This window comes from Oncorhynchus tshawytscha, linkage group LG07, assembly GCF_018296145.1.
Source record: "Oncorhynchus tshawytscha isolate Ot180627B linkage group LG07, Otsh_v2.0, whole genome shotgun sequence".
Taxonomy (NCBI): Eukaryota; Metazoa; Chordata; class Actinopteri; order Salmoniformes; family Salmonidae; genus Oncorhynchus; species Oncorhynchus tshawytscha.
Window position 1 is genome coordinate 5,622,401 of NC_056435.1, and position 133,616 is coordinate 5,756,016.

A 133,616-nucleotide genomic window follows, 5' to 3' on the forward strand; every position below is an offset into this window, starting at 1 on the left:
CACATCCCGGTTGTGAACAAAGTCTTTGTTTAAAATGTAAACCACCTACAAATCAAAATGACATCCTGGGACTTCAGGTCGACCTCCGGCAGAGAGAACAATATGATTGGCTGCTGCACTAGAGGAGATGGTCTGCTGATGTTATCTTTCAGGGGGAGGAAGTATTATGGAACTCATTAAGAAACAATAAACACAGAGGATGTCTCCTAATGTTGACCGAAAGGTGTGCCTGGGTTATGTACCCATATCTTTGCCAGTAAAAATCACAGACCTATCTGTTCACACGGGTGTAGGGTGAAGTTGCCCCTCGACACTGACCTGAGGTCAGCTACGCTTTCCCCCCACTAATGGTTAAGGTTAGGATTGGGGGAGGGGACGCTGATCCTAAATCTGTACCTAGGCGAAAATTCAACCAGGAGATTTCACACGAGCCGTTTCCAGGAAGCCGTTTCGGTGAGAATACAGCCTTCCAGGACACACACACCAGCCTTGTGACCCAATTTCCACGTTCCTCATATGTCTCTCAGGGAGTTCTGTGACGCACGGAACCTGCAGTGATTATCAACGTTTACCTTCATAGGATATCTAGGCCATGAGGTATACATTAAAGAACATCTCTACTTATTATTTTGACCAACAACATCTAAACAGGTCAGAAGCATATAGCATGTGACTTTTCACAAAGCCTCAACTACGGGATAGAGGATTACTGACTGTAGATCAGTCTAATGTGGATGAGAGTACTGTACATGTGTTTCAAGCCGGGGGGATTCTATATAGCTGCAGCTAGTGGATTAGCATGGGCGGAGCCCCTTACACCAGAGCCATGGGATTGGATAAGGCCAGACGTCGTCACGCGTCTGATCCCTACAGATGGCCTTAGTTACCGTGGCAATGGCAGTGTGCTCAGCATCAGCATCCCAGGAGAGCTTCTCAAAGCCATACCCATCTATCACAGACGTCCTATTCACTTTGTGACATCAACACAGTTTAATCCAAAGCCTAAAAGACATCAACAAACAGCAATACTTCTGAAGTGGCCATAAATGGACAAAGACAGAGACAAACACAAACAGTTTAGGTCATTTGGTTTCCTCTGGCTTCTCTCAAAGATCAATCGGGTTCATGGCAGTGGGTATAATCTCTAGCTCGATCTCCCCCCAACTCGCAAAATGAGAGTGCTCGAGTCCCATCTGTCAGTACCTCCTCAGAACCTTTTCCTATGCATGGAGATCAGCAGCACCGCTAGCCTCTACTGCAGAACAACAGCAGTGATCAAGCATCGCATTAACCAACACTATACTACTGAACTGGAGGCCATTTACTCTGCCCTGTAGTGACTTCAATGTTAATAGGCAAGAGTGTCCAGGAAAGCGTCAAATGGCCCGTTTGCTATCCATCAATAATGTTGCATGGTGTTTCTGTCCAATGTCACTGTCGAGGAATCATGACGTGAATGTGTGCATGGTAAGTCTGCAGTGGTATATTTTCATAAACCCAAATATGAGCTAAAACTCCAATCAGGATATATTCTTACATGAACACAAACAATGTTGTGATGCAACAACCAACAGTTTAGGCCACCTGATCATCACCAGCATTTCCATCTCATTCTTTGTGCCACCCCCTATGTGCCAACCTCCCTCAGGTGGCACAGGCTAAACCCAGAGGCGTACCTGGCAGTTAAATCCATTAGAGTTGGGGTCCAAGCTCCCCGATAACATGGCGCGTCAGTGTGGGCAAGGAAGACCGAGATATCCCCTTGGATGTACAGTGGTCGAGAGACCGCAAGATGGAATCTCAGAATCCAAGCCCCCTGACAGAGTCTGTGTTTGTCAGCTGGAGATATTGGCAGTAAGGTCGAGCCAGGCTCTTCTCACCGGTTCCTCTTCCCCATGCCAGCCAGCCTCCTCCTGACAGCAGCTTTGCAACACAAACAAGCGCTCAGACTGCCCAGCTCTGATCCAGACGGGCTCCGATGTTTTCTGACAAGCATCCGTCCACCAATCCCCTGTGAGATTAGCGAGCTGCTGACATCACTGATGCTGGGCTGTGTGGTGTTGTGGCCCTCTTATCTAAGAGAAGCTTGTAGCTAAGTCACGGTAAGCAAAACACACACACAGACCCTTCTTCTGTGAGGTTTGAAGAGAAAAGCCCTAGGACTTCTCACCGCTGCACCTGCCACATCTGATCCATCCCAAATCCACAGGGACATGCTATGAGGCGGTTCTACTCTGCAGTCATCCTCTGTGTGTGTGTGTGTGTGTGTGTGTGTGTGTGTGTGTGTGTGTGTGTGTGTGTGTGTGTGTGTGTGTGTGTGTGTGTGTGTCCTGCCTAGGACACTACTGTACTCAGTCTGTGCTGCATGGTCAGCGGAACACTGTGGCAGAAACATGCTGTACTGGAAATGGATCCGTCGTTTCAAGCGATTCTTCTGCTACACTACCTAATGACATACATTCCGAGTGGCAGTAGTACTGGATCAATAACAATTTAGGCACGGATAATAAATAGGATTGTTGGGGAAACTATCAGAAATGTGAAGGAAAGGCACTAGCATCTCTCTTAGCTGTGTCTTCTCTCTTCCTCCCCCACTCCCTCTTCCTCCCCCTCTCTCTCTTCCTCCCCCTCTCTCTGCTATAATTAAACATCCAAAGGCACACAGTCGATCCAGGCACTTAGCTCGCTACAGTGGGGCTGGCTCTGCACAGTCGGTCCAGGCACTTAGCTCGCTACAGTGGGGCTGGCTCTGCACAGTCGGTCCAGGCACTTAGCTCGCTACAGTGGGGCTGGCTCTGCACAGTCGGTCCAGGCACTTAGCTCACTACAGTGGGGCTGGCTCTGCACAGTCGGTCCAGGCACTTAGCTCACTACAGTGGGGCTGGCTCTGCACAGTCAACTACTTCTCTGATAGAGTTCAGTGTGTCAAATCGGAGGGTCTGCTGTCCGGACCTCTGGCAGTCTCTATGGGGGTGCCACAGGGTTCAATTCTTGGACCGACTCTCTTCTCTGTATACATCAATGAGGTCGCTCTTGCTGCTGGTGAGTCCCTGATCCACCTCTACGCAGACGACACCATTCTGTATACTTCCGGCCCTTCTTTGGACACTGTGTTAACAACCCTCCAGGCAAGCTTCAATGCCATACAACTCTCCTTCCGTGGCCTCCAATTGCTCTTAAATACAAGTAAAACTAAATGCATGCTCTTCAACCGATCGCTACCTGCACCTACCAGCCTGTCCAACATCACTACTCTGGACGGCTCTGACTTAGAATACGTGGACAACTACAAATACTTAGGTGTCTGGTTAGACTGTAAACTCTCCTTCCAGACCCATATCAAACATCTCCAATCCAAAGTTAAATCTAGAATTGGCTTCCTATTTCGCCTACAAAGCATCCTTCACTCATGCTGCCAAACATACCCTTGTAAAACTGACCATCCTACCAGTCCTCGACTTTGGCGATGTCATTTACAAAATAGCCTCCAATACCCTACTCAACAAATTGGATGCAGTCTATCACAGTGCAATCCGTTTTATCACCAAAGCCCCATATACTACCCACCATTGCGACCTGTACGCTCTCGTTGGCTGGCCCTCGCTTCATACTCGTCGCCAAACCCACTGGCTCCATGTCATCTACAAGACCCTGCTAGGTAAAGTCCCCCCTTATCTCAGCTCGCTGGTCACCATAGCATCTCCCACCTGTAGCACACGCTCCAGCAGGTATATCTCTCTAGTCACCCCCAAAACCAATTCTTTCTTTGGCCACCTCTCCTTCCAGTTCTCTGCTGCCAATGACTGGAACGAACTACAAAAATCTCTGAAACTGGAAACACTTATCTCCCTCACTAGCTTTAAGCACCAACTGTCAGAGCAGCTCACAGATTACTGCACCTGTACATAGCCCACCTATAATTTAGCCCAAACAACTACCCCTTTCCCAACTATATTTAATTTTTATTTATTTATTTATTTTGCTCCTTTGCACCCCATTATTTTTATTTCTACTTTGCACATTCTTCCATTGCAAAACTACCATTCCAGTGTTTTACTTGCTATATTGTATTTACTTTGCCACCATGGCCTTTTTTGCCTTTACCTCCCTTCTCACCTCATTTGCTCACATTGTATATAGACTTGTTTATACTGTATTATTGACTGTATGTTTGTTTTACTCCATGTGTAACTCTGTGTCGTTGTATCTGTCGAACTGCTTTGCTTTATCTTGGCCAGGTCGCAATTGTAAATGAGAACTTGTTCTCAACTTGCCTACCTGGTTAAATAAAGGTAAAATAAAAAAAACAATTAAAAAAAACAGTCGGTCCAGGCACTTAGCTCGCTACAGTGGGGCTGGCTCTGCACAGTCGTCCAGGCACTTAGCTCACTACAGTGGGGCTGGCTCTGCACAGTCGGATCACCCAGTCAGACAGAGATGTCCCACTGATCCAAGAACATTATGTCCAAGAGAACAGGCCTAGCTCTGCCTGCTATACACACTCTGCTCTACAGACCTCCCCCGTCTGTTCACACTAGATCCACTCCAGCCAGAAGACCAGCCAGGCTCACTGTGCCCAGGTTTAGGACTCAGCATTCAGACCCATCGTTACTACATCACACCCTCTCCATCTCCTGTCCCCAGCCCTAACTCCCAACACCCTCTCTCTACCCAATATATACTATGTATTTCTGATGTGGAATCGGAACGCTCAACTCAAGTTTTTGCTGAAGTCTCCCATTGACGTCAATGAATGATTTCTGTGAAAGTCTTGGTTGGGAGCTCTTATCTCAAGTCTGACTCAGAACTTCGAAAGCTTGCCAGATGGATTTTCAGTGATATTCATAACCAAGACCGTTTGAAGTGGATGCCTACACATTTGCTGCATGAAGTGGCTTTATCTGTAGTGAAAATCAAAAGGTATCACTGAGAAAAAGTAGTAGGACTTATCCTGCATGCTTGGCTTGGTATGAAAGCAGAAGTACTCACCACATTCGTGTCTCCTTGAGGTATCTGAGGGCTCTGGGGGCCTGGTTCCTGTAAATAACAAGGTCAGTATAACGTCAATCCACAGGACATTGTTTACGTGCATAACCCAGTCTTGCTTAGCTATGCATCTTCACACTGGAAGTCATTGAGTGCTATGCAATCACTGCCGATCCCCAGGTTTCTAATACAAGTTTACATGCCAGTTTTGTTTGAACAATACACTGAGGATTTCCACATAGTACTCACTCCTACTATCCCCTCACATACCCACACACAACCTTCAGCAACTATGGCAACGCATTGGGATGCAGGACACACGCTACAGCTAGGCAGCCAAGAGTTATGATGACAGGGCACTGCACTCTGCATTGTGAGTCAGTGACCAAAAGCATCCCATGTTATATTCAACCCGTGGTCAATCCACAGCACTGGTTAAGTAGGCTCGCACAGGCGACCTGTTTTATCAATGTCATTTTTCAATGTCATGTTTGGTTTTCCTTTTTATAATGACCTATGCATAAAGGCAAACAACGTTTTCAACAGTGTTTGAGCAAAAGCCATATTTCTCCTCTCCCTGGCTTTGAGGCAAGAATCCAGCACGGCGGCCATCACCGGAATGCTAAACAGGACCTGACCGCTGAAACAGGCACAGTCTTTGGACACCACTGGGTGTGTGGTCTCTATTCAACATGTATAGATTACGGTTCATCAGTCTTGTCTATGACCGTGGATTGACCATAGAAAGAGTATGTCCTATAGGGTGAGAGAGAAAAAACTCTGGTTCTTATTGATGAGTGGTGTCTGTCTGTGGCTTTCCTTAATAATACACCTATAGATCCTAATGGGTCCAATCAGATATCAGATGAGCCGACATCTACTGTCTAGTAGTAAACTACCGTAACAACATGGGGCCCGTGAATTTACAGCTGTCCACAATTATAGGACCTGGCTCTGTCCCAAAGCTCTTAAATGGCTTCTGTTCCTTATCTCCTTCGCATCATAACCACTGATTGGCAGACAGACTGAGTAGGACTTCACCATAGTGCTTCTATGAAGTATTTGGTTATCAGTTGGGATGTGTCTGACTCTGAGTCCGGGTGAACAAGATGACAGACATTCTAATCGGCTCCACCGTAAGGTAATCCAGCAGGGGGACCAATTGAACTGGAACCACAGTAGGCACAGGAGGTTGGTGGCACTTTAATTGGGGAGGACGGACTCGTGGTAATGGCCGGAGCGGAATCAGTGGAATGGTATCAAATAGATCAAACACACGGTTTAATGCCATTCCATTTGCTCCGTTCCAGCCATTAGTATGAGCCGTCTTCCCCTCAGCAGCCTCCACTGTCAGTAGGTGCATCAACAAGACACGACATCATCCTTTATCAATAACAACATGTGTCAGCTATGGCATTAGAGGAGAAATTAGTGGATATAAAGAAAATTAGGCATTAGTAATTGGTAAATAAATACGAACCTATCTTTCTAAATCAGGTTAATTACAGTATTCTATAGGTACTTGATGTAGTAGACTATGCAATAAAAACGTCAACATTGTGGAGTTTTATTAGCCCACGTTGATGACAATATTAATGCAGGTCTATTGGTCCAGCACAAATGAAAGATCCAGGATGGTCCAGAGTGAAGCGATCATCACAAATATTACGATGTCTCGATATTTTCGATAAAACAGTTGTCTTGGCAAACCGGTCTATAAAACTAGGTTATAACCTACTTACCTATATTAGGTCTACTACAGTTTTGTAATTTTCTAATGCTATAAAATAACCGATGTAATAACATACATAGACTATCTATGATTTATTTCAAATGTATTGCACACATAGGCTGATCTACGCAGGTGTGTTCGATCCCCACATCAAGACATTCTCAATCAACGATATGAAATCCATTTTCAGTGAGAACACAATGGTTGCCTATTGTAGGTTGTCTATGGGACATCCTTACCGAGGGTAGTAGCGGCTCCATTTGTGCTCCTTGGTCCGTTAGGTCCATATTTTCCTTTCCTCGCTTTCTCTGTAGACTTGATACGCTCCTAATGTATTCTTCTATCTAGTGTTGCCGGGCTATATCAGGGTGAACCCTTATATAAACTGGGCCGATTTTCTCAAATGAAGGTAAGCATCCTCCTCGTCCAGTCCTACATAATTTAGTCATGGGGTAGCGATTTCCCATTCACGCGCTCAAGCTTGGAGAGTGCAATTTGCGCTCCATGACGAGTTGGAGCACACGTGAGGCAATGAAGCGCAGCACGATATAGATTTCGTCCACAGTGGCGCGCGTTGCCCCAAGATTGCACACATGTCGACCTATTCTTAAAAATGATCCACAGAATATTGTTTTAGGACGGTTTGCACTCAATAGAACAGGATATGAGCGCACAACACCAGAGAAGTTCAGGATAAAACAGAGGTAGGCTCTAGTTGCTATGTTGACAGATATTTCTGTTAATTTGGGACAATATAGAATTAGGTAGGCTATTATACGCCATTATACCATGGTCCTATTGTAATCCAAATTAACCACACACAACACGTAGGCTACCATATTTAATTGTTGTCTATTTTGGTTCTGTCCGTATTATGTGGTTAAGGAAGGATCCTAGGATTGATACCTGACCCATGAAATTAGCCTATACAGTAATTAATTTTCTCTATTGCAATCGACGAGGGAAATTTGGGACCGTAATCGAATGGCCTACTTCATAAATTGTAAAAGACATGCAGATAACCATGAACCATTTATATCATGGCCCACATGTGTGCGCAGTGCGATGGGATATACAGCACATTGATTAATTTACCCATTTGTGAAGTCGTTGACTGACATCCTTTGAAAAACGTTACATTGGTGCCACCTAGTGTTCAATGGGATGATGCGTCATATCAAACTGAGCAATTTGATTAATAAATTGGCGTAATTTTCAGTAGCCAGCTCATTTTCTTTAAAATGCAATGATCAACATTAATCAAGCAGGAATATATTACAAATATAAAACAACTATCAATAGAAAAAACACATATCTCCAATCACATCGAGATATTAGATTGAAATGAATACCCGTTTCAAGTCAATTATATTTCTATGGTACAACTCAAGATAAAGTTGTTGATCAACTGATTGATAAAATGTATTGGATAATCAAAAGCAGTAGGCTGCTCCAGCAGGAGAAAACATTACATACATCAAAAAATTATTGAGGATAAAAACACAATGGAACCCGATGGCTTATTTCCATAGTGGTCCTCATTGTTCAGCAAGATGACAGGTGGGAAAGACCAACACTGCACATGCACTCAATGCAAATAAAAGCAACAAAAGCCATTTACAGCAATCCATTTACAACAACGACATCTACAGCACAGAGGAGCCCGTTTACGAGTTACCTCGTGGGAGAATACCCCTAATCAAACCGCCATGGTGTTTCTCAAATATTTTTGGTTTGTTTGTGACACCTTAAAGCTGTTCTCTGGTGAGTTTTTAGGTAGCTTGGGAAACTGTTCCACAGAACTGCAGCAAAATACACACATTCGTTTTTCCCCATGGGGCACTGAAATCTGCAGGGATCAAAGTTAGCAGAGCTCCTTCTGGTGAAGTACTGATGTGTCATTTATACGGATGAAATAATTACAGGTTCAGACAACTTTAATGTCCCCAAGAGGCAATTCCATTTCGCAGCAGTCATAGTTCATATGACAAGATCACATATTAAAATGGGAAACACAACAACGGAAAAAAGCTACGGATATTTACAGAATATTTACAAAAAAATCAGCAGGATAGTGCAAAGGTCTTAAAATGTCTGAGTAAGGCTGGGCCTGTATTTGCATGTCAAAGTGCTTAAAGGGCATATTGGTCCAACCCTAGATATTTGGAGACAGAGTTATGGACAAATTTGTGGGTAAACCCCAATTTAATCAGAGTGACTCCTATTTCCACCTTGAGCCATTTCAGTTCTTCAAAGTAATTTCCACACTGCCACATAGGGCTGCATGATATGGGCAAATAATCTAGTATTTATTTTTAACCAAATGTTGCAATTGAGATTTGACTTGCGAATTAGAGCAAAACTGTTGGAATCATGGAAATAGAATGACTATTCTAATTCTATAGAATATAATAGTGGGCACTTTGAATAGAGCGTTGTTTGAGATGACAACGAATTAAAATGCCAGGGAGGAGTTGTGACAGGGTAGGAATTAAAGTTTTGATGTGTTTCCCAGGGGACCCTATACATTTTGGCTACGTTGCATGTTTTCTCTTAGCTACTTCATGTAGCTAACATATTCTTGCTTTGCATATTCCTCTTTGATTTAGAAGACACTGTTGCACAAACAACATGCTGATTTAGGTCTACACCATCACTGGTATTGCCAGGATGTATTAGCTAGCTACGTTTGCTCTTACTCGGTACATTTATTAGCTAGCTAGCTATTAGCATTAGCGGCTAACAATTAGCATCTCACAAGATTTAGGGCAACTTGCCAAGAAACGACAAACTAGCCGTTTGCTGATGTAATAAACACAAACTAATAGTGTCATTATAGAACGCTAGTGGATTTATATTAAGAAGCAAAGTGAAAACAGCATTGTTGTCATCAACATTGTTGCATGTGCTGCATTCATCATGCAGACTGAACGCAAGTGTCTCATGGTTGAGGAACGTCAAATGCGCTCCTTGAGTGACAGGGGGCGTGGCTAGGGCTGTGTGGAAAGTGGCACGGAGAGAAAGCGGAGAGCGATGACTCAAGTAGCGAAGTAAACACTAAAAATGTACATTACACATGGCGTATCACATTTAACAACCCAAACATTCAAATACCTGTATAGAAGGTCAAGTAAAAACCAAATCGGTCCCTGCATCAATACCGGTATAACTTAAAATACTGTATACCGCCCAGCCCTAATTTGAAGATGTCTGAACAACTGAAGCCATGACCTGGTGAGAAACCCAAAGTTAGGATATGCAATTAAAGATGATTACCAAAAAAGGTTTGTTCTTTTTATAGGCAATTAAACAGTACAAGTGTAGCCTAAACCAGTCAAATTTTGATTCTCACCTGACATCTTCATCACAGGCTGAGCAGTGGATGGTAGATTGATGTTTCCAATGGGCCTCTCCAGTGGCCTTGCTTTAGGAAGTCAGTCAGACGGCTGGTATGGGAAAGGACTGCTCTAGTAGCAATGAGCCTTAGGAGAATACATAGCAAATCTTTATAGAGCCCCTTTAGATTTTTTGGAGCCTTGTTTGACAGCATACCATTACATTTTTGGATACTCACCCCTCAGATTCCCGAATGTGTTTCTGTTACTCATTAAAAAACTACGTTCCAGTCTTAGGGGTGTGGTTCGATGTGGCAGTTAATGATGTTTGTCCCCCATGGGTCACCATAGGAACAAAGTCAATACTTCCTCAAAATAGTGAGAATCTTTTTTAAATCTGTTATTAATTTGGACGTTTTTGCAGGTTGTAGTCGGCCAATTTTACATCTAGCTAATGTGTTTGGTGCAGTTTTTATTTAATTAAAAAACGTTTTTTTTAACAACAAATCAATACAGGAAGTACACGTGGGAACACAAGTATATATGAATAATATACAATGGAAAATTGGGCTAGGGGTACAATATCACATTACAAAAGGACCTTAAGGGACATATAATCCTAACAGCTTTTTTGTTAGTAGAGTATTTAATTGTCTTAAAATACAGTTCAATTTATTTTTGTAAGGTAAGATTTTTTTTTTTTTTTTGTAAATTTACATTTGTGAATATGAAATTTGGCCAAAAGAATAATGAAATTAATGACATAAAAATGTTTCAGTTTATTTCTATCATAGGTAAAGAAGTAGTAGTTTTGGAATTGTTAGCTAGATTACTTGTTGGTTATTACTGCATTGTCGGAACTAGAAGCACAAGCATTTCGCTACACTCGCATTAACATCTGCTAACCATGTGTATGTGACAAATAAAATTTGATTTGATTTGAAGAATCCAAGCAGTACATCTCTATAATAGTGTAAGATCTTCATAAATGTGTTCAATTATAAATCTACTGATGTCTTGCCACAGTTTTCTTACATGAATACAATGCCAAAAAAGATGCAACACTGTTTCTGGGTGGTCATTACAAAAGGAGCCATTTTAGTTGTTGTTTTCCTTAAACTTCTTCATATAGTGGTTGGCAGGATAATATTTATGAATAATTTTAAAGGAAACTTCCTTAATTTGGTTAACAAGTAGGTATGTGTGTGGCAACATCCAAACTTTTTTCCAACAGATATTATCAATAAATCCATTCCAATAAGGTATAGATAGATACAACATCCTGCTGAAACAGGGTTCATATCGCTCTGTTATTGAATGGACCAAAAGAGAAACAAATATTTCCTACTGATGAGTCAACAGGGTCAATAGAAGGAAGGCTCTGAGGGTCAGGTCTTGACACGTTCCTGAATAACATAGCAACACCTGAGGGAATGGCATCTATAACAATTTCAAAATCTTTAGGTGTTACAGGGACCTTGTAACGTGATAAGAATTTCTTATAACTGAGTAAAAGACCCTCTGCATTTACCAGTTGGCTCACCAATAGAATATTATTTCGGAACCAATATTCTAAAAACAAGGAAGTATTTTTATACAATATATCCTGATTATTCCATATATAATATCTATGTGGAGAAAAATGATGCTTATAAATTAAGGACCATTACAGGAAAACCTGCCGATGGAAAGGAGAAAGTTTCACTGGAACTTTGTCAGTAATATAATTGCAAACCAACATGAAGTTAATGCCACCAAAAGTAGAGAAGACATGATGAGGAATAAAATTCCACATAGAAGTGGGTCTTCTTAGGAATTGTTTTATCCAATTGATCTTAAAAGTATTATTTAAGGTAGTAAAGTCCAGAAAATTCAGCCCACCATTCTCATAAGTGTTCATTACAACAGTTTTCATAATGTAATGGGTACGGTTTCTCCAAAGAAAGTTGAAAAGCATCTGGTCTATCTCCTTGCTTATTTTACTGTCAAGAAATAAAGATTGAGCGCCATATGTTAGTCTAGAGATACCTTCAGCTTGGTTATTAGGACTCTACATTTTAAAGATAAGTCCCTCTGTAGCCATTGATTTAGCTTCTTCTAGGTTTTTTTTAATAAGAGGGTTAAAATTTAGTAAGACTCTAGACTTTTGATCCTTTGTAATGGTTATGCCTAAATATGTAAGTTATTCTTTTACTGGAATACCATTATATGAAGGTGTTACACAATCTTTGACAGCTATGAGTTCACATTTATTAATGTTAAGATATAGACCAGACGCTTTGGAAAAGGATTGTAAATCACATTGATCGATATGGGAATTTGGTTAGCGTCTTTCAGAAAAAGTGTAGTATCGTCAGCCAGCTGGCTTATAATAATTTCTTTACCAGCTATGGAAATACCTTGTACAGGACTATTATTTAAAGAATTTGTAAGAAGTTGGGTGATTAATAAAAACAGGTACGGAGAGTAAGGACAACCTTGCCTAATTTCTCTCTTTAACTCAAATCTAGCTGAGGTGCCATATTTCAATTTGAGCTGTTACCATTTGCATAGAGAGTCTTAATAGCCTTACAGATAAAATCCCCAAAGCCAAGTCTCTCAAGGGAGTGGAAGAGGAACTGATGCTCTACTGTATCAAATGCTTTATTAAAATCTAAAAACAATATGAAGAGATCCTCGGTTATTAGTTCTGAGTAGTCAAGTATGTCTAATACCAGTCTGACATTGTTAGAAATATGTCTGTTCCTCATAAAGCCAGACTGTGTTTCATCAATGATTGCATCCAGGACTTCCTTAATTATTTTTGCAAGTAGTAAGGCTAATATCTTATAGTCAATATTAAGAAGACAAATTGGACGCCAGTTATCGATGAGCAGCACTTATTTTTTAGGCTTAGGTATCAGTGTTATTAACCCCTGACTCATTGTAGGAGGGAGAACATTGTGTTTAATCCTCTCTAAAAAGACTTCAAATAGGAAGGGAGCTACTTGTTCAGAAAATAATTTTAAAATTCTGATTCCATCAACACCTGATGATTTATTGTTCTTTAGATGTTTGATAGACTCTATAATCTCTTCAACTTTTACACTGTTTAGATTCTATATCACTGATAGAGTGAACATTATTCAGTGAGTCAAAAAACATATCTGTGGATTCCTGACAGTACATAGAGCTATACAATTTTCTGTAAAAATTGCTACAGTATTTAGCGATTACTTTTTGGTCATCTGTAATAACACCATAAATGTTTAACTTATGGATAGTGTTATTTTTAGATTGCAATTTTCGAGTCTAAAGAAATAGGATGAATTCTGTTCTCCCTCCTCAATCCATTTTTCCTAGATCTAATAAAGGCTCCTGCTTTTAATGTATATATATTATCCAGTTTATTTTGTGACTCAATTAGTTCCATCTTCTCCTCCCCCGAGAGGCCGGCTGGGGATCTCTGAGAAAGGGAAGTTATCTTAATGATCACCTTTTCATCCTCAGCTCTTCTGGTCTTAGCAAGATTACTACCATATTTTCTAAGGTATTTGGACACCTCAAATTTGAAGAGCTCACAGTTCTTGCAGTAAGGTTTTCTTCACAAGCCCTTTCCCAAAAGTGTGAAAGCAGATCTTTAACCTCAAACTTAACTATATCATTATTTAATAATGAGCTATTTAGCTTCCAGTAGGATGCTCTACCAAGGATAGTATCAGGGATAAATATTTTGATATCAATGTAAATGGCCCTATGGTCTGTGAGGGGAGTAGTACAGATATTTGTAGTAACACACTCACTATCAATACATTTGGATATAAGTCAAAAATCTATTCTGGATTGTCTGGAATCTGTTTTGTTACTCCAAGTGAATGATCTGTCGGCCAGAAACCTCTCTCTCCATATATCAGTAAGATCAAACATTACCATAAAAAGTATTAAACCCAAATTCTGATTGGTTGGCCTACCTGGGGGCCATCTATCAGTTGAATTATCTATAGTAATGTTAAAGTCCCCTCCTATCAATAATAACGAATTCGGAAATGTAGATAACCAATGAATTATAGGTTTCTCAATAGAATTCAATCAACTCATCATTCTCATGTTTGGTGTTGTACCCGTAGAAGTTTACAATAATGAGTGTAATGTCATTGTAACTGATCACAAGACCAAAAAAGTGACATTCTAAGTGTAGAATATTACCACCAAAGGTATTGTTCATTGTAGTGACACCGGCGGAGCGTTCAGATCCATGGGAAAGCCAAATATCGTTGCCCCACTGTGACCTCCAGAAGTTGGCATCGCCCGAAATTGAGTGAGACTCGTGAAAAAAGCAAAACTCTCTTCGAAATTGTTTAGCAAATAAAAATAAGGTCTTGTGCACTGTAGTAGGATGAGTCAAATGTAGGAGCAGTGAACGTAAGCGATAAGGAACCGATATCTGCACCATTTAAGTCAACATAAAGTGAAAATAGCTTATTCTATCAACTTTGAGCTAGATGTTATCCAGCTTTTGAAATTCAACTCAACAGAAAATTAAGACCAAACCAAGGGTTCTTGTAGTAAGAGAGACTAAAAACCCTCTTTAGTGTAATCAGGAACTATTCTGAGAAATAAAATACAAAATAATAATTTAAATAAAAGGGTACCTACTATTTTAAGTGCATATGAAAACTGATCATAAAAAAAATGAATAAAACATGTTTTACATGTTCCTAAGACCTTTTTCACATGGAAATAAGTATTAATAACTAAATAGAAAAATAAACGTGTAAAGTCAGAGCAGACCTGTATGCCCTTTGAAACAGTATCTTAGTTACTGTATACATAAACAATTAATACAGCTTCTTCGTAAGTTTGTAAACAAAATAGGTCTTCTGGTCATACAAGAACAAACTAATAAATTGAAGTACCTGAGTATTCCGAAAAATAGTCACCTGATGCTTGTTAGGTAAAGTTAAACAATACAAGGAAAATGAGAATACTGTAACGACCCTGGGTTTATAAGTGCGGAAATGCTGTTTCATTACAATACCATGGGCGAAACCATCAATCTGTTTCTTCTGGTGAGATTTTAGGGAGGAATATGGATTTCTGAACCGTTGATGAAGCCTCGTCCTCTGACCAAGTAAGCAACCTTTCCCTCATTTCGTGCTATCTTGATCTTATTGTTTGAGGAGAGTGCACAATTATGAACTTGAAAATGTATGTATAAACCAATTAGGCACATTTGGGTAGTCTTGATACAACCTTTTGAATAGATATGCAAGATTTCACTGGATCACTCAAAACTTTGCACATACAGTGCTGTCATCTAGTGGCCAAAGTCTAAATTGCGCCTGGGCTGGAATAATTAATTATGCCCGTTCTCTTGCTTTTCAAAGATGAAGGTACAAAAAACGCCTTTTTTCTTTCTTTGTATTATCTTTTACCAGATCAAATGTGTTATATTCTCCTACATTCCTTTCACATTTCCACAAACTTCAAAGTGTTTCCTTTCAAATTGTATCAGTAATATTCATATCCTTGTTTCAGGGTCTGAGCTACAGGCAGTTAGATTTGGGTATGTAATTTTAGGCGACGATTGAAAAAAAAGGGGCGGATCCTTAAAATGTTTTTAAGCCTATACCTAACTATTTTCCTAACCTTAACCTCATTTTCCTAGCCTGTTATGTTAATTCCAACCTGCCACGTGTTTATCCTAACCTGCCAGATTAGTTATCCAAACCTTCTTTGTAAACAGTCCCTGGTTTGGGATTGGGCCATGACTACTTTCTGTTAATCTCTCATAGAAAGACTACTGGAAAGACAACTCGTAAACTTCCAATTTGTCCGAGTTTTCAAATCAAATCAAATATATTTATATAGCCATTAATACATTTCCACTTGGAAAGTATCATAAACAACCAATAGGAAGCTCTTTGCAAATAATTTATGTTATATGTAAATATGTAAACACAGTTGAGCAAATTGCGCAAGATTTTTGTTCTGGTTTAACCGAGATTAATTTTCTGTAAATACCTCAATGAAAGTTAAAGTAACAGGCAGTGACAATATCACTTAAAAGTTAATTGTTTGTTAGCTCATTCTCAAATAATGTTGTTGACTCGTCCTATACTCGTATTTGACGCCAACGCATTTGAGAAAAAAAAACATTTAAAAAATGCTTACTATTTCAACATATAATGTGAAGTCAGGTTGGCTCACTGGCTGTGTAGGCCAATCAGCGGTTGACTTGTGATTAATATTTTTAATGACCTGTTTACACCCCCAGCAATATGCCCACATCATTGTTATTGGGGTACGCCCATATCATTCAAACACTGAAAAGCTTATTTTCAACATATTTAATTATCTTTTGGTAGGAAAAGTGTTTTACTCATATTGTAAATTATAGGTCATATTTCATAGAAATCTGGAAACACTGGGCAGTTACTTTAACACAAAAATATTTTATTTTTTAAAGAAAACGTCAATAGTCGCCGAATAAATTAAAGTTATTTGACAAATGTAAAATACAGATGTTGAATCAGCTATGTGAGTACGACAATACACACATTAAACATTATCAAGGATTAAAAAACAAGTTCAGATTACTTATGTCCATTGTGGTCCTCTTATGAATATCTTTCATCTTCAGTTTGTTCCATTGTTCACGCATCTGCAAGCAAAGCAGCAACAGCACTGATAAACCATCATACCTGGTATAAACACATTTAAAGAGAGAAGGAATTGCAACCTCTCCATCTGCTTTTAATCGAATTTATATTTTTACTTCATTTTTAGATAATTAATTAGTGTACATCCTATCAAAGACTACAACACATTCCCTCTTCGCCTTTTTTTTGCGTTGGGCGTTGATTTATTAATATGTCCATTGTGTTTTGAAGCATTGGGCTACTTACTTTTAGTACAGTTGTTATAACTCAGAACCTTGTTTTTTGCGCTAGTAAAGACATTGTGGATCATATATAGCCTACTAAAGCCAGCACAATAGAACATAATGCCAAGGAAACTCAACGCAGGCTAAGACATGAACACGTTCCAGAAATCTATTCAACAAATCAAAATCAATCAATCAAATCAGCCCAAATTAGGAAACAGGATTCAATGAAAACATCTAGAGTGGGACTACAGCAAATGTTATATAGATACATTATTATAGCTTAAATAGACTATTTTGTCGTTAACATTTTAATACTTCAGTCATATCCACAGCCCACTGTAGGCTCATCCAAAAATGCAGTCTAATGAAAAAACGAATGAACGATTTCCAGATGACTATTTCGACTGGTGCCAATAACCTAGGATGAGATATCTCTTCAATTCAGTTTACGATGTCTCTATCCAACTAGACTCCGAGATATCTTGTGGTTTTGCGTCTTCAGAGACACTCGTTGGCAAACTCTCCTTTGAAAGTGAGAGGACCTCGTCAAAGTCCGCAGTACCAATAGCGTGTCCATTAGTCCAGCAGGACAGAGCCGGGCTAGACGCACCGCAATACTGGGGTGAGGTAGGCGCAAAATCCGTTGGTTCTGCGTAATAAGTAAGGGCTCTACCCGAACTTTCCGTTGCGGACAGCTGTAGTGCCTTTCCAGCTGTTGCATATGACAGCAAAGTTGCCGTGTTTCCAGTCGCGTCATTTGTGCGGGAGGCATAGTCCAGTCTGTTGTTGGTCGGTGTCACAAACCATCTCGGGGATGCCGCCATCGTGTCCTCCTCGCTGGTTTGCGGTGAGAGCATGCTGTTAGTTAAGGGAACGTTATAGTCTAGTCCAGACGTAGCTCCTGCGCTAGGGCGGAAACAGGACTTGGCATAAGTGCTGACGAATTGGTGCTGAAGGAAAGAATTAGCAAGTGCATATCTGGCACCTGGCACAAACTGGGCGTAGGTCGAGTCACTCGGCGATGGCGTCAACCGGTCACTATCGTAGCCTGTGTAGATTCTAGAGACATTCAAAACAATCAATTAGGAAATTGGAAAATAATACAAATGAGAAAGACCTAAAATAAAACTCTTCCACAAGGGTGAAGTAACAATGGCATGCAATTATTTAAAAAAAAACTGACGTCTTACACCATTAAGCCTAATTCATCTCCAATAGTTACTTACATTAGATTTAAAACACTAAATATTTGAAGATAATATTGGCAAGAAAATTGAACTTGTCTGTCTACATGAATTCTGACACACAAACGCATAAATATCCAATTGAACAAAAATATGCGCGTATCCAAATCCATAATGCATTTCAAGCTCGTTTACATCATAATGTAGTCCTTACCTTTAAAGCTGGTATTGAAGAAATAATTTAAAAAACATATGGTTGTTTTAGGAGTGACAGCAACGTCACAAATAAATGGGGAAAAGTCGTGCGTAAAGCATAGTCTAATTTCGGAACAAACTACATTAAATCTGTTAATATTTTAGTCACAATTTGTGATATGAAAAATTTCAATAGAATAATATTTAATTATGTAAGGATATTAAAAAACAAAACAATGGCTAGGCTAATATATTTTTTACTTACTTGTCATAATTGTCCCGAAAACCTTTTGCGAAAGGATTGTGGTCTATTTTCAGCTGTGTTATCTGAAAGAAGAAAATAAAAACATTAAAAGGGCCTAGCCTAGTCTAATGTCAATTTGTGAACCACTTTTACCCCAATAGGAAAATATTTGCTTAGACCCAATTTAAAAAATAAATCAATATTTGGAAGAACGAATTTCCTTACGTCTGTGTTCTGGTATGCTGTGACTGCAACGAATTGCGTCTCGGGGAACGTAAATGACTGTCTGGGTTGACTGGCGTTCTCGGCCCCATCCTCGTGCACCTCGACCACATTAAGACGGGGTTGGTACCTATGGAGGGACTGAACGACAACCATCTGAACAGAGGACATGGGAAAACAGGTGTTAATTGGGGCATCTGTGATCATCTCTAGAGACAAAGCACAATTTGAAGATTTGTGTAAAAAAAAAAAAGACAAATAAATTCTGAATTATTTCATACAATATGGTTGATAAATACATAAAAACTCATTTTTTATATACAATCTCTCAATGAAACGTCTCTAGACTTGAATATAGCATATTTTCAAGACCTCTTTCTCCGTATATATATGAGCCTGTACGAAATAAGGATTATATTAAACATACCTGCCCTGCACTTTCCAATGCCCCTTTATTATTTGCCAACTTCAGTTTTCCAAAAGAAATTTCTTGACGCATCCAGTGCGCGCCGGTGTTCGGAGAGTCTGGATGCATGTAGGCCTTGTTCCCTATAAATTGATTATTGAAGACATTACTCACTTTCTTTGTCAGAAAACCTCACTTGGAGAGGATAGAAGGGGGACAAGAAAAGTAACATCACTTGCCTGTCCCATTTGACTCCGCTTTACCGCAGGGTACCCACTGTCCTCCTTGGAACCGCCAGTGATTAGGGTCCGCGAGACTGACGTCCACAAAAATATTGTAATTTGCCGTCGGATCAAGTCCAGATATATTAAAGCTCAGGAATGGAAACATTCGTCTGGAAGAATAAAAAATATAGAGTTTTATTTCCTTTACAACTTCCTACAACTTCCTACAGCCCGCTAAAACTTTACTTAATGAGACAACGAAATTCATTCTAATTGGGACTATTGCTGTGGCCATATTTTGTTAATAAACCCCAGGCGTTTTCAATAAACAGGTCAATATTACTTCGTCCAAATAAGTACGGCAGTTTGCCCACTATGTTGACATTAGCTAACATTATGCAAGGCAAGCGAGAAAGTGAACGGGTCAATACTCACCGCCCCTGTTTAGTGATGATCATCTCTGTTTGGTGCCTGTGAAACGTGAGCCACAGAGCCCTATTGCAGAGATAAACTTGCGCTTTACCAAAAACCATCCCGGTTTGCATTGCTGAGGTCTTGTGGAAAGCACCTCCTTGGTGGCCATGCCCGTATGGCTGAGCGTAAAAATATCCGGGCGCTGGGAAGCCTTGAGGTGACGTAGTGGTCAAGAGGCTATTATATGAGCCTTGCGTGACCACAGGATGGTGTGCCATGTAGTGACCCGAACTGGTGATGGCGAGGGCCGGGTAGGTGGCTCCGTGCAGTGTCCGGTGTGGGAACATGGTACCAGGCGAGGCAGCAGACGCGGACTGAGCTTGGCTGGGGCTGGGCTGAGACGAGGGATACGATCCCTCCGTAGATCCATGGAAGTTATGACGATTGTCGCAGACGGTCTCTTGAGCAGACTGCCTACTGCTTCCCTTGTCGCCGTCACCAAATGAGTCCTCCGAGTCGATAAAGTCGTCTGCGTCTGACAGATTTGTCATCCCTGTGGTTTCTTTATTAGAACGTGTTAGGTTCCTCTTTTCAGTTCAGCCCTTCACTTGAGAGCATAGGGTGGTACTGGGTAGCGAGTTCAGACCTGTGGCAGTCGCTATCCATATTATTGGGCGTTGGATGTTGAGATGCGAAGATATTGGAGCTGCGCAAGGAGAATTACGCTCAACACAAAAACCAATTTGGTTAAGGTTACACGTATCACATGTAGGGAATATGAACTCTAAATACTCCTGGAACGAAACTAATGAAACGTCTACAGTTGTTACTCTTTACATTACAGAATAGGGATAAGGTTTTAGAAGTAGCCTGTACAAACAGTTATATTTATAAGTTATATAAATCTCTCTGATCATGTTCGTTTTGCTGGACGAACAAAACACTGCTGTTTTTATACATCTAGTATCATGTGGCAGGTAGATTATATATTTAAACATGTTTATAGTTAATGACAACATTCATATTTCATTATTTGAATTATTTTTTTAAAATCAGGAAATATGACTAAATATTGAAAGTGGGCACCTCATCACCTCACTTCAAACGGGGCGGGTCATTTTAATGTTGTTGGAAAACAAGGCTCCAAGGAGTGTCAGAAATGTCAACTATGGCATAACTAATTGAAAAATGACAGCTAGTGACAGCTTCACTATATACAGTTGAAGTGGGAAGTTTACATACACCTCAGTCAAATACACTTAAACTCAGTTTTTCACAATTCCTGACATTTAATCCTAGTAAAAATTCCCTGTCTTAGGTCAGTTAGGATCACCACTATTTTAATGTGAAGAATAATCAGAATAATGTCAGAATAATAGTAGAGAATTATTTATTTAATCTTTTATTTCTTTCATCACATTCCCAGTGGGTCAGAAGTTTACATACACTCAATCAGTATTTGGTAGCTCACACACACTTTTTCAGTTCCAAAGTATGTTCATCTCTAGGAGACAGAACGAGTCTCCATCCTGAGCGGTATTGACGGCTGCGTGATCCCATGGTGTTTATACTTGCATACTGTTTGTACAGATGAATGTGGTACCTTCAGGCATTTGGAAACTGCTCCCAAGGATGAATCAGAAATGTGGAGGTCTACAATATTTTTTTGAGGTCTTGGCTGATTTCCCCACGATGTCGAGGAAAGAGAATTTTCCAAGCTGTTTAAAAGGCACAGTAAACTTAAGTGTATGTAAACTTCTGACCCACTGGAAATGTGATACAGTGAATGATAAGTGAAATAATCTGTAAACAATTGTTGGAAAAATGACTTGTGTCATGCACAAAGCCGATGTCCTAACCGACTTGCCAAAACAGTTAACAAGAAATGTGGAGTGGTTGAAAAACAGGTTTTAATGACTCCAACCTAAGTGTATGTAAACTTCCGACTTCAACTGCACATGCAATACATTTGACCAGGACCCAGGGAACTACATAAGGATTAGTGTGCCATTTCAGATGTAGCCATTCTGTGTATATACGGACCAAAACTTTCTCTCAGACCCATCTGAGACCAACCAGTCGAACCGCAACACATCACCCATGCTGCTGTTCTGTATATTATAGATACAAGTCCACGGTCCACCTTTCATACACATTTATTTTTTATAAAACAAAACAAAGAGTTAGAATATGAACAGTTAAATGCAGGGGGAGGCTTCACTGAAAGACCACAGTATCCAACATGGCGGCTAGGCACTGAACAATGTTGGACGTCATCAGGACGTCGACGTGCTCCTCCAGGTGCCTCTTGGGATCCTGCGAGAAGAACGCAGTTAACAGGTTAAGGAAGGTCATTGCAAAGATTTTCCATGGGCATTTATGATGATCGCAAAACAGTATTCAGGTTACAGCGCGGATGGATACCTGCTTTCCGACATTCTTGATGGCCAGCTGCTCAGGGGTCATCTTATCCTCTTCTTCGACCGCCTGGGGTAGAACACAGAAACATTGATTCTCACTCAGACATTAACATTTAAAGCTGGGTCTTGTTCATTATGGCATGTAAAGAAAAAAACATTTTGCAACAGAATATGAAAAAGTGTGTTTTATTTGACCTTATAAGAAACATACAATCATACAAACATCAGTTGCATCACACCTGGCCAGACCGCTCACTTTCAATATTTAAATAATAAATAATTCAATTTTCCTTTGTGTTACTGATGGTGCATTGATTGATTTCCACGTTTTTAGTTTACGCTTTTTCAAGACGAGAGATGAGAATAGAATCATCCAACCCATCAGGTATCTCACTACACCCCCATATACCATGCCTATATCTTGAAAAGGAGTGTTTCTGATTGGACAAGTTCAGGTAGACCCTCCCTGTTTCAGTCCATTTTATTCTATTTGAATACTAATGAACACCACCTGGGAGAACTCATGTAGTTTGCCCACGCTGACCCCTGGTCTAAAAATACTTCCAGGCCCTCCCACTTTCCCCTTCTGATCCCTGCCTGCTCACCTTGTTGTAGTTCTTGGCCAGCTCCAGCATCTCCTTGACGATGTTCTCGTTGAGCTTGCAGTGCTCGCTGTAGTCCTGCAGGGTCAGGCCCTCCATCCAGCTCTTCTTGTGCAGGTTCAACAGCATCTGGGAGGTCAAGGATCAAAAGTCACTCAAGGATCATATGTTAATGTGGCACATGCAACCAAGAGAGGATAGAGGCACCGTGTACATATGTTTAACGGTCGCACAGAAGATGACATCACCTGTCATTCAGGCAGGAGTACATACGGTAGGCATATTATGAAATGTCACTCTCAGCGGTGTAATTATAACTAACTCATTCAACTATGACAGTCAACAGTCCTAATCTTTTTCTGATATTCTATACTCCCCTTAAAAAATATATGTCATTTTGACATGTATAGTAGATTTTCAGAAACTCTTCACACCTTTTGCTCAAGTTCATTTTTCCTGTAGTTGATGGTGATGGAGTAGTAATGCCTGTTCAGTCCATGGATCAGAGCCTTGGAGGAGGACAACAGATGATTGAAATAAGAACAGAAACTCTATATTCACGTGCATGTTAAAAACACAGAGGTGTTCAGATGCGTGCTGGTCAGAGGCGTGCTGGTCAACGGCTCCATGGTCTTACCTGGATGGAGGGCTTGTTCAGATGCCCCAGGTTGGAGGTGGTTTGCCTGGGCTCGTGTCCCAGAACCATCATGTTGGCATTGATCAGCCGGAACGCATCGATAACAACCTGCCCGAAATAACAAAAAGGAACCACGTGTTATCTCACAGAGAGTAGAGGAACGGTGTCCGTGTCAATTCCATTTCAATTCAATTCCTGAGCAGAAAAATAAAATAAATAACCCCCAAAAATTGAAAGAATGCCAAGTAAGTACAACACTGTGCTTTGGATCTAAGCCATGAGGGTAACGTTATTGTGTAAGAATACTGTGAAAGGGAGAGTAGATGACCGGGGACGGAGAGAGATGGTACCGTCCCTGATCTGATGTTCACTAACTGCTGTAACCAGGCTGTCACTCCAGATGTGTGTAAACGACACCAAAACCACGGCTCTGTCTGAGTGCCGTACATGTCCCTAATCACATCCTATCCTAGGCCCTAAGTTGCATCCTTCCAGGTGAGTAGACATTGCATAGTCACAGCAAGGCAAAGATTTGCCACCATGCTATGAGAGGCTCTGCCAACTGCGGTTATGTGTGAAAGCATGACAGATGAGTAGCTCATGGTTACATTCATGTTAAAAGATTGATGAGGATGATGGGTTTATGGCGGTCCTGACTTACTCATGCCTTGTTTAGTAGATGTCACCCTGAGACCTGCGTCCATAAATCACTGTGAAATCGTTTTACTACAAAGCATAGGAAATTAGTGTATTAAAACACATTTAGCTCTTTTCTCACTGGTCTTGGCTGCATTAGCCAAAGATTAAGTACTCAACTTTTATTACCTGCATCGCTCCAAATTAACCCTAGGTTATCGTGTCTTGTGAGGAAATGGGTCACACGAAGGAAAGGTGCCCGAGCGCCGTGAGACGGCTGGCATTATTGTTATGTTCCATCTATGTGGTTATATTGGCTGCTCATTCAATGGACCGTAATGCATTGTGTACAACAATATTCCGAGTGGCGGACAGAGTGACGACAGACGGTGAACATGACAGGGAAGCAGGACACTGCCATGTTCTGAGCATATCAAGAGTAGGCTACATCTTTCACCAGCAAGACTTGGCCGGGAGACACCCTTTCCTCTAAGGCAGAGGGGTGGAACCTGCTAAAAACATAAATATTTCAAAACGAGGATTAGCAAATGTGCCCTGGTATTTGTAGGTTTGTAAAAATGTAATGTATATATTTTAATATTCTCTCTCTCACGCTTGGGTGGCAAAATATTATTAAGACTAAAAAGGTTTTAAACCATCCCCTCGGTCAACACACTACTCCTAATAGCAATCTAATTAAATATCTTTATGAGATTGCCTGTGCTTAGACACCATTTCTAATGTAAAACATTGGAGAGCTAACTTTCATTTCTAGTGGTGCACTCTCCTCTGAGCGGAGATCACACATTGAGATGGAATTGGCTCTCACACCCACAGACAGCTCCGTGGAGGTGATAATAGACAGCTCCCCGGAGCACAGAGGCAGGAGGAGATGGAGGAAGTGCCATATGGGGCCCGTGAGGGTGGAAGAGAGAAAGAAACATAACAAGGAGAGGAGGAGGGTGGTGGGGATGGGGGTGTATGATCAGTTCTAGATGAAGACATCTCAATCCCAGGAGATGTAAGAGTAAACAACCTTAGATGGCTACACGGGCAGAACGCTGTTAGCTAAAATCTCTAACGATTTGAGTTTCCACCCAATCAATCACTTGATTTTATTATTGGATTGATTGAAGTTTGCAGCCATGAGAAAGTCAACCTGTCACACAATTTGCATACAAATTAAATTAGAACATTGCTGAATAAATCATGGTGGTTCAGGGATGCAAACTGATGAAGGCCCAAAAAGGGTGAGAAATCGTTTTTGCGCAGAAACAAGTGAAAAGAAATCTGTGTAAACGCCTGTACCCATTTTCTATACGTGTGACTATCAGATTTTGTGCAGCACCTCTACTCAATACTTCACTCTACTCAATACAACACATTGATTTTCATGATTTCCTTAAGTGCCTGAGGGTGATAGTTTGTAGTGTGATTTCCTTTCCGGTCCATAGAGGTATTTAAGACCGTATTAGAATCTCCCATACAGAATTTAAAGTGAAACTGACCGTGTTTGAACTACTTTGCAGATATCAAACAAACAGACAACCATAATATGAAAAATATAAAATTCCCAGTTTATGCTTCAAAAACCAACTTTATAAGAGGTTTTAAAAATAGGTTATAGTTGACTCAGAATTCCATGGCATACAGTAAGGCATTATTGGCAGAATAGATGGATGCAGTTCAATGGATGATTCAGATTCACCTATACATTTCTTGGTAGTCCCAAAAATATTGCTAGCAGGTTGTAAATCAAAGCTGGCCTGGGTAATCTGTCCAAACAGATTAACAAGGTAGATATGGATTATTTTAAATATGTTATTGGACAATAAACAGATATGGCTTATTAACCTATACGGTCCGAATGATGATGATCCAAGCTTCTTTGAAAATATAAGAATTGATCAACTCTACAAGCAACACTAGACTCTATTATTATGGTGGGAGATTTTAATACGGTCTTAAATACCTCCTTGGACCGGAAAGGAAATCACACTACAAACTATCACCCTCAGGCACTTAAGGAAATCATGAATGTCATGGATATATTGGAATTAGTGGATATATGGAGACTTAAATACTCTGACCTAGTGAGATATACATGGCGGAGGCTTAATCAAGCTAGTTGCCTTGACTACTTTCTTATACCATTCTCTCTGGCACCAAACGTTTAAAAAGTGTTGATAGGGGACAGAATGCGGTCGGATCATCACATAAATGGCATATATATTAATCTTACAGAATTTCCATGTGGGCGAGGTTATTGGAAATTTAATCAATGCCTTTTAGATGATAAATTGTTTAGAACTAGGACAGAAGAATTTATAACTGAATTTTTTCAGACATAACAGCAGATCCCCCACTTTTAAATGTGCCTTTAGAGGCAATGCAATTCAGTACTCATCTATAAAACAAAAGCAATTTAGATCAAGAGTCCATATTAACAAAGGAAATTGAAGGACTAACAGTACAGTTAGATAGCAATAAAAACAGTACCATAGAGTTAAAATAGTTGGGAAGAGATTATTGATGTACCCATTCCATGGCACATGGTTTATGAATTGATACGCAAAACAATGCCGGATTCAAAACTTCTAATTTTTCAATATAAATTACTATACAAAATTCTTGCAACTAATAGAATGTTATATATATGGGGGATACAATCTTCCCAGCTCTGCAGATTCTGCTGTGAGGAGGCAGAGTCATTAGATCATTTATTTTGGTATTGTCCATATGTAGCTCATTTTTGGTCACTGGTCCAGGAATGGCTGAAGAATTGCAACATTGGCCTAGAACTAATGCTACAGATAGCAATACTGGGTGATTTGAAAAGCCATAGTCAATCAATCAATAATATAATAATTATTTGAGCAAAGGTGTTTGTTTTTGGTTTACAATCTGTGGAAGCTATGAGAATAGAAAGGTTCAATTCTTTTGTGAGGCATCACTGCACAGTTGAAAAATATATGATGGGTCGAGATCCGAAGTGGGTGGTGTTGAGAGATAGATGGCGAGGGGGGGGTTGAGTAAAGCTGAAGGGTGGGACTAATAACAAGATAAACTGACCCCTCCTGTCTCAGCCTCCAGTATTTATGCTGCAGTAGTTTATGTGTCGGGGGGCTAGGGTCAGTTTGTTATATCTGGAGTACTTCTCCTGTCCTATTCGGTGTCCTGTGTGAATCTAAGTGTGCGTTCTCTAATTCTCTCCTTCTCTCTTTCTATCTCTCAGAGGACCTGAGCCCTAGGACCATGCCCCAGGACTACCTGACATGATGACTCCTTGCTGTCCCCAGTCCACCTGACCGTGCTGCTGCTCCAGTTTCAACTGTTCTGCCTTATTATTATTCGACCATGCTGGTCATTTATGAACATTTGAACATCTTGGCCATGTTCTGTTATAATCTCCACACGGCACAGCCAGAAGAGGACTGGCCACCCCACATAGCCTGGTTCCTCTCTAGGTTTCTTCCTAGGTTTTGGCCTTTCTAGGGAGTTTTTCCTAGCCACCGTGATTCTACACCTGCATTGCTTGCTGTTTGGGGTTTTAGGCTGGGTTTCTGTACAGCACTTTGAGATATCAGCTGATGTACGAAGGGCTATATAAATAAATTTGATTTGATTTTGATAAACAATGTAAAACATACGGGGTCTGTAAAATGTATATAGGTTCAGAACTTTTGTGAAATAGCACAAATAGAAATCAAACTGGATGGACATCAGAAATACAGGAAGGACTAAAAACAAACAAAAAATAACTATTGTAAGGTAGACTGTCTGTAAAATGTGTATAAGATGTATAAAGTGAAGGTAGAAGCAGAAGTGTTTTAGTTTACTCCAATTGGGGGATCGGTGGTAGGGTTTGCGGGGAATAATAATAAAAGGTATATTCTTTAAAAAAGTATGTATGTCTATATAGGTATGTGTATATGTATGCATGCGTGTATGGATATATATATATTTACCCCAAAAATATATGGGGGATATTAAATTATGCAGACAATTACATTGATGGAAGCAACATTCTTTCCGCAATATTAAGCTGATCCACCCCTTAAATTATTATTATTTTTTTTTAATTTAAAAGCTGGCCTGGGTACATCGTTTGCTACCTCCACCCATTTGGGGTGCACTGTTTCAGTTTCAATGACTGAATATTTTCAACAAAAACTGATGACTGTAACTAAGGCTGGGAATGTCAATACAATCAAACTATACTGTCGCGCGCCCTTCATCTGCCACCATCACATCATGTTTCAGAATAATAATACACATCCCCATGTCGCAAGGATCTGTAGACAATTCCTGGAAGCTGAAAATGTCCCAGTTCTTCCATGGTCTGAATACTCACAAGTCATGTCACCCAATGAGTATGTTTAGGATGCTCTGGATTGATGTGTACGACAGCGTGTTCCAGTTCCCGCCAACATTCCACAGGCCACAATCAACAGCCTGATCAACTCTACGCAAAGGAGATGTGTCGGGCTGCATGAAGCAAATGGTGGTCACACCAGATACTGACTGTCTTCTGATCAACACCCTTATGTTTTTTTTTAACCGTATCTGTGACCAGATGCATATCTGTATTCTCAGTCATGTGACATCCCTAGATTAGGGTCTAATGGGCCACTGTGTTCACAACGTTGAGATCAGCAAACCGCTCGCCCACAACACCATACACGTGGTCTGCGGTTGCAAGGCTGATTGGACATACTATCAAATTCGTTGGAGGCGGCTTATGGTAGAGAAATTACCATTCAATTATCTGGAAACAGCTCTGTAGACATTACTGCAGTCAGCAAGAAATGTGAATTGCTTTGCTATCTAGCTATGATGAATTTGAACAACATCCACAGTTAGCATATCGCATAGTTCTGTTTGTATACATTTGGCATTGATCAAATTGGCAGGCAGGCAAGTCCCCATTCAGTTGTCAAAACGTGAGTTGGGACAAGCATGCATTGGCAGGTAAGCTGCAGAAGGATGAGCAGGCTAATATTCTCCATAATTTATCGGTGCAATTGAGACGGCCATCTAGCTCAAAATGTTTTAGAAGGTTTCTCTAATGTTCCCTCGTTAGATTTTAGCTCATCACATTCTGGCTAGCTAGTTGTTAATCTTATTGTTGATGCTGTGCATAGGCAACTGAGTGAGAGAGAGCCTACCTTTTCATGGTTGTTTGATCAGTAGGACTGAAGTTCCCAAATGTAAGAGGACTCCTGTGGCATTTGCAGAAATCCATTCAGGTGTATTTTATGGCTTTTGGGAAATGCGTTCTAATGATATAAAGTCAAGCTTTTGCTACTGCCTGTAAAAACACAGTCCAGTTCAAATTGAATGACGGAAGGCCCGCGTGGCAAATGGCTTATTTGCATATAGGCCTACTGTAACTGATTGTCTATGGCGCACTGGTCTGCGAAGACTTAAGGTTTTATTTACTGCAGCGTCTAATAATTATCCAAACGCACGGCCGCTTTCCCACTTTTCACAAATGCCATACATGATTATACATCATTCGCATGAATTTATGAAAACAACCATATCTAAACGCTCGCTTGTCAGGAAATGTAAAACAATGGGGTTATATTCTTCTTGGGGGTGTATATGATCAGATTTTAGTAAGACTTCATGTTGCTAAAACGCTGTCAGTTCCAATTTAAGGATCACCAGAAAAAGAGTGACTTTTGATTCAGATTTGAATTACATTGATTAGGCACATGAATCCTACTTTTGAAGCATCTATCCCTTTTTCCAGTGCCATCCAAATGTGCATAGCCAAGGTACCATGCTAGCTAGCCAGGTAACATCACTAAACAAGGTTTAGTTTTTGGTTTTTTATCAAACCAAAAACTAGGGCCCGTGAGTAGTTTTAAACCTTCCGCGTCATGGTTAAAGAAATTGTACGTAAACGAGAGGGTGTGCTAAACTACTTTTTTAGCACCGCCGTGCCTTGGTTATAGGTACGAGGCAGAGTACCGTAGATCAGCAGTCTTGTTAAAAGTTGTTCTGCACTACGGGTTACCAATTAAATAAAATGGCTACTATTTCATCCCTGACGAAAATATAGGCCTAGTCAAAAACACATATGGTTGCTAGCCAAGCCGGCTGGCCGCTCATTCCATCCGTTGTTGCAAACCAAATGGTAGAAATAATGTCTAGATGCCTTTTACAGTCAAGGTAATGAATTAGCTCAATGCCTAGGTTTACCTCCACTGTATTCACATCCTACCATACCCTTGTCTATGCATTATTCCTTGAATCTATTCTTCCGTGCCCAGAAACCTGATCCTTTTACTCTCTGTTCTGAACACACTAGACGACCAGTTCTTATAGCCTTTAGCCGTACCCTTATCATACTCCTCTGGTGATGTAGAGGTTAACCCAGGCCCTGCAGCACCTAGCTCCACTCCCATTCCCCAGGCGCTCTCATGTGTTGACTTCTGTAACTATAAAAGCCTTGGAATCATGCTTGTTAACATTAGAAGCCTCCTCCCTAAGTTTATTTTATTCACTGCTTTGGCACACTCTGCCAACCCGGATGTCCTAGCCATGTCTGAATCCTAGCTTAGGAAGGCCACCAAAATTCCTGAAATCTCCATCCCTAACTATAACATTTTCTGACAAGATAGAACTGCCAAAGGGGGCGGTGTTGCAATCTACTGCAGAGATAGCCTGCAGAGTTCTGTCTTACTATCCAGGTCTGTACCCAAACAATTTGAGCTTCTACTTTTAAAAATCCACCTTTCCAGAAACAAGTCTCACCGTTGCCGCTTGTTATAGACCACCTTCAGCTGTGCCCTGGACACCATATGTGAATTGATGGCCCCCCCATTTATCTTCAGAGCTCGTACAGTTAGGTGACCTAAACTTGGATATGCTTAACACAGACCTGGATAGACCTACAATCTAAGCTTGATGCACTCAATCTCACAAAAAGTATCAATGAACCTACCAGGTACAACCCCAAATCCGTAAACACAGGCAACCTCATAGATATCATCCTGACCAACCTGCCCTCTAAATACACCTCTGCTGTCTTCAACCAGGATCTCAGCAATCACTGCCTCATTGCCTGCGTCCGTAATGGGTCTGCGGTCAAACAACCACCCCTCATCACTGTCAAACACAATCGACCTGGCCCAGGTATCCAGGAAGGATATTGACCTAATTTTGTCAGTAGAGGATGCCTGGTTATTCTTTAAAAGTGCTTTCCTCACCATCTTAAATAAGCATGCCCCATTCAAAAAAATTTAGAACCAGGAGCAGATATAACCCTTGGTTCACTCCAGACCTGACTGCCCTTGACCAGCAGAAAAACATCCTGTGGCGGACTGCATTAGCATTGAATAGCCCCCGCAATATGCAACTTTTCAGGAAGTTAGGAACCAATATACACAGGCAGTTAGGAAAGCGAAGGCTAGCTTTTTCAAACAGAAAATTACATTCTGTAGCACAAACTCAAAAAAGTTCTGCCACACTGTAAAGTCCATGGAGAATAAGAGCACCTCCTCCCAGCTGCCCACTGCACCGAGACTAGGAAACACCACCGATAAATCCACGATAATTGAGAATTTCAATAAGCATTTATCTACGGCTGGCCATGCTTTCCACCTGGCTACCCCTACCCCGGTCAAGAGCTCTGCACCCCCCACAGCAACTTGCCCAAGCCTTCCCAGACCTATATCTATCTATCCTACCCTGCCTTTCTAAGGCCTTCGAAAGCCAAGTAAACAAACAGATCACCGCCCATTTCGAATCCCATCGTACCTTCTCCGCTATGCAATCTGGTTTCCGAGCTGGTCATGAGTGCACTTCAGCCACGCTCAAGGTACTAAACGATATCATAACCACTATCGATAAGAGACATTACTGTGCAGCCGTATTCATCCACCTTGTTGATTCTCTGATCCACCTACCTTTACACAGACGACACCATTCTGTATACTTCTGGCCCTTCTTTGGACACTGTGTTAACTAAACTCCAGACGTGTTTCAATGCCATACAACTCTCCTTCCATGGCCTCCAACTGCTCTTGAATGCAAGTAAAACTAAACGCATGCTCCTCAAACTGGCTGCCCACACCTGCCCGCCCACCCAGCATCACTACTCTGCACGGTTCTAACTTAGAATATGTGGACACCTACAAATACCTAGGGGTCTGGTTAGACTGTAAACTCTCCTTCCAGACACACATTAAGCATCTCTAATCCAAAATTAAATCTAGAATCGGCTTAAAAATTTCACAACAAAGCATCCTTCTCTCATGCTGCCAAACATACCCTGGTCAAACTGACTATCCTACTGATCCTCGACTTCAGCTATGTCATTTACAAAATAGCCTCCAACACTCTACTCAGAAAATTGGATGTAGTCTATCACAGTGCCATCGTGTTTAGTCACCAAAGCCCCATATACTACCCACCACTGTGACCTGTATATACTACCCACCACTGGCTCCAGGTCATCTATAAGTCTTTGTTAGGTAAAGCCCCGCCTTATCTCAGCTCACTGGTCACCAAAGCAGCACCCACCCGTAGCACATGCTCCAGCAGGTATATTTCACTGGTTACACCCAAAGCCAATTCATCTTTTTGCCGCCTTTTCTTCCAGTTCTCTGCTGCCAATGACTGGAACGAATTGCTAAAAAAATTAAAATCACTGAAGCTGGAGACCCATATGTCCCTCACTAACTTTAAGCATCAGCTGTCAGAGCAGCTCACAGATCATTGCACCTGTACATCGCCCATCTGTAAATAGCCCATCCAATTGCCTCATCCCCATATTGTTCTTTTGTACCCAGCATCTCTACTTGCACATTCATCACTCCAGTGTTTAATTGCTAAATTGTAATGAATTCACCACTACGGCCTATTTATTGCCTTACCTCCCTAATCTTACTACATTTGCACACACTGTATATAGACTTTTCTATTTTGTTATTGACTGCACGTTTGTTTAGTCCATGTGTAACTGTGTTGTTGTTTGTGTCGCACTGCTTTGCTTCATCTTGACCAGGTCGCAGTTGTAAAAGGTGAAAAATATATATATATATTTTTTAAATATACGTGCTCCAGTAGGCTGTTACACACAGACAGTAAAGTGAAGTAAGCCCGAGCAACGCAAAGTTAGCCGAGGCAAGCGTGTGGTAATGCTAGCTTGCCAACTTAGATGCTAATGTAGCTAGCTAACATTTATTACACAGAAAGTTGTTATTTGCACTATTGAAACATACATCCTTCTTATCAACTATAATCACAGCATTATTTTGCAGCCAGGTTGCAAAACTTCGAATATCGTTGAAATGTGACGAGTTTGCATGCCTGTGGTTGTTGGACATACCTTTCCTTTGACGCTCTGGATGGGGTCCACCACCACGGCCACGGCTCTCTCCGACAGGGCCTCGAAACTCTGCTGGGTGTTGATGTCAACGCCTGACAGCCAGCAGCCAAACCCGGGGTGACTGTGGTACCAGCCCACCACCATCTCTGGTCTAGTTGGAGGAGCCACCACACAACCACCTCAATTATTTTAGTTCAACACTATTACTGCACAGATGCCTTTCTTTGTGTCTATTTTACACATTTCTTTTTTGTTTTATTGTTACAAATGACATTTTTCTGTTTTTAAGTGTATCCTGGAGTGTAGAGCATGTGTGTGACTTTGTCCTGGAGATGCTATGCCAAATCGAGTGGCGTACTAACTAATCATTTTTGTATTAATAAGTCCATATGCATTTACCTGCCAGTCTGCTTAAGCATATCCAACATTTTAGCTTGGAAGACGGGGTCCACGGCCTCCACACTGACACCCTATTGGAGAGAGAAGTGCTATTACGCAAACACCGGTGGAGAAAACGTCACATGCATAACTATAGAGTTACTCAACATTGTCCTGCGAGGTCTGTTAGGGGAAATGACTGGGAAAACGTACAGTTCCTGACTGCGGCATGGCGAACACGTCAATCACTCGCACAGTGTAGTCGTCCACAAACTCGCCCAGCATCAAACCCATGACCTCCATGGGCACACCAGCACGCCCGTGCTTCAGCATCTGAAGGAGATGGAAATACATGGTGAGACATAGACGACTTTCATGGACACACATGTAACGAGTTGGTGTAAATTATAAATGGCAACTACTGTTTATATCCTTCTTACCTTGAGCAGTGCCAGTGAGGAGATGTACACCTGCTCTGCAGTGTCTACGGCGGGGGCGTCTGTAGGTGGGCCCTGAGGGGAAAATAACGGCTTTTAGGCTATAGTTGACTATCACACAGAGCTGGTTAAGGATGACAAAATACAGCTTCACTGCAGTTTATGATATATTAGTATTATATTACTGACAAACTGATGATCATTGTTTAAAGGGAGACTCAGCAAAATGATGTTGCCACGAGTGGCACCGCAGATATTGAGAGGAGTGAGATGCAAGACTTCGCTCTGTCACAGTGTCTGCGCACGTCCACGGGGAAGTTGAGCCTCGTGCTTCAACGCTCTTAGTTGTTGCAGAAATTGACCAACTATGCTGTTTACTTTATGCTTCTACGTCATATCGTTTTGTCTACCTGTAACATATTTTTGTTGACAATAAACACCACCTTCAAATTGACATTAGCCTAGCCACTAGCCAGTGAAAAACCCAGCAGCATTGCAGTTCTTGACACACTCAAACTAGTGTATCTGGCACCTACTACCATACCCCATTCAAAAGCACTTAAATATTTTGTCTTGCCCATTCACCCTCAATGGCACACATCCACAATCCATGTCTCAATTGTCTCAAGGCTTAGAAATCCTTCTTTAACCCGTCTCATCCCCTTCATCTACACTGATTTAATTGGATTTAGCAAGTCACATCAATTAGGGATCATAGCTTTCACTTGGTCAGTCTGTCATGGAAAGAGCATGTGTTCCTAATGTTTTGTACACTCAGTGTATGTTCAATATCCTGAAAGTAATTTTGTAATTTAAACGGTGATCTGAAACCCTGCATGTCAGAGAGGAAGAGGTTAAAAGAAGACCCCCCCTATTTTTAACACCTCTGTAGGGTGCCAAGGCAGCCACTTACTGGAGGTGTTAATTGGCAAATTCAACGCCAGTCGGGAGCAAGCTCCTCATTGGCCTCGCCTTGCAAGGCTTGGCCACTGCGAACACAACAAAGTGGGCTCTTTTTATTTCTCTCACCAAAGAACGCCCCGGGCTCTTTTGATTGGGCAGGGCTACACTACTCTAAAAACATGTTCCAACAAAGCATGCTCGATAATAGTGCAAGGGAGACACTGCAGTGGTTAGTCAGCCTACACCATAATTCTTTACTTTCGATTAGGCTACTTAGAATTTGTTAATACATATTGAACAGAATGCCTTGACAATCTATTCTCACTATCCAGTTCACATGAAAAATAATGTGTAGAGCTAATAGGCTATAGCTAGGAAAACTATTCAACTTTGCAGAGGTTATTGAGTGAGGTAATTGGCTCCCGAGTGGCGCAGTGGTCTAAGGCTCTGCATCTCAGTGCAAGAGGCATCACTACAGCCCCTGGTTCGAATCCAGACTATCACATCCGGTCGTGATTGCGAGTCCCATAGGGCGACGCACAATTGGCCCAGCGTCATCCAAGTTTGGCCTGGGTAAGCAGTCATTGTAAATAAGAATTTGTTCTCAACTGACTTGCCTAGTTAAATAAAGGTTAAATTAAAAAATGTATATAAGTTGGGCATTTTTATAACTAACTCTTAACATGATTTTGTGGGCTATAGACTACATAACAGTCTAATACTTACAATATTTAAGACAGCTAAGCAGTGCCAGGTCCTTTTCAGTCTGTGGATAAGAACAACAAGGTCTACCCTGGCTACAGCCTCTCACTTTTCATTTGTAGTCGCTTCTGCCTATTCCACCCATCTCAAGTCAGCATCACTCCCTGTTTGGTGATCAGGAATAAGATAGGTGTTGTAGTGAGGCTAGGATAGATATAGCCCAATATTAGAGCTATATTAGAGCTTTGATTCATTATTGAATTAATGAGACAAGGTCTAAAGGCATTCCATAGCGACAGGGTGCGAGATAAGTCATGGCTGAAAACACACCTGACCCAGTCCAGGCATTCCTCCTCCAAGCCTCAGCAGCCTATCCATTTCTGTTGAGGGGAAAAAAACAGCAATGAATGTCAACCCTATTTATCATCTTTAACCCGATTACTTTCTAAACAATATGCATTGTTGTTAGATAGTAAACTACAAAACAGTTGTTAATCTATTTCACCAAAAGGTAGTAAAAAGAGCAGGATAGAATGACATGATGGAATAGTTTGACAGGTAACGTTAGCTCTCAGACAATATGATTTTGTGACCTGTTTCACAGGTAGGTAGCTGATTTTCCTGATTAATCTGGAACGTCTGCTTTCAGACAGTACCATCTAGTTATTTTTCCTGCCTGTTATATAACTAGATTCAAGAATTTGTGATGAGACAATTTAATGTTAATGACAGTCAAGTCACTACGCTAACTAACGACGTTGACAGTTAGCGTTAGCTACATATTATAGGTAGTTGGCTAATCATCTAGCTGTCTAATGTTAATGTTATCCACCAGAACAAATAAAATAAATGTTAAAACACGGTATAACATCAAATTCTTAATAAACAGTGGTCCCTGTCAACTATCCAACATGTTTGACTAAGTTTGCTAACGTTAACCAGATAAACTGCCTTAGCTCGCTTGCTAGCGGTAACGTTAGCGACAGTTAGCTAGCTAACGTTAGCTCTTTCGTTGCACGGGAGTCGAAAACCCGAACTAACTAGATAGCAACTTCTTCAGCGTGGATTATTTTCTGCTAGGGTAGTGATCTAAACATTTGTGGGAGTGCGATCTTACCTGTTCAATCTGTAAAAATGTTGGAAAGAATACTCGCGTGAGAACTATTGAAGTCTAGCTTGCTACAATGAATCAGCCAGAATTCCTCATTCAAAACAAATTCGTCGGAACATTGGGTACTTCCGGCGCCTTGATGACCACTTCCACCCTCCGCAACATTCTGCTGTAGGTCGCTTTCTAGAAGCAAGGGGGAGCTGAATGCAGCTGACTCCGTGTCCCTTAAGCTGCACCAGCTCGTAAAGCAGTTTGTGCATTTAATACAGACCCAAATTGATGCTCAAAGCACCAAATATTAGTGTGATACAAACTAGGCTAACAAACCTGTTCCAACCTTTGTGAGAATGTATTATTGCCATTGTCCATAGCTACCAATGTGGGCATCCTAGTGCAGCCTGCTATAATTGTCAAATCATACGATTATATTCCCCTGAGATCTGTAGCTTTTTTGTCGTGCAATGACTAAAAGCTGTTTTTGTTCTGCTTCCCATCTCACACAATATATAACTGTTGGTCCCCCCATTTCCATCCCTGGGGTTTTGACACATTGTAATTAGCTTCTTACTACACCCCCAAAATGGCTCGCATACTCTTCTCTTTATGGATTTCTAGTATAACCAACATTTGGGTGGCAGGCAGACATAGCCTACACAGAATGAGGACACATCACAAAACAGTTGTGGAACATGTTCTTTGGTTTCAAGCCAAGACCGACCAATAGCTGATATTACAGCTCATTAGTCTCCAAAGTGTCTAATAGAAGTATAAGAAAATGGTTTAAGCTACAGAACCATGGTCAACAATGACAAATAGAAGATGGGGGCAATACTATCACCACTTAACAATCACACATACTTTATCTAATGTGCCAGTTGCTGTAGATCTCTACATCTGTTCTTGGAAGGCCGTACCTCAGCATCAAAGGGGGAGTCAAATAGTGAATCACACTCAATTAGTACAATAACAGTCAAGATAATTACACAAGCAAACTACCAGTGAGAGAAAAAAACACCTTGTGACCACATCTGTCACACGGAATGCGTGTCAGCCATTAAATCGTCTATCTTTGTCTGAGGTGTATCACCAAGCCGCCATGTCCCCAGCTAATCAGTGGAGGTGTTGGCAGGAGAACGTTTGTTTCTCTCTCCATCTACACCTCCCTCCAGAATGCCTGTCACATCAGCGGAGGTGAAAGGTCACCCCGGCGCCATCTGCTCAAGGCGGGGGTCCTCCGCCAAAAGATGCCAACCACACACTGTGCAGTAGAGTAGACCAATTAAAAACAACGTTGCCTATTTCGTTCAGAAAAATGTATGAACGTGTCACTCCCAATCACTTGAAGGGAGTTAGATGTGGAGTGCATAGTGACAGACAGGTGGTTTAAAAAACAACAACCCATTGATTACTTCCGTAAATATCTCAGAATGTGCATCAGAGCACAATTATTTTGCATTGGTGACAATGGGAGAGAAGTGAGTGAGTGTTATTATCTTTTAATCAAATCAATAAATGTGTTTATTTCATAGAGTGCATGTAGGTATTTGGCTGGTTCTGCTTCTTCAGCTGAAGCGAGGGGAAATGCTACAGGACTGTTACAATGTAATGTAACAACGTAAATTACACTGTGAAAACACCAAGATGACATGTTGGCTATAAAATTATATCCATGGTCTTGCATTCATATAAACCCATAGTAAATAGTTCTAGTTAGACATCATTCAGAAGATAGGTTGAAAAGGTCCAATGCAGCTGTTTTTATCTCAATATCAAATCATTTTCTGGGTAACAATTAAGTACCTTACTGTGATTTTAACTGAAAACATGGTCACCAGGCAGGCTAAAACTCCATACCATCAAAATGGTCATGGCGAGAAGGGCTCCAGCTTTTGTCAAATTAATGTAAAAAGTTTCCAACCATAACCTAATTCTCCTAACCTGCTACGAAAAGTCAAGACAAAAGCTAGATCCCTTCTAGCCATCACCCACTCAAACAGCTCTTACACTAAAAGGGCATTATTATTACTTTCATAATTTCACAGTATTATTCCAACCTGATAGTGTGGAAATATAATTAAATTCAGTGTCCAAAGGCCAGAGAGTGGATTGCGAGTAGTTCCTCATATTTCTGCTCCAATCAGAAATCCCCTTTCATCCTAACTCCACTGTAACTGGTCTTTGGTCTTCTTCCTCCACTGTAGGAAAGTTTCAAAATGGCCACTCCCCAGTGTACTGTATGTAGAGGGCGGAGAAGCCCAAGGCCGTCAGTGCAGTCACCAGTACAGTCAAGAGCTTCTGCCACCACAGGCAACAGTCCACCTTCTGTTCCAGCCTGGAGCTGCTGGCCATCTACTGAAAGACCTGGGGGAGGAACAGAGGGCACCAACAGCAACCGGGGCATATTAATTTGGCACCAAATGGAAGAAAACAGAACGAAACATGGTGGGACTACCTGCCCTTGTCTTCAGCTGCAAAACATTTAAAGACGTTTTCTCTTCCATATGGAACACGACCCAGGTGAAGTATCGGACCTTTTTCAGACCACAGACTGACTTCAGATGGACTTGATAGATTGAAAAGCATTTCAGCAGGCAAAGATAATAGTAAATATGAAATTGTCCTACTGATACATTTGCATAATAAGGATGTGTGTGTGTGTGTGTCAGTGTCTGTCGCCTGATGTCACAACTCACCATGATGTGCTTGTCTTGGTAGCCATTGATCTCCATTTTGTGAGACCTGTCAGTCAAAGGGCTGAGTGCCGACTTGATGCCCTCCAGCATGCGACACCGCAGCCTGAAGGTAAAGAAAGTAGAAGACAATTGGTGAACAGTCCCTACACATGCGTCCTCGAGGCCTTGTTGCTTTTAGTGACAGTCAACAAACCAGTACTCATAAAAACTGGTTTGAGTTGTGTTCTATGTGTGTACAATGGATGATGCTACCTGTGCTCCATTATTTTAGCCTTTGGGACACCCTTCCAGAACTGGGTGAGGTCTGTGCTCCCCCCACCGCTACGTAGCTCCATCTCAGCAGCCATGATTAAGAAGCGATCCTGAGGAGAACACAGGAACCCTAAGAGCCAATCAGAGAGGACGGAATTTGACCACAAACAATCAGAGGACAGCAACAATTCCACATGGGCTAGTCCTTGACCTTCTCAAAACCTGAATGATGGGTTTGTATTACATAGCGACAGAGGAGATGGAAGAATTAGGGCTACGATATGTCGTACCTCCATGCAGGGACACAGTGATTTCCATACTCTCGCCCGCCCCACAACTGCTACTGCTTGGCTTCACCCTGTACTTCTCTGGGGCTGTGGTACGCACCTGTGGCAAAACACAAATAAGGGTGCTCTCATACAAGTACATTGTAATGATGCAATCACACACTTAAAAAGAGCAACATGAGAACTGACCTTGAAGGCCACTTGGTTTTTGGTGACATTACTAAGCATGATCAGACATCTCTTCTCACCCTCTCTGTGGCCAAAGCACAAATCATCAGGACTGGAAAGAGAGAGTGAGAGTGTGGGAGTCACATATCATCTCCATCTAGCAGCCTCAGTGTAAACAGTGGCCTCATAACCTTGAAAGGTAGTGTGAGGTCTGTGGTTGGAAACTGTGTAACTCAATACGTTTTGGAAGTGTTTACACTATACTGTGTGTATCAGGGGAAATACACAGAGTCCAAAGCTAACCTGATATAGAGTAAGGTGCCTTTGAAAGTGATGGTTGGCCTACGGGATCCTTTCCATCTGATGGAGCCATCATTGTCCCCATCCTGTGCCAAGTATACCTGCCTCAGACAAATAGAAATAAAAGACACTAATGTTACTGTTGTTGATATCATTCAATGCACTTATGAGATTCGAAAGTGTAACAATGCTCAGTATTAAAACCAAGGAGTGTCGTAAGGGGAACGAAGGACAACATTTCTGGTTCTGAGTGTAGGAGAGCTCGGCACCAGAGTATCCTTGGCCTCCAGGTCATCATCCTTTGACTCTGTGTCATCCTCTTGTCCAGTCTCTGGTATGGGGTTCTGGAAGACGTCATCAGGCAACGGCGGGTAACTGAATTTGATTGGGTACTGGGAGAAAATGAGAAAAGAACTCCATAGTAAATGCAATGCATTTGTATTACATCAATTATTTATCAATGTAGTATAACGTACTGGTGATGAATTCTGGCAAGGTGTGTGTATGCAAAATAGTATTGGTTTATGTACTGTATGTATGATACCATCATATGGAGTTGTTTGTATACATGCAAGTACGTGTGTGTGCACATACACAGTAGCTTTACATGAGAACATGGATGTATGACTCTTGTATGTCAGTCATGTGTCTGTCTTGTGCATCATATGCACTGTACTGAAAGTAACGGGCACGCATGTTTTCATGTTAGCCAATGGGCATACACAGATGTTTTAACATCTGCATGTGCTTATGTGCTCAGTAGATATATGGATGTATGGGGGTTATTGTGGCCATTGAGTAGTAAGTTACACACAGTTCCTCCCATGTAAGACAGGAGATGCTCCCCATCAACATAGTTCTGGATGTCACTCTTGGACACAAACTTCAGCTTGTCGATGGCGTCTTGACTGAGCATGTTCTTCACTATTTTCAATGCCGCTATATATACAGTGCCTTGTGAAAGTATTCGGCCCCCTTGAACTTTGCGACCTTTTGCCACATTTCAGGCTTCAAACATAAAGATATAAAACTGTATTGTTTTGTGAAGAATCAACAACAAGCGGGACACAATCATGAAGTGGAACGACATTTATTGGATATTTCAAACTTTTTTAACAAATCAAAAACTGAAAAATTGGGCGTGCAAAATTATTCAGCCCCTTTACTTTCAGTGCAGCAAACTCTCTCCAGAAGTTCAGTGAGGATCTCTGAATGATCCAATGTTGACCTAAATGACTAATGATGATAAATACAATCCACCTGTGTGTAATCAAGTCTCCGTATAAATGCACCTGCACTGTGATAGTCTCAGAGGTCCGTTAAAAGGGCAGAGAGCATCATGAAGAACAAGGAACACACCAGGCAGGTCCGAGATACTGTTGTGAAGAAGTTTAAAGCCGGATTTGGATACAAAAAGATTTCACAAGCTTTAAACATCCCAAGGAGCACTGTGCAAGCGATAATATTGAAATGGAAGGAGTATCAGACCACTGCAAATCTACCAAGACCTGGCCGTCCCTCTAAACTTTCAGCTCATACAAGGAGAAGACTGATCAGAGATGCAGCCAAGAGGCCCATGATCACTCTGGATGAACTGCAGAGATCTACAGCTGAGGTGGGAGACTCTGTCCATAGGACAACAATCAGTTGTATATTGCACAAATCTGGCCTTTCTTATGGAAGAGTGGCAAGAAGAAAGCCATTTCTTAAAGATATCCATAAAAAGTGTTGTTTAAAGTTTGCCACAAGCCACCTGGGAGACACACCAAACATGTGGAAGAAGGTGCTCTGGTCAGATGAAACCAAAAGTGAACTTTTTGGCAACAATGCAAAACGTTATGTTTGGCGTAAAAGCAACACAGCTCATCACCCTTAACACACCATCCCCACTGTCAAACATGGTGGTGGCAGCATCATGGTTTGGGCCTGCTTTTCTTCAGCAGGGACAGGGAAGATGGTTAAAATTGATGGGAAGATGGATGGAGCCAAATACAGGACCATTCTGGAAGAAAACCTGATGGAGTCTGCAAAAGACCTGAGACTGGGATGGAGATTTGTCTTCCAACAAGACAATGATCCAAAACATAAAGCAAAATCTACAATGGAATGGCTCAAAAATAAACATATCCAGGTGTTAGAATGGCCAAGTCAAAGTCCAGACCTGAATCCAATCGAGAATCTGTGGAAAGAACTGAAAACTGCTGTTCACAAATGCTCTCCATCCAACCTCACTGAGCTCGAGCTGTTTTGCAAGGAGGAATGGGAAGAAATTTCAGTCTCTCGATGTGCAAAACTGATAGAAACATACCCCAAGCGACTTACAGCTGTAATCGCAGCAAAAGGTGGCGCTACAAAGTATTAACTTAAGGGGGCTGAATAATTTTGCACGCCCAATTTTTCAGTTTTTGATTTGTTAAAAAGTTTGAAATATCCAATAAATGTCGTTCCACTTCATGATTGTGTCCCACTTGTTGTTGATTCTTCACAAAAAATACAGTTTTATATATTTATGTTTGAAGCCTGAAATGTGGCAAATGGTCGCAAAGTTCAAGGGGGCCGAATACTTTCGCAAGGCACTGTAGAAGATGGGGGGGGGGTTAGTTAGTAGTATTGACTGCAGCAGTGCCATTGGGTGGAAGCATAGCATTTTCTTCTTTAAGTGACTCACCATTCATGATCCATGGCATCTCGTACTTGAGCATTTTGGCTAAAATGAAAAAGAACACATAAATAACACAATTCATTTTACATCCTCTGTAGGCAATAAAGGCATGCAATTGGGTTCACTGAGTCCTTTTACACTATGGGACCAAATGCACCAGATGGAAGCCACAGGCGGATGGTGGCAGCTTAATTGGGGGATGAGGACGAGCTCATAGTAATGGCTGGAAGGGAATTGATGGAATGGTATCGAACCCATGGTTTCCATGCGTTTGGTACCATTCCATTTACTCCATTCCAGCCATTACTATGAGCCGTCCTCCCCTCAGCAGCCTCCTGTGTTGGAAGCCCACCAGAAGAAAGGGATACTTACAGAACAATCTAGGGTAATACACCTGGAAGCAATTGATTATATATTTGATCAAATCCATGTCCTACAAGAGAAAAGAAAAGAGAGAATTCCTATTGTTCAAATATTTTCAACAAATAAACCAATAAATCTTTCAACCCGGCATGTGAGGATAAACTTGTTTTGAAAGCACATAGCTGTACTGTATGTCTCCTGACATATTCTGAGCCCCAAGCTAAGGCATGACCCAGATTGGTCAACGGAGAATACTTTGTCTCAATGTACTCCAGACAATGCTACTGTTTATGCTGTCTTAGGCTCCTAAGAAACCACTCAGAGAGAAAAATTGTATAATACATTTGATAGTCGGCATCTAGTATTTCAAGAGTTTGCCATCTACCACATGTTTCTTCTTGTCATGCACAGTACATAATATGGAAAATAAATAACAGAACATGGATGAGTATAGAATAGGTGAGGAAAGTTCAGGTATACCTTAGTGTCTTCCCAACGGTAGTTTAAAAGGAAACCAAAGACAAGCATTGGTGTGTAAAGATCCACTCTGTGACTTGTTAACACAATGTTTGGACATTAATACCAAGTTCCACAAAACAAATCAGCTAGAGGGGAATGAGAGGAGAGCAGACATCTTACAACGCAGCTTAGACCCGCTTCAAACATGTCAAAGATCACTGTGAGGGGAATCCCCGGTTCCCGTCGGGCGTAGCTCTCCAACCAGAAGGCCACGTACATTTTCTTCTCCGTCAACATCTTCACATCCTTCATGTGCAACTTAACCCTGAACCAGACTGGGCAGACAACATAAAAGCAAACCTCAGTGGCCTTCAAGGCAGATACCCAAATAGCTCAAAAAGAGCCAACTGTAATCCACCATACAAAAACTCAAGATTGCCAATCCCAATCCTAACTTGAATCAGGAAACTACAATCTGAATAGTGAGATGCGTGGAAAAATGATCACAGCACCCCAGAGGATGAGGCTTTTACAAGAGATAAAATGATGAGGGTGGCCATAAATTAGGTCTCAGAAACAACATTTTCACAACAGAACCTTCTTGATTGTCAGTGTTTAATTATTATTATTATTATTTAAATACATACACAGTTTGTTGCCCTCTTTATCATAGCCGTGGAAATAATGCATGCCAGACTCAAATAGAGACTTTGAACAGAGCTTTCATGATGTATGGAAGAGAAAGGAATATTAGAAAATGAATCAAACTGGACTATCAATGCTGTCTATAATAATAATAATAATACATCATTCTTACATATTATACTTATATAGCACTATTCATTACATAAAGACATTTCAAATCGGGAAACATCTTATCAACACCATCATGTTCAACCAGTGGAAGTTTGTCAGCAATTTGCAAGAATGCACAATAACAGGGTATGTGTCCTAGCCAAGCTATTCTACTGTTCTTTGTTGGAGCTATATATTCATTAATACAGCTATACATTATGGGACAAGGCCACTGGTTGACATCAAGTCCCTGTAAAGGCAAAGGTCAATCCACCATTCAGTTTGAATTCTTTTCTCCACTGATGACTCTCATCGATCATCTTCAAGGTGTCCTCCACCACAAAGTGGCACCACTCCAGATAACCGTCAACCAAAACATCATCCTTCCATAACCTGTCCACATCCCTGGAGTCATACTTGTCTGATGAGTCTGTGGGAAAATGGATGACACTCAGTATTATTACTCTGTGCGTTTGTGTGGTACATTGAATTCAGTTGAGCTGCAGTGCACTGCTTCTGTCTTTAAAAAAAACGTGTGATAGTTTCAGGTTAAAATACTCGATTTATGATTGGTATGGACAACTATGCAGCATCAAAACAGTGGCATATACTACACACACCTGGGTTGATATACACTTGAAAATGTGTAAATGCACATGGATTTCAGTGTTCTCTGGAGAAATGTTTGCTGATGTTGCGCAATCCTACTTTATCCTACTCTATACACAAACAGCTGTCCCGGGACTCCAAGTGGACACCACAGCGCTCACCTTGTACATATTCGATACGAGATCGTTTTCTTGTTTCCTGTTTTCTTTTGAATGTCCTGTTTGAGAAGAAATGTTTCAAAATATCGAAAATTCTACAACTTTTACAAATAGCATGTCAACTTTGACTGTTTTATTATTAGGCTTACCTGCTCTGATAAAGCCGATCTTGCGTCTCTCGTGCTCAGAAGACCAGAAACCAAAACCAGTTGGCTGACGCGCTGTCTGGGAGGAAGTAATTCATGATGTTTCAATGTCAGCTGTTACAGACAACTAACAGACAAACTGACACTCAAAATGCTTAAAAGCCACAATTCCATTTCGTCAGTCTGACCCTGCCACTTTGATTGGTAAAGGCAAAATGGATGGAATAATTGTACAGTATGAGGTTGGATAGTTTACAACATATTTTGTAGTCAACACTGAACACTCAAACATTATAATGACAACAAAAACAAACGTTTTAAATTGGACTACAGCTGTAGCAGAGCACATGCATGACGCACAAATTGCATATAGAAAATATTCGGCACCTGTGTGTGTGCCACTACCAATTGACAGATGAACTTCTCTAGACCAGAGTTTTACCAAACTTGGTCTTGGGGCCCCCCATTACTGCACGTTTTGGGTTTTGCCATAGCGATACACTCAAATAACAAACTTGCTATATATGTATTCGTTTTAACTACTATCCACTAGGTGGCACCATGTAGTCGTGAACTAAAGAGAGAGAGATTTTTTTTTTCAAAGGCTTCTGGGAGTTTTTTTTCTCCTGGTTCTTGGTTGCTGTATGCAGCGCGTGCGTTTGTCATCGCTTGGGTGTACTGCACTAAATGAAGGTAACTAACTATATACGTTATGTATCGTGCATTTATTCACAATGAGATCCCGTCTATAATAATGTTATATCTATTGATGTTTGAGGATTTATCTATTTTATTTCTGGCGTGTGTCTAACCGCCAGCTGCCTTCATCTTTGGATTGATATCGTTGTTCGCTGCTGATAACTTGCTTGCTATGTCTTCCCTGGAGCTCCTATGCTAGCCAGCTAACGTTAGCTTGTACTTGTTTTGAAATGAGGTGTATTATGACCACAATGCATTTCCCTTTACAGACACTAGCTGCGATCTAAACCACGCTGCAGGAGAAGCACCACCATGGTAAGGTACCACATTGGACCTTTTTGGTTAGTCTAGTTCTGCACATTTCGGTTAGTTTTGCACGTGAACGTTGATGAAACAATGTATGTTGGTTGGATGTTATCAATGAATCATGGTGATAACAATGTCATCCATCCTCTGTTGTCCTGGACAGGAGGACCATGGTAGCATCTACTCCTGGTTTGCCCACCCTGTGTATGGCCACTACTGGCAGCATTACCAGCAGGCTATGAACTGGCAACAGAGACACAGGCAAGCCTACAGAAAAGCCTGGGAGGCTGCCTACAGGCCAGGTTACCCCCAACAGTACCCCACTGCCCCCCAACGCTATGCAGACTGGCATGGGGGAGAGAGTGGGGGGAGGAGGGCAGAGAAGACGGTTGCTGCTAAGGAACATGTGGAAGAGGATTTGGAGGGGGGCACAGATGACGAGGAGGGGGGCGGAGAAAGTGGCTCGGACAGCGAGATCGAATGTGATGTCAGCAACATGGAGATCACAGAGGAGCTGCGCCAGTATTTTGCCCAGACTGAGCGGCACAAGGAGGAGCTCAGTGAGTGTGTGTGTGTGTGTGTGTCAGTCAGCCAGTCTCTACTTTTAAAAGTTCCACAATGAGTGTTAATAACTATCATCATATTGCTGTATAAGTAGACAACTTAATGCACCAATACAACTACATTTAATGAATGAATTACATGTCATGAATTATGAAGTATTCTGAGGCTGACTTTCAAAGCCTTGTGTCTTGTGTTCCTCCCCACAGAGAAGCAGCAGCAGCTGGAGGCGGAGCAGCAGGATAATTACGTGTTGGCCGACCAAGACCTGCACAGAATATCCTGGCACAGCAGGTCGCTGCCCCCCTCTGAGCGGCCGGGCGAGCGCCGAGGCGCTGAGATGAAGAAGCTGTACGGGGAAGACGCGGCAAAGGTCCAGGGTATGGAGGCGGCCATGCAGCTCACCTTCGACAGAAACTGTGACAAGAAACAGCCCAAATACTGGCCCGTCATCCCTCTAAAACTGTAGCTCCACTACGGACGTCCATCTTCTTCCAATGGAGCCCACCGACACAGTTCCAGTCGAGACAACCCCCTGAAACATAGAGCTGAGAAACTGGGTCATGTTCAGTAGGGAGGAAACTGATTGAAATGGAGAGGTACTCCCTGCAACCTGATCACAAGTGCCTAAACATTCCCCTCTCACCATAACATCTTATGTAAACCAACATTTTGGGGGGGAATTTTGTTTCTGTCGTTCTTAGCCAGGTATTTCCGTTCTTCTGGTTTCACAATGAAATGACAAAATCATAAGATACAGGCAGAAGAAGAGGACAGGTATACACAATTTGCATAAATGTTAAAGCTCCCCAGCAAATTGAGTTTACAGACTCAAAATTGAATCTCTTTTTCAGGCCACCTGTTCGGTCAACAAGCATGGTTTCACGTCCAGGTAGCCTTCAATCTATGATCCTCTTATTGTTGAGGTAGTTTTTTTTTTTTTTTTTTTTTGGGGGGGATTTCATTCCTAGTTAATTCAACCCTAAATGAATAAAGATTGCTGCTAATTTGGTTTCACTAGATTGTTTTGATATCATCTTCAGACGCTGCTTAATAGCCTCCGACTCAATGTTTGTCTGCTTCTTTCTCAACATTCGGATGGGTTGCATCTGCCTCAGCGTCCTCAGGTAGAACAATGTGTTGGTTTCTTCCTCAACATTCGGATGGGTTGCATCTGCCTCAGCGTGCTCAGGTAGAACAATGTGTTGGTTTCTTCCTCAACATTCGGATGGGTTGCATCTGCCTCAGCGTCCTCAGGTAGAACAATGTGTTGGTTTCTTCCTCAACATTCGGATGGGTTGCATCTGCCTCAGCGTGCTCAGGTAGAACAATGTGTTGGTTTCTTCCTCAACATTCGGATGGGTTGCATCTGCCTCAGCGTGCTCAGGTAGAACAATGTGTTGGTTTCTTCCTCAACATTCAGATGGGTTGCATCTGCCTCAGCGTGCTCAGGTAGAACAATGTGTTGGTTTCTTCCTCAACATTCAGATGGGTTGCATCTGCCTCAGCGACTCAGGTAGAACAATGTGTTGGTTTCTTCCTCAACATTCGGATGGGTTGTATCTGTCTCAGCGGCTCAGGTAGAACAATGTGTTGGTTTCTTCCTCAACATTCAGATGGGTTGTATCTGCCTCAGCGTGCTCAGGTAGAACAATGTGTTGGTTTATTCCTCAACATTCGGATGGGTTGCATCTGCCTCAGCGTGCTCAGGTAGAACAATGTGTTGGTTTCTTCCTCAACATTCGGATGGGTTGTATCTGTCTCAGCGGCTCAGGTAGAACAATGTGTTGGTTTCTTCCTCAACATTCAGATGGGTTGCATCTGCCTCAGCGTCCTCAGGTAGAACAATGTGTTGGTTTCTTCCTCAACATTCAGATGGGTTGCATCTGCCTCAGCGTGCTCAGGTAGAACAATGTGTTGGTTTCTTCCTCAACATTCAGATGGGTTGCATCTGCCTCAGCGTGCTCAGGTAGAACAATGTGTTGGTTTCTTCCTCAACATTCAGATGGGTTGCATCTGCCTCAGCGTGCTCAGGTAGAACAATGTGTTGGTTTCTTCCTCAACATTCAGATGGGTTGCATCTGCCTCAGCGTGCTCAGGTAGAACAATGTGTTGGCTTCTTCCCACGTGTCTGTTTCATATCAAAATCGTAAGCTTGTTGATCTAGTTTTGAATAAAGAATGTTTGAATAAAGAATAAATAAATTCTGTGTCAGTGAGGCTAATGATCATTTATGACCCTGTAAATTGAATCTTGGTACATTGATTTAATAGGGTCTGTGTTCTGTTATATATGAGAATCCAGCCACTGAGTGGATTCTGGCATAGTTGTAGTGAAGGTTTTGGCCTGATTTAAAAAAAATATGCAACTTCACCTAACCTTAGTCTTACTGTCACAGGAAACCAGGTGGTCCAACTGCTAGAAAATAGGCCAGCACACAGAACCAGAGTTAGGTCTACACACGCTTGACATTTACATTGGGGTCATGGTGCAACAAACCATTGGTGGCGTTCTGTGTCAGGGTAGGAGTTGCAGAGGTCTTCCGTCACCTGCCATTTCACTCTTAGCCCACTGGCCATGGTTTCCAAGCCAAGAGGTCAAATGTGATATTTTTATAGATAATTTCCTCCCCTACCATAAACACTGAATTTACTTCTCTTGTCCCCTTCAAGTTTATTACATTTCACAACCCCCCCCAAAAAAAAAAATCAAATAACAGTACTATCCAGGTGAGATCACATCTGGCAGTGATTGGGAGTCCCATTGGGCTATGCCCAGCATTGTTCGGGTTTGGCGGGGTAGGTCGTCATTGAAAAAATACTTTGTTCTTAACTGACTTGCCTAGTTAAATAAAGGTTAAGTAAATAAAAATACATCAAGAATGTCATAGTAGAGATCAAAATATGTTGAATGCAATTTTGTTGCAGACATTAGTAAGATTTTCTATTGACTAAAAAAGGCCCAAGGCCCAGCATCAACGTCACTCACCCTTCCCCAGTCCCTACCGGATGGGGTGCATTGAATTCGGGGAGAGCGTTCGTGCACCGGTGCTCCAGCGCGCGACCTTCTACCCTGCACGAAACAGCTCACTGCTTGCATAACTTTTTGACACATCGCATTCGCCAAGCACCGAAGTTCTACGAAAGTAACACAATGGGTATGTGCAATTATTCATACCCAAATACTTCCCTTTTCGTTTCTTAAACTGGAAAAGACATGCCTACACAAGTTGTCTTTTTTTAACTTCTTCATGCTTGGGTACGTTTTTAATGTCATAGCAATAGTGTTCAACAGGTTAGCGTGCTCGATTTAATGGGCACGTAGACGTAGCCTACAAGCACGATCAATTGACAAGATTAAGGCGATGTTAAATGGATTTTCTTTATGGTGTCAAGTATAAATTCTATCATCTGAACTGCGCTCTCATAGTTAATTTGCCTAATCTAGTCTACAGGCTAATGCATGAATGCTGAGCACGTTCTGTGATTTGACTGATTTTACGCAACAACAATAAAAAATAATAATCCAATAAACTAATAGGTTTACAGAATGTAGTGGCCTACAGTTACTAAATCGTTTTTTATTGTTTTGTATTCTGTATTATATTTTATATTATATCAGCTTTTTCTGCTTACATTAATAAATTAAGTGAATGCGGTGACAGATCGTGTCTGTGTGAATCTGGGTGCACGTCCTCGTGCGTGTCCTGGCCCCCGTTGTAGCCCAAATGGATGGGAAAGAATTCAAGTGATCTGTCTCAGCTGTAGTCTTGGAATAATTAATTGAATACTGTACATTCTACTCTCTGCCCCAACAGAGCCTGGGGATATTCTCGTTGCTGTGTGAGCGCTGAGTTATAAATGCAATGAATGAGTTTGACTTGTGACACGGACTGAATAATCAAAAGGGATCTATCGCGCTCTATACTGACTGACTACCCATGAGGATCTCACTTATTTGTCACTGCCCTCTCTGTTGAATGGAACCCAGATAGCTTTGTTTCTAGCCATGTCGTGTCATTGTCTCAGCCTTGGTCTGTTGTTATGGCTGACCGTGATAGATTTGCATGACACTGGCTGTGCTCTCTAGCAACAGCAGCCTTTAACACTCTGACCCAGGGAGGCAGTGACGTCAGCCAACCTCTCCAACAAGACACCATCTCTCTCTCCTCTCTCTTTGCTCTCCTCTCTGGTTGGTTAGGAAGCTGTTGAGTTACTGCTTCATGAAGCGCTTCACAGACAGAGATGGCCCCAATTGGCTCATTTCTCTCCCCTGAAACTATTCCACAGGTACTGTGGAAACGAGAATGTGTTCTCAGTTCTCAGTCAAATTACCTGGTAAAATAAATGGCCATTGTTTATTTAACTAGGCAAGTCATTTAAGAACAAATTCTTATTTACAATGACAGCCTACAAACAGTGGGTTAACTGCCTTGTTCAGGGGCAGAACACCTCGGGGATTCGATCTAGCAACCTTTCAGTTACTGGCCCAACGCTCTAACCACTAGGCTGCCTGCTGTTGATTGTGAGTTGAGCAGCGAAGAGCCTCTTAAACACACACTTGACGAACACAAGCACAGACACACCATAGGTGAACTAACGTAGGATATTTGGGTAAACAGAGGACTGGAGCGGAGGTCTTACTCCTCTCTCTTTCCTCTTTTACTCCACTTCTCACTGTAAAGAAATCTCCATGACTGCCATAGGCTGTCTGGCTACTGTAGCCATGCCTGTGGTAGGAGTCATTTCTGAGACTTTCATGCAACCATTGGTTTCTCTGGTCTCTGAGATGGAAGATGGAGGGATCGTTGAGATGACTTGTTGCCATAGCGACACCTATGTATGCTGGGAGTTTAAAGGCACCATCTCAATCCTGTTACGTGTGATCTGGGGACACTCATGTGCGCGAACATACACATACACAGGCCGAGCATGCCCATTTGTAGCCCTGTCAATCTTTCTTTCCATCTACATGGGAACCATAATGATGACGATACTAACCTCCGAGGCCTGTACGTTCTCTCTCCTGCAACATTACTTATTATTGGCCTCTGAGTGATCGCTGTAAAGGATTCCATTGGAGCGACAGGCTAGGTGCAGGTGCAACATTTTAACATTTTCCTGGGTGGTGGGGGGGGCGGGTTGTTTTGAAGCAGAGGCCCTGGTCATGTGACCCTGGCTTCCTGGCGGATATATGAAATGGGGAAGGGGGGTACCTGCTGTGGGGATGTGATGTGACATCATGTTGAGCTGCCTGCAGTATCTGGGCCAGAGGGATTACGGGGCTAGTCAGATAAAACAGTGGGGGGCGGGGTAGGAGGGCTGGGTTAAGCATGTCAGCAAAGACAGTGGTGAGATATTGTGAGTTGTTAAGGGAGACCCCACAGTCCCGCCTCAATTTCCATCCTCAGCTCCTTGGCTTTTGAGCTCTCTGACTAGAAGATGTTGTACGAGATAGACGGGAAAGCAAAATGCATTAATGATCTGTTTTATCAAACAGTGGTTGCTTCTCGAGAGGAGAGTTGTGACCTGTCCCCTGAGTTATTCAGACACTTTTATCCCAATGTGTCTCCATTCCTGGGATCTCAGTGTTTGTCTTGGAGTCTCTTGAACCTTCAAACTCCCCTCCCCTCCCTATGTAAACCCCCCTCCCTATATGACTCCCCTACATATGTAACTCCCTCCCCTCCCTATATAACTCCCCTACGTATGTAACTCCCCTCACATCCCTATATGATTCCCCTCCCTATATGACTCCCATCCCCTCCCTATATGACTCCCCATCCCTATGTAACTCCCTCCCCTCCCTATATGACTCCCCTTCCCTATGTAACTCCCCTCACATCCCTATATGACTCCCCTACGTATGTAACTCCCTCCCCTCCCTATATGACTCCCCTACGTATGTAACTCCCCTCCCCTCCCTATATGACTCCCCTACATATGTAACTCCCCTCCCTATATGACTCCCCTACGTACAGTGCCTTGCGAAAGTATTCGGCCCCCTTGAACTTTGCGACCTTTTGCCACATTTCAGGCTTCAAACATAAAGATATAAAACTGTATTTTTTTGTGAAGAATCAACAACAAGTGGGACACAATCATGAAGTGGAATGACATTTATTGGATATTTCAAACTTTTTTAACAAATCAAAAACTGAAAAATTGGGCGTGCAAAATTATTCAGTCCCCTTAATACTTTGTAGCGCCACCTTTTGCTGCGATTACAGCTGTAAGTCGCTTGGGGTATGTCTCTATCAGTTTTGCACATCGAGAGACTGAAATTTCTTCCCATTCCTCCTTGCAAAACAGCTCGAGCTCAGTGAGGTTGGATGGAGAGCATTTGTGAACAGCAGTTTTCAGTTCTTTCCACAGATTCTCGATTGGATTCAGGTCTGGACTTTGACTTGGCCATTCTAACACCTGGATATGTTTATTTTTGAGCCATTCCATTGTAGATTTTGCTTTATGTTTTGGATCATTGTCTTGTTGGAAGACAAATCTCCGTCCCAGTCTCAGGTCTTTTGCAGACTCCATCAGGTTTTCTTCCAGAATTGTCCTGTATTTGGCTCCATCCATCTTCCCATCAATTTTAACCATCTTCCCTGTCCCTGCTGAAGAAAAGCAGGCCCAAACCATGATGCTGCCACCACCATGTTTGACAGTGGGGATGGTGTGTTAAGGGTGATGAGCTGTGTTGCTTTTACGCCAAACATAACGTTTTGCATTGTTGCCAAAAAGTTCAATTTTGGTTTCATCTGACCAGAGCACCTTCTTCCACATGTTTGGTGTGTCTCCCAGGTGGCTTGTGGCAAACTTTAAACGACACTTTTTATGGATATTTTTAAGAAATGGCTTTCTTCTTGCCACTCTTCCATAAAGGCCAGATTTGTGCAATATACGACTGATTGTTGTCCTATGGACAGAGTCTCCCACCTCAGCTGTAGATCTCTGCAGTTCATCCAGAGTGATCATGGGCCTCTTGGCTGCATCTCTGATCAGTCTTCTCCTTGTATGAGCTGAAAGTTTAGAGGGACGGCCAGGTCTTGGTAGATTTGCAGTGGTCTGATACTCCTTCCATTTCAATATTATCGCTTGCACAGTGCTCCTTGGGATGTTTAAAGCTTGGAAAATCTTTTTGTATCCAAATCCGGCTTTAAACTTCTTCACAACAGTATCTCGGACCTGCCTGGTGTGTTCCTTGTTCTTCATGATGCTCTCTGCGCTTTTAATGGACCTCTGAGACTATCACAGTGCAGGTGCATTTATACGGAGACTTGATTACACACAGGTGGATTGTATTTATTATCAGTAGTCATTTAGGTCAACATTGGATCATTCAGAGATCCTCACTGAACTTCTGGAGAGAGTTTGCTGCACTGAAAGTAAAGGGGCTGAATAATTTTGCACGACCAATTTTTCAGTTTTTGATTTGTTAAAAAAGTTTGAAATATCCAATAAATGTCGTTCCACTTCATGATTGTGTCCTGCTTGTTGTTGATTCTTCACAAAAAAATACAGTTTTATATCTTCATGTTTGAAGCCTGAAATGTGGCAAAAGGTCGCAAAGTTCAAGGGGGCCGAATACTTTCGCAAGGCACTGTATGTAACTCCCCTCCCCTCCCTATATGACTCCCCTACGTATGTAACTCCCCTCCCTATATGATTCCCCTCCCTATATGATTCCCCTCCCTATATGACTCCCCTACGTATGTAGCTCCCCTCCCTATATGACTCCACTTCCCTATGTAACTCCCCTCCCTATATGACTCCCCTTCCCTATGTAACTCTCCTCACATCCCTATATGACTCCCCTACGTATGTAACTCCCCTCACATCCCTATATGACTCCCCTATGTATGTAACTCCCCTCACATCCCTATATGACTCCCCTACGTATCTAACTCCCCTCACATCCCTATGACTCCCCTACATATGTAACTCCCCTCACATCCCTATATGACTCCCCTTCCCTATGTAACTCCCCTCACATCCCTATATGACTCCCCTTCCCTATGTAACTCCCCTCACATCCCTATATGTCTAGGGATGGATGCTGGCTCAGCAAATTGTCGGCCCACACCGTATAGTTTAGCCAGAGTTAAGGTGAGGAAACTAGAGTTGCAGGAGTTTTCAGTTAGGCTGCGTCTGAGAGCCAAGTCAGACGCGACCGGCAGAGTTTGCATGGATGTACATGTGTGTGAGTGGATCTGTATGTGTGTGAGTGGATCTGTATGTGTGTGCTCTAGTTAATCTGTGTGGGGAGTGAGTATGAGCAGGTAAGGTTGTCAGCAGGATTGGGAAAGAACCTACAACTCCCCCCGTTGATATTTAGTTACTAAGGATGAACTCTCTCCAGCATCCACGTTCAGAGTCCCTGATGAGAGGGAGCTAGGCGTCTCCTTAGCGACCGCCAGCGTAGGGGCGGGGCGAGAGCGTGCAGAGAATGGCCTGGTGGGAAAGTGGGTCATCCTGCCAGATTACGTCCCGTGTGCCCGGCCCTGTCCTCTCTGCCCCGTCTAACCAGGGGAGCAGAATTAGGAGTCGCTGCTGTGTTACAGCCCTCCATGTCTCCCTAGTCCCAGCTGTGGTTGACTTAATCAGAACACCCACAGGCACTCTCCCAGCCAACGTTTCCCTTTTACAGGGAGCAAAGTCAATTAAAACGGCCAGGATTAGATGAAGCTTCAGCAGGAGGCTCCTAATGCCCACTCCCAGATAATGTGCATTGTGTATGTGTGTTTATATATGTGTGTGTGTGTGTGTGTGTGTGTGTGTGTGTGTGTGTGTGTATCTGTATTAGTTAGCTTTTTTGGTTGCTTGTGTTTGTGATCAGTCGTCTGTGTATCGATGAAATTCCGTCCCCACCCGATAGGCAATAGACATGCATATCATCACTGGACAGGTTGCTGCTATCCCAGGTGAGTAGGATACGAGACTCAGACGACGGTTCAGAGAGGGTTCAGGGGTCAGACAAGGGCAGCTCATTGGTGGAAACGCAGTAGGCTGGAGTAGGGTGACCGAATGGGGGTCATGAGAATCATGGGAACTTGTTCAAGAACATGGGTGTGTCTCAAATTGCACCCTATTCCCAGTATACAGTAGTTCACTACTTTTAGAGAACCATTAAATAGGGAATAGGGTGCCATTTGGGATGATGCAGATGCATGCAGAATGCCTCTAGGGGTGGTGTGCTTGGTGTTCTTGGTGCATTGAGAAAATACTGTTTTCTCTCCTTCTTTTCTCTAATGGCTGGAGAGCCCCGCAAGCGGTGGAGGGGAGCAGGTCCCCGGGGGCTTTAAATAACTCTGAAGAGGGAAGGAGACAGAGACAGCTTGAGGCGTAAACAAAAAAACATGACCGTGCGTTCCAAAGCCTCTGTCAGGGTGGCCATCCACTAACTCTGGGGAGAAGGTCTGTAGATGATGCCATAAGTTGACTTGCTGATGACCAAGACAGAACATCCACCCACAGGGCTGATTATATCTGCTGCTGTTTCTTTTCCAAACTTGACCAGGTGCTCTTTACAGCCATCCGTATTTAGCTCGGGATTTCAAAGATTTGCACTTCATTGACTTCAGCTGTCGGAGAGAACACCGAAGACGTGTCCTAGGAACCGATCGCATCATTAGATTCATAGATTTCAACCAGCTATGACTGTTGTCATGTTGACATGTCACCATAGCAACAGCGATTGACATCCCCCTTGGGCTGACATAATCTCTCTGTTGAGTCGATATTTGAATCGACTCACATGTTGACTTGTAGAAGATCGGACCGATCCATTTTGCCAAGTCAGACACACATACATATCCTTTAACAGAATTGGTTAAGTTTTGTAAACCGATTTCCAAAATGGAGGTGCTTTGGGAGTGGGACAGAATTAGAGGACATAACTGCAGTGTTGTTTCCAGGGACATCAAAGGAAGGCCAGGCTGTTCCTTTCTCCCCATTAACTCCACATCGGAGGGCATAATGGAGCCGTAATGGCCTCATTACTGGGAGAGTGACGACCCCATTGTGGCTCCAGCGGCTCTAGTTCCTCTCTGTTCCACAGTAATGAGGAAGGAGAGGCGTCCCGGTCCCGCTCCTTAATTCATATTCAGAGTTTTTTTTAAACTATTATTTTGTGTTCATAAGAAAGTAAGTAGTCATTTCCTATGAGGAATTAAAGGCACGGTTCCATTGTTGAGCTCTTTTATAAAGGGAAGCCATGTGGCTGACATCTTTGGTTCAGTGCATTTTCTGGGACATAGAATGAGTCAGCAAAGACTAGTGATCAGGGTGGCCTGATCTAAAGAGAGAGCGACAGAGAGAGTTAGTTATTGGCCTGTCTAGACCGCATTTGTTAGTCCTTAGTGGATAATTCAGTCAGTATACAGGATGCAGTCATATGGCTACAGAGGATTAATATACAGGGATATTAAATCCCTACATTCCCCAATGACCCTCCCAACCAAAGACTAACCATAGAAATATAATAACTAGAACAGCTGTTTTTTGTTTGACACTATGGTCAAGGATTCTATGATTGGGACTGATATCTACTCTACTTGACCAAAGCCCAATGTCTAACTCTGCAGGAGATTTCCAGAGAGGATATAACAGGTCAAGCCAATACTGTATATCTCCTAAATTGGAACAGATTGGATCCGAACCTCAAAGAGTGTGTAGTATGTGTGTGTCTATAATGTATTTGTGTGTGTGTGTGTGTGTGTGTGTATTATGTGTGCGGAAGGAGAGAGTGCCAGGGCCCACTGTATCTCATCTTCTGGACAAGTGCTTAATCTGTGACCCAGCATAAGGGATTATTGGATGTGGGGGGAAATGGACCCTGAGGTTCACCCAGGAGGTTTGCTGTTTGCTCCCCCTCTATGACCATTGGATTGGATGGTGTGTGTGTGTGTGTGTGTGTGTGTGACGATATTCAACCTTCAGGAGCTATAGTGTTGAACTGCACTGTCCAGTGCTCAGCTCAGCCTGAGCCTCCATGTGAAGATTTTTCCACCACATATTGGACCCTCAGAGTCTGCCTCCTGATGCCCTTCTGTAAAACACCTGTTTGTGCTCTGAAAGCCCCTTTCCTGGACAGTTGTGTGGCTCTGCTACAACAGACAGAGCATGAGGCTTTGTCCAGCTAGACAGCAAGCGTTTGAGCTGCATTAGGCCACGTGCATCAGAATTAATACCTTATTTAAGAGGATTCGGGGCAGATGGCGTCCCTTTGTTTGAGGATGTGTGTGTATTAGAAAATGAGCTGAACAATAGTACACAGAGAAAATGAATTCAAATTAAATATGAATATGTAGTTTTCTTTGTAATTTTATTGTCCAGCATGAATTATCTTATATTTTGTTAGGATGGGGAAGTCTGTAACCATCCCCCAAACTGTAGGCCTATACACCAGAACTACAGATCAAATAAAAGCCTAGACTATTCTGTATTATATTCTCTCTCTCTCTCTCTCTCTCTCTCTCTCTCTCAGTATCTCCCTCTCTCCTCTTCTCCCTCTCTCCTCTTTTCCCACAACTCCCTCTTCTCACTCTCTCCTCTCTTCTCCCACATCCCCCTTTCTCCTCTTCTCCCTCTCTCCTCATCTCACTCTCTCCTCTTTTCCCGCATCTCCCTCTTCTCACTCTCTCCTCTTTCCCTCTCTCCTCACCTCCCTCTTCTCCCTCTCTCCTATTCTCTACTCTCTGTAGATCACCCACTCTCTCTTTCTAGCCCTCTAGTCACCAGATGGAGAGTGGGCGGTGTGTGTGCATGTGTTTTTGTGTGATAGCTTCTGTGCGTTAGTGCAAGTGCATATGTGAGCGTTGACGTGTGTGTATTTTTGTGTGTCAGTACTGTGAGTTTGCACATTGGTGCATGTGTGTGCTAACAGATACAGCCTGCGGTGCAGTAACCTATAACCCCGATTTAAGGGGGGTGACCACCTCACTATCTGTGTATCTCTCCTTTTTTCTCTCTCTTTCTCTTGTTTTCTTTCTCTCACCTGTGTGATATTGCTGTACACTCTTAGAAACAAATGTGCTATCTAGAACCTTGAAGGGTTCTTCGGCTGTCCGGAAAACACTTTGAATAACCCTTTTTGGTTGCAGGTAGAACCCTTTTGGATTCCATTTACAGAGGGGTCTACATGGAACCCAAAGGTTTATACCTGGAACCAAAAAGGGTTATTCAAAGTGTTTTCCGGACAGCCGAAGAACCCTTCAAGGTTCTAGATAGCACATTTGTTTCTAAGAGTGTACAGCAATATCACACAGGTGAGAGAAAGAAAACAAGAGAGAGAGAGAGAAAAAAGGAGAGATATACAGATAGTGAGGTGGTCACCCCCCTTAAATTCGACCTGGAATAAAAAAACGATGTATCATATGGGGACAGCTAAAGAACCCTGTTGGAACCGTTTTTTCCACAAGTGTAGGGATGCTATGTGCCTGGAGGCAGGGATGGGTCATGTGGTTGAGTTCATTCTATACTATAAAATAGGGTGGGCGCTCAAAAATCTACCGTGATCAACGTTTTTATCCATCGCCGAATTGGGATTGCAAGTGACATACAGCCAAAGCGTTCGCTGGCATCGTTTAGGGACCACTAATCTGTACAAAATCGGACAAGACCTTTGAATCTTGAAATGGGATTGTAGCCTAGTATATACAGAGGAGCTAAGCTTGAGAGGGTGAGGGAGGGAGGGAGAGAGAAAGAGAGAGCAAAGTCAGAATCCAAAAGACAGGGAGAAAAAGTATTCAAAGGAAAACATTCCAAAATGGATGGGACGAAGCCAGTCATGGAGTCTACCACAGAGGAAAACCAAGAGGAGAGGGAAGAAAGCAAAGGTACGGAATGGTCGTAGTTGTGATACGTAGCATTTTTTGCGCGTTTCAACCGCACTCTTAGACTACTGCGCGATTTAACCTACTTGCAATGGCTTCGCTTCACGTGACACAAAAACGCTGTTTTCTCCTCCGGCACCGTGGGGCATCTGTTTTGTTAATTAAGAGCCTTTTGCATATGACAAAGAATATTAAATAACATTCATGTTTTTTGTGTCCCATCGACGTTGGTTTTTATTTGGACATGTTTTGCGCGACCAAGATAGAGGGGAGGGCGGAAGGCGCGCGCTCGGTTTTATGGAGCAGAGTTAATGCCAATTTGCTTTGCTTTGCTGCAGCCATGTAGAATCACCATTACCCTGCTTTTCAATAATGTGAAAATTATAAATGAGTCGGGTGGCCCATCAAAGGCGGGGTTGTCTCCTTTGTATTTTTTTGTCTCAGGTGAGCGTATTGGTGTGGGCTAATGGGCAGGTGCATGGACCACTGCTGTCATCATTGCGAAATAACCGTTTCACAAAGGGATTTTGCCATAGACGTGGTCCTCAATGTGACTGTCATTGTTATCTTTGGTTTATGGAATAGAGAAATTAGGATTTGGGTCTTTTGTTCCAGCATAAGAGGATGGATGCAGCGCAGGGCGCCCGTGTGTTGACGACCCGTGTGTGATGTTGATAAAAAAAATACAAATAAACACATCCCTCTGTGAATAAGGGATCAGCGACACATAAACTAGGGTCCCGATCCACTTGACACATACCGAGCTCGGTCCTCTCGTTTCACATGATAACACTCGTAAAAACAGCAGCTTTTGCTCACCATTGTTCATGGAATGACAAATTATAAATGGTAGCCTTTAGGCAAGACATAATATTGTTTCCGATATATGTTGGGTTGTCGTTGCCTTTGTCCAGCTACAAAGCAGGGGGTGGGGCCGACTCAATTTGCCCAATGTATAGGAATGTACATAGGGATTACATTTGTTTTTGATATAGGCTACTGGGGCAAAATAACACCCTTGCCCAGTCATTACCTCTCGGTAAATCAGATAACAGGCTGAATTGTCCATCACCTCAATTAGGCTACACTATTTTACAATCACTATTTCAATCAATGTGTTTTATACAGGCTATCCCTTGGCGCTACAGCCTACTAAATCTAATAGCAGCTGGTTATATTACCTCCCTGTGGCTGAGGTCAGGAGTTGAATGCACAAATCTGATCCTAAATCAGTTCTTAGGGGGCAGTGTTATGTAGCAGCTAAAGCGGTGTCCTCAGGGCTGCTCCTTTACCCTGCCACCCCATCCATCCACCCTTCTGTTTCTAGACATTTAACCCTACACTCTTCGGGGGAAAAAGTGTTCCAAAAGCGTTCTTAGGGTGTCCCCATAGGAGAACCCTTTTAGGTTCCAGGTAAAAACCATTTTTGGTTCCAGGTAGAAATGGACTTATTTGGAACCAATTAACCAAAAGGGTTATACCTGTACCAACCAGGGTTCTTCAAAGGGTTCTCTTATGGTGACAGCCGAAGAACACGTTTAGGTTCTAGATGGCACCTTTTTTTTCCTAAGTGTACAACATACACCAAGACTTTCACTCCATCCCCCATCCAGTCAATGCGTTGTTCAGATGTGGTTACGTTTGAATATGTTTTACATAGAGATTTACATTCAGTAGGCATAAATGCTACATACTGTATGTCATAGGGCTTTCCATAGCCAACAAAAAGCCTACATTGACCTAACCATAATTAGTAACACTAACAAAATCCGTGTTTGGGAGTAATGAACATATACATATAGATTTTGCAGCAGCTTGGTGGTAGTCGAACTAAATTCAGATCTTGACAGTGTTTTCAGTAGTTAATTCCTGTTTTTCCATGTATATAGCAGTGTAGCTAACTACTGGAACTACACACTACTGTTTTTGCTAAATGAAAATATGGGTGAAGTAGGCTATAGCATCCTTGCTTTTTCAGCATCAGACCTGCCTAATTCTCACTTAAAATGGTTTTTGTGTGTAATAGGCCACATCACACATGATGTTAACATCTGACTCCACAGTGGTCTGTTTTTGCATCTTCTAGTCTATGACATTTCAGATTTAGATATTATAATTGATCAAAAAGTAGTTTGGAGGTAGTGAACTACAATTTCAACGTAACTTTAGTTAAGTCAACTATGTTTTTCTTAAAGGGTAGCTTTAGTGTCATTTAACTTCAGTTTGAAGTAGTTGGTAGCTTGGTAAATTGTATTTTCAGAGTAGCTTCCCCAACACTGTATAACATCTCCTTATGAAGTTCTCCTGTGGTGAATCATCTTACATGACACTTGCAGAACTAACGTTCTACAGGATTTGTAACTTATCTGTAGAAAAGTAATGTAACATGATATCCTATGGTTTGGTTAGGGGTATGGCTGTGGATGGCATTCACAGTGAGGGAAGGGGCTGTGTGGCTGGCAATCTTTTCACGATCTACAACTGGAGTATATTCTACAACTGTTGACATTCCACCATAATCCTCAGCATCTCTAAAATGGAAGAGATTTATAGGGACAAGGGCAAGCAGTTGAAGCTCTGCCATGTCATGTAAGAAGCTTGTGTCTTGTATGTTTCAAGTGCCTCACCTCCATTGGGGATCCAACAACATCAGTTGCACAGTAACAGCTGTAGATTCAGGCAACCAGACAGCCTCGAGGTATCTAACCAAAGCGTTCTTGTAGGCCTAACACCTCAGTTGAGGAATCCGTCACAATTTATAATGTAATCCGATCAAAGATGTGACATGACATCCCAGCCCCTTGCAATGGAGTCTATAAATCATATCTGCTGACATCTGTCACGCCCACCTTTCAGGCTGAAGACAAACTCAACCACACACATTGGCTGTGATTTAGAACACCGAATTGGCATCCCTCCCTGTGTTTCTGCCAAACCCCTTGGAGTTTCAGTTGGGCTTCATTGTACTCCAATATAGTAGAGGCTGTGAGAGAGAGTTTAAATTATTACAGGCTATATCCCTACTATCTGGACCTGTGGTGCCTCAGTACAGGGACTCCTCTCTAACCCTTTGTAAAATACAGGATAGTTAGTTATTCTATCTCTCTCTCTTTCTCTCTCCTTTGGCCTTTCCTATTCACTCCTCTTCCACTCACTCTCTGCCACCATTTGCCGCTCGGTCAGTTCACCTCCGCCTCTCCCTCCCCCTCTTCTTCTCTTTCTCTCTATGATGTCACACTGACTTAGCCAGGCATACACCTCCTATTCTCCCTGTATCGCACAGGAAAGTAGGGAGGGGGCAGGGGGTTTTATGTTCTCTCTTACGTAACGCGTCGCTGCGTTGCCATCCACATCTTCAGATCACAACCGTGAGGGATTACATCATCATCACCACGGCGATAGGGCGTAACAGTGGAGAGCTGATGGGTTCTGTATAATATATGAGTCGTAGAGCATTTTTCTCACTACCGTTCAAGCTTAACGCAGGCAGAACACATGCAGCGCTATGCTCCCTTGTACTAGTCCCTCTATTGTACTGAACCTCTGTGTAAAGATTCTCAATGCAATGTATCCAACTGCAGGATAAGTGGATGCCATCAAATCAAATTATATTGGTCATACACATGGTTAGCAGATGTTAATGCGAGTGTACGGAATGCCATTGGAATGTAGCACTGTAGGTGGTGTGTGTGTGTGTGAAATTCCCTGGTTACATTGAGTGCTGTTACATGCACACAATAATGCAATTTTTGTGGAAAGTCAGATTAATAGTTAATAGTTTGATTTAAATGTTTACATGCTTTGGAAGAAGAATGATTTCCCTAATAATCCTGTTTACATGGATACATCTGAAACCAGACTACCTGATGGGACTGATGGGATAAATGCAGAACATCGCCAATCAAAATAAACGTTCTACCACAGCGACCATTTCTTTTTTTTATTTGGACATATAAAGTTTGTATGTGAAAACTAAACTGAACAAAAATATAAACGCAACATGTAAAGTGTTGGTCCCATGTTTCATGAATAAAAGAGGGGGGTGTTGATGCTGAGAAGTATTTCTGTCTGTAATAAAGTCTTTTTGTGGGGAAAAACTAATTCTGATTGGCTGGGCCTTGCTCTCCAGTGGGTGAGCCTGGCTCCCAAGTGGGTGGGCCTATGCACACCCCTGGCTGTACTCCTGCCCAGTCATGTGATATCCATAGATGAGGGCCTAATTAATTTATTTCATTGAACTGTTACTCAGTAAAATCTTTGAAATTGTTGAATGTTCCGATTTATATTTTTGTTCAGCATACATTCAGTTGTCCCGAACTCACTTCACTCGAGTTAAAGAGAGAGGCTCGCTCGGCTGATGCTAGCACATGCACAGATCAAATACACAGCTGGAACGCCAATTTTTAAGTTGTTTACATATCCTAATAATTAGCAAAATTGCTCAGAAAACCATCGCCGTATGCTTACTTCGATTTTGACCTTACCCCGATTAAGATAAGCTGAGGAAGGTGTTTGAATGACTATTGCCTAATCTGCCTACTGCCATAATCAGTTTAATATACAATTATTACTATGCATGTAAAAGTACCGATTGAGACACATTCAATGGTGATGACAGTGGGCCTATGTGAAATATTGTGACCAATATTGATTATGAGTCTCATTAAGATTATCAATGGAGAACTTCTTAGGTGTCTTTGTTTTCTTGATGAGACTCTGCCTCTATCGGCGTGAGCGGGGCGCGATGTCACAGAGTGTCTAGGGTGGCGTTCTGCTATCTCCATGACAACATACTGTATGTAGCCAAGGAGGTGCTATAAGGGCATGTTCAAGACAAACACTCACCCACACAGTCATTCAGCTCACAGAAGGGTCCGGAAAGGTCCAGCTGAGGCCCTGTGTATATAAAGGTCCCTAACCCTTCAGGCCTGTTTGATGAACGTGGGGGAGGCGGAGGTGGGAGTGAGAAGGGGTGAGGGAGGTGTGAGCAGGCTTCCAAGTTCTTCGTGTGTTGGCTTGGTATCTCTCTCATGTCACGGTTGTCATCGGCAGGTCTCTCAGGAAAAAAAGGTGCTATCTAGAAGGGTTCTATCTGGAACCAAAAAGGGTTCTCCTATGAGTGATGCTTTCACTTGGTAGGATTTTCATGCTGCTGGCTATATGTTTTTTTTTCTCTCTCTCTCTCTCTCTTTCTCTCTCTCTCTCCCCATCTTCCCCTTTCTATCTTTTTCTCTGTTCATTTATTCTACCCAGTCTCTTCTAATTTCTCTCTCTGTCGCTCTCTCTTTCGTCTCCTATTGCTCTTTCATTCAGCTTGCTACATCCCTCCGTCACCCCCACACTGTCATCTCTCTCTCATCTCCACTATCTTAATTAATCTCCAAGCCCTTCAGCTGTTTCTCTCTTGCTCTCTCTGACACACACACACACACGCTGTCAGCCTCCACCTGGGGAGTGTGTGTGTGTGTGTGTGTGTGTTCATGCATGCATAATATGTGTATTTTAGTGGGAGTGTATCCACATGCAGCTCCTTAGTCTGTGTGAATTAAATGATGTATGTTTTAGTCCTTTGTATGTGTCTGTGTGGATGTTAGTATGTTTATGCTGTGTGTTCATTTTGTCTACAGTATGCTCTATGTGGGTATATGAATAGCACTGAGTGACAGGTTGGCGCAGCATGCATTGTTCTTATGCAATGCCAGTCTCCCTGGCCCTCTTCCATTGCCTACTGATGCCCAATCTGCTCGCTCTACTCACATCCCATAAACCTCAGTGTGCCCGATTTAACTCTCGTCATCATTAACGATGACATCAATACATCCAGGATCATAAAGAGAGACAGCTAATGTGATTTTGCCCAGCGACTACAAAGATTTGGGAAATGGAGCGAAAGACAAAGAGGACTATGGTGTATTAATGGGAACATTGAATGGAAATCTATTCTATGGAAATGGGCTGCATGATACTATGTGTTATTCCCAAATTGTTAGTAAAACCATTCTCTTTAGACTCTGGTTCACTTGTATCTGTATAGTAGGGAGATAGGCAATAAATAGACCATAGAGGCGATGATCTGTGAGCTGCTCTGACAGCTGATGCTTAAAGTTGGTGAGGGAGATATGATTCTCCAGCTTCAGTGATTTAAAACTTTTAAAATTTAAATTGACATTTTTTACATTTTTGCAATTTGTTCCAGTCATTGGCAGCAGAGAACTGTAAAGGCAGCCAAAGGAACAATTGGCTTTGGGGGTGAACAGTGAAATATACCTGCTGTGAGCTGAGATAAAGCGGGGCTTTACCTAGCAAAGACTTAAAGATGACCTGGAGCCAGTGGGTTTGGTGACGAATATGAAGCGAGGGCCAGCCAACGAGAGCATAGAGGTCACAGTGGTGGGTAGTATATGGGGATTTGCTCATAAAACGGATGGCACTGTGATAGACTACATCCAGTTTGCTGAGTAGAGTCTTGGGGGCTATTTTGTAAATGACATCGCCAAAGTCAAGGATCGGTAGGATAGTCAGTTTTACGAGGGTATGTTTGGCAGCATGAGTGAAGGAGGCTTTGTTGCGAAATAGGAAGCCGATTCTAGATTTAATTTTGGTTTGGAGATGCTTAATGTGAGTCTGGAAGGAGAGTTTACAGTCTAACCAGACACCTAGGTATTTGTAGTTGTCCTCATATTCTAGATTAGAACCATCCAGAGTAGTGATGCTAGTCGGGCGGGAGGGTGCTGGCAGCAATCGGTTGAAGAGCATGCATTTAGTTTTACTAGCATTTTAAAAGCAGTTGGAGGTTACGGAAGGAGTGTTGTATGGCATTGAAGCTCGTTTGGAGGTTTGTTAGCACAGTGAAAGAAGGCCCAGATGTATACAGAATGGTGTTGTCTGCGTAGAGGTGGATCAGAGAATCACCAGCAGCAAGAGCGACATTGATATATACAGAGAAAAGAGTCGGCCCAAGAATTGAACCCTGTGGCACCCCCATAGAGACTGCCAGAGGTCCGGACAACAGGCCCTCCGATTTGACACACTGAACTCTATCTGAGAAGTAGTTGGTGCACCAGGCAAGGCAGTTATTTGAGAAGCCAAGGCTATTGAGTCTGCCGATAAGTATGAGGTGATTGACAGAGTTGAAAGCCTTAGCCAGGTTGATGAAGACGGCTGCACAGTACTGTCTTTTATCGATGGCGTTATGATATCGTTTAGGACCTTGAGCGTGGCTAATGTTCACCCATGACCAGCTCGGTAACCAGATTGCATAGTGGAGAAGGTTCAGTGAGATTCGAAATGGTTGGTGATCTGATCTTGCCTTTCGAAAGAGAGGTTGAATAGGCTAGTAATAGGGGTTGCAACAATTTTGCCGGATAATTTTAGAAAGAGAGGGTCCAGATTGTCTAGCCCAGCTGATTTTGTCGGGATCCAGATTTGTAGTTCTTTCAGAACATCAGTTGTCTGGTTTTGGGCAAAGGAGAAGTGGGGGGTTGGAGAAGTTGCTGCAGGGGGTGCTGAGATGTTGGCCAGGGTAGGGGTAGCCAGGTGGAAGCGTGGCCAGCCGTGGAAAGATGCTTATTGGAATGATCGATTATTGTAGATTTATTGGTGGTGACAGTGTTTCCTAGCCTCAGTGCAGTGGGCAGCTGGGAGGAGGTGCTCTTATTCTCCATGGACTTTACAGTGTCCCTAATTTTTGGGGAATTAGTGCTACAGGAAGCAAATTTCTGTTTGAAAAAGCTAGCCTTAGCTTTCCTAACTGACTGTGTACATTGGTTCCTGACTTCTCTGAAAAGTTACATGTCGCTGGGGCTATTCGATGCTAATGCAGAACGCCACAGGATGTTTTTGTGCTGGTCAAGGGAGGTCAAGTCTGGGGTGAAACAAGGGCTATATCTGTTCTTAGTTCTACATTTTTTGATTGGGGCATGCTTATTTAACCTGTTGCTTCGAGCAATCCCGTATCCGGGAGCGTAATTATAGCCTCAAGCTCATTACCATAACGCAACGTTAACTATTCATGAAAATCGCAAATGAAATAAATATATTGGCTCACAAGCTTAGCCTTTTGTTAACAACACTGTCATCTCAGATTTTCAAAATATGCTTTTCAACCATAGCACTTGTGTAAGAGTATTGATAGCTAGCATAGCATTAAGCCTAGCATTCAGCAGGCAACATTTTCACAAAAACAAGAAAAGCATTCAAATAAAATCATTTACCTTTGAAGAACTTCGGATGTTTTCAATGAGGAGACTCTCAGTTAGATAGCAAATGTTCAGTTTTTCCAAAAAGATTATTTGTGTAGGAGAAATCGCTCCGTTTTGTTCATCACGTTTGGCTAAGAAAACCCCCCGAAAATTCAGTCATTACAACGCCAAACTTTTTTCCAAATTAACTCCATAATATCGACAGAAACATGGCAAACGTTGTTTAGAATCAATCCTCAAGGTGTTTTTCACATATCTATTCGATGATAAGTCATTCGTGGCAGTTTGGTTTCTCCTCTGAAGCAAATGGTAAAATACACGCAGCTGGAGATTACGTAATAATTGCAACGGAGGACACCAACCGGAGCACCTGGTAAATGTAGTCTCTTATGGTCAATCTTCCAATGATATGCCTACAAATACGTCACAATGCTGCAGACACCTTGGGGAAACGACAGAAAGTGTAGGCTCATTCCTTGCGCATTCACAGCCATATAAGGAGACATTGGAACAAAGCGCATTCAAAATCTGGGGCATTTCCTGTTTGAAATTTCATCTTGGTTTCGCCTGTAGCATCAGTTCTGTGGCACTCACAGATAATATATTTGCAGATTTGGAAACGTCAGAGTGTTTTCTTTCCAAAGCTGTCAATTATATGCATAGTCGAGCATCTTTTCGTGACAAAATATCTTGTTGAAAACGGGAACGGTTTTTTATCCATAAATTAAAAGAGCACCCCCTATATCCAAGAAGTTAAGATGGAGAGGAAAGCACTTTTGAAGAGCAACCAGGCATCCTCTACTGATGGGATGAGGTCAATATACTTCCAGGATACCCGGGCCAGGTTGATTAGAAAGGTCTGCTCACTGAAGTGTTTTAGGGAACGTTTGACAGTGATGAGGGGTGGTCGTTTGACCGCGGACCCATTACGCACGCAGGCAATGAGGCAGTGATCGCTGAGATCCTGGTTGAAGACAGCAGAGGTGTATTTAGAGGGCAAGTTGGTCAGGATGGTATCAAAGAGGGTGCCCGTGGTTACGGATTTAGGGTTGTACCTGGTAGGTTCCTTGATAATTTGTGTGAGATTGAGGGCATCTAGCTTAGATTGTAGGATGACGGGGTGTTAAGCATATCCCAGTTTAGGTCACCTAACACTGAAGATAGATGGGGGGCGATCAATTCACATATGGTGTCCAGGGCACAACTGGGGGCTGAGGGGGGTCTATAACAAGCGGCAACGGTGGGATACTTGTTTCTGGAAAGGTGGATTTTTAAAAGTAGAAGCTCGAATTGTTTGGGCACAGCCTGTATAGTTCTGTCATACTATCCAGGTCTATCTCTGCCGTAGATTGCAACTCTGCCCCCTTTGGCAGTTCTATCTTGTCAGAAAATGTTATAGTTAGGAATAGAAATTTCAGGACTTTTTGGTTGCCTTCCTAAGCCAGGATTCAGACATGGCTAGGACATCCGGGTTGGTGGAGTGTGCTAAAGCAGTGAATAAAATAAACTTAGGGAGGAGGCTTCTAATGTTAACATGCATGAAACCAATGCTTTTACGGTTGCAGAAGTCAACAAATGAGAGCGCCTGGGGAATGGGAGTGATGCTGGGTGCTGCAGGGCCTGGGTTAACCTCTACATCACCAGAGGAACAGAGGCGGAGTAGGATAAGAGTACGGCTAAAGGCTATAAGAACTGGCCGTCTAGCATGTTCAGTACAGAGAGTAAAAGGAGCAGGTTTCTGGGCGTGGAAGAATAGATTCAAGGCATAATATACAGACAAGGGTATGGTAGGATGTGAGTACAGTGGAGGTAAGCCTAGGCATTGAGTGACGATGAGAGAGGTTTTGTCTCTAGAGACACCATTTATACCAGGTGTGGTCACAGCATGTGTGTGGGTGGGGGTGGGGGGGGGGAATATAAGGGCGAGCTAAGGCATATTGAGCAGGGCTGGAGGCTCTACAGTGAAATAAGACAAGAATTACTAGGCATATTGACATTAGGGAGAGGCATGTGTAACTTGGCGTTCTTGAGCACAAGGACGAGGGTGGTTTGCTTGAAATATGTGGGTATAACAGACTGGGACAGGCAAAGTTGGTAATATCAGTGAAGACACTTGCTCCAATACGTCTGGCCCTGCGATCTTGTGAATGTTAACCTGTTTAAAATACATACTCACATCATCTACGGAGAGTGATATCACACAGTTGTCCGGAACTGCTTGTGCTCTCATGCATGGTTCAGTGTTGCTTGTGTGTGTGTTTCGTGATTCCCCAGCTATCACATAACATTCTGAGAACCATATGTTTCTTAGAGCTTGGCAAGAGCATGGTTGTCCTATGGTTATTTTGCATACAACCTTCCCATAATGTTCTGGGAATGGTGCAGGATACCCAGCTGGCACATAATGTTCTGAGAACCATGTGTTTCTTAGGTGGGAATTTCAGTCTAACGTTTCCTGCAGGTTTCCTCAGGGTTCTATTTAAAGTAACGTTCTCAAATTGTTCCAAGAACGCTAAGAAACAATGTTTTTTAGTGGGACTTTTTGTACTTTAGCATAACATTTTCTGCAGGTTTCCTCATGGTTCTACTTAAAGCTATGTTCTCAGAACATTAGGAAAACGTTCCATAAAAACCACAAGAAAATGCTAGTAACGTTCAAAGAATATTATTAAAAAAATATGAACATTCTATTCTCAGCCTCAACAAAACTCTCTCTATCCTCTGTCTTATTAAGTATTTTCAGGTGTGTTGGCCGCACCCACTAATTGGCCACTAATTGGCCACATCTGATCTTAATGAGTGCATGTTTCCTTTGAAATGGGGTCTGTTTGAATAGACTAAAATGAACAGCTTTGAGTTAAAGAAAAAGCTCCATCCTGGTGGCGCAGTGGACTAATTCCACGGATAGAGAACAGAAGATCATAAGCTCAAATCTCACTGATGCCGTGCCACAATAAACAATAAATGTGTTTGCATGATTAATGCCTAAGCAAATGAATTAATACAACTTTCAGGTAACAATAGTACAATGTTCTCAACCTCCCTGTAATGTAAAAATGTATGTTCCCAGAATAGACTGAATGTTCTCAGCTTTACCGGCCAGGAAACTTATGGCTTTGTTCCCAGAATCAATGGGAAACCAAAAATGTACATTCCCACAACTTCCAAGAAACTTAATGTGCAAGCTAGCTATATTGTACATGATGTACACTGTATGTCATGTATATGTGCCTGACTGAATAGAGCTAGTTCTCTGTGTGCATAAGTGTATGATGGGAGTCCCCTGCACAGCTGGCTAGGTTTATCCCAGATTTCCCATACCTTTACACTGGCTGATGGGGGTGGACAGGCAGGCAGGGAGGCAGGCAGGCAGGCAGGGAGACAGATAGCTAAAGAGCGAAGGCTACAGTAAGTCCACACGGTTAGGGATCACTGCTGGGGTGAAGGATTGATCAAATTATAGGAGTGTAGTAGACAAGTGCTGAGGGGGGATTTAAAAGCTGTACACTTAATTATGCGTGAGCAGATACTGACCTTGTTGCCCGGTGTCCTTCATATTAATGCTGGACCAGGGTAAGGACTTGGCTATAGGATGTAGACCAGTTTAGTAGGTTCAGAGGGAAAGGTTCTATGGATATGGCAGTAGTTTGTTAAATGTCACTTTTCACATGTGATCCTCTAACTGTACCGTCCTTTGATATCCGACAGAAATAGCCCGAAACATGCTGTCACGTGTCGCTAAAACCGTTGGATTTCACAATATTTATTTGGTCTATATTATTGTGACTGGCAGTTGTAGAATAATGATATAACATACATGAGAAACACAGAGTAGCCTAAAATATCAGAACATGCTGAAAGTATTAGTCATCATTTACCAAAATTCTAATCATCTCAAATCATGACACGTGTCATCCACCTGTTTTCTATCCCAAGACTGTTCACTTTTTAAACAGATGGCGTTTCTCTTTCATCAACGCCTCATTGAAGCAGCCATTTTCTTTCCCTGCTGTAGAGAGGAGATGTGTCTCTCTTGGTGATCCACAGAGTTCTGTTAGGAATCTTCCCACAATGCAATGCAAGCGGAAGCTGTCCTGTAATGAATACGGAGCTTCTAAACTGGAATAGTCCCTGAGGCAAGAGAACCGACTTTATTAGACGCTAAAACTAGTCAATGTAGAGTTGAAAAATATGTTGTACATTTGCTGTGTCACTGTAACGTCTCATAATATTTAGTCGTGTCATAATGTGACTCATAATTTGGAGGAGGAAAAGCCTTCGGAAAAGTACAGTAGCTATTTTAAATAGATATGTCCTTTTGCAGGACTTGAGTTTTTTTGCCCATCAACGTATGAACATTAACGTGGCGTTTCCTCTGGCTGGGGATGGCCCATTTTCCAAATGGGATAAAACCAAAACCAATCACCTGGCTACTGAATAATGGATGTAGGTGTAGTCACACAGCCACAGTTCTCTCTGTCTGTTGTCGCTCTAAACGCAGTCACAACAGCTTTAGTGTACTCTCACAGCTGGTCCCATTACGCTCCCTCACCGTCCTTACCTGTTTGATGTTTGCAGATCTGAAGGGTCAGCATATATTGCTTCCATCTTACAGATCTGCATTGAAGTGCCAAAGGAAAGGGGTAGAGAGTGAATTGGGACCGTCTGACAAGAGTGCTCAGACCACTTTTGGACCACGCACATTCTCCTCTACCTGTTCAGTCTCACTTTGCTTGATCCACAGTCAGACCAGGTTGAGGTTGAGAGTCATGTCCCCATCCCTGAACCCTCTGGGGGAGTTCACGTCCTTTTGCTGTGTACGCGTGGGAAGGAAAGCGAGGAGCCGCGGAGGGATGTAGTCAGCTAGCTTCAGGCCCTGCTCAACTGGGTCGTGGGTAACATGCTGCCATGGCAACCACTATTCACTGGCCCCCGGGCCAAAAAATGCTCTTTGCTTATTCTCTCTCTCTCTCTCTCTCTCGTTCTCACTTCATCTTACATGTTCTCTCTCTCTCTCCCATTTGCATCCTCTCTCTCTATCTGTTTTTCTCTCTCCATCTTGCTTTCTCTCTCTCTGCCCCATTCGCTATCTCTCAGATTTTTTTTTCTCTTCTCTCTCTGGCATCACAAAGCAGTGGGCTGAACTTCTTGACAGCAGAACCACTGTACTGAAATAAGTTGGTGAGAGAGCCCTCGGAGGGCCTTGCTATTCTCTCGCTGCTGGCAGAAAAATAGGCAAACGAAAGACAGTTTCCTATTTTGCCACTGTAATTCTCCAACTGAGCCTCATACGCTCATAGGGAGGGGGGGTATATATGTCCAAGGGCTGTTCTTATGCACAACGCAACATGGAGTGCCTGGATACAGCCCTTAACCGTGGGATATTGGCCATATATCACAAACCCCTGAGGTGTCTTATTACTATTATAAACTGGTTACCAATGTAATTAGAGCAGTAAAAAGAAATGTTTTGTTATACCCGTCAGTCAGCCAATCAGCATTCATGCCTCAAACCATCCAGGTTATAATTGTAAATATACCCATAGTATTTCATACTCTGTCATTCTGAATGGGTTTAAGGTTGGTTTTATTATAGTGTCAGATTCCACCCAAACAACATGGGAATCATTGAAGGTGGAGAACTAGACAGCCTTGTGTCTGGTATGAGGCCTCTGTCCTTAGATCTACTGGGCATATAGATATATAGCCTTGTGTCTGGTCTGAGGCCTCTGTCTATATTTCTACTGGGCATACAGACATATAGCCTTGTGTCTATATGTCCAAATAGCTTTGTGCCAGCTCTACTGGGGCCCTGTAGTTCTCATATTTCACCCCAGAGAGAGCAGGGCAGAGTGAGAGAGATGGACTCGACCTCGCTCTGTCACCTAAATTCTCCTCTAATGAATAGCCCATCGATTTCCGTTCTGCTCCGCCGCGGCCGTCCGCTCATGCCTTTCTGTTTCCCATTAGTGCACTTTAACTGTGATGATAAACGCTCAGCTCAGCTGGCATCGCCACAAGCAGCCTAGCCCCGGATGAGGCCCCTCGTTTAAAGCAGGAAGTGGAGTAGTAGTGGAACATTCCATTTGACAAGGGGGCACAAGACTCAGGGGGGGCCCGACCTGTTTGTCCAATGTCGACAAACTCGCTTTGAGTTCTGGTCGTTTAGCCAGTTTCTCTGCTGAGATGGTAGGGTAGTTAGTGCCCCAATCGCATCCATCCATGCCTTGCCTTGGTACTTCATTAACATTAATGGGATAGAGATCCGTTATGCAACGCTTTCTCCGTCTTCGTACTATGCAACCAACTAACGCCTCATCTTTGAGTTTCAGCTTCCCCCTCAGCAGCAGCTGCCTGCTAGGTTTAACCCTTTGTGTTTTCTGGATAAGCCAACCTTAGTGCTGTCTGGAAGTATTACCATTAGACATAGCATGCAGACAAGATTCTGTAGCACTCTTATCTCAATGCCTCTAACAAGCTGTTCATATCCAGTTGACGTTGTAGTCCATAGTCCTGTGAATCATCAGTTGGAAGCAACACTAATGAGGGCGACTAAATGCTTTGCCGGATATTATGGGATTCCATTGATGTTGGCATGTGGATGTCATTAACAGTCAACTCTGTCACCCGTCACTATAGAAACGGTCACCCGTCACTATAGAAATAGCCTATAGGCCCCTTCTTTTCAGTCGGGGTCTATCCCGACATTCATTTCAGCCTCATACATTTAATTTAAAAAATAAACTATGGGTACATCTTCCAAAATTGAAAATATAAAATCACAATTGATTTGTTTATTTGGAGGAATAATTGTAAAAGAAAGAGCCATAACACTCCTGAAGAAATTTGCCGGTCTGTAATTAGTGTGAGAGATGCCAATTGGAGCAGGTTGTCATGGAAACAGTGGCACATGTAAGGGAGTGCAAAATCTTCCCAGAGTAACTTCCCACGTTTGCAATGCGGAGCTATTTATAATGTGCAGTTACATAAGCTTTAACACTTGTCTTCAGTGCAATGTTTTTTTTTCTTCTCATTTTTGGTTCCTTCGTTCTCTCTTTTCCCCTCTAACAACACTGCTGTTGCCTCCTTCTCCGAGGTACCAGCAACCATAGCACTGCCAAACCCGCTCCACTGCCTCCCACAATGGTCCTTCATTACAACCCTGCCCGTAACTCTTTGTGAGCTTATCACTGTGCACTGCCAATGCGACGTCAGATTTAATGGTCTTGAAACAAAACAAAAAAGAATAGAAGTCATGGTTACACTGTAGAGTTTTGGTTTTGTAGCTGCCGTAGGCAAAGCATTGTACCGTTGACTCACCATATGACACAGTATCATTCAATATAGCATAACCCTCAGAACTCTCTCATCCTGCCTTTGTTGAACTAGTAGTGTCCATTAGATGGTATGACTGGGTGCTGTGCACAGAGGACTGGTCAGTGATCTAATCTAGCAATATGTGAAGTCAAAGGTTAATGATAGAATCTCGTGTTGCTACCACTGGTTAGTTCTGTATACGTTCTATGAACATCCAATATGAGATCTTGGGGAGGATTTGACCTATCGGCAGTTCCACACATCTGGGTGGTATTCATTAGGGCACACCATAGGAAAACGCGTTGCAACGGAAAACGAAAACAAGCTGAAAATGAAAACAAGTTCAGGTAGTCCCTCCCTGTTTCTCTGTTTTCTTCCGTTTGGTGCCTAATGAACACAGCCCAGGTCTGTTTGCCTGTGGCCCAGAAACCACTGCTCTGACAATAAGTAGCAATCATTTATTTAGAATTAGACTGTGCATTATTTATGCCATTGGTTAAAAGGGATTCATTTAGAATTAGATGGTGCATTATTCATGCCATTGGTTAAAAGGGATTCATTTAGAATTAGATGGTGCATTATTCATGCCATTGGTCAAAAGTGCTTTGTGTATGTTTCTCTATGAAGTCAAAGGAAAGGGATCTTTTGGGGGGAGTAGATTGGAAGATAGGAGCTTGTACTACGGAGCACATGTAATATTTAACACTCCTGGGTGCCAGAGCGTGTCAATTCTAACTGGTAAGGTTGCAATGATGAAGTGAAAATGGTTCCGATATGGTAAGATGAATGAAGAGAAGACATGTTGTGGCTCTTGGTTGGAGACAGTGACACTACTGTATCTGTCAACTTTACTGTAAATGTGACTTGGTTGTTTCTGTCAAAGCATTGTTTACTCCACACAGGTTAGCAGGAATGCGTATTCTCAAGGCTTTCAGGCTACAGCATACAGTGAATCCCTTTCTCAGTCAAATATGACATGGGCTGCTAAATCGGATCACATTTAGCATTTATGAATTCACTAATTCATGATTAATTAAGCAGTGACGGTTGCTCTCCAGGACAAAAAACATACATAGTATAGTTCCAATGTAAGCCTACATTATAATGTAGCAAGTTATAGGCTAATGTAGCTCAACAACAAAAAACATTGACCAACTGTGTAGCTAAGCAAGGTGCTCTCTGTCTCCCCCTGCAGGTTGCTTCGAATGCTGCATCAAGTGTCTGGGCGGCGTGCCCTACGCCTCGCTGGTGGCCACCATCCTCTGTTTCTCCGGCGTGGCTCTGTTCTGCGGGTGTGGTCACGTGGCGCTGACCGGTACACTGACCATGCTGGAGAATCACTTCTCTCAGATCACCACTGACCACGCCACCCTCACCATCGTGTAAGTTGTGTGTTATGTGTGTCTGGGGGGGTAGAGTGTGTGTGTGTGTGTGAGAGAAAGGGAACTCATTTTCTCTGTTGTATCTCCTATATGTCTTTACCTATATGTCAACCTTTACAGTTTGTTAAGGTATATGTCTTTGAACAAGTCTTATCCAGGTTATTCAATATGAATGTGCCTGTCTTCACATTGTTTACTGTATCTGTCCGAGCAGGATGCAGACCATGCAGTACGTCATCTACGGCATCGCCTCCTTCTTCTTTGTTTATGGGATCATCCTGCTGGCTGAGGGCTTCTACACCACCAGCGCCGTCAAGAAGGAGCTGCAGAGCCAGTTCAAGACCACCGTGTGTGGCCGCTGCATCACAGCCACGGTGAGACATGAATACACACATTGCACTCATGAATACATACACACACACATACAGTCACGTGCATGCATACATGCGCACACACGTACAACCGCACACATGACGTTCATGACGTGCATGCGTTTACACACATACAGCTGTACACACACACCCTGGAGGGTAAACTGGCACAGTTTGTACTCTCTAGCCTGATGAGTGTAATCGCTGCAGATGTCCAGTAACATCAGCCTTTAAGGCTGCTATGAGGACGGTTGTATCCTCCTGAGTGTCGTCATGCTAACGTCGGATGAAACTTTTTTTTTTATCTTCCCGCCCTTCTAACCAGAATTGTGTCATGTATCAGGGAAATGTGGATGATGATATGGTGATGAAGATGATGACGAGCTTGGTTATAAATATCCTCTGTCATTAGGTCGTACTGATGGATACTTATACATAGTACAGTGTTATGTTAGGCATAGCAGTAGATTTCAATATCAAGGTTGATGATGATCAAGACAACGAGGAGGATGACGAGGATGATGATGCTAACTGATGATGATGATCAAATTGCATTGGTCACGTACACATTTTTAGCAGATGTTATTGCGGGTGTTGCGAAATGCTTATATGATGATGATGGCGACAACGATGGGGATTACGACGAGGGTGATTATGTCACTAGCTCCTCTCCCTCTTCATCAGTTTGTGTTCCTTACGTATATCCTGGGCCTGGCCTTCCTGGGGATCTTTGGCTTCTCAGCCATTCCCGTCTTCCTCTTCTACAACATGTGGACTACCTGTGCTGCCATGAAGTCCCCCATGGCCAACATCACCGATCCCGACTCCATCTGTGTGGACGTCAGGCAGTACGGTGAGAGTCACTCAGTAACACACACACTGGTCCGTGTAGTAACATTTCAACCTGGTTGGAGTATGGAGTTCTGCCTATAGCATCCAGCAGAACATGCCCATGTATAGATTTGTCACATCCCGATATAGCCCTGCATAAGGGCCTAATGTGTGACATACATCCTACTACTGCCAAGTGGATGTATCCTATTAACATTATGCCTTCGCTACGGGTGCTGATAACACTTAGCCTTTACATGTCAATATCTATAGGGTGTTTAAGTCATTTACGGCATCGATATCTATGACATGTTTATAACTATTACCGTCACCCTGAAGCAGTGCGCCATCACCATCTGTCCACTTAAATGGCAGATGCTATAAACAGTTAACATTTACTATCACATGAGGTCAACTCAACTGTTTTTTCCAACAAATGTTGTACAAGTGAAGTGATTGACTACTCTGCGCTGAATAGGGCCTGTCTGTTGGTCCTAACCGATATCTCTTGTTCCTGATTGTCTAGGTATTATTCCATGGAACGCGACACCCGGAAAAGCCTGCGGATCTACACTAGGAGACATCTGTAGCACCAGCGAGGTGAGAACGGCAACCCCCTCCTCCTCCTGTAAATCTTTATGCACATCATATGAACCTTCATGAACCTCATATAATAGGAATATCATATAAACCTTCATGAACCTCATATAATAGGAATATCATATAAACCTTCCTATTCACTACTTTTTGGGGGGGAAAAAACAAACATGTTTTATACATTTGTCAAAAGCGCAAAAATAGAACATTCTTCATCACTATTGCAATTATACAGAGGCTGATTGTGGAAAGGACATATTTTATGAGTGTCAATCAAAGTATCGTCACTAACCAGAGATCGGTCTCCATGTTTTCCAGTTCTACCTGTCTTTCCACCTGTACATTGTTGCGTGTGCTGGGGCAGGCGCCACCCTCATTGCATTGGTAAGCTTTGGATGCCCTATATCCTGAATTCCCCATGTTTGAATAATTTGCATGCGTTGCCATGGTACACTGATCTGTTGCCATGGTAATCCCTCCTCCACGCTTCATGGTTCTGACTCAGTTTTCCTGAGGGTGTAAGTCTGCCCTATAGCTTCTGGCTGGACACACTGACATAGCCAGGAGCTCTTTCATCTGGCCTAACACACATTGAAGAGGAATGCCTCACAAGACTCTGACCATACAGTATTTTGTACCAGAGATGATAGAACAAGAACTGCATGTCTTCATAGGTGGAGCAAATGATTTGTACATAAACATTTTTTTGCAAATAATTAAGTTGTTTTATCCCATTGGTGTGGTTGTCATTATGCGATGGCTAGTTGAACTCAGTAATGGGGTCATGAGGCCATGCTCTCCACTGAGGCAACAGGGCTTAATAAGGTCTTTCAGCTACTCTACCAAACTTGGATTGCTCATTAGTGCGTGTGAGAAGATTCAGCACATAGACGGCCATCTGAAATTGTGTGCGCTGTGGCAGTCTAACTTTGTTTGTAGATGTAGATCCATGCAATATGAAGGTACAGTACTGCACAATCTAGCCAGATGCCACCCAATAACAACACTGGCCTCCCAAAGGCCTCCTGGTCATTGACTTTGTTTCTCACCCCAGTCTGTCTTCTCATCTCTCCCTCCCAGCTGATCTACATGATGGCCACCACGTATAACTACGCTGTTCTCAAGTTTATGAGCCACGGCAACCGCCGCTCTGCAAAGTTCTCCGAGCCGTATTAGAGAGTGCGAGAATGAGAGAAGAGAGAGAAAGGATAGAAAGTGAGAGAGCAAAAAAAAAGAAAGATAGTTAAAAAAAAGGAAGGAAGAAAGAAAGATGAAGAGAAAGAAAGATGAAGAGAAAGAAAGATGAAGAGAAAGAAAGAGCGAGAGGGTGGGGAGGAGAGTATGTACTGCAGCACGTAGAGAAAATGTGTGCGACTGTTAATAACGTAATACAGATAGATCTATGTGCCTTTGCGTCCAAGCCTATTGCCACACACGCCTTTTGAACCACACTGAGGGACTAGTGAGTGCATGATTAGCAAACATGGCTGAGGTCCCTCACATTCTCTCTCCAGACAGGATATGTGCCTAGAAGTACTGGTCCAGTACAGTAGGAGTACAGTACCATGTGGGACCACCAGGCAAGGCTATGGCTAGGCTGACTCGTTCATTCAAGTAGAGCAGGCACAGAGCATTGAGGATGGATAGATTATCAATACAAAGGGACAACGCCAGTGTAAGAAGAAGGGAATATTTGTGTTGCTGTAATCTAGCTTCAGATTACTACAATATTCTGTAGTTATTCTAATCGAAGGATATAGTTTTCTTTTCAATGAGACTTCAATATCTTTCCGCCAAATTCCAACTGTATAGCTTGAAGTTCGTATTTTTTAGCCTGTTTAGGCTAGTCTCTTTTTGTGATATTTGTTATGAAAGACGTTGTGCCTTTTTAGTTTATGCAAAATAAACATAAAATGTGAAGGAAAATCAAGACCATTGTCCTCTCTTTTTAGGATAGTGACTGTTTGGAGAAAATTAATCCCCACTGACTTGGTTTTTTGTCATTTAGTAATACTAACCTAGCCAACCTAACCAAAAAATACTGACAGTGTACAGTAGCAATGCTAATGTGTCTCATTTGACATCTGGTAGACTGGTCAACATGATATGTATCTTCTACTTATATAGTTCGCTTTGGCTAACTAACCCTCTCACTGGCCACCACCCTGTGCACTTTCCTTTCCCTCACTCCCTCCCTCCCTATTTCTGTTCTCCCTTCCTCTCTCCTCTCTGTTCCCCCCCTCCCCACACAGATCCACTATCTGATGATCCTGTCGGCAAACTGGGCCTACCTGAGGAGCTCCTGCAACCAGAACGAGTACCAGGACATCAAGACAAAGGACGACGACGTGGAGGAAGGTGGCTCCAAGGAGGGTCTCAACTCCTCTTACTCATAAGAACCGGCCAACCACCCCTTCACACACTTCCTCACACCTAACCTCCAACCCCCTTCTGGGTAAAACCAACACCTGGGTCTCCTTCACTATGGGCGGTGTTCTGACTTGAGATATGTTCACTCAACTCAAATTTTCACACGTTGGCTACGTTTACACAGGGAGCACAATTCTGTTATTTTTTTCCCACTAATTGGTCCTATGACCAATCATATCTTTTCACATCAACTCTTTTTCGGAGCTTATCTGATTGGTCAAAAGACCAATTAGTGAACAAAATATCAGAATTGGACTGCCTGTGTAAATGAAATGCAGCCCATGTCTTCCATTAACATCAATGGACAATTTAAGCTAAGGTCTGAGTTGAGCACACTTTTCTCAAATCTGAATCATGTCCTTTGTCCAAACAGGAGCAAACGTTTTCAAACGGAACAGGTATATGAGAAGTTCCTATTGGATGAGCTCAGGTTAGGTGGTACCTCTTCCTGTTTGCTCTCGATTGGACCGTTACTGAGCGCAACCCTGCTGCCATAGCCTAACTGCTCTGAATCAATCACAGCACAGCACTAACACAGCGAATAACCGCCTAACAATAAGGTCACTGTCTGCACAACTCCTGAGGAAGCGTGCCACAAAATGTCCTGTTTCTTTGGTGTTTTATAAATATGAATATATTGTGCGAATGTGTATGTATGAATGTTTTTTTTTTTATACTACTTCAAAATATGACAGGTTTACTATTATATTTATCTGGTCTTCTCTTATTTCTGGTATTTTTCTCCTTTGGTTATCTTATCGCAACCCTGTTTTACCTGATTTCGTTTTTTGCTTTTTTTATGGTAATGCTTGTATCAAAAATATAAAGAAGTAAAGTAGACTTCCAAAACCCATGTAAACATTACATACACAGCATCTCAGGGTGCCTCTCATAGAATATAGTCCTACTATTACATTAACTTTCCCAATCCTTTGTTGACATCCAGCAATTTCTGTTAAGTAATTCTTCATTTTGGCCTGAGGAGAAAAACGTGTGCTGTACCCTAACCGGATTGGACACATTCACTAATGTGACTGTTGGCCCAAAGCAGCAGTTCTGTCAGCAGCTGTCTGCAGTGTTAACGCATTACCTTGACCCGCAAGGGAAACATCTAGCCTGGTCCCAGATCTGATCGTGCTGTCTTGCCAACTCCTATGGTCATAATAACACGACAATGACCATAGGAGTTGGCAAGACAGCACGATCAGATCTGGGACCAGGCTAGATGTTTCCCTTGCGGGTCAAGGTAATGCGTTAACACTGCAGACAGCTGCTGACTGGCAAGACAGCACAGACTGATCTTGGACCAGGCTAGTGAACCTCCACCTAGCCCTCTGTATGGCAGTTTTTCTCTGGAAATGGCATTGCTTCTAAACCCACAGGACTAACCAACACTCAAGGTCAGATTGCCTTGTTCTGTTTGTAAGTGATACATTATACATACCTCAGGTACTAAACCAAAATAAAAACTCCACTAGCCTGGTCCCAGATCTGTTTGTGCTTTATAGCTCCTATGTTTGGCATGATAATGACCATAGGAGTTGGCAAGACAGCGCAAATAGCTCTGGGACCAGGCTAACACTTCACTGATTAAGCACACACTTGTTACAAGGCAAGGCCACAGCTGAAGTGAACATAACAAAAGGCCCGATGTTTGTTCATTGTGTTCATTGTACACAACTGTGAAGGGTGCATTTCTTTCTCCTCCCGGTTTTTGGAATCATACATTCACTTTCCTCAAGACAAGTCCACCCTTAAAGGGGTGAAGTTCACCTGTATATATATGGACCGCCCCAAAGGAAGTTCTATTGACTGACATCTCCTGAATGTGGAGAGCACGGTCAATGTTTTACCGTGCTATTTTACCTTTGATTATCAATATGTAAATGTTTCCTTTTGGAGTATATGTTTAGCATCCAATTACTTGTTCTGCATTAAATATAATAGTAATGTGACATCTTTTAAAACGGTATGTTGTGAGAAGGAAGCAAATACGGAGTCATGATGGCGGTGGTGCTTGTATTGTATACATTTTGAAATGTGAAGAAAAAAAAAAATGTACAAAATGGTTTTCAATGTTTTTTATCAGTTTTAGGCAGCTGAATCTTTCCCTGTGCTAAAGTAATGAATAACTTGTCTTTGACATTATTTGTAATTATTTTACAATGGCAAGCCAAATGAAAGTGACTCATCTGTCATACTTTTAGGCCTGTTATATGAACAGATGCCGTTTGGATGTTTACAATATAACAAGTCATGAATTTTATTTTTTTTCCCCCAGATATCATTTGATTATCATGACCTATTCTATAATAATGATCACTGAGTAGTTCAAGTGCTTCGGGCTATAAGTTATCTGCATTTTAGTCTATATTGAGTTTCTGACACAGCCTTGTTCTGCTCAATGTTCTCTACCTACATACAGTATACGCTAAATAACATGAATTGGGGTAAGTTCAAACTAATTCAAAAGAATACAAGATAAAAATGGCTGACCCCATTCAAACCAACGAGGGCTCGAAACTGTAAAGCCAATTATCTCAGAATCATCTTTTTGCAAGTAGAACCTTATAGTCCCAAGTTATCTTCCTCACACCAGTGAAACAATGATTTATTTAACTTTCATATGAAAAGGCATGTCGGTATTGTCCACGTGTGCAAACGTCTAAATACTGAAAAAAGGACTATATTCCCATGTGTGTTATGTTTGATATAATACAGTGTGCTTTGCCACCAGGTTGATGTAGGCAAGGGCATGTGCCGTTTCATATAAGATGCGTGTCAGTCAGGGTGTGTTGTCGTTTCCTCGTTATTGCATGAAGGCGACATGACTGTGTCTTTGCAGTTTTTCAGGTGATGTGTAGTCAATTGTACTGACAACTATGGTAGGCAGCGTTTGCCCCCACTCAACTCTTTTTTTAAAAGATATCCATTGTACCTTGATGACATTGTAGACCCTGTAGTTGTTTCATTGTTTTTCTTTTTAAAGTTTTAAATAGTTATGACTCCTGTATAGTGATGATTTTTGTAACCTTCTCTAGTAAAACCGATATTTTATCGTGAAAGAGCTGCTTTCTGTCGCTTTCTTACAAGTTTGGACTTCCTGTTAAACACACACACAATGGGATGAATGACATATATGCTTTGAACAGTTCAGTTGCCAAACGTTGTAGAATGTTGCAGATAGAAATGCCATTTATATAGCTGATGTGATTCCTTATTCTATGTATCAGAGGCGTGTTTGTTCTACATAGAAATAGGCTATCTGAACATTCCAAAATGTTGTGCCCCAGCGCTCACCCTCAACAACAGTGATGGGACAACCTTGGGGTGTTGCCCTTGTAGAGTTTTGTGAGATGCTGAGTCCACCTGGTGGAAAAAATTAGCATTGTTCCATTCCTAAAATGGTAGTCCAAAGCTATTGATTAAGACCAAGGAAAGCTCCGCGGTGAAGTTTCCCCTAGGTACAGATCTAGGATCCACTCCCCCTCCCCAGATCATAAACGTAACCATTAGTGGGGGAAATACATACCTGACCCAAGATCTGCATCTAGGGGCAACTTTCCCCTACACCCCAAGAAGGGGGTCCGCACAAATTAGGATAGCAAGTGTATTTGGCCTACAGTTGACCAACAGTACAGTGGTCAGTGGAAGACCAAATGCACTCCACAGATGGAGCACATTACTTCAACATAGGTTAAAAAATGGCCAACTTTTTATTTCAACACACACACAAACATACATTTTAAGACCGTATTGATAGTGTTTCAGGGTGGTTCATGTTTTAATGCAAGACACTGGAACAGGACAATTTTTGTTCTTGAGTGGATGGTCAGGGGGCCAGAAAACAAATTATTTTTAGACTGTAAATTGACCACAAAGTCCAAAGATCGAATATTTGACATAAACATACATTTCAAACCTTGCTTACATTTGTATACAATTACATGCATCTTTCTATAATGCGTGGGAATACTTTGGAAGACTTACAAAATAAAAATCACTTGGAGCTGATTTGCCAGTGTTTTTACAGTCTTACATGCAACAATAAAACAATAACTATACATATATTATACACAGTATCGGTCAAAAGTTGAGACACCTACTCGTTCAAAGTTTATTATTTTTACTATTTTCTACATCCTAGAATAATAGTGAAAACACCAAACTATGAAATATCACATAGAATCATGTAAACAAAAAAAGTGTTAAACAAATCCAAATATGTTTTAGATTGTTCAAAGTAGCCACCCTTTGCCTCTGACAGCTTTGCACACACTTGGCATTCTCTCAACCAGCTTCATGAGGTAGTCACACGGAATGCAATTCAATTAAGACTTGTGAAAAGTTAATTTGTGGAATTTCTTTCCTTAATACATTTGAGCCAGTCAGTTGTGTTTTGACAAGGTAGGGATGGTATACAGAAGATAAACCTATTTAGTAAAAGACCCAGTCCATATTGTGGAACGAACAGATCAAATAAGCAGAGAAACAACAGTCCATCATTACTTTAAGACATGAAGGTCAGTCAATCTATAAAATTTCAAGAACTTTGAAAGTTTCTTCAAGTGCAGTCGCAAAAACCATCAAGCACTGGCTCTCATGAAGCACTGGCTCTCTGCTGCAGAGGATAGGTTCATTAGAGTTACCAGCCTCAGAAATTGCAGCCCAAATAAATGCTTCAAAGTTCAAATAACAGACACATCAACATCAACTGTTCAGAGGAGATGGTGTGAATCAGGCCTTCATGGTCAAATTGCTGTAAAGAAACCACTACTAAAGGACAATCAGAAGAGACTTGCATGGGCCAAGAAACATGAGCATTAGACCGGTGGAAATATGTCTGATGAGTCCAAATACTGTCTTTGTGAGACGCAGAGTAGGTGAACGGATGATCTAGTTGGACTACAGAGTGAAGGAAAAGCAGCCAACATGTGCTCAGCATATGTGGGAACTCCTTCAAGACTGTTGGAAAGGTGGTTGAGAGAATGCCAAGTGTCCAAAGTTGTCATCGAGGCAAAGGGTGCCTACTTTGAAGAACCTCAAATATTTTGATTTATTAAACACTTTTTTGGTTACTGCATGATTCCATATGTGTTATTTCATCGTTTTGATGTCTTCACTATTATTCTACAATGTAGAAAATAAAGAGAAACCCTTGAATGAGTAGGTGTCTCCAAACCTTTGACTGGTACTGTATATGCTCAGAAAACTTGGGTGTGCCGTGGGCTACCAATTGGGGAACCCTGCTGTAGAAATTACTGGTTCGCATTTGAATACTGGTAACATCACTGTTATTGGGGGTCTTTTGACAAATAACCAACAATATTTCTTTTACATAAAAAAAGTACAATAGGCCTACATTTTTTAGTGTGTCATGGTTGGTCTTGTTTTACAGCAAAACATAGAAACAACTGGTATGCATTTACGACTGGTTTCCTTGGGGCTATAGTACACAGAACTCATGATGGCACAAGTCAGCCTATAGCCTACTATAATAAATTGTGGCGCAATGGCCCGGGATTTGCTGCTCAATTTCTAAATGGTTAGTCCAGGTCCAGGCAACATAACATTAAAAAGCCTCTCATTTCCAAACTCTCCGAAAACAGTTAGGCTAGCTAATGCACTTACGTCCTGAGGCATCAGGTGCACTAGTTCGCGTAGTGAGTGACTGTAAATACATTTAAATAAATTAAAGCTAATGTTTTTGTAGCTAAAAGACCAATCTACATGCTTCAGTGCCCTGACATTCCTAACGAACACACATTAACATGGCTATAAAAAGGCTTTTGACAGTTTATCTGGAAATTGGATGAGATTAAACATGTTAAAGCTATTTTGGTCATTATGAAGGCTGGACATACGTTGGTCTCTATAGAGCACGTAATCCAGCCAATGAACGGCTTCAAATTCACACAGCCAAAATTTGCATGGCTGGGTTGAGTGGGTTTAAAATCTAAAATCAGCCCATCAAGTGAGAATAATCAGAGAAATGGGTTTGACTGAAATTTTCTTTCCATTTGTACAATGATGTAGACTGGACAGAACCCTCTGGTTTTCCCCCCAACACATACTGTAGTTCAGTCAGTCTGTGTACTGACTACCACCACTAACGCTAATACAAAATACGATTATTTTAAACAATCAACAATATTAATATACATTTGGCACATTCAGCCCATTTAATAGATGGGATGACAATGTAGTATTTGCCATGTGGCTCAATTGGTAGAGCAGGGTGCTTGCAACGGCAGTGTTGTGAATTTGATTCCCACGGGGGACCACTATGAAAAAGTACATAAAATGTAAGCACTCACTACTGTAAGTTGCTCTGGATAAGGGTGTCTGCTATGACTAAAAATGTAAATATTTAGTCATTACTTGATTGCTGGAGGACAAGCGCAGAACAAAGTAATCTCTTGATCGTAGTAGTCACTGATAAAACACACTCGCCAGCGCAAAGGAATGTCAAATAGCAGGCCCAACTATGAGCACTCCTGTGTATGATAAAACTTATATAGCCTAAGTGGGTTGGGTGTGTATAATGCCATGAACAGGCTGTGTGTCTGCGTGCACATGCAGTCAGGTAAACCAAGGGAGGAGCACAGAGCAGAACGAAAGCATTAACCACAGTTAAAAAAGGAGAACTTGAACCAAGTGGCCATTGGTATCATCAGAACTCACAAGTTACGGCCAGAGTTGGGCAGCAGAAGTTCAAATATGCCCCTACTGTCTCTTTGAAGGCCCAGTGCAAGTCAAAATTCTAATTTTCCTGTGTTTCATACCATATTGTATAAACAGCTGATGAAACAAACACTGTAAAATTGTGAAAAAATGTGATCAGTTTATTTCCTGATAGTTGGTGGTTGAAAATACAATCTACACAGGACATTATAATCAGCAGGTTTGCATGGACGGGAGTTTCAGCTTTCAATGGTGACATCACTGTTCGGTAGACTGGTTAATATACCAATAACAAAAACTGTTCCAAACCTCTTCCAATAAACAGCTAGTTTTCCCAGTCTTAACAAAATTCTTGCTTGAGAAATAGTTTTTTTGCTAAAAAGCTATTTTTGCCCATTTCAAATTGAGATAAACAGCTGCATTGGGCCTTTAAGAGTCAAATAAAGGTAATCAACCCTACATCTCCTCAGCAGCAGGAGGCACCTGAGCGTGGCTTCCTGTGCAGGTCCACTGTGTCCGTCGGGATGAGGTGCTCCCCCCGTTCCTCCTGCGCCAGCACCCTCCTCACCGCCTCCTCAAACGCGGCCGCCACGTTGGTCGAGTCCTTGGCGCTCGTCTCAAAGTACGGGTGGCCGCCGTTGTCGCGGCACCACTGGTGGGCGTCCTCGCCCGAAACCTGCCTCTCTGGCACATCCAACTTATTACCCAAGATCACGAATGGGAACTTCTCAGGTTCCTTGACATCAGCGTAGTAGGCAAACTCCTTCTTCCAGTTGTTGAGATTGTGGAAGCTCTGGTTGTCATCCACGCTGAAGGTCAGGAGACAACAGTCGGAGCCACGGTAGAAGGGTGTCCGGAGTGAGCGGAAGCGCTCCTGGCCCGCCGTGTCCCAGATTTGGAGCGTCACGGTGCGCCCGTCCACCTCCAGCTCCTTGTTTAGGAACTCCACGCCAATGGTGTGGAAGAGATGCGTGTCAAACTTGTTGGTGACGTATCGGTTCATGAGGGAGGACTTGCCCACGCCTCCATCCCCAAGGAGGATCACCTTGAGCAGGGACGACTTGGCTGTCATGGCTGGGCCTGGGCTGAAGGGTTGGTGGAGTAGCTGGCTGGGGGTGGTCTGGGAAGCGCTGCTGTTACCTGACAAATAGATGACATAGTCATTCAGTTTAATCAATCAACTGATTGATTGCTCTGTTAACAGTCAGAAAAGAAAATAACATGTGACACAGATTAACAAACACAGATTAACAACCTCATCTGTAGTCAGCTAAAGTCAAATCAGTCACAATGTTATACAGTCTAGTAGTTGATATCTTAACCAATGAAGACGTAACATTTTCCTGCCGACATTAACTGTTGTAGGAGGTGTAATATTCTTAGCATGTGTCACATGAACAATGATCAGGTGACCATCTCTTAGAGAATCACATGAGCAAAGCTGTGGCCACAGGCCACACACCACAAGAACGTTTTGTCTGCATAATGCTTGGCTTCAGAGCAGACATGATGCATTAAACACGTGGGGTGAGTTTGGCCGACTGTACAGTACAGCAGACCTAGGCCTAAAACTTAACTTAGTCTACTACAATACAGCAGCACAGTAGAGTATAGAAAGCATTGTGTAAGGACACACAAGAAGAGACAGTGACAGTAATACATTCTTAACACATCATTTCTTACCGTTATGTATCAGGGCAAACCATAGCCTAATTCAGCACCTGTTAGAAAAAACAGAAGGTATGATGTTAGGTTAATACCATGACGATGATGAATTATGTGAACATGTCAAAGGATTCCATGACGTGCATTTAATGAGGACTTTAAGTTCCTGTAATTTGAGTGAATGTCGTTCATTTCAACTCTATTAGTCTGACGGATGTCTGGTATGTGTATTAAAATTCCAGGTTGTTGTAGGCCTTGGTTGTAAATACAGTAACACACTGAAGGGTTAAGCAATGACTAACATTGCAGGCTGCTGAGAAAGTAAAGACGAATGTTATCCTTTAACAAACAAAGACCCCAATTAGTCCAAGAGACCAGGTGGGTCAACCCACTTACAATTCTATTAATTATATTTCAAGTTTCTTTTTAAAAAGAGAAGAAATAGAAAATCCAATCATCCAATTCCTAACATCCCTGTGAAACCTGATGGAGCCCTTTTCCAGAGTAATGATTTTAACGGGGCTCCAACTGTTATCTGGTTGGTGATGAAGGGGTTAGAATGAGTAGAGAAATCTGAGCTTATCACCACCTTAATGCCTCTCCATCACATAATCGATCAATGCCTTGTCTCTGATTGATGTAGTGTTCAGCAGCCACAAATACTGTGACAAACAATGTGCCGTTAAATTGAAATGACTTGCACCACTGACCTTTAGTCAATGGAGTTAACTACTTAAGAAATCTTCTCTAGCCCTCTATCCATTTCCATAATGATATAATAACATCCAAAAGGGTAGTGAAATGGGCTAATCAGCCCAAATAGGTCAGAGACATAGGTAACAGACGCACATCTTGTTAGTCAAATTGGTTAAAGACTCTGCCTATTGTTAGCTGCCTCAGCCAACTACAGTGAAATTAATATGCCGGAATATATCTGGACAAGGGAGGACACTGACTGACTGCACCTTTGTTATGCTGCCTTTCTGCAGCTGTGGTTCACAGAAACACACAGAGAGAGAGTCATGTGCCCATATCAGCACTGGCTCTCACCAGTCACAAGATTTAAAGGGGAAGTAGGCCTATTGTTCAGGTTCGGAAAAAAAAAAAAGTGTTTGAGCATTATCAGCATTGTAATCAATGGTATTTTTTTTAACCTTTATGTAACTATGGTAATGCTCTATCTATTCAACAAAGAGCCCTATTGAAATATCCTACTATAGATTTGTAGAACAAGACACTCTGGTCCTATCCCCAGCATAACTTCCATCACTAGCCAAAAGAGAACTTGGTTGGACAGGACATGCGCAGAAGCTTGGAATGTTTGTGCTTTGTTTGTTTGATGACACACTTAGATAAAAGTGAACACATATCCATCGCGAGGATGATCTGAAAAGGGACGTAGGCTATAGCTCTGTGACGGTATAGGCTATTGGAAACAAACTTGCTTTGGTAGTAGGTTGATTAGCAGGTACACAACAAGACTGTCATATGGAGTAAGTATAGCAGACTCCCACGGTCTAAATAACAAACAAACATTAGGAATAAAGACTGCTAATGAATATACGCGTTCAAGAACAACTGGGAACTCGGACATCCTTGACTTCAATGCGTTCAAGACAACTAGGCAAAAACGAGCTCTGACTGGAGAACAAAATCGTTTGAACGGTCATCCAACTCGGAATTATAATTCGGAGACTTGGGCATCTTTCTTAGAGCTCCGACATTCCGACCTGAAGATCACTGACTGATTTGACCTCGTTCTTTTTTCAGTTCCCAGTTGTCTCGAACTGCTCGCTTGCCATGAACCACGTAGTCTGTGAGATCATGCGCGAAGCCTAAACATCAGCTGGCTTCATGTAGCTGGCTAGGCTAACTGGTAAACAAATAGAATTTCCATTAAATGTGAAAGTCTGAAATATCTAACTACGAAAAGTATCAATTGTTTGCAACTGTACCTTGATGTTTATAATGTACGTCGGCGTCGCCATACCGCTCCATCCCTTTGCAAAATCCTCACGAGCGGCCGAGGTTTCCCGGTGACTTGGCGCTACTGGGCAGGACTGCTCGAGCGCTACTGACGCTCATATGACCGATCGTTTGTCACGCCTACTGTGTGCTAAATGGATAAAGGAAGCTATTAATGTGTGTGTAATGGTGCTTTTACTACTGAAAAAGTATAGCAGAAAATTGACATTCTAAACACTGATGCGTCATGGCATTTGAATGTGGCCATTGCAATGCCCATAAAAAACATCTCTGGCAATATTGTAATGACGTTACTGTAACGTTCTATACAATGGGCGCTTTCCTCTGCCCAGGAGTTGCATACACATGTCAGATCTTACAATGCAATGGATAGTTTTTTAATTACAACATATGTTATAGCAATATTTTAGTCGATGACACAGTCAATCACTCAAACACTACACTTTGTCAAGGATAGCCAAGCCCCGTTGTGACAAGAATACGGTTTACACTAGAAAGCACAACCACAAAGTCAGAATTGGCCACAAAAGTCTAAATATGAATTTAGGTTAAGCATAACGTTAGCGGTGTAGTTAAGGTTAGGGTTTGGTTTAAAATCAGATTTTAAGAAGATAAATTGTAGTATGGGGTAAGTTGAGCCCCGGGAGAAGGTAAGTTAAGCCGCATACAAATGTTTAAAACCATGTCTATATTTATTTCCCAAACACAATTCAACAGAATCACAATAACTTTTTAACTTTTAATAATTTTAAGCATATTTTAACAGACTTAACACCTAACAAACAATTATTATTATTTTACACTTTTAACAGACCAGGCCCTGTTGTTATCTCATATGCCAGCAATAATGCCTTGCATTACGCCTGGGAACAAAACACTTCAATTTACTCAACTTGCCATTGGCTCAACTTACCCCAAGGCAAACATTTGACTATTTTAGCCCACACAGCTACAAGGATGCAATTTCATGCTAGGTTTAGGACCTCATATTGACCCCAACTGATGTATAGAAGAATCTTAAAATGATCTACTTTGGTTTAGATACAAGAATCATGAAACCTCTAACACAAATTCCTATAACTTGGTGAAAATCTGTTTTTTTGCAAATAACTTGCCTGCCACTTTTTCCATGTGGTTTCTTCCTTAACATACTCCATGAAAGGATGACCTCTCCCTAAATATTTGGTAAAAATATACATTTTGTGTATGGTTTGCCTAGAAACAAGGGTGGCTCAACTTACCCCTTTTCAACCAACTTACCCCACTCTCCCCTACATTTCATTCTGCTGTACCTCAATGTACAGTATCAGCAATAGTATGCTCTTTGAAAGATATGAGAATGTGGACTTTCCACTTGATAACGTTTAACTATTGTAATATTATCAGTGTGGGAGTGGGCAGAAAAGCCTGCACACACAATGTATTAAACAGTGTGAATGTGAATGATTGTAAAGGTGTGTCTATGTTTGTAAGTACCACCATGTGCAGTACACACATACTGCCTGAGCATGCATGTGTGTGTCTCTCAAATAAAGAAAGTCACCAGACAATGATTGAAAAGTTAAAGGCTATAAACAGGGAGACTATCAATAAGATAGGGAACTGCATGGACTTTGGAAAAGACACTCCTTAAAAATACACATGACATACTGATAGTGAAACACAAACTTAATTCAGTTGATAAAACAGAATGTTATCTCCAATGACTCCAATACAGATATCTCTAATGTACAGACGGGGGCGGCAGGGTAGCCTAGTGGTTAGAGTGTTGGACTAGTAACCGGAAGGTTAACCTAAATCTGTCGTTCTGCCGCTGAACCGTCAGATAACCCACTGTTCCTAGGCCGTCATTGAAAATAAGAATTTGTTCTTAACTGACTTGCATAGTTAAATAAAGGTAAAATAAATAAAATAAAACAGACACATTACAAAAACACACTTCGCTACACTCGCATTAACATCTGCTAACCATGTGTATGTGACAAATACAATTTTATTTTATTTGATTCTTTAACAATATAACCATTTATTATAATCTTATGTAAAACAAAATACTGCTACCATTCCATATATTCTCGAACCACTATCCCTGCCTACAGAGAATAGCTCATTTAGCCAACTTTGTCCAACTAGCACAGATCTTTCTGGAATTCTAAGACTTCACTGTCATCACAATGATGGGATCCTGAGTCATTAGCACTGGCTGTGGGCTAGAAAGTGAGGGATCATGGGAGATCAGCAAACCTCCGGCCGGAGCAGGTTAGGAGAATTTACGCAGCAGGTTAGGAGAATTAACATAGCAGGTTAGGATAATTAAGTTTAGGTCAGGAAAAGGGTTAGCTAAAATAAAAATCTACTTTTGACATAAACTGTATGCCTTCTAGACATGACCCTGCCAGAGTTGTATCTTGGGCTAATTAATGGGTCACATGCTCCTTGTGCTGCTCACAGGGTCACGTGGCCACAGGAAGGCCACATGGGTCTTAATCTGCAGCTCAACAGAAATGTCAACATCTTCTGTTCTCACACACAGAAAGACTCCATTCTAAACACACAGTACCTATTAATGCCAGATTGAGAAATAAATAGTAAAAGAAAGAGAACCACATTTGTATTACAGTATGTAGCGCAGCAAGTTTATTGACAATGTAATGCATAATCATGTGGTAAAATGTCCCTTTATTTCTGTGATTAAAACATGACATTATTCAGTTTGATAGGATAAAGCCATTTCAACAGAATCTCGACAAAAACAAAGCAGGCATTTTACATGTAGTGTGGTGAGGATGGCCTATCAGAGGCACACCCAGCCGCTGTGGTACCACTGCTCCCCACACCTGCTACAGGTCACAAAGGTCATGGCATCCTGGTCTGCGGTGGCCTGGCGGACCCACGCCGGCAGAAACAGAGTGCCTCGGGACACCTGCGTCACTCTGCAGTCCGACCCATCGCACCGCCTGCACCGCAGCTTCTGGGTGGGCGTCCCCTCCACCCCCTGGGGTAGCTGCCTCTCACTCACCCCCTGCGATGAGTACTCCTCCCTCAGCCGCTGGAGCTCCTCGTTGGCCATCTCCTCCAAAGACATCCCGGCGAAGACTTCCGGCCCCAGGCTGCCGCCCAGGAGACCACACCGAAGGTGGCCGTTTTTGGGGTTCCTTAGGTTGGCCACCTTACTCCTGATGCAGGCCTTGTATTTGGCCTGGTTTGCACGGTGCAGCGCGTGGATGTGCACCTCTATGACGCGGGCCAGATCTGCAGTCTTCCCCTCTGCTTCCTTGGAAGTTTCTGGATCGAGGGCACCATGGAGAAGCTGGATGCACTTTGTCCTCAAACTCAAATCAGAGGAATCCTTACAGAGGGGAGGGGTATCCAGGGAAGTGGTGGCAGGAGGTTCTGACTGCTTTGAGAGGGTGGGCAAAATTGACCCCGAAGACGAATCACCAGCTGCCTGCCACGATGACAACCCTTCTCTCTTAGCTCTCCCACACTTGGTCCCATTTTTGAGTGTTCTGTTCTCTGACCCAGTATAGAAAACCACATGTTCACAAGACACACCCAACTCCTCTGGTTTACTAGCATCACCAGCAGCTAGGCCACCTCTGTCTGCCAGACACGCTTTATCAGCCAGCATACTCTCTCCAATGACAGTGAATTCTTCCTCACTTCCATTCTCCTTTGAGATATGATAGGGGTGACTGTAGAGTTTCTTCCATTTTGACAACAGGTGCTTGGCTGTTTTTTTCACTGAATTGTCTGAGCAGGTTTTGAGGAGTCTGTAAAGGACCCTGACAATGTCTGTGCCTTGCAGCTGCTCACAAGTCACACATTCATTATCAAGGGCGATCAGGAGAGGCATAATGTTGCCATAGTTACCTGCCCTGTTAAATTTGTCCATTTGAAGAGCATGATGAGTGATCTGTTTTGTGTCCATGGTGGTCATATTCTTAGAGACTGGCGGGAGAAAGACATTGATATGTATGTAAATGCCATTTAGGCTACATCTTTTGTAGGGTCATGACATTTTGTTTGATATTGTCATCCGAAACCCTTGGGCCTACAAACATTTCTGCAGTTAATACATCTTTTTATGCAATGCTTTGAAGTGTGGCAGACACATTTGAACAGAATTTTGCAACCAGATTCTAAATTGCAGCTAATGCACTTCAGAGCGGGCTACACTAACATGTATGTTGGGAAACGGAAGCTTTGATGCAATATGTTAGCTAAATTCTATCACACCAAATATAATTTAAAAGCACTAAACGTTATTCATACCCCTTTTCGGTTCGAAAATTACAGCGCAGCCTACCACTCGAATCGAATTGCAGTTCTTGAGCCGTCAGCCGCCATATTTGTTTTGTTTTGCGGTGTCCAACTGTCACTTGTTGCAACATTGTAGCACAGAGGAAGAGGCGACGCGAGAGGATTTACTCCGCCCAAAATCTGTCTACGAAAATAATACGTGAAGTGAGACATTTTTGTATGGAGGTCAATGAGAGTGTTGAATTTGCTAAAACAAAATAATTAATATATAATTTGCTACGTGAATCTTAATTGATCGAATATAAGTTTCGTAATTGTTATTTTGTTCCGAATGTATTGATATAAGTGGACGCACATGGAATTTCGGCAAAAAAACAACGATTTTATTTTTGGAGTTTTGCCTGGTCACACGCGTGTATCTGCCCTCTCATTGGCTAGAATGGTCCCACCTGATCGTGACTCCTCCTGCCTGCTTCCATGTCTGAGGAACATGTCCATTGTTAGAGCGTTCACTCGACTATCTTGTCAATATAATAGAACATCTTTGATTGTAATAATGTCCATGTGACATTTTGCCATGTACGTTTCCATTTCCATCATAGAAAATATATGGTAGGCTAGGTTGAAAAATGTATTAGGTAGAAAATAAATAATAATAATTCATATTATATAAATAAAGCCATATCTACCCATATCACATTGTTTTAAAGTATTATTTTGAGGTCACACCTTGGTCAGCCATAATAGTGTTTGTTGCTTTGTTGTGGAGTTGTTCATGGACAGTAGATGACATGTTGGAGCATGCTCTCAAGCAATAGTGCTAAAACCAGTTACTTTTTCTGCAATGCAGCCAATGGATGAAAGCTAAGAAAAGGACGTTTACAAGCAAGAGGAGGCAAGTCTGTCAGTTGTGAAATGGAATAACTTCATGTTATGTAATAAAGTTAGCAAGTTGTGGGAGAACTGTGGAAATGGGCACATGCCATCTGGGTTGTGAAATTGTAGCTAGCAAGTTTGCCGCTAAGCAAATGGTAGAATGGCTAAAGTAGAATAGGCATGAGGATCGGTGTTAGATGAATAGGATTTGAGCTATACTCTGTTTGGTATGACATAAAGAAGGAAGGTAAATGTTTGTGTGGCATCGTACAGGTTTAAGTAAAACTGTACGATGTCACACCTTAGTAAGGCCTACTGCTCTAACTATAGACCTACCAGTATTTGTCTGCCAATACAAATGCAACACAAACATTTATCTTGTTAAGTTATCCAGGATAAAGTTTAACACACTGACTGTGTGAATGTGGCATATATTATATTATTCAAATGTTATAATTTTTATTTATTTAATTTTATTTAACATTTATTATTGCATGGGCAGTGTGTTTAATGGTATAACTTACCTGGTCTATATTACATAAGCAGCTGTGCACAATGCATTTAGTCCATTAACAGAGAATGGGTTGTATGTAAACACTGACTTCAAAAAAATGTAAAAGAACAAAAATGAAAATAGTATAATAAATCAATAAAAATAACAAAAACACACTGACTTCAACATTTAGCATTGTTTTGCCATGACATGTCGTTTGCATTGAAGAAAAATCTATTTTTTTTATATTCATGCAGTTATGCTCTAGAGCAGGGATTACCAAACTCGGTCCTGGTGCCCTCCCTGGGTGCACGTTTTGGTTTTGGCCATAGCACTACACAGTTAATTCAAATATTAAAAGCTTGATGATGAGTTGGTTATTTGAATCAACTGTGTAGTGCTAGGGCAAAACCAAAAGGTGCCCCAAGGGGGTGCCCCAGGACCAAATTTGGGAATCCCTGCTCTAGCGCTACACCCATTGGCCATAGAAGGTAAGCAGGTATTGGGAACATGTCATTGGTATAGTGAGCTCTTGTGTTGTGGGGATTTAGCTCTATTTTTAATTTGATGAATACAAGGTGACCTTTTCAATAAACTAAGGGAGAGTTTCACCTTTTCTCTGAAAGCCTACTTGCAGGTGATAGTTACAATACTCATAATCTTCTCACAAAATCTTGCCACTCCTATATGTTTAGGCCTTTTGTACTGTTTACAGCAGGTAGACAGGTATACAGAGGTTGTGTATGAATATATATTTTTTAAATACAAAGGATCAGTGGGGAATAAAACGTAATTCTCAGAACACTTTAAACTCACCCTGATCATGCTACAATATGGGGAAGGAGATGGGTGGAGTCAGGTTGGTCTGTTGATTAGTCAAGGGGAAAACCAGCTGTAGGTCTACCACAACAATGACTGGCCCCAGTGTGCTGATCTAACTGCAACCAGGAATGACAGGACTTCCTAAAAACTCGCACCAGGCTCCTTTGGATCTTATTGAATGATTTGCTTGGCCCGCTGCCGCAGTCCGTCCTCCCTGCACTCGGTGCGTTCCTTGTACATGGGAATGGAATTTTACCAGATCGTAGTGATGATGATGATGATGATGATGATGATGATGATGACGCTCAGATGTGTTATGGCCACAAGGAGGCACTCTCTGCCTTCTTATTTGATCAGATAGACGTGATGGCGTAATCTGCTTTGTCACGTTGTCTCCTCCTCCATCGCACACAACCACATCCAATGTCTCTGCTTGACACCTCATAAGGAGGGAACTTGTTTTAAAGTATGAAGATTCTCATACAGAATGAGCAGGTAGAAAAGGAATGTGGCCAGTCCCCAAGCCCCCATCCCTTACACCCAAATATTACCATTGCCTGCACCAAGGTACCTCCCACAAATGTTTCATTTTCCCCCTGCTTGCTAAGTACTCTTACATTAGTCATACCTTTTTTTAAAAATGCCACTTATTCTGAAAAGGATTTATGTTATTTGTTAATCACATTTAGTGAAAGGATTGTGTCTATGATGAATGTGTCACGATGTCTGTTAAGCCAGTTCACATTAGACTCACTTACAGCAGTGCTATAACTGCATCATCTCTGCATCAGTCTGTTAGGGGAGACTGGAGAGATGGATTCAGTCAGTATTGCAGACAACACAGTGTACTGGAAGGGAGTCGGAGGCTGACTATCCCGGCCAACACACACAAGCACGCGCACAAACGCACGCACAGTGACCTTGAGAGCAGACAGACAACAGGGATGTGGAGGGGGTGGGTTAGTGTGTGTGACAGATTTTGTTATCCCACGGGATTCACCCCTGCTCGCCGAGCCTGAACTCTACGCATCTGTGTGTTTACTAACAAAGAGTCTCACGACACATGAGTACATCACCTCAGGATACTATTGGACCGCCTGTCTGTTACTGTATGTTTGACCCCCCGCCCCCAAACTCCCATTCCTCAGTATATGAGACTCCACAAACAGCCAGCGAGACTAAACTATGGACTGTTATGTCTGAGCTGGGGTGACGTTTCAGTTAGTCTGATAAGAGACATTATTGTTTTTAATCTAGAAGTATCTGAGAAGAGATGTCTCCTGTCCTACTTTGTTGTTGTTAAATCAAATCAAATTTCATTGGTCACATACACATGGTTAGCAGATGTTAATGTGAGTGTAGTGAAATAATTGTGCTTCTAGTTCCGACCGTGCAGTAACTGGTACAGTGTGTTGTGTGTTATTTATTTATTACTACTGTGTCTGCTTTCCGCTTGTATTAAGCTGCATTGAGGCTCTTACAGCCCTCAAACTCAACTCTGGAACTCAAAGCCAGTTCCACTGCATTGTTGAATTGTTCCCCTCTAATCAGGCACTGATTTGTACCTGTGACACCAGGTGTGTGCAATTCATTACCAGGTAGAACAGAAAACCAGCAGGCTCTGGACCTCGTAGTGTAAGAGTTGAGTACCCCTGCTCTACAGCATGTTCCATATTTCAGATGACGATATCAAAACAGTCCATGGGAAATCTGGGTGAAAGTATGACTCATTTCAAGTGTGCTGCACACTTGATTAACATATTCCATTACTCCCTTGACTGAATGCATATATACAGGTGCTTACTGCCTTTCCATTGTCAAGTGAATGGGAATGATTGCACTTACTAGCGAAAGTATTTATCTCTGCCACTCTCACATTGTTTGAATTACGTATTTTGATCCATCCTGCTCACCGTAGGCCTCGGATCACAGTAAGGTATTTTCTGGGAAGGAAAAATTGATGATGTTTCTGCTCAGCCACTGCTGTGGTTTTTAACACATGTCCACCGGATCGGCTGTACAGTGTATTTACGATTTGCCACTGTGGTGACTCATCACATTGTTTTCCCATGAACTCACATCGGAGAGATGATTGGTCTCACGGGAAGCCGCAGCCCACCAGGGTCCTTGTAGACACAATCGCCCACGTCCTCCCACAATGCCTAGAGATATCTATCTACATATAAGTCCAAAAGGGCCTGCAAATGAAGTTAGTAATGACTCCAATGCCTGAGGGCTTGGATAATACTTTTCTCGTCAATCATCTTGAAAAAACGTATACTTAAAAATTGGAAATCAACCAAATCCTTCAACGTTCATAAAATGGAAAGGTCAAATGCTTTATTATCTAAATGTTGAAAGTGCGTGGGCGTTAGAGAGAAACAAAATGGTGCCGTTTCAGACCATGTGGCAGAGGTTGATGTGGGTGCTGGAGATGGGGGGTTTGTGTGTCAGTAGGTGTGATGTCGTTGATGTTCGTATGCGTCTGTATGCTGTTGTTTCCGTGTGTTTGTTTTATATTGTTTGAAAAAATGTATAAAATATTGTACAAAAAAAAGGTCATGCCTCCAATGCCTGACCCTGCTCGTCATATGATGTATCTGGAGGTTTACGGTTGATTCATGGTCACTGTGATGTGGTATGAATGAAATGCTTTAGGGGCGGAATCTGACTGGTACTGTGTGTATTGTGTTCACCAACACTATCAGGCATATGTTCATTTTGCATACTCCAACCGTAGTGAGACCACAGGCACCCTTATTGTTTCAACAGACACCCAGTCTACTGTTGCTGCAAATTGCATCAATACTTTTCCCACACTCAATCGCTTACATTCATTACATTTTAGTCATATAGCAGACACTCTTATAGGAGCAATTAGGGCTAAGTGCCTTGCTCAAGGGCACATCGACATATTTTTTTCACCTAGTAGACTCTGGGATTCGATTCAGCGACCTTTCGGTTACTGGTCCAACGCTCTAAACCGTTACTCTTACTACACAACCTTCACTTCTCCTAACTTGAAGAGAACAGGAAGTCCAGCCTCATGTATTCCAAGGGAAGGGTGTGACATAGAAGGAACTTTATCAGTTGTGGTAACACATTTACTTTTTTAACTGTGTGTACACAGGTGTGATGGATAACCATGGTCTGATAAGAGGTCTGACAGTGGCACTTTGTTTTGTACGGTCACACCCTGTGTGTCATAAACTATTCCACTATAAGTAACATGGTTGTTGTATTATGGTTTGAATTGGCCCGTTACTCTAGTCACTTTAGAATGCAAGCACATTTTATAGTCATGATATGTATAGGTAGGGGGTGTGTTTTTTGGACTTCAAATACTTTTTGTGGGCAGTGTACTTGAACATATCAGAATTTGCACACATAAAGGTGTTACAAAATTAACATTCTGCAGGAGCTCTTGGATAATATTATATTTGCATTCGATGCATGAAGCTGTTTATGACGACTGTAGAATATACCGATTGAAAAGTAGCTGTCTGTATACACAGTACCAGTCAAAAGTTTGGACACACCTACTCATTCAAGGGATTTTCTTTATTTTTACTATTTGTTTTACATTGTTGAGTAATAGTGAAGACATCAAAACTATGAAATAACACATATGGAATCATGTAGTAACCAAAAAAGTGTTAAACAAATCAAAATATATTTTTATTTTAGATTGTTTAAAGTAGCCGCCCTTTGCTTTGATGACTGCTTTGCACACACTTGCCATTCCTTCAACCAGCTTCATGAGGTAGTCACCTGGAATGCATTTCAATTAACAGGTGTGTTAAAAGTTAATTTGTGGAATTTCTTTCCTTCTTAATAAATTTGAGCCAATCAGTTGTGTTGTGGCAAAGGAAGGGTTGGTATACAGAAGATAGCCCTATTTGGTAAAAGACCAAGTTCAAATTATGGCAAGAACAGCTCAAATGAGCAAAGAGAAACAACAGTCCATCATTACTTTAAGACATGAAGGTCAGTCAATTCGGAAAATGTCAAGAACTTTGAACGTTTCCTCAAGTGCAGTCGCAAAAACTATCAAGTGCAGGCCTCCCGGGTGGCGCAGTGGGAAAGGGTGAAGGACTGCAGCATTTGGCCGGTAGGGAAATCCTTGTCTCATCACGCACCAGCGACTCCTGTGGCGGGCTGGGCGCAGTGCGCGCTAACCAAGGTTACCAGGTGCACGGTGTTTCCTCTGACACATTGGTGGGGCTGGCTTCCGGGTTGGATGGCGCTGTGTTAAGAAGCAGTGCGGCTTGGTTGGGTTGTGTATCGGAGGACGCATGACTTTCAACCTTCGTCTCTCCCAAAGCCCGTACGGGAGTTGTAGCGATGAGACAAGATAGTAGTTACTAAACAATTGGATACCACGAAATTGGGGAGAAAAAGGGGTAAAATGTAAAAAAAAAAATAATAATTAAAAACTATCAAACGCTAAGATGAAACTGGCTCTCATGAGGACCGCCACAGGAAAGGAAGACCCAGAGTTCCCTCTGCTGCAGAGGATAAGTTAATTAGTTACCAGCCTCAGAAATTGCAGCCTAAATAAATGCTTCACAGAGTTCAGCGTTCATCTCAACATCAACTGTTCAGAGGAGACTGCGTGAATCAGGCCTTCATGGTCGAATTGCTGCAAAGAAACCACTATTAAAGGACACCAACAAGAAGAAGAGACTTGTTTGGCCCAAGAAACACAAGCAATGCACATTAGACGGGTGCGAAAACTGTCCTTTGATCTGATGAGTTCAAATGTGACATTTTTAGTGTCTTCGTGATTCGCAGAGTAGGTGAATGTATGACCTCCGCATGTGTGGTTCCCACCATGAAGCATGGAAGAGAAGGTGTGATGGTTTGGGGGTGCTTTGCTGGTGACACTGTCTGTGATTTATTTAGAATTCAAGGCACAGCATGGCTACCACAGCATTATCGTGTGTTTTTTCAACAGGACAATGACCCAACACACCTCCAGGCTGTGTAAGGACTATTTGACCATGAAGGAGAGTGATGTAGTGCTTCATCAGATGACCAGGCCTCCACAATCACCCGATCTTAACCCAATTGAGATGGTTTGGGATAAGTTGGACCGCAGAGTGAAGGAAAAGCAGCCAACAAGTGCTCAGCATATGTGGGAACTCCTTCAAGACTGTTGGAAAAGCATTCCAGGTGAAGCTATTTGAAAGAATGCCAAGAGTGTGCAAAGCTGTCAAAGGGTGGCTACTTTGAAGAATCTAAAATATATTTTGATTTGTTTAAAACTTTTTTGGTTGCTACATGATTCCATATGTGTTATTCCATAGTTTTGATGTCTTCACTATTATTCTACAATGTAAAATAGTAAAAATAAAGAAAACCCCTTGAATGAGTAGGTGTGTCCAAACTTTTGACTGGAACTATATATACAGTATATTACTTTTCCCAAGAGGACAGGACAAAGACTGAATGTACTGTACTGCTGTCTGTTTTGCCCCCCCACCCCTTGTCTTTTATGGTAATGATTTACATTGCCTGATTTCGCATGAAAACCAGATATCCCACAGTGAGGATTCTTTGGCCTGTGGTGTGTGTAGGATGCTACTCAACTGCCCCCTCCCTCCATCTCTCAGCACCCCGAGCCCTCCCTCCTCCACTTCCTCCCCTGCAGATTTCCCAACTGTGCATTCCTTGGGCCCCTGTTATACTCCCAGCGCCCCTCCTCTCCTCCTCTCCCCCTCTCCTCTCCTCCACAGGCAGATCCATGCATGATAGACAAACATGCAAGAAGAAGAAAGGAAAAAACAGTAGACAGTCATGTGACTTAACAGGGCGGGCACAGTGAAATAAGAGAAGAAAGATAGTGGATAGGGAGGGGGTAAAAGAGTGTTTTGAAAAACAAGGGGAGTGAGTATGAAGGGAGAGAAAAGGGAGAATGAGAGAGAGGGAGAAACAGAAGGTGGGGAGAGTGCGTTCAGTTGGACTGGTTCTTCAGTTTTTGATGTAGCTTCTTGGGTCAATCGTCAATTGGGCTATAGTATGTGTGTAGTAGGGAGGAGCTTTGTTTCGTGGGTATGTCGCGGGGAAGTTGTTTGGCTTGTCTTCAATGCAACTCCATCCGCACACACACCTCCTAGCCACTCTATGAGCACATTATATTCCTGCTTGCTCATGTGGCAAAGGCATAAACAAAGAGGAGAGCCCTCTCACTCTCTCTTCCCTCAGTGTCTTGAGGAAAGACCCTCAAAGATGTTCCACTCCTGCACCAGGCCTACCAAACACAGCTGGTGTGTGTGTGTGTGTGTGGTAAGGGGAGTTTAGCCCTCTGGGGTTATAAAACAACTCAGGAGGACATCCAAAGACACTTCACGTCTCACCCTCTACAACCAGTAACCTCTTCAAGCTCTTTCACAAATGTATAGATACTTAACCTCTGACCCAGTGTTAAGGCCATCTGTCTCCAAAAAGGACTAGTAAACAGAAAGAACACGTGTTCAACTTAGACAATCAGACATGTTGCTGGGGTTGGTTTTGAGTAGATGGGACAATTGGTTGGATGTACAGTATTGGTAGGATGTAGGCCCACTGTACCAATCCTTACTTCTCTTGCATATCTATGGACTGAGATCAGTGTCTGGAACTGTAAACACCAGAGCCAGTTATTAAGTTTTGTCTGAACTCTGATCTCTCTGTTCACTCCCCTCATTAGCACAACCATCAGTTGTCTGTCACTTTGCTAATTTCAAGGGAATCGTGTAGAAGTGACAAGTTTCATTTAGAGAAGCCTCTCTCACTCACTTCCCTGTGAACATTTCACATGCAACCTCACCTCATTGCCAAACAGGAACTGAGATGATCAAGTGAGAAATCAACATCTCATGTTTAAGGAGAAATGTTAATGCAGGTCTATAGTAGCCTGCATATAAACTAGTTAGACGAGGCAGATCATATGAGCAGGGCCTGATTAATGCAGGGGCCAAAGCCCCAGGTCCAAGCCCGTGGGGCAGAGAAAAATGGAAATGTATGTATGTACATACAGTCGGAAGTTTACATACACCTAAGCCAAATACATTTAAACTCAGTTTTTCACAATTCCTGACATTTAATCCTAGTAAAAATTCGTTGTCTTAGGTCAGTTAGGATCACCACTTTATTTTAAGAATGTGAAATGTCAGAATAATAGTGGAGAGAATGATTTATTTCATCTTCTATTTCTTTCATCACATTCCCAGTGGGTCAGAAGTTTACATACACTCAATTAGTACTTGGTAGCACTGCCTTTAAATTGTTTAACTTGGGTCAAACGTTTCGGGTAGCCTTCCACAAGCTTCCCACAATAAGTTGGGTGAATTTTGGCTCATTCCTCCTGACAGATCTGGTGTAACTGAGTCAGATTTGTAGGCCTCCTTGCTCGCACACACTTTTTTAGTTCTGCCCACAAATTTTCTATCGGATTCTTATCAGGGCTTTGTGATGGCCACTCCAATACCTTGACTTTGTTGTCCTTAAGCCATTTTGCCACAACTTTGGAAGTATGCTTGGGGTCAATGTCCATTTGGAAGACTCATTTGCGACCAAGCTTTGACTTAAAGAAATGTCAAAGCTGATGTCTTGAGATGTTGCTTCAATTTCAATTTTCCTGCCTCATGATGCCATCTATTTTGTGAAGTGCACCAGTCCCTCCTGCAGCAACGCACCCCCACAACAAGATGCTGCCACCCCCATGCTTCACGTTTGGGATGGTGTTCTTTGGCTTGCAAGACTCCCCCTTTTCCTCCAAACATAGCAATGGTCATTATGGCCAAACAGTTCTATTTTGTTTCGTCAGACCAGAGGACTTTTCTCCAAAAAGTATGATCTTTGTCCCCATGTGCAGTTACAAACCGTAGTCTGGCTTTTTTTATGGCAGTTTTGGAGCATTGGCTTCTTCCTTGCTGAGCGGCCTTTAAGGTTATGTCGATATAGCAGGACTCGTTTTACTGTGGATATCGATACTTTTGTACCTGTTTCCTCCAGCATCTTCACAAGGTCCGTTGCTGCTGTTCTGCGATTGATTTGCACTTTTTGCACCAAAGTACGTTCATCTCTAGGAGACAGAACGTGTCTCCATCCTGAGTGGTATGATGGCTGCGTGGTCCCATGGTGTTAATACTATAGTGTCATGACGTTGGCCTGGGGGATAGGTTTATGACAGTCAAATACCTCTTCCCCCCCTTTTCCTCTATCTACCCTACTGAAGTTACATTTGCAAAACCCTTGGTTAACATAGAGATTCTGGGAACATCAGTAGGTGGGGGGAAATTAACTATATTCTGGTAATCCGAACAATTGAACATATGCGGTGGTACTTAATGAATATGATGTCAGTTCGGTTGTCATCTGAGACATTCTCATCAATGATAAGATGACAAACTCTACAGTGGAAAGTCTACACATCAGAGTTATCGGATTCACATGGAATTGTTGTTCAATTTAAATGTTTGAATATGAAATGATTTGTGATGGGATGAAATGTGATTTTAGCTTCTAAAATTAGAGATTTGGATTTTCATAAGATAGGGCTGCTCAATCAGTGGCCCGCCCTGTGAAGGGACATGGGCTATAAAACTTTTCAAACACGCCCTCCTCTCCCTTCCTATATAAGCCCTTGACGACAACATAACTTCCTGTTCCGATGATGTGAGGATGACGGTCCTACGTCAGAATGGTTCAGATAATAACTACAGAACGAAGCCAACATCAGCATGAGCTTTGGTTGAGAATGGTATGAACTTTGAACTCTTATTCACTATAGAAGTGATACCTCCTAGCCGTTGAGTTAGCAACAGCTGCTGCAAACTAGGGTTAGGAAGGAACAGAGAGTATCCCGTCTATCACACAACGACGTTACTACAACTTATCCAATTGACGACCAGAGAAATTCTTCAAAGGACTTGGTTTGGCAACACGGCCTTCCATCTACCACCAACCTACTGCAGCACAGCTCAGAGTAAATATTTATTGCATTTTCCTTTTCCAAATGGGCAGTAAATTAGAATGCATAAGATACGGTATTTACGATAGCCCAGCTTCTTCCCTTTGTTCCTCAGTCTTCCCGCTCTTTTACTCCAACCCAGCCCTTTTCTTTTGTGTAACCAGCTGTCATATCCGTTCCGCCCGCTAGGGATGTTGTCCTTTATGATGTAATTTGTAATCAAGTTATGATTAATTGTGTGTATGTGTAATTCTGTGTGATTAGTTAGGTATTTAGTAAATAAATAAATAAATAATTAAATCCAATTTTGTATTGCTGATTCAACTTGTTAGCCAGGGTTTGTGCAGATTAAATAATTTACAACTTTCAGATGAGACTGAATTAAGATGACGATTGATATTGACTGCTATTGATGTAAAATATTGCTAGGTCTTTAAGAGTTTATTCGGAACATAACAGCTCTATAAATATGATTTTGTGGTGCCCGACTCTCTAGTTAATTACATTTACATGATTAGCTCAATCAGGTCATATTAATTACAGATAAATTATTTTATAGAATAGCATGTCATATCAATTAATCCGGCATAGCCAAAGACACAACAATTGTTTGTACAGATGAATGTGGTACCTTCAGGCGTTTGAAAATTGCTCCCAAGGATGAACCAGACTTGTGGAAGTCTACACAAAATACTTATTTTCCACCATCATTTGCAAATAAATTCATAAAAAATCCTACAATGTGATTTTCTGGATTTTTCTTTCTCATTTTGTCTGTCATAGTTGAAGTGTACCTATGATGAAAATTATAGGCCTCTCTCATCTTTTTAAGTGGGAGAACTTGCACAATTGGCGGCTGACTAAATACTTTTCTGCCCCACTGTATATATTAATGCAACCACGAACCACATGAGCATGTTGCAGTTTTAAAGCAAGTTTTCTGACATTCTACACATTTTGCAATGGGGCAGAGAGTAATTTTAGCAGTTTTAAAGCCAATTATCTGCAATTCTACACATTTTACCACGACTTATGACATGTTAATGATATCTGAGTGACTAATAAAATCAATGTGGGCCTCCTGAAGGTAAAATCAATCAAATCAAATCATGCCATGCGGTTGGTATTCGGCCATGATTACTACTAAGTTTAGATAGCTGGCTAGACTAACTTACCAATCAAAAAATTGTTAGCTGACAAGGCTAATTGAGTGACTGTCAGTGACTGCCATAACAAGAGAAAAACTGCTGATGCACAACCAAATTTAGAAGTAGTATATTTCTAAATATCCTACGACAGACACACATTGTGCAAGACTAGTTGAAGGGCCCCTTTTCCCCAAACCCAGTCAACACTCTCCATTTTCCTAATTTAGGCTTTGTTCTAAAATATTTTTTAAGTGTAAATGAAAACTCTGCCCAAAATAAAAACATGTCTATTTCTTGTTGACGTTCTTTACTCACACAATGAAAGCTAGTGAAACATAGCAGCTGGCTGCAGAGTTGAAAAGGGAAAAAACAGAACATTTTTCTCAGAGCAGTGCAAAGGTTCACTATCTCCCTGGCCAGTATAACAGAGTTACATTATACAGAACGTGTAAAAATGCAGGACAGAGGTACAAAAAGGAGGGGGGAGAGAGAAAGAAATGATAATGTCATCCATTTCATAGTCCATGGCTGGGGTCATATCTCATAGTCAGCGGGGTTAACATAGTGAACACGCACACACACACACACACACACACACACACACACACACACACACACAGCTTCATATTTCAGCATATGTGGCAAGCCCAGGCCATATTTAGCATAATGGCGGAGAGGAAGGAAGGAAGCTCCAGAGAGCCAAAATTCCACAGCAGGTTTTTATCAAACGAAGACGAACTTAGCATTAGTTAGCGTAGCATTAGTAGCCTATCAACCCAAGCCTGACCAAGGGGCATCTGCCCAGCCTAGGACTTAAAGGACTTAAGAATAACATACCCTGCGTATCAGGATCTGGCATCTTAAAGAGCACAAGAATTACAGTGTGTTTTATGTCATAACATGGCTTCAGGTTAGGTCACTGCATACCTAAGAAAGATTCTTGACCTCAGTTATCTCGGAGCTGTCAACTAGGTTAATAGCGACAGCTTTGAAGTTGTGTCTTTACTGGCAGACTGACCTAAGGGATAGGAGGGGGTAGGATGGTTTAAGGCAGGGGGGCACAACTTAAGTGCGCGAGTGCCAAAGTCCCGCTGGGTTTGGTTTCCCTCCGTTTCTTAATTGACCAATTAATGGCCCTGCTTAGCCAGAGAGTGCACACACCTGCTTTCCCAGGCCTGTTTTAACAGACTGTGGCTGTGTCTCAAGGACAAGAGTTTTGCACCGAAGTTTTAAGAGAGTGAAAATAAAAGCGATATGGTACAAGGTACAATAGGACACACACACACACACACACACTACACACTACTCCGCTGAGCTAGTCTGACACCATTTCCTGTGTGAATCCAAATTCTGGCAGTGCAATACACCAGTCAGCCTTTCTTCACATGACCATGTGAGAGAATCAGCCCGTCTGCACAGGACATACGAGAAACACTCCACTGTCTCCGTCTGCCATTTCCTCCTCTATTACCTTACTGACTTGTCTGAGGGAGGGTTCTAACTTTGAAGCTGCACTAAGGGTTTATTAAATAGTGTTCATCACATGACTACTGGGTCCAGGCCTCAGAATATTGCAATCCTGCGATCCACTCTAACACAGCAAAACACCACCCTTTAACCTAACTCAAACTATAGTCCATTTGCTGACAATCATCAAACAGGAAACATGAAGGACACATCTCTGTGTACCCTGTGGTCAGTCCATCTGAAATGTTCACCCAGTATGACCCCCTAGCTCACACTTCCTGTAGCTCTACCGCCTGCTGTGACACAAGGGGTTCTGGGTAGTAGAGGACCCATGATGTTCATCACCGCGACAGGAGGCACAAGGGGTTCTGGGTAGTAGAGGACCCGTGGCGTTCATCGTCGCGAAAGGAGGTCATTGCTCCTACTTCCTCTACAGTGGTGAATGCAGAAGTGGACAAGGGTCGGCCATGAGGGCTAGTGTTTTCAGTTCTCCCTCCATTCCTCCTCTTCTTCCTCCTCCTTCTCCCTTTTGTGTTTACTTTTCAGTCGTGTGCACGGAGTGGAGTTTGCGAATAAAGATAGGCTACTGCATAAAAGTGACTAGGATTGGTTGCACCTTCGTTAATATAACATGTTCATGAAATGCAAGAGAACATTTGTGATGGCCACAGTACACCATTTCAGTAATATTGTACCAGAGACCATCATCATTAACAGGTTAAACCCATCCAATCCTTTCAGGTATGAAATGCTGCCTCATGGTTTCAGCAAAATGCTCTCCCTCTAATCCAAACATGTTTTGGGGAAGCATGCTCTGCTGCTTACGACTGCACTACAAAATAACAGCTGCTGTGGCACACTTCGCACCAAGATTTTTCTCTAAGCTAGTATAGAGTGGGGTCACATGTCTAAACTTTAAACCAATCACTGTAGGTTTAAACAATGAAGTCAGAGCTAAAGAATGTGGGCTGTCCTTATTATTCTGAAAGTCAACAAACAGATCTGTACAACCTGTCCATTTTAGGGACAGTGGGCTACCATGGCGGTGTCCTCAAGAGTAGTGCACTATATAGGGAATAGGGTGCCATTTGTGACTCAGCCTACTTGTAACGATGTCAACAGAGGTTTTATCTCTGGGGCTGTGGGTTACAACACTGTTGATATGGTAAAAAGTGCATTATAGTAGGATTGTTGTTTGTTTGTACAATGACAAGAGAGTTTCCTCACTGTTTAGATCAACCTAATTTCATCCATGTTGCTTTGACCTAACCTGTCTTATCAGATCTGTGAAGAGGAGGGAGGGAAGAAGGAAGGAGACAAGGTTTTGGCATGAAATGCAGGCTCAGACCCCTCCCGTGATCTCTTTTCCTTGGTTTCTAATATTAGTGCCTAATGGAATAATATCTATCCATCTCGCTCGCTCGCTCACTCACTCTCTCTTCTCTCTCTCTCTCACTCTCCTTTCTTCTCCTCCCCTCTCACTGAAACACAGCGCTGGCTCTTGTACCCAGCCAGAAGGATCTGTTATCATCTTCACTGAGTACTGGGAGATAAGGAGCTGAATTGAGACATTTCTGTGCAGATAAAAGGTCATGTTCTTTCACATCCTAATATGGCTGTGTGTGCTAACACTCCAAATAACTAGACAGGGGAAGAGAGAGTAGAGAGAGGGGGGAAGAGAGATAGTTCATTTTTAAATTTCACCTCTATTTAACCAGGTAGGCTAGTTGAGAACAAGTTCTCATTTACAACTGCGACCTGGCCAAGATAAAGCAAAGCAGTGGAACACAAACAACAACACAGAGTTACACATGGAATAAACAAACATACAGTCAATAACACAATAGAGAAAAAAAGTCTATATGCAGTGTGTGCAAATGAGGTAAGATAAGGGAGGTAAGGCAATAAATAGGCCACAGTGGCGAAATAATTACAATTTAGCAATTAAACAGGTGTGCAGAAGATGAATGTTGGAGTTGATTGTTGGAGTTGGAAAGAGCACAGCTCCAGCTAGCATATAACGTTCTGAGAACCAAATGTTTCTTAGAGCTTGGTTGTCCTATAGTTATTTTGCATACAACCTTCCCATGACGTTTACTACAGGTTTCCTCATGGTTCTAAGAAACGTTAAGAAACAACATTCTTCTGTGTGAATTTCAGTCCTTCAGCATAACGTTTTCTACAGGTTCCCTCGTGATTCTATTTAAACTCGTGTTCTCAGAACAATCTGAGAACATTAAGAAACAATGTCCTTCTGTGGGAATTCCAGTACTTAAGTATAATGTTTCCTGCAGGTTTCCTTGTGGTTCTGTTTAAAGGCATGTTCTTCGAACATTAAGAAAACACGAGTAGCGTTCAAAACACTTTCTAAGAATGTTATTCAAAAACATACATTCCATTCTTAGCACCAATAAAACTCCCTGTAAGGTTCTGCTTTTCTTTTTCTTAGTCAACCTTGTGTTCTTTTTCATTGTGTTCTTGAACATAGCCCTGTTTCTTTGTGTTCTGGAATATATTCCTGTCTTTCATTTTTGTTCATTGATTTCACCTGTTTGTTTCTCACCTGATCTCATCAGCTCCCTATTTAGTTCAGTTCTTTCTGTTTGTATGGTTGTGAAGTATTGTTTGTTTTTGACTTCCTACCTGTGTTTGACCATAGCCTGCCTGCGACCACAATTCCTGCCTTCTGTGAAGACCTAATAAACATCTGTGCGTGAATCTACACCTTTTTCTCCCTGAGTATTCATTACACTCTCTCTATCCTCTATCTTGTGTTCAGGTTTGTTGATGTTTATGAGTGCTTGTTTCCTTTGATATAGAGTCTGTTTAAATAGGCAAAAATGAACATGATTGTATGAGTTTAAAAAATAACATGTTATGCTAGCTCCATCCTGGTGTTGCAGTGGACTGATTAGAGAACAGAATATCATAGATTTGAGTCTCACAGACAACATGCTACAATAAAAAAATAAATGTGTTCGCATGATTAATGCCTAATCGATATTGAATTTCTATCTGTGCTTGGAGTTCAAAACAGTTAACCCAAATTATGCTAGCAGTGTTATTAAAGGTCAAATAACCTATAATTTCCCAGGAAAACTTTCAGTGAACCATAGAAAAATGTTCTCAGAACCTACATGCAACCTAAAAATGTACGCTCCCAGAACAGGTGACATTTTCACTTCCGTTCTCAGAACGTTTAGAAAAACATTTTAATGGTCAGGAAACTCATGGCTTAATTCCCACATCTTTCAAGGAACCAAATGTGCTACATGGGGTGAGAGAGGAAAAGAGCAAGAGAAAAGAGAGACCAAAAGTGAGAAGAGAGAGAGAGAGATTGGAGCCCATATGATGAATGTGTTCCACTCAGGCCTCCCAGAGGAAAAGGCCCATTTGAACGCCTACCCCCGAAAACAAGGGAACGAGCCTGTGGCCTCAGATGGCACTACAAAGAGTGATGAAAGAACACTGAAAGAGTGTTGAAAAGTGACATTTTTCACTGTGTTCATGCTCCATTATGTTGGAAAAACAAACTGTCTGCATCAATTTTCAATCGGTCAAATTCGCTATGCTTCCCCCTGACTCTTTCTCCATCTCTCTCTCTCTTTTTTACTTACACACACGCACACACAGTTTTTACACACACACAGACACACACACACAGAGAGAGAGAGAGTCATGATGAGCAGAAATGTCCTCAGTTCATTTGAATGACACGGCAGCTGTCCCTGCAGGGGGTCCTCTCGTTGGTTGGCTGTTTTCCTCAGCATTGGTGCCCCCAATCAGAAAATGGCATGCTGGACATTCCCACCATGGGTATGCTAATACTGTACAAGGAGAGACAGAGAAAATAATATATTGATATATTTTCACTGTATTCTTTCCTTGAAGGGAGTAAGAATTGAAAGCATTAGATTTAGCTTTGAAGACTCCTAGAAATGTAAAGCAATTATACAGTAAAACGAGAGACTGGACTAACAGCATGACACATAATAGTTACTTGATAATTCCCACTGTACTGTACTTTGTGGTTATCTTATTGGACGATTGAAAATGAACTATGCACATCAGTAATGCACATTTATAGTGGGGCAAAAAAGTATTTAGTCAGCCACCAATTGTCCAAGTTCTCCCACTTAAAAAGATGAGAGAGGCCTGTAATTTTCATCGTAGGTACACTTTAACTATGACAGACAAAATGAGGGAAAAAAATCCAGAAAATCACATTGTAGGATTTTTTATGAATTTATTTGCAAATTATGGTGGAAAATAAGTATTTCGTCACCTACAAACAAGCAAGATTTCTGGCTCTCACAGACCTGTAACTTCTTCTTTAAGAGGCTCCTCTGTCCTCCACTCGTTACCTGTATTAATGGCACCTGTTTGAACTTGTTATCAAATCAAATCAAATTGTATTTGTCACATACACATGGTTAGCAGATGTTAGTGCGAGTGTAGTGAAATGCTTGTGCTTCTAGTTCCGACAATGCAGTAATAACCAACGAGTAATCTAGCTAACAATTCCAAAACTACTACCTTATAGACACAAGTGTAAGGGGATAAAGAATATGTACATAAAGATATATGAATGAGTGATGGTACAGAGCGGCATAGGCAAGATACAGTAGATGGTATTGAGTGCAGTATATTCATATGAGATGAGTATGTAAACAAAGTGGCATAGTTAAAGTGGCTAGTGATACATGTATTACATAAGGATGCAGTAGATGATATAGAGTACAGTATATACGTATACATATGAGATGAATAATGTAGGGTATGTAAACATTATATTAGGTAGCATTGTTTAAAGTGGCTAGTGATATATTTTACATAATTTCCCATCAATTCCCATTATTAAAGTGGCTGGAGTTGAGTCAGTGTGTTGGCAGCAGCCACTCAATGTTCGTGGTGGCTGTTTAACAGTCTGATGGCCTTGAGATAGAAGCTGTTTTTCAGTCTCTCGGTCCCAGCTTTGATGCACCATAAGTATAAAAGACACCTGTCCACAACCTCAAACAGTCACACTCCAAAATCCACTATGGCCAAGACCAAAGAGCTGTCAAAGGACACAAGAAACAAAATTGTAGACCTGCACCAGGCTGGGAAGACTGAATCTGCAATAGGTAAGCAGCTTGGTTTGAAGAAATCAACTGTGGGAGCAATTATTAGGAAATGGAAGACATACAAGACCACTGATAATCTCCCTCGATCTGGGGCTCCACGCAAGATCTCACCCCGTGGGGTCAAAATGACCACAAGAACAGTGAGCAGAAATCCCAGAACCACACGGGGGGACCTAGTGAATGACCTACAGAGAGCTGGGACCAAAGTAACAAAGCCTACCATCAGTAACACACTATGCCGCCAGGGAATCAAATCCTGCAGTGCCAGACGTGTCCCCCTGCTTAAGCCAGTACATGTCCAGGCCCGTCTGAAGTTTGCTAGAGAGCATTTGGATGATCCAGAAGAAGATTGGGAGAATGTCATATGGTCAGATGAAACCAAAATATAACTTTTTGGTAAAAACTCAACTCGTCGTGTTTGGAGGACAAAGAATGCTGAGTTGCATCCAAAGAACACCATACCTACTGTGAAGCATGGGGGTGGAAACATCATGCTTTGGGGCTGTTTTTCTGCAAAGGGACCAGAACGACTGATCCGTGTAAAGGAAAGAATGAACGGGGCCATGTATCGTGAGATTTTGAGTGAAAACCTCCTTCCATCAGCAAGGGCATTGAAGATGAAACGTGGCTGGGTCTTTCAGCATGACAATGATCCCAAACACACCGCCCGGGCAACGAAGGAGTGGCTTCGTAAGAAGCATTTCAAGGTCCTGGAGTGGCCTAGCCAGTCTCCAGATCTCAACCCCATAGAAATTCTTTGGAGGGAGTTGAAAGTCCGTGTTGCCCAGCAACAGCCCCAAAACATCACTGCTCTAGAGGAGATCTGCATGGAGGAATGGGCCAAAATACCAGCAACAGTGTGTGAAAACCTTGTGAAGACTTACAGAAAACGTTTGACCTCTGTCATTGCCAACAAAGGGTATATAACAAAGTATTGAGATAAACTTTTGTTATTGACCAAATACTTATTTTCCACCATAATTTGGAAATAAATTAATTAAAAATCCTACAATGTGATTTTCTGGATTTTGTTTCTCATTTTGTCTGTCATAGTTGAAGTGTACCTATGATGACAATTACAGGCCTCTCTCATCTTTTTAAGTGGGAGAACTTGCACAATTGGTGGCTGACTAAATACTTTTTTGCCCCACTGTAGGTATTGTGCTGACCTAACTTTAATTGTACAAGTCTCCCACTTCCATATAGGGGACTATGAGGACGTCAGTGGAATAGTGGAAGTCCTGCTGAAGCTTTAACCTGAGACGCAGGCCTGGATTTGGGGTGGAATGTTAGTAATTATATCTGGTATGTGTCCAGAGCCAGGCAAAAGTGTGTGTGTGGGGTGTGTGTATGTGTGTGTGTATTGAGGGGGCTGTACTATTGGAAGTTTTGGGTACTGTACAAAAACAGTCATTCCCCATTCCTAGGCCCCCCACACCAACGTCCAGGGCCTCTTATTCATAGATCTTTTCAATTGAAAACAATTGAAGTCAAATACTTTTAGACAGGGGGAACAGAGCTAGGTAGTGGAAGGGAGAGCCCCTACTCTACAGTACAATGGTATGGGAAACACTGACCCAGCATGTCCAGCAAAATAACCTTGGTACAACTACTGTCCAATTATTTCCACTAAGTTAGGCCTAAAAAAAAGTACAAGTAATGCACCCCTGCAAGCTAGTGTGTTGAAAGGATGCCACTGATTTCACATGCCATCTGTTGTATGTTGGCTCAATATCAATTTCCATGACAACACCGGGTTGATACATATAAAGATATAGGCTACTAATTCAACCCCAATGAAATCTGTTCACTATTCGCTAAACAACTAAATCTAATTTCCATCACTTCCTTTGTAAAATATATTTTGTAATAAAATATTTGTAATTGATAATGGGATTGGTTATCCATTGTTTTTCTTAATAGAAGACATACATTGATCTGGTTGTACTCCCCCTCTTTCCCCTCCTGAGGAATTCACTATGATAATATATAGCTATTTAACCAACTCTTTGCATGATAAGATGCCAACGGTCAATAAAAAATTGTAAGTAAAGCCTGCTACAAAGTGGACACTATTCCAGATTAAGGACAGAGACAGCTAAAACAGAGGAGGGAAGTTCCTCAACAGTGATTTGCATAAAAATCTGAATGCGTAAAGAGTTATACAGTATACACTGCATGTGGAACTTGAATAGAAACGACACTCTCTCACACACTGTTCAGTCATAGAGGCTGTGTACACGTACAGTACGAGCATGAGAAAGTAAAAGGAAAGCTTATTATTGTACATTTTCTGTAATGATATAGAATGGAAACTCCTGAGCCCTGTGAATCCGGAACATTCTACCAGCATACTGACTGAACAATATAGTTGATTTGCGTACCGTATGCTCATGTCATCAAAATGACATGCTCCCTCGTAGCAACTTATTTTGATTCAATTGCCAACTGAGGTTACCGTGGCAACGCCCAATGCCGTATACCCCATCCCCATTGAGTCTCTCGCTCAGCAGAGAGAGAGCACAATTTTTTCCACCACTGCACTGACATCATCCATGACCGCTCCGCTATTTATAACCTAACCACTGTGATGTAGATCATTAGGCAAGGAGACCGCTCTCCTCTCCTCGCCACAGGCCAGAGTAAACACTGAGCAGAGAAAACACTGAGTAGATAAAACACTGAGCAGAGAAAGAAGCTTAACCACACCTCCAATAGGGGGAAGAAAGTCACAATGAGTTTCTGAGTCAGTGTTAGTCTCATGTCACCTGGTTAGTCTCCATCTCTCTTTTGTTACTTCTGTTTGGGTTTCCTGGTCCGGTCACATGGTCAGGGAAACCTCAGGGCCTCTAGTAACTTAGAACTGATATTGATGACAGGCCATCTGTTCTCCTTTATCACTGTAGAGGGAAAACTTGCACATCCATTGAATGACACTTTGAGGTGTAGTCTAACCTTAACTGCATTTTGATTCCTATTTGCAATGGGATTATTTTCTCCAAGGACGTGCTATAAGTATCACCGCGCCAAGGGGGGTGGAAGGAGGGATGTTTGTGTCACATTTGACCTGGGAGGTAGGAAATAAGATGGCAGAGACAGAAAAGATTGGAACCTTACCAGGGCAAACCAAAACATTACTACTTTCACAGCCGCTGGGGTGGGGGGTGGAAGGGGGATGTTTGTGTCACATTTGGCCTGGGAGGTAGGAAATAAGATGGCAGAGACATAAAAGATTGGAACCTTACCAGGGCAAACCAAAACAGTACTACTCTCACAGCAGTTCCCATGAAAACAGGCTTGTCCCCGTTATGCCTAAAGAGATTACATCACTTCCTCTGACCTTTCCCTTCTTTTATCTCTTTACAACATTGTTTTCCTACAAGGTTCCTCCTCCACAGCTTGTTTTCCTAAAGGGTTCCTCCTCCACACCTTGTTTTCTTACAGGGTTCCTCCTCCACACCTTGTTTTCCTACAGGGTTCCTTGGCAAAGACGTGGATGTCGATTAAGGCAGCCCCCCGCACCTCTCTGATTCAGAGGGGTTGGGCTGAATGCGGAAGACACATTTCAGTTAAAGGCATTCAGTTGTACAACTGACTAGGTATCCCCCTTTCCCTTTCTTCACACCTTGTTTCCTACAGGGTTCCTCCTCCACATCCTGTCATAGGTGTGAATGGTCTCCAGTCACTACAATGAACACCTTTACGTGTGTGTGTGTGTGTGTTTGGAAAATGGACATCCCTTCCATCTGTCAAATTAAGCTTGATAAAATGTGAACGTCAGACTTGACCAGGTAGCAGATTAGCTATAGCTATAACTAGATGTACTATGTTTAGCTGATGCTCCTCCTCACAAAGGGTCTTTCTATAGACTTAAATACAATTATCTTCCTGGTCAGGTAATTTGGGCTCCAGAGTGGCGCAGCGGTCTAAGGCACTGCATCTCAGTGCTAGATATGTCACTACAGACCCTGGTTCGATTCCAGGCTGTATCACAACCGGCCGTGATTGGGAGTCCCATAGGGCGGCGCACAATTGGCCCAGCATTATTAGAGTTTGGCTGGGGTAGGCTGTCATTGTAAACAAGAATTTGTTCTTAACTGACTTGCCTAGTTAAATATATATATATTTTAAATAGGGTCAGAAAAACACCAGGCCCTAGCCAGGCTATACTGTATAAGTAGGTAGTCATATGATATTGTTGAAAACTAAGGCCCATCAACTTGGGTTAACAGTTCGTTCAAAAGGGTGACGATTTTCCACTTTCGTAACGCTTTACATTACAACGTCCATGTTACGGTGTAATGTATTATATTGCTACTCACAGAATAGCTGAGTTGAAGGGGGGTATTTTGACTTAAGGGAGAGTTAACATACCATGCCTCAGGCTCTTGGATCCAGCCTGTCTGTTATGTAACCCGTCTGTTTCCACCCAATTCTAAACCCTCGGGACGTATGGAAGCTTGAGTGACATTTATGGTGTGTGAAGTGTGCCTCCCTGCATCCTGCTGTAGGTCTATCTGTCATGGTACAGGATGAAACGCTTCACACTTCATAAAGGAATGCCATGTCAAAATAGAAGTGCTTGAACACCAGATCAGATGAGTGGAAGAGCGCAAAGTAATTAACACACAAGCCCGAATTCCCTTGATTAGATCTGAAATATTCATAAGAACCACTTGGCATTGTCTCGATATTTGATGATAATAACACACTGGGACAGGTATATTTAAAGACTACTCTTGGGGAGCATATTAAAACTAAAGATAGTAAACCTCCAGACACCAACGTCCAAACTCCCAGACATGGTAGAAAACAGGGCTCTTAGCTTCAGTTTAAACATGGAATTGTTTCACTTATATTCAGACTGAAATGACATTGCTATTGTAGCTATAGCAACACCAGTTGCCCTATATTACTGAACCGAACACTCAACTAACTCAATGACCCCTCTGGGCTCTAGCAGCCTTCTAGCTGTACCCATCCACCCCAACACTGCTATCACCACCAGAATGTGACACTGAGTGGACACATTTAACAGGGCTCTTCCCGTCCCTGTGCAAATTGATTGGGTTCTTAATGGGTCTGAATGGATGGTCAGTGGGTCTATCTCCATCTATCTGACTGCACAATGCAGGAATGTCAGAGGCGACTGGCTACCAGCCAGCTAGCCCATAACATTAGACCATTGTTTCAGTATCTCACAGTGCCCATCTGATAGAGACAGATAGAGACTGTATTGTTTTGGCTCTTGTTGTGACTTGGCTAATCTCATCTATATATCTGCCATGGGACTGTTAGAAGAAATGGAGATCGGAGTCCTCATAAACATGTTGACGTCCACTCTTGGGCCCTGGGACGATAAAAGTGCCAATGCACGTCCACAGCTCTCATTCTATTCTATTCTATTCGGTTTTATTCTATTCTATTGGTTAGTGTTGGTCTAGCACCTCTCTGCTGTTTAAAGTACCCTCTTTGTGATGCTATTGGAATCTCGTGTCAACATACAGTAACTGAGGCCTTTTCAACCCCGTTACCAAAAAGCACTCAACTTCAAGGAGATTTGTTTTACACAATCTATTTTTTTATGGACATCTTGGATGAGGTCTTTCCCTGAAAGCTAGTTGTACCTCATAAAATCAGTATGTTATATTTTTTTATATTTTTTTATTTAACTAGGCATGTCAGTTAAGAACAAATTCGTATTTACAATGACGGCCTACCCCGGCCAAACCTGGACGACGCTGGGCCAATTGTGCACTGCCCTATGGGACTCCCAATCATGGCCAGATGTGATACAGCCTGGATATACAACCTTACATTACTGGAACACCACACAAGGCTCTGTAAAAGCACCTAAGGGAATTTTGGTATGACCCAGCCTGCCAAGAGGTTAACCATTACACACATTAGGTGAAAAGTGTGAACGCGAGGGACTTCCCTGAAGGGAAAAAGGCTTCCTGACTAACTGACCAGTCCAGCCCACAGGCTCAGAATGCTTGTGGCTCTAAAACAAACAAACAAACATACAAACCAATAAAAGCACACACACACACACACACATATTAGCTGTTGCTAAAAACTAGCTCAATCACTCAAATGTATTTAGAAAGCCCTTCGAAAAATCAGCTGATGTCACAAAGTGCTATACAGAAACACAGCCTAAAACCCCAAACAGCAAGCAATGCAGATGTAGAAGCATGGTGGCTAGGAAAAACTCCCTAGAAAGGCCGGAACCTAGGAAGAAACCTAGAGAGGAACCAGGCTCTGAGGGGTAGCCAGTCCTCTTCTGGCTGTGCCGGGTGGAGGTTATAACAGAACATGGTCAAGATGTTCAAATGTTCATAGATGACCAGCAGGGTCAAATAATAATAATCACAGTGGTTGTAGAGGGTGCAACAGGTCAGCACTTCAGGAGTAAATGTCAGTTGTCAACTCTAGAGAGTTGAAAACAGCAGGTCTGGGACAAGGTAGCACGTCCGGTGAACAGGTCAGGGTTCCATAGCCGCAGGCAGAACAGTTTAAACTGGAGCAGCAGCACGACCAGGTGGACTAGGGACAGCAAGGAGTCGTCAGGCCAGGTAGTCCTGAGGCATGGTCCTAGGGCTCAGGTCCTCAGACAGAGACAGAGAGAGACAAAGAGAGAGAATACTTAAATTCACACAAGACACCGGATAAGATGGGAGAAATACTCCAGATATAACAGACTGACCCTAGCCCCCTGACACAAACTTTTGCAGCATAAATACTGGAGGCTGAGACAGGAGGGGTCAGGAGTCACTGTGTCCCCGTCCGACGATACCCCCGGACAGGGCCAAACAGGCAGGATATGACCCCACCCACTTTGCCAAAGCACAGCCCCCACACCACTAGAGGGATATCTACGACCGACCACCAATTTACTATCCTGAGACAAGGCCGAGTATAGCTCTTGCTAAAGTACCTGCAAATGGCTACTGGGAATTCAAACAGACCAATAAACGCCCATAGGTGTGCACAAACATAGAAACACATTATGAAATCCACATGAAACACATGATGAAACCTTCATAATCAAGCCAGTTTAAGTGGATTGAGTCGGGTGAAGACAGTCTAGTGCGGTAGCAACTACATGTTGCAAAATCACAAATCCTCACTAGACGGTTGAGATCACTGTCAGTGTAGAATGTTTGTTTTGATTTAACATTGGTTCACACTTCCTCTTTTCCACATAGTACACGTAGTGTGGTAATATAACCCAAATGTTTGTATGATCCTGTCCTTAAATACATTATAATTCAGTATTATCCTAATCAGTATTCTAGAGCTTTGTTATGGAGAGCTGTGGAGGGTGGGACAACTTCTGGGAAGGAACCCCAAGTCTGACCTCTCTGAGAGAGAACCTGGGGGTTGGGAAGAATGTTGTTTGGAGGGAAGGAGGCCGTTCTTTCTTTATTCAAACTCTCTCTCTCTCTCTGTTGCTCTCTCTCAGATAATCCTCTTGTTTCCCCCCTCACATTTCCCGTATGAACTGGATGCAAATGAATGTTCATAACAAGGAGCGTATCCCCAGCCAGTCTACAGAGAAGTACACTCAGTTTAATTATAGAACCGAAGGGGGAAATCCGCAAAGGCTGTGCTCTCTGGGATTCACTCAAAGTTGACCTGAAACGCTTCAATTATGTTTGGCTCAATGAGTCGGTATGCGGCAGACCACTCAAGTCGACTTCAGTCGTCAACTGATATGACCTCTAGAATATCAGAATAGCTTATTCTAATTGAAAATATATCTCCTGAAGTCATGGGGGGACTTGAAAGATGAAATAGTTCTAACACTGTCTGTGTAGCCTACGGCTGAGGCCTCCCAACACTCCACTCAACTGACTGCACAGACAGGTGCAGCATCAGCTATCTTCAGGGGGACAGACAGGCCGTCAGACCTGATCCTCTGTCTCATCTGTCTCCTTTGTGCTATGAGGTGCCTGGGTTGAAATATCTGTTGGGATGTTCCATGTCTGACAGTCCCTCTCCTCCACTTTATTCCCTCTATTCCACCTCATTCTCTCTTCTTATTCTGTCTCTTCCACCTTATTCTGACACTTCCACCTTATTCCCGGTTCCTCCCGTATTCCTATTATACTACTCCACTGAACCTTATCCGGATGCTTCCCTGTTCTCTCTGCCGCCCCCCCCCCCAAGCCAAATTGATTTAATATGAATGGATTGAAAAAGTAATTATGCAAAAGACCCAATCAAGGAAATATTTTCTCAGTGCACGGACCCTTCATAACTCGACTGTGTCCACTCTGCATTCTCCTTTCTCTATGTATGCTTGAGTGGGTAGCCTATTGTAGTTGGGGACAGTCTGGCACCATGCCCACATTGGGATGGGGTTGATGGGGGGGCATGGGGGAAGCTGGGAAAAGGGAACAAGGGTTCGTGGGGGAGTTTGGAGCCCGGCCCGTGGGACCAGGTGCCAGACGGGTCATGCGCCAGGCCGGCAAGCAAAGAGGGTGAGTTGGGCGTAGAGTTTGGCGAGAGGCCGGCCCCGGGGGTTGGGAGAATGCAGGCACGCGTCCATCCAAAGACCTCTCTGATGAAGAGGGAGACACATGTCCGTTTCACCCGCCGAAGCTCAATGTATCTGGATGCCTTTCCCCCGGGCAACCCTTGTTGACTTTCTTTTAAACTAATTAACACATGCTAAATGAATATAATAACAGATGCATGCTGGATGCTCGTTTGTAGTGGTACACGCAGTACTGTCATCGGCAACCCTGGAGTGCACCATTTGTTTTGACCCACTCTTGTCCCTGCAAATCCATTTTTTTTAATCATGTGGGGCAATTGAGTATTTGTAATCTCGGCACCAACAACCAGCTACTTGATTATAATGTTGTAATGTTTGACCCACTCTGTCACAAGAGACTTAAGTATCTGAAGTTCCGAAGAGTGTTGGCCAATGCTCAGTCGACTACACAGCCGTTCAACAGTGTCTTCCTCCCAGCATGAGCCGACTGAGTCACCAAGCCACACCTCTGTAATGGTTTTCCTTGTGATATTTACCATATGGACTCAATGGTTGTAAAGATGGGGAGAGGTCTGTCTGTAATAAAGAGATGCTCTGCCTTTTTGACAAGTACTCTCCAAAAAGCAAGTCCCGCAGGCTCTAGTTTTGTCTAATCTTGATTATTGTCTAGTCGTGTGGTCCTGTGCTGTAAGGAAAGACCTAGTTAAGCTGCAGCTGGCCCAGAACAGAGCGGCAGGTCTTGCTCTTCATTGTAATCAGAGGGCTGATATAAATACTATACATGCCAGTCTCTCTTGGCTAAGAGTTGAGGGGAGAATGACTGCATCACTTCTTCTTTTTTGTATGAAACAATGTGTTGAAAATCACAAATTGTTTGCATAGTCAACTTACACACAGCTCTGACACACATACTTACCCCACCAGACATGCCACCAGGGGTCTTTTCACAGTCCCCAAATCCAGAACAAATGCAAGAAAGTGTACAGTATTATATAGAGCCATTATTGCATGGAACTCCGTTCCATCTCATATTGCTCAAATAAACAGCAAATCTGGTTTCAAAAAACAGATAAAGCAACACCTCAGGGCACAACGCCTCTCCCCTATTTGATCTAGATAATTTGTGTGTATGCATTGATATGTAGGCTCCATGTGCCTTTAAAAAAATGTAGCTGTTCTTTTCTAATAATGTTCTGTATGATGTCATGTTTCGTGTGGACCCCAGGAAGAGTAGCTGCTGATTTTGTAACAGCTAATGGGGATCCTAATAAAATACCAAATTCCAAACAAGGAGGAAACTGGTCCAAAAGGAGAACAGTAGGCTGCTAGGTGGCCAAAGAATCTCATCCAAAACAGGAAGTATAATCAGCTCCTTAAAGCCGACTTCCTTGTGCAGAGACAACAGAACTTCAGACACGTCACAGTGTGTATTGTTTTAAATTCACTCAGAGAGGAATTTAGAGGAGGACCAACCTCAAATCAACAAAACCTCTCAGAGAAACAAAGTACTCAATCACATTACTCGCTTTGTGTCCATGTAATCTTGAAGAGCATGCAGGATTCAGATGATGTCCTGTTTTGTAGAAAATGTAGCGTGAACACCTGCATGCTAGCAGGTTTTCCACATGGGAAAGATCCTATCTGATTCTCCTCATGCATTATTCAAACACAGAGGAGGCTGCTGAGGGGAGGACGGCTCATAGTAATGGCTGGAACGGAGTAAATGGAGTGGCATCAAACACATGGAAATCATGGGATTGATGTATTGGATACCATTACACCTATTCTGCCCCAATCATTACCAAGAGCCCATCCTCCCCAATTAAAGTGCCACCAACCTCCTGTGTTCAATGTTCATGAAGTTAAGCAATGCCTTATCAGTGCAGCACCAATAGTTGCAAATCTAAAGATTTCAGTATCAGCCACACCCTGACATCAAGTAAATCATTGGTTTCACAATGTTCTGAATACGTGTACGGCAGAGGAGGCTGGTGGGACGAGCTATAGGAGGATGGGCTCCTTGTGATGGAATGGAATAAATGGAACGGAGTTAAACATGTAGTTTCCATATGTTTGATACCATTTCATACTGCTCCCACCAGCCTCCTCTGGTGCACGGAGTCAGGCACCGTCAACCACTCTTATCTACATTGATATCAGATTGGCCTACATGGCTACTGTATCGTGGGAGAATGAGTTCCAGCCTAAAGTAGATTGCCTTATCAATGTCATAGTCAATGACTCATAGATAGGCCTAATGGTAATGTTGCTAACAAGGTGAATTAACATATTGCAATGGTGTACGGTGTATACACTGACTAGACCCACTTTTGCCCTCAGAACAAGCTTAAATTCTTCAGCGAATGGACTCTACAAAGTGGCAAAAGCATTCCACATGGATTATTTGGATTTACATTTTTGGATTTAACTAGGCAAGTCAGTTATGAACAAATTCTTATTTACAATGATGACCTACCCCGGCCAAACCCTAACCTGGACGACGCTGGGCCAATTGTGCGCCGCCCTAAGGGACTCCCAATCACAACCGTTTGTGATACAGCCTGGAATCAAACCAGGGACTTTAGTGACGCATCTAGCACTGAGATGCAGTGCCTTAGACCGCTGCGCCACTCGGGATTGAAGCCCATGTTGACTCCAATGCTTTCCGCAGTTGTGTCAAGTTGGCTGGATGTCCTTTGGGTGGTGGACCATTCTTGACACACACAGGAAACTGTTGAGCGTGAAAAACCCAGCAGCAGCCTCCCGGGTGGTGCAGTGGTTAAGGGCGCTGTACTGCAGTGCCAACTGTGCCATCAGAGTCCCTGGATTCGCGCCCAGGCTCTGTCTTAACCGGCCGCGACCAGGAGGTCCGTGGGGCGACGCACAATTGGCCTAGCGTCGTCCGGGTTAGGGAGGGCTTGGTCGGTAGGGATGTCCTTGTCTCATCGTGCACCAGCGACTCCTGTGGCGGGCCGGGCGCAGTGCGTGCTAACCAAGGTTGCCAGGTGCACGGTGTACCCTCTGACACATTAGTGCGGCTGGCTTCCGGGTTGGATGCGCGCTGTGTTAAGAAGCAGTACGGCTGGCTGGGTTGTGTATCGGAGGACGCATGACTTTCAACCTTCGTCTCTCCCGAGCCCGTACGGGAGTTGTAGCGATGAGACAAGATAGTAGCTACTACAACAATTGGATACCATGAAATTGGGGAGAAAAAGGGGTAAAAAATTATTATTTTTAAAACCCAGCAGCGTTGCAGCTCTTGACACCCTCAAACTTGCGCCTGGGACCTACTACCATACCCTGTTCAAAGGCACATACATTTTCTGTCTGGCCCATTCAACCTCTGAATAACACACAGACACAATCCATGTCTCAATTGTCTCAAGGCTTAAACATCCTTCTTTAACTCTCCTCCCCTTCATCTACACTGATTGAAGTGAATTTAACAAGTGACATTGATAAGAGATCGTAGCTTTCACCTGGATTCACCTGGTCAGTCTACAGTATGTCATGGAAAGAGCAGGTGTTCTTAATGTTTTGTACACTCGGTGTATATCAGAGATGACAAATTCTTGAATTGTCCTATCAAATAACCCTATTACACTGATCTAACAATCATTTCATATTGAAGCGAATTCAGACAGTTTCACACCTGAAATGATTGCTCCACTAGGTCAGGCTAAATACATGACTGCCCCCAGGCCTATCACAGCTATCCGATTGAGATGTACATCATCAACACATCCTGAGGGGACTAGCTGGTCTGTTGCCATGGAGACAGCACTGAGGCCCAGGCAATCACTCTACGGATCTGAGAGGAGATGGGCAGTGATAAGGGAAGAAAAAAAAAAGAGACACAAAGAGTCCATTTTGGAGCTCCACTGCTGTGCAACTTCCTGTTTTGCCTCATACGACACTGGCGTCTTTGAGGGTGACTCCACCCCGTCACCCTGATGTGACCCCACATTAACTTTTCAAACTTGAGTGTCTTTTGCTTCTCGGGTATTATTAAAACAAGCAGCATTCAATGTGTTCATTTTCAGTGGAGGACACAACATACATCATATAATGCAATTGCCAAACTGTATTCGAATAGCTCCTGTTACTTTTAAACTGTTCAGCTGAAATACCCTGAGAGGAAGTGAAATCCTTGACTTCTTCCTTTTTGTTGTTTAGACAGAGCTGACAAAAGGCCTCATTCATCTGTGATGGAGGAAGAGAGAACATTCAGTCCTCTGGTGAGAACGGAGGAAGCTTAGCCAGACCTGGCTGTGATTGGTGCCCGGCCCATCAGCAGAAGGATTGTCGAGAGAGTGAGAGAGTGAGAGAGTGAGAGAGTGAGAGAGAGCATTATTTCAGCCACACCACATAGCAGCCTTGTGGGTATATGCAGTTTTCAAATGCTGGTAAACATATTTCTTAGGTTCTTTTGAAAACTTTAAAGTACACATTTAACTGGCCGGCCTTCTGACAGACAGGAGTGGACAATTCTCACTGATCCTCCTGATAAAAAGCACGATGAGGTCAGCAAACACCATTCATTATGGATTAAAGTTAACATACAGTGTGTTTCAAACAATTGCAAACTCCAACTTAATTTCAGCAACAGACACATTTCTAAGGAGAACATGTCCTTGAATGTTCTCTGTGGTAAAGTCGGGTCCAGCTCTATGGCCAATTCCCGCTAAGTCTGTGTGGATCAATAAGAGAATTCACTCGCCTAAGAAAAAACAGCATGTGGCTGAAAAAGATGCCTGCAAACTAGTACATAAAACGTTGTGTGTACGTTCTGTGTGCACATGCGCACGTACATGTCCTTAAGTGTAATAAGAGGCTGTCCTAGATAACAAAATATACCAATTATCAATTCTGTTTATGCTTATCAAAGCAGGATAAATATTGACTTAGCAGGACCCTACTGTAGATTAACATAGTCTAAGACAAATCCAACATCTTCGTTTGTGTTCTGGGGGGGGCCGGAACTGATTGAATCGGCCCGGAATCAGATGTCGGACTCGGCCGGAATCCAAATGAATGACTGCCCAGAATCGGCCCAAGTACATCGGGCCGTTTCCGTCTACCAGAATTCAGCCACTTTACCGGTAACTTACCAGAATCCCCCCAGAAGCGGCCCAATGCAACTTCAATAAATGTTTACAAATGACCCAATTTAGTCATTTTAAATATTACTATTATACATTGTGTACATACAAATTATACCCATCCACAGAAAAAAACATTTTCAGTTGGAGGAAACACCTTACACCTGTGTGACCGTGTCAGCGTGCATGCACCTGGCCCGCCACGGGAGTCGCTACAGCGCGATGGGACAAGGCCATCCCGGCCGGCCAAACCCTCTAACTCAGACGACGCTGGGCCAATTATGCATCGCCTCATGGGTTTCCTGGGCACAGCCGACACTGGTCTCGAACCAGCAAAATATGGAAAAACAAATAATGAAATGTTAATTATATAAAGCAGCCCGTGTAATAATCTGCCAGAGACTAGCCTCAATCGGACCGAGTCCCAAGTAATATATTTGGGACAGATAACGAACACCGGAATCGGCCCGAACTCAATCGCCACATCCTAGCCATGAGTAATACTGCCGAAGGTGGCCCAAACTCGGACCACATGACATCGGCCGAGTCTGACTCTCAGCCAAGTGGTCCGACTCTCAGCCGGAATCGGCCCAGATCCACTGTGCTAGCTGGGTCTGGCGGCCCATCCTTATTTGGGCACCGAGGTTGGCGTACAGCCTACCGTTGGTGACTTAATTTGACGTAATGAGGACAATGGGCCCTCTTGGTCCCTTGCCATGGCATACCCATGGCGTGTTGGTGCGTTTGTGTCCGTGCTTAAGTGTGTGTGTGCATCTGTTTGAAGAGTGGGCGGGGCTCTATAAATGTGTGGATATAATCATAAACATCCCCGTTATGTAGCTAGAGATGAGAAACAGGAACTAGGAGATAAATAACATAATTATTTGTCTTCCAATGGCTCCCCTGTCTCCTGTTTCAAGACTTATGTGAAACTTCAATAAACCCCTACAACCTGACAGTTAATGAGAAAAATATCTGCTAATGTCCCCTTTTAAAATCTTTCATGCAACACAGCCTGTGTGTGTGTGTGTGTGTGTGAGACATTATGTGCATGCTGCAATGCTACAATCCTTCTCACAATTCTACCTGGTTTAGTCAGAAAGCAAAAAAAACAGCTTCCTCACTGCATATACACTAATCACCATATTCACAGCATAGCCGTGCTGTTCACCTTGACTCTGCATGCACTCCACTACAGCTAGTTCCCGCTCCCGTGATTATGGACCAACTTCCTGGATTGGTTACCTTGTGCTGGAGAAATGTGTGTCTGCTGTTGTAGATTCTGGGTTTGTACTGACCTTGACCTGTTTACATAATCAACGTACCAGAAGACGCTATCACAGCAGTACCGGCCTTCGTGCTCAAAATGGAAGCTCAGAACAAACACATTCCCTATAAGGTGTTAGGGAGGAGTCATGCGTATCAACCAGACTGACAGTCATCTCATCATTAACCTTTGAACCCCCCACAAACACACACAGCCAAATGCATCCGGAGGTTTCTGTGGTTGACCACTCCTTCTGGCAGAGAACCCCAGATTAATTTGGACACCGTGATGTCATTGTATACAGTTTTCCTAAGGGTTCCCATCTCAAATATAGAAAGGAAAATGTTTTCTTTCTCACGTGTGCGTGACTTACAGCTGGAATCCTTAATGGTGAAACAGCCACGTCCGTTTACGATATTACAACAGCAAAGTACTCCTAGTTCTTGTAATGCAAACAACAAACACAGTTTTTTCCCCTCTGACATTATTGTACACTTGATAGAAGAGCACAATATGTACTGTATGTACTGCAAAAAAAAATGTACTATGATGTGCGACGCTCCTCAGTTCAGCAACAAAGCTATAACAACGGTGGTGCGGCAGTCAGTGTCACTGTTTCCTCCTCCTGTGGATTCCAGCCACATGACTCATGGATGGCCTCTGGCGTTGTAGTCCGTTGTATGTATACATTTCAGGAGACCAATAATATACTGTCCAATACATGTCTTTCAACACTTGTGTCATCCGAACAGCCCACACAAGTCTAGTTTTTTTGTGTCTTAGTCAACGAAATAAGATGCTGAGAACGATGACGTCAGACTTGACACGCGAATAAGAAAGCTATCAACCTTTTGGCTCAAGGGCTCTGGCAAGAGATGAATCATAGAAAATGAGCCAACAAAAAAAAGACAGTTTTATGTGTCCCTATTCGTCATCACTACACTATTGACCATCTCCAGAGGCAGCAGACAGAACCAGGCTGAAACATATTCGACCTAGATAGAGATCAACATGAACACATATCATTGAGCAATGTTTGGGCCAACGATGTAACATCACATTCACTCCTGGGTTCCACTGCTTTAGTTAAAGCTACAGTCTGGGATCTGGGAATCTGTTCAACCAAAACAAGTGGTTCGCTATTCTGCTATACAACAAATCCCAGACTGTAGCTTTAAGGGATAAGAAATAGCACATGGACCCAAACAGCAGATTCAGGCGGATTGATGCCTAATGCTTAATCCTAATACAGGAAGAGTGTTATAAGGGAACACATTAGCATTTTGTGGCAGATAGTTTGTGTTATAAATCACACAAACAGTGACTGAGTATCCTGTAAGATTGAATCACCAGTTAGTGCTATGGGCTCATGCTCCCACAAGGACACGGTAGCATTTGAGGTGAGCAATGCTACAATGAGTTGGCACAATATTTTCCATCACAGACAAAACACACACCACACATTCATGTGCACAGACAGACACACATGCACTCATACAATGGAAAAAGGGCCCAGTTTTATCCATTGGAAATATTCACATGGAACGTTTAAGTTCCACTCACCTATTCCTTCACATATTCCCAAACCAGCATGATAATTCTGCTAATTGTATTATTATCCCAATGACTAGTTGTTGAGGATCTCCACACTGTGTCGATCCGATGGCCAAGAGATATTCTGGTAATAGTTTGTGCGTTAAGCAATCACATGAGACTTTATGCACTGTTATATGTTAACTAAGGCATATATCAACTTCACTTCAGAAAGCATTCATACCCTTTGACTTCATCCACATTGTGTTACAGCCTGAATTCAAAATAGATTCAATATTTTTTTCTCAGCCATCTACACACAATACCCCATAACGACAAAGTGAAAACATGTTTTTAGAAAATTTTGCAAATGTATTGAAAATCAAATACAGTAATGACTTATTTACATAAGTATTTACACATATTAGAAACAACTTTGGCAGTGATTACAGCTGTGAGTCTTTCTGGGTAAGTCTCTAAGAGCTTTGCACACCTGGATTGTGATTCTTAAAGCTCTGTCAAGTTGGTTGTTGATCCTTGCAAAACAGCCATTGTCAAGTCTTGCCAAAGATTTTCAAGCCAATGTAAGTCAAAACTGTAACTATGCCACAGGAAGATTCAATATCGTCTTGGTAAGCAACTCAAGTGTATATTTGGCCTTGTGTTTTAGGTTATTGTCCTACTGAAAGATTAATTGATCTCCCAGTGTCTGGTGGAAAACAGACTGAACCAGGTTTGACTCTAGGATTTTGCCTGTGCTCAGCTCTATTAAGTTTATTTTTATCCTAAAAAACTCCCTAGTGCTTGCCGATGACAAACATACCCATAAGATGATGCAGCCACCACCATGTTTGAAAATATGAAGAGAGGTACTCAGTGATGTGTTGTGTTTGCTCCAAACATAACACTTTGCATTCAGGACATAATATTCATTTCTTTGCCACATTTGCCACTTCTTTGCAGTTTTACTTTACTGCCTCATACAGGATGCATGTTTAGGAATATATTTATTTTGTACAGGCTTCCTTCTTTTCACTCTGTCATTTAGGTTAGTATTGTGGAGTAACTACAATGTTGATCCATCCTCAGTTTTCTCCTATGACAGCCACTAAACTCTGTAACTGTTTTAAAATCACCATTGGCCTCATGGTGAAATAGCTGAGCGGTTTCCTTCCTCTCCGGCAACTGAGTTAGGAAGGACACCTGTATCTTTGTAGTGACTGGGTGTATTGATACACCATCCAAAGTGTAATTAATAACTTCACCATGTTCAAAGGGATATTCAATGTCAGCTTTCTTTTTTTTACGCATCTACCAATAGGTGCAATTATTTGCGAGGCATTGGAAAACCTCCCTGGTCTTTGTGGTTGTATCTGTGTTTAAAATTCACTGCTCGACTGCGGGTCCTAACAGATAATTGTATGTGTGGGGTACAGAGATGAGGTAGTCATTGCAAAATCATGTTCAACACTATTATTGAACACAGAGTGAGTCCATTCAACGTATTATGTGACTTTTTATTCCTGAACTTATTTAGGCTTGTCATAACAAAGGGGTTGAATACTTATTGACTCAGCTTTTCATTTTCTATTCATTTGTAAACATTTGTAAAAACAAAATTCCACTTTGACCATTTAGGGTATTGTGTATAGGCCAGTGACACAACATCTACATTTAGACCATTTGAAATGCAGGCTGTAACATAACAGCATTTAGAAAAAGTCAAGGGGTTTGAATACTTTCTGAAGCCACTGTATATAATGTTGCTTTGATTAATGCATAACCGAAAGGTAGACATGACACGAGGGCTTGTAATTAACCAGAGCTCTCTCTCTCTCTATCCTTCTCAGGCCCTACTGTGACATCATCATTAATACTGTGACTCCACAGTCTCACTGCAAACCCAACACCAGACACACAGTCTCACAGAGACAGAGACAAATCTGAAAGTGAAGAGAGCTGCAATTGTCTCAGAGGAAGAAGAAGTTGAGAAATGGCTCAGATATCTCTGTGGTTTGACGCATTATCAGAGACACACATGCATGGGGGCACACACAGGCACACACTTGTTTTTAGCGAGTCGAGCAGAGTTATACTGTAGTTATAAAGAGAGATTGTCCATGTTTACACCTCCCTCCTAGATGGAGGTGCTGCTAAAGGTGACTCACGCACACGTGAATGCGGAACATCAGATTGGATCATATACGCACGTTTACATGCAGAGGCACAGACATACTGATATAGAAGGACAGACAGACACCGGGGGGGGGGTCAACAACAACATCAAAGTCGATATCTTTAAGTCGATAACTACTGTCAGCAGC

The 133,616-nt window shown here is 42.3% G+C and overlaps 8 protein-coding genes and 1 long non-coding RNA gene across 15 annotated transcripts in view; 3 read left to right on the forward strand and 6 right to left on the reverse strand.

The window, feature by feature from the left end:
- Positions 1-7,279, reverse strand: part of LOC112253748 (sodium-driven chloride bicarbonate exchanger) — a 39,497-nt gene extending 32,218 nt beyond the window's left edge. Inside the window, exons 1-2 of one of the 3 annotated variants that reach the window (XM_042323970.1) lie at positions 6,958-7,279; positions 4,990-5,037 (exon numbers count right to left, since the gene is read on the reverse strand). In XM_042323970.1, the coding sequence (XP_042179904.1) occupies positions 4,990-5,037; positions 6,958-7,005 (96 nt within the window). In that variant the 5' untranslated portion in view covers positions 7,006-7,279. Of the gene's footprint in view, positions 1-1,676; positions 2,121-4,989; positions 5,038-6,957 lie in introns of those variants that run through there. The other 2 variants (XM_042323971.1, XM_042323972.1) reach the window with 2 other exon arrangements.
- Positions 7,280-16,476: 9,197 nt separating this feature from the next.
- LOC112255409 (T-box brain protein 1-like) lies at positions 16,477-20,456 on the reverse strand. The gene is made up of 6 exons (XM_024428393.2): positions 19,832-20,456; positions 19,412-19,566; positions 19,194-19,315; positions 18,770-18,922; positions 18,566-18,627; positions 16,477-17,980 (listed from the first exon to the last, which is right to left on the reverse strand). Exons 1-6 carry the CDS (start codon positions 20,359-20,361, stop codon positions 17,368-17,370), a joined length of 1,635 nt encoding a protein of 544 aa, XP_024284161.1. The 5' UTR covers positions 20,362-20,456; the 3' UTR covers positions 16,477-17,367.
- Positions 20,457-21,950: 1,494 nt separating this feature from the next.
- On the reverse strand, positions 21,951-37,139 carry LOC112253747 (26S proteasome non-ATPase regulatory subunit 14). The gene is made up of 11 exons (XM_024425721.2): positions 36,986-37,139; positions 36,199-36,248; positions 34,267-34,338; positions 34,040-34,159; positions 33,848-33,918; positions 33,449-33,599; positions 23,470-23,577; positions 23,267-23,341; positions 22,836-22,961; positions 22,235-22,297; positions 21,951-22,126 (listed from the first exon to the last, which is right to left on the reverse strand). Exons 2-11 carry the CDS (start codon positions 36,244-36,246, stop codon positions 22,028-22,030), a joined length of 933 nt encoding a protein of 310 aa, XP_024281489.1. The 5' UTR covers positions 36,247-36,248; positions 36,986-37,139; the 3' UTR covers positions 21,951-22,027.
- Positions 37,140-38,501: 1,362 nt separating this feature from the next.
- On the reverse strand, positions 38,502-46,338 carry LOC121846828 (motile sperm domain-containing protein 2-like). The gene is made up of 16 exons (XM_042324993.1): positions 46,314-46,338; positions 45,875-45,908; positions 45,729-45,784; positions 45,219-45,388; positions 44,811-44,883; positions 44,344-44,498; positions 43,714-43,774; positions 43,348-43,386; positions 41,494-41,618; positions 40,884-41,071; positions 40,683-40,784; positions 40,401-40,491; positions 40,215-40,311; positions 39,925-40,054; positions 39,673-39,775; positions 38,502-39,340 (listed from the first exon to the last, which is right to left on the reverse strand). Exons 1-16 carry the CDS (start codon positions 46,336-46,338, stop codon positions 39,329-39,331), a joined length of 1,461 nt encoding a protein of 486 aa, XP_042180927.1. The 3' UTR covers positions 38,502-39,328.
- Positions 46,339-46,473: 135 nt separating this feature from the next.
- On the forward strand, positions 46,474-48,376 carry LOC112253746 (gem-associated protein 8). Of its 2 annotated transcripts, none has more exons than XM_024425719.2 (4): positions 46,474-46,564; positions 46,840-46,885; positions 47,040-47,436; positions 47,647-48,376. In XM_024425719.2, exons 2-4 carry the CDS (start codon positions 46,883-46,885, stop codon positions 47,904-47,906), a joined length of 660 nt encoding a protein of 219 aa, XP_024281487.1. In that variant the 5' UTR covers positions 46,474-46,564; positions 46,840-46,882; the 3' UTR covers positions 47,907-48,376. The 2 variants fall into 2 exon arrangements, with proteins under 2 accessions (XP_024281487.1, XP_024281488.1); XM_024425720.2 differs by having other exon boundaries at positions 46,506-46,564; positions 46,840-46,911.
- A 4-nt stretch (positions 48,377-48,380) lies between these two features.
- LOC121846763 lies at positions 48,381-49,646 on the forward strand. The gene is made up of 2 exons (XR_006083682.1): positions 48,381-48,564; positions 48,630-49,646. It is a non-coding gene; the product is annotated as an uncharacterized LOC121846763 (long non-coding RNA).
- An 805-nt stretch (positions 49,647-50,451) lies between these two features.
- LOC112253745 (neuronal membrane glycoprotein M6-b) lies at positions 50,452-82,520 on the forward strand. 3 transcript variants are annotated; one of them, XM_024425717.2, is made up of 7 exons: positions 50,452-50,594; positions 76,983-77,169; positions 77,384-77,543; positions 78,225-78,393; positions 78,898-78,971; positions 79,287-79,352; positions 81,221-82,520. In XM_024425717.2, exons 1-7 carry the CDS (start codon positions 50,591-50,593, stop codon positions 81,362-81,364), a joined length of 804 nt encoding a protein of 267 aa, XP_024281485.1. In that variant the 5' UTR covers positions 50,452-50,590; the 3' UTR covers positions 81,365-82,520. The 3 variants fall into 3 exon arrangements, with proteins under 3 accessions (XP_024281485.1, XP_024281483.1, XP_024281484.1); XM_024425715.2 differs by lacking the exon at positions 50,452-50,594 and adding an exon at positions 59,860-60,272 and having other exon boundaries at positions 81,221-82,519; XM_024425716.2 differs by lacking the exons at positions 50,452-50,594; positions 81,221-82,520 and adding exons at positions 59,861-60,272; positions 80,049-80,894.
- A 5,702-nt stretch (positions 82,521-88,222) lies between these two features.
- On the reverse strand, positions 88,223-91,856 carry LOC112253743 (ras-related protein Rab-9A). The gene is made up of 3 exons (XM_024425714.2): positions 91,703-91,856; positions 89,766-89,803; positions 88,223-89,222 (listed from the first exon to the last, which is right to left on the reverse strand). The coding sequence occupies exon 3, from the start codon at positions 89,152-89,154 to the stop codon at positions 88,549-88,551; it is 606 nt and encodes a 201-aa protein (XP_024281482.1). The 5' UTR covers positions 89,155-89,222; positions 89,766-89,803; positions 91,703-91,856; the 3' UTR covers positions 88,223-88,548.
- Positions 91,857-94,341: 2,485 nt separating this feature from the next.
- LOC112253742 (transcription elongation factor A N-terminal and central domain-containing protein) lies at positions 94,342-96,302 on the reverse strand. Of its 2 annotated transcripts, none has more exons than XM_024425712.2 (2): positions 96,043-96,302; positions 94,342-95,684 (listed from the first exon to the last, which is right to left on the reverse strand). In XM_024425712.2, the coding sequence occupies exons 1-2, from the start codon at positions 96,125-96,127 to the stop codon at positions 94,528-94,530; spliced, it is 1,242 nt and encodes a 413-aa protein (XP_024281480.1). In that variant the 5' UTR covers positions 96,128-96,302; the 3' UTR covers positions 94,342-94,527. The 2 variants fall into 2 exon arrangements, with proteins under 2 accessions (XP_024281480.1, XP_024281481.1); XM_024425713.2 differs by having other exon boundaries at positions 96,009-96,301.
- Between the last annotated feature and the right edge of the window lie 37,314 nt (positions 96,303-133,616).

Coding starts and splice junctions, on each gene's coding strand:
- LOC112255409 (XM_024428393.2), bottom strand. CDS start 20,361: ATGACAAATCTGTCAGACGCAGACGACTTTATCGACTCGGAGGACTCA. Junction 19,567..19,831: donor ATCATCACTAAACAGGGGCG/GTGAGTATTGAC, acceptor TTATTCTTCCAG/ACGAATGTTTCCATTCCTGA. Junction 17,981..18,565: donor TTTCGGGACAATTATGACAA/GTAAGTAAAAAA, acceptor GAATGTCTCTAG/AATCTACACAGGCTACGATA.
- LOC112253747 (XM_024425721.2), bottom strand. CDS start 36,246: ATGGATAGGCTGCTGAGGCTTGGAGGAGGAATGCCTGGACTGGGTCAG. Junction 33,919..34,039: donor CCATGCCGCAGTCAGGAACT/GTACGTTTTCCC, acceptor TCTCTCCAATAG/GGTGTCAGTGTGGAGGCCGT. Junction 33,600..33,847: donor ATGCTTAAGCAGACTGGCAG/GTAAATGCATAT, acceptor TCCTCCAACTAG/ACCAGAGATGGTGGTGGGCT.
- LOC121846828 (XM_042324993.1), bottom strand. CDS start 46,338: ATGGGGGGCCCCAAGACCAAGTTTG. Junction 45,909..46,313: donor GGGCCCCAAGACCAAGTTTG/GTAAAACTCTGG, acceptor TGGTCTTCTGAG/CACGAGAGACGCAAGATCGG. Junction 41,619..43,347: donor GATGCCATGGATCATGAATG/GTGAGTCACTTA, acceptor CTGTATATATAG/CGGCATTGAAAATAGTGAAG.
- LOC112253746 (XM_024425719.2), top strand. Junction 47,437..47,646: donor GCGGCACAAGGAGGAGCTCA/GTGAGTGTGTGT, acceptor TCCTCCCCACAG/AGAAGCAGCAGCAGCTGGAG.
- LOC112253745 (XM_024425715.2), top strand. CDS start 60,203: ATGGATGGGACGAAGCCAGTCATGGAGTCTACCACAGAGGAAAACCAA. Junction 60,273..76,982: donor GGAGAGGGAAGAAAGCAAAG/GTACGGAATGGT, acceptor CTCCCCCTGCAG/GTTGCTTCGAATGCTGCATC. Junction 79,353..81,220: donor GCGCCACCCTCATTGCATTG/GTAAGCTTTGGA, acceptor CTCCCCACACAG/ATCCACTATCTGATGATCCT.
- LOC112253743 (XM_024425714.2), bottom strand. CDS start 89,154: ATGACAGCCAAGTCGTCCCTGCTCAAGGTGATCCTCCTTGGGGATGGA.
- LOC112253742 (XM_024425712.2), bottom strand. CDS start 96,127: ATGTTGCAACAAGTGACAGTTGGACACCGCAAAACAAAACAAATATGG. Junction 95,685..96,042: donor ACTGCAATTCGATTCGAGTG/GTAGGCTGCGCT, acceptor TTCTCCCGCCAG/TCTCTAAGAATATGACCACC.